Source organism: Pygocentrus nattereri, chromosome 2, assembly GCF_015220715.1.
Source record: "Pygocentrus nattereri isolate fPygNat1 chromosome 2, fPygNat1.pri, whole genome shotgun sequence".
Classification (NCBI taxonomy): domain Eukaryota; kingdom Metazoa; phylum Chordata; class Actinopteri; order Characiformes; family Serrasalmidae; genus Pygocentrus; species Pygocentrus nattereri.
In genome coordinates, this window is record NC_051212.1 from 40485247 (window position 1) to 40607142 (window position 121896).

At 40.5% G+C, this 121896-nt stretch overlaps 3 protein-coding genes and 1 long non-coding RNA gene across 4 annotated transcripts; all 4 read left to right on the plus strand.

Moving 5' to 3' along the window:
• The first annotated feature begins 67282 nt into the window (after nucleotides 1-67282).
• mrps14 (mitochondrial ribosomal protein S14) lies at nucleotides 67283-70248 on the plus strand. Its single transcript, XM_017710959.2, has 3 exons — nucleotides 67283-67415; nucleotides 68751-68915; nucleotides 69797-70248. The coding sequence occupies exons 1-3, from the start codon at nucleotides 67347-67349 to the stop codon at nucleotides 69977-69979; spliced, it is 417 nt and encodes a 138-aa protein (XP_017566448.1). The 5' UTR covers nucleotides 67283-67346; the 3' UTR covers nucleotides 69980-70248.
• Nucleotides 70249-71191: 943 nt separating this feature from the next.
• Nucleotides 71192-76980, plus strand: LOC108435252. The gene is made up of 3 exons (XR_001858431.2): nucleotides 71192-71238; nucleotides 71957-72024; nucleotides 72637-76980. It is a non-coding gene; the product is annotated as an uncharacterized LOC108435252 (long non-coding RNA).
• Nucleotides 76981-107372: 30392 nt separating this feature from the next.
• On the plus strand, nucleotides 107373-113429 carry LOC108435255 (calcyclin binding protein). Its single transcript, XM_017710971.2, has 6 exons — nucleotides 107373-107526; nucleotides 109885-110098; nucleotides 110261-110357; nucleotides 110528-110627; nucleotides 110742-110836; nucleotides 112986-113429. Exons 1-6 carry the CDS (start codon nucleotides 107509-107511, stop codon nucleotides 113140-113142), a joined length of 681 nt encoding a protein of 226 aa, XP_017566460.1. The 5' UTR covers nucleotides 107373-107508; the 3' UTR covers nucleotides 113143-113429.
• Nucleotides 113430-114940: 1511 nt separating this feature from the next.
• On the plus strand, nucleotides 114941-121604 carry plk3 (polo-like kinase 3 (Drosophila)). Its single transcript, XM_017710972.2, is given in 16 exon segments — nucleotides 114941-115286; nucleotides 116041-116148; nucleotides 116365-116481; nucleotides 116602-116731; nucleotides 116905-116992; nucleotides 117092-117187; nucleotides 117323-117521; nucleotides 117658-117784; nucleotides 117991-118100; nucleotides 118667-118784; nucleotides 119046-119129; nucleotides 119285-119447; nucleotides 119664-119793; nucleotides 119895-119969; nucleotides 119972-120019; nucleotides 120309-121604. Coding segments are annotated over 16 exon segments (2004 nt in total). The 5' UTR covers nucleotides 114941-115070; the 3' UTR covers nucleotides 120504-121604.
• The last annotated feature ends 292 nt before the right edge of the window (nucleotides 121605-121896 follow it).

Sequence of the window (121896 nt, forward strand, 5' to 3'; positions counted from 1 at the left end):
ACAGAGAGGTTTGCTCTTTGATCAAAGCCAGAGATGCTGCCTTCAGGTCAGGAGACCGGGAGGCTTACAGCTTGGCCAGAGCCAATCTGAGGAGAGGAATATCCATAGCCAAGCACTGCTACAAACAGCGGATCGAGGAGCACTTTACCTCCTCTGACCCTCGGCGTATGTGGCAGGGCATACGCACCCTGACAGACTACAAGCCACCGAGCACTGCGCCATCCACCAACAGTGCTTCACTCCCTGATGAGCTGAACCACTTTTACGCTCGCTTTGACCGGGGTAATAAGGGGTTTAAAAAACGATCCTCCACCAGATGATAATCCACTTGAACTTTCCAATTCGGATGTCAGTCGCATGCTGAGCAGGGTGAATGCACGGAAAGCAGCGGGCCCTGATGGTGTACCTGGCCGTGTGCTAAGAGCCTGTGCTGAGGAACTCTCGGGTGTCTTCACACACATCTTCAATGTCTCGCTGGCCCAGGCAGCTGTCCCATCCATCTTCAAGTCTGCCACCATTGTGCCAGTGCCAAAGCACTCAACTGCTTCAGCCCTGAATGACTTCCGACCTGTTGCACTCACCCCAATCATCTCCAAGTGCTTTGAAAGACTAGTTCCACCTGAAGTTCTGCCTACCTGCTACGCTGGACCCACACCAGTTCGCATATCGGAGCAATAGATCCACTGAGGACGCCATCTCCACAGCACTACACACTGCACTGACCCACCTGGACTGTCAGAACTCATATGTGAGAATGCTCTTCATTGATTTCAGTTCAGCATTTAACACAGTGATCCCGTCCATGCTGATATCCAAGCTCAACCATCTGGGCATCAGCACATCACTTTGCAACTGGATTTTGGACTTCCTGACTAACAGACCCCAGTCTGTTAAATTAGGCAATCTCCATTCATCACACATCACCCTGAACACTGGCGTTCCACAAGGCTGTGTTTTGAGTCCGATACTGTACTCCCTCTTCACCCATGACTCTGTACCTGTTTATGGCTCAAACACCATAGTCAAGTTTGCAGACGACACCACGGTGATAGGCCTGATCACAGATAATGATGAAACGGCCTACAGGGACGAAGTACAGCATCTCTCCTCATGGTGCCATGACAACAACCTGGCACTCAACACGCACAAAACAAAGGAGATCATCATGGACTTCAGACGGACTAGGAACCAGGCTCACACCCCCATCTCCATCAGTGGAGTTGCAGTGGACCAGGTGTCCAGCTTCAAGTTCCTTGGTCTCCACATCTCCAAGGATCTCACCTGGTCCTTGAACTCCTCCGTCCTCATCAAAAAGGCGCAGCAGCGCCTTTATTTTCTACGGAGCCTCAAGAAAGCTCACCTGTCTCCCAGGATCCTGGTGAACTTTTACCGCTGTACCATTGAGAGCATACTCACCAACTGCATCTCTGTATGGTACGGCAGTTGCTGCGTTGCTGACCGCAAAGCACTCCAGCGGGTACTAAAAACGGCGCAGCGCATCACAGGCACCGATTTACCCACCATCGAGGACATATACCACAAACGCTGCATGGGCAGGGCAAGAAACATCATCAAAGATGTTACCCACCCAAATCATAGACTTTTCAGCCTCTTACCATCTGGCAGGCGTTACAGGAGCCTCCGCTCCCGCACCAGCAGGCTTAGGAAAAGCTTTTTTCCTGAGGCGGTTATCCTGACGAACGCTACACAGTCACTTTAGAAAACTGCACTTCCAACACCTTCTGCACTGATGATATACTTCATTCATACAACTTTCATTTGTATTGCTGCTCCCTGATCTGTACAGTATCTATTACATCTACATGTCTATATTTGTATACGCATGTGTATATAATAACCTACATTAATATTACTGCTTATCTCACTTTATGTATGTGTTATGTATATATGTATATTATATACTATATATTCAATATGTACATTCCTGTATATAAACATAATACACAGATAGATAGATACATATAACACTGCATATATAACACTGTATATTTTATATTGTATGTCTCATATTTTATATTACATATTTCACATTTCACTTATACACACATGTATATAACAGTTATATTTATGCACTGGTCACTGTTACCACCGCACTTTATGTAAATAATGTTATATATTGCACTTCTGGTTAGATGCTAACTACATTTCATTGGCCCTGTACTTGTACTCTGCACAATGACAATAAAGTTGAATCTAATCTAATCTAATCTAATCTAATCTAATCTAATCTAATCTAATCTAATACACTATATTGACAAAAGTATTCACTCAACCATCCAAATCACTGGATTCAGGTGTTACAATCACTTCCAAGGCCACATGTGTATAAAACCAAGCACCTATGCATGCAGACTGCTTCTATAAACATTTGTGAAAGAATGGGTTGCTATTAAGGGCTTAGTGAATTTCAGCATGGTTCTGTGATAGGACGCCACCCATGCAACAAGTCCACTCATGAAATTTCCTCACTACTAAATATTCCACAGTCAACGGACAGTGGTATTATAACAAAGTGGATGTGATTGGGAACGACAGCAACTCAGCCATGAATTGGTAGGCCACAGATGACAGAGCGGGGGTTAGCGCTGCTGAGGCGCATAGTGTGGCCAACTTTCTGCAGAGTCAATCGCTACAGAGCTCCAAACTTCATGTGGCCTTAAGATTTAAGAATTAGCTCAAGAACAGTGTATAGAGAGCTTCATGGAATGGGTTTCCATGGCCGAACAGGTGCATCCAAACCTTTCATCACCAAGCGCAATGCAAAGCATTGAATGCTGTATTTTCTAGAGTGACTGTAAGCTGGATGGACCCTCTCCTCATGAGTCCGTGGTTTCCAAAATGAATGTCAAATTTTTATTCATCTGACCTCAGAACAGTTTTCCATTTTTCCTCAGTCCATTTTAAATGAGCTTTGGCCCAGAGAAGATTATACTTTTGTAAACACTTTGAAAATATTCTGAATACATTAGTCATGTTCTATTGCTACAATTATACAGTTTAATAATTTCTGAATTAATGGACACTTTTGCTTCAAAATACACTGAATAAGCAATCCAATAATAAAGGTAGCATTGTGCATCTTTCAAACAGTGATAGAAACACAGCAGCAGAAAGAAAGCTCAGATAGTATGTGGTTATACAGTTCACACTGAAAAGCTTGAACATCAGTCAACGGGTGGAAGATCGCATGAGCAAACTAGAAGAGAGCATTTCCAAAAAGAGAAGAGTTAAACCAATTATGTTGTTGCCATTGAGGCTAGCATCAGTGGTGGATAGTAACTAAGTAAATGTAATTCGTTACTGTACTTAAGTAGTTTTTTGTGTATCTGTGCTTTACTTAAGTATTTCCATTATGGGTGACTTTATACTTTCACTCCACTATATTTCAAAGTCAAATATCTTGCTTTTTACTCCACTACATTGTGAGAAATCTGCTGTTCCTTTTGGTTTTTGTGTGTATAAAAACGTAACATGTCACAGCGGTCACTTTGTCTGAGCTTGTTTTGACCTGTTGGTCATACCAATCCAGTGCAAGCACACAGTTCAACGTCAGTGCAGCAGCGTAAAAAATTGGGAGCACATACGTCGACCTAAATGATGGAACTAACCTAACTTTGTGTAAATAGGCCACAATATAGAAATATGTACACATATGCAGTTGTGACTGGCATTTTTCTGAATTCATATAAACATTTTCATTTTATAGTAAATTAGTTTTGGTTAGTTTATGTTTATGAACAGAGACCTACAGATCAATATAGTAAAGGCAAACGTATTTGTGAACCTAAGTTTAAAGCAAGGTTTTATTCAATTTGTAAGTAAGTTACAAAGTAATATTAAACTGAAACTTTGCTTGTTTGTAAAAGTGATTTCAGAGCTACTCGGTTCTCCCTGATGGAAACTGTTTGCTTTCAGTATTTTGTGCTTATGATCATTTTAATAGACGTCAGCATCACTAATTAATGACATTCTATTAAAAGACTGATTTACCAAGAGAGATGCTGGAGTATTTTCACCTAAATGAGTTCATGAAGAGAGTCTTGTTACAAAAATGATAATAGGACATAAGAGCCATAATTAATCTTTTGTACTTTTACTTTCAATACTTAAATAGATTTGAAGGCAAACACTTTTGTATTTTTATTCAAGTTGAGGTCTAGAGTAAGGTCTTCTACTTTTACTGGAGTAATATTTTACCTTGGGTATCTCTATGTTAACTCAAGTACATGATTTGTATACTTCGTCCACCTCTGGTTTTGATGCATATTTCTTAAGATAATGATAATCCAGTGCCACAGGGGCGTAGGCCACCAAGGGCCCCCCTGCAATCTCCTACTGTCTATACAGCACTACACCGCTCCCCCATGCTGGACCTTGCAGGACCCACATGGTGTTAGCATTGGACTCCGCCAGGGTTGTACCTGGTCTCCACCCCTATTCATGATATTCATGGACAGTGTCAAGGTGTAGCTGTCAGGACAGCATTATGTCTGGATGCCGGAGGGTGGTGTCTTTGCTATTTTCAGATGATGTCGTTCTTTTGGCTGGATCACATGGATGCCTCCAGTGCTCACTGGAGCGGCTTGCAGCTGAGTGTGAAGTGGTTGGTATGCAGATCAGCACATCGGCTACACTCTATTCGACAGGGTGAGGAGCTCGGTCGTCTGGGAGGAGCTAAGAGTAGAGCCGCTACTCCTCCACATTGAGAGGAGCCAGCTGAGGTGGTTTGGGCATCTGATCCGGATGCCCCTGGACGCCTCCTGGTGGGGGTGTACCAGGCACGGCCTAAGACCCTGGGGTCATCCTAGGACCCGCTGGAGGGAATACATCTCCAAGCTTGCCTAGGAGCAGCTTGGGGTCCCCGGAAATTAGGTGGAAGAAATTGCAGGGGACAGGGTCATCTGGGACTCTATGCTCTCCCAACTGCTACCGCAACCCTATCTGGACTAAGCATTTAACGATGATGATGATGATGGTCCAAGACAGGGTTGAGATGCACTGCTTCCAAAAGGCAGATGATTTAACGCTATACAGAATGACAGTTTATATTACTCATAGCCTGTTTACATCACCTGATCTGTCTTGCAGTGTGCTGTAATATAACTAGTTTAATGTTTGCTTTTGGTAATAATAACAAAATATTACTCAAATAATTTCTTTATTCTTCAAACTTAATCTCCATTCATCATGCAAGTAGGTGTGAGTGAAAGATCACATTCATGACATAACCTACAAGACACCAGCCTTTCTTCCTGCTACCCCAAATGTGCAGGCACACTGGTTGCATTATAGGCAGGACAGAAGGAATGTCCATAGAAAATTGATTTGGTGTTTTTCCATTGATGAATGTCCATAACTTAAACACAATGGGGTCATCACAACCATCAACTGACATGCATTCACCCACCTAGATATTCTAAAAGCCTTTGAAATAGCTGTCGGGAATTCGTCTTTCCCCCTTTTCTCTGTAAAGAAAAAACTTAGGCGTTGTTGTCCATCCCTCACTGTACATATACCCCTGAAATTTGTGATGACAACATTGACTTTAAAGTGCACTCAGAAAAAATGTTTGAACTTACATAATTTAATAATTACAACAGTTTTCACATAATTAAATTACATTTATTCTATCTGTAAATAATGCATAGTGTATTAATTTATTTAATCACAACATGATTAATTCACATTAATCTCAATCGTTTTGTTGGTTTATTACCATATCAATTATCTGCATAAAAAAACACAACAGAATCCCTTTTTTTCACCTGACAATATTTTAATTCATTTAACCAAACTTAAGGAAAATATGTTTTTTGCTTTCCATATCATCATATGTTTATGTACACACATAGATCATCACTAATCATTTTAACTATGCAAAATTTGCATTAGTCATCTTCGTCCAATGGTCATTTTAACTTTTCTAACCATTAATGATGCTAGAGCAGGATGTCCACACATTGTCCTGGTGGTCTATCATCTTCCAGAGTTTAGCTCCAACGCTAATCTAATACACTTGATCCAGGCAATGAAGGCCTCTAGGGACATCTGAATATTAGAGCCAGGAGTGGCTAAACCAAAGTGGTTAAACTCCAAGGTGGTTGATTTGGAATAGGTTTTAGGCACGTCTTGGCCTTCTTCAGTGGTCAGTTTCTAAGAATAGACCACTACCCAAATAATATTTGGTCAGAGGATGGTCCTATGATGGTAGCTTTCCACTGATGGACAAATTATTAAAAGGGGTTGTTCCATAGCAGACATAAAAACTTTGCCACTTAAATACTAATATTGTCTCTGAGCAGTGCAAAAAAGCACTACATTTTACATATACATACTACATATATATATATATATATATATATATATATATATATATATATATATATATATATATATATATATATACTACATATACAAAAGCACTATATTTTACATATGAACTTCACTGTTTTTTTGTAAGTATGTGTTGATTCCAAGTACAATGCCCACAACACTTTCTAAAAAAGTTCAGACAGGAGCATAAATGTATATTTCTTATGGTCTCTGTAGTAAATGATCTAGCCATTCAGAGTACACACAGGAGGAGAGAACAGGAAGAGGAGAACAGGAAGGAGGAAGAGAACAGGAAGACGCTATGCTGTAGTAACGCAGACCTCAACGCGAACCTCGGCAGTATTGAGCAAGGCAGCAAGTCAGTAATCTATACATTACATGGATTAGTTTTCTTAGCCAGCATAGTTATAAAACAACTTTAAAAGCTATAAAATGTATATTAATAAGCTACTCACTACCGGAAGTACACTGGAGGACGGTGAAGAAGATCTGGACAGTCTGCAAGCATACATCGACGAGTGTTTCGAACACGCCGACTCCGTCCGGCAGCAAAGGAGCTCCATCCACCAAGAGGAGTCGCCCAGAAGATTCACCAGGGGCTTCTTCTCAGTCCAGCGAAATGGCGGATATTTTGGAGTCCATTGATAAGAAGCTGTCCAGTTTCGACGCTCGCCTCTCCATTTTGGAAATTCTCCACAAGGAGTTTCAGGCTCTCCGGGAGTCGGTAGAGTTCAGCCAACAGCAGGTGGAAGCACTCGCTGTGGAGAACGCCGCTCTCAGAGAGTCGGAGAATTCCCTCACCAAGGGAATGACCCGGCTCTCGGAGGAGAATAAAAAAATCAGGGAAGCCGTGACGGCTTTCCTGATTTTTTTATTCTCCTCCGAGAGCAAGCTCCAGGCCTGCAGCATGAGGGACAACCTCGTGTTTTCGGGACTACCGGAGAAATCAGAAGAAAACCCGGAAACGACAGTGAAGGAGTTCATGCAGGCCTACTTGAAGCTCCCGGAGGACACCGTGAAAACCATCAACTTCGATTGTGTTCACCGTATAGGAGCTAAGCGACCCGGGGCACACAGAGCCAGACCAATCGTAGCCAAATTTGAACGTTTCAAGTAGAAAGAGCTGGTGAAGAGCTGCGGACGGGAGCTGAGAGGAACGGACTTCAGCGTCAACGATCAGTTTCCTAAAGAGATCCTGGAGCGACGCAAAATCCTGTTCCCTCTCCGGAAAAAACACATCCAAGAAGGTTCACGAGCTGTCATCGCGGTGGATAAACTCTATATAAACGGACAGCTTTATCGCGACCAGGAAACCACGCCATGGCTATTCTAATCAGGTGACCTATGTACACAAACGCCTTTTTTCTCTTCTTTTTTTTTTTTACATGTTTGTATATATATATACATATATATATGTTTGCATGTTTTTTTTTTTTGTTTTTTTTTTTAATTCTTTTGCTAGATCTGCCACTTTGGAGCACCCTTTCCTTTTCTTTCTGCACCCAACATGTTTACCACACAACACACACAATGCTATACAGGACACACAACATGCAGCGTACACTCACATACACATCCACACACACACACATCTTCAGTGAGCACACAACACTTTCTCGATTCATTTCAATATGAGCATACTGAGGTTTGTTTCATGGAATGTTGGTTCAAGGGAGAAGAAGGTGAACATTATTAACCAGTTAAACGATTTACAGGCTGACATTGTGTTCCTACAGGAGACACATGTGTCCAGAACATCTGCACACACACACTCCTCTTCACAGTTTCCTCATATGTACTCAGCCTGTTATAACTCTAAACAAAGAGGTGTAGCTATATTGATTAACAAAAGGATAAACTTCTCTATTAGAAACATGATATCAGACCCCGAAGGCAGATTTATAATACTTAATCTATCTATTCAGAATATAGATTTATGTATTGCTAGTATATATGGACCAAATGTTGATGATCCCTCCTTCTTTCATACCTTTTTCACCTCACTTGCTGATCACTCTGACATCACACTTGTAATAGGAGGGGACTTCAACTTGGTACTTAATGCAAAGATTGACAGGCTCAGTACAGCAGTGAGTCAAAGGAACTGGCAGTCTGCAGACATTCTTAAACAATACATGAAGGATTTTGGTCTTTGCGATGCTTGGCGCTCACATCACCCCACCCTGAGAGATTATAGTTTTTTCTCACAAGTACATCACTCCCACTCCCGCTTGGATTACTTTTTAGTCAGTAGCTCCATGATGACGGAAATCACAGACACTCAGATATATCCTATCACTATTAGTGATCACGCACCTGTATCTATGTCTCTGACACAGAAACGAGTTACACCACCAACTAGGAACTGGAGATTTAATACATCATTACTTAAAGAACAAGATTTCATTAATTATTTTAAACGAGAGTGGGCTATATACTTAGAACAAAATAATCTGCCGCAAATATCGCCATGTGTTCTTTGGGAAGCAGGAAAGGCAGTAATGCGGGGTAAAATAATATCTTACTGCGCACATAAGAAAAATAAAGAAAAAACACTTATATTAGAATTGGAACAGAAAATTAAATCTTTAGAAAATGCCTATGCTGCATCACCACAAGAAAATATAATTAACAGCCTGAGGAAACTTAAATTGGAATTAAATGAAACACTTGATAAGAAGACACAATTTATGTTGAAGAGGTTATGTCTGGAAAACTTTGAACATGGAAATAAATCTGGAAAATTCCTGGCCAAAACTGAATAAAGAAAAAACAGCTATTCACTCTATTAAAGACTCGGTCGGTAATATCACTCATGACCCACAACAAATAAATAACTCCTTTAAAGACTTATGAAGCCTTATACTCATCACAGATTAATCCATCTGATGCTGAAATTGAAGAATTTCTTAATGACATAAATCTTCCTAAATTAAATGAGGACCAGATTATGACTCTTGATTCTTGGTTTTCATCATCTGAATTCTATAAAGCAATACAGCACCTTCCAAATAATAAAGCCCCAGGCCCAGACGGTTTCCCAGCAGAATTCTATAAAGAATTTTGGCCTGTGTTAGAACCTACTTTTTTCAGGATGGTGACTCAAATAAAGAATAACCACACAATCTCTCCAAACATGAACTCTGCCAACATTAGCCTGCTTCTTAAACCAGGCAAAGACCCAACACTTCCATCTAGCTATCGCCCAATCTCTCTTATTAATGTAGACCTTAAAATTATTTGCAAAGTTCTCGCAAGAAGATTAGAAAAAATCACTCCATCTATTATACATTCAGACCAAACAGGTTTTATCAAGGGCCGGCACTCGGCCATTAACACACGCCGACTAATAAATATAATAGATTACTGTTCCATTAACAAATTAGAAAAAATAGTAGTCTCTTTAGATGCAGAGAAATCATTCGACAGGGTAAATTGGACATTTCTGTTAGCAGTTCTATATAAATTTGGATTTGGCCCATCCTTTATAAACTGGATCGAAACATTATACAGCTCTCCAAATGCACGGGTTAGGACAAATGATCTTATCTCACAAAGCTTCAGTCTGCAGAGGGGAACTAGACAAGGTTGCCCACTCTCTCCCTCAATGTTTATCATCTTCATTGAGCCACTAGCAGCAAAAATCCGACAGAATGTAAATATCAAAGGAATCCAAACAGAAAATACAGACCATAAAATAAGCCTTTATGCTGATGATGTATTACTTTTCCTCGGGAACTCACAAGCCGCTCTTCTAAAGACAATCACACTTATAGATAAGTTCTCATCTGTATCAGATTACTCCATTAATTGGAGTAAATCAACAGTTTTGCCTCTGAATTGTAAATTTCAGAACATCATCACTACAACACTACAGTCAGGCAACATTAGATATCTAGGTATATAATTTTTCTCCCAGGCTGTTAGATCTGGTACGACTGAACCATATTCCTCTACTAAAAACAATAGAGGACGATCTCACACGTTGGAACTCTCTACCTATATCTCTCATGGGGAGAGTTGCCACAATAAAAATGATGATTCTGCCTAAAGTAAATGATCTGTTCTCAATGATCCCTAATAAACCTTCTATTGCTTGGTTTAAGTCGCTAGACTCATACATTTCTAAATTTTTATGGAAAAGTAAAACATCAAGAATAAGCTTGAAGACTTTACAAAAGCTAAAATGCAGCGGTGGTCTAGAACTACCAAATTTTTATCACTATTTTTTAGCCAATAGACTACAGTATGTTTCAAGGTGGATGAAATCAAACCGTTCAGACAGCCCATGGCTGGATCTGGAACAAACACTCTGTGGGAAATTGAAAATATCTGACTTACCTTTCATTAGCTCCAGCATTAAACATTACAATTGCTTTAAAAGCCTTACAATAAGCACCACCCTGATAGCCTGGTGGGAATTTTTAAAGATGGCTAAGTCTTCACTAATCCCTTGTAAATTGACACCCATTTGGAACAATCCCGATATATGTCGGAAAAAGACAGTACTGAATTTTTCAGAATGGCAAGAAAAAGGAATAAATAATTTAGAACATGTTATTCATGATGGGACCTTTATTTCATTTGAAGATCTTATTTTAAAATATGAAATTAGCAGTAGCAAATTTCTTGAATATCACCAATTGAGGTCCATCATACAGGCAAGATTTAATTTAAATAACCTAAATCTAGAAATCCCTGTGTGGATAACAGACTTTCTAAACCTCTATACCCCTAAACTGTTATCAAAAATATACAAGTTATTATTAAAAATTAATGATTCAATATCCCTTCCAATTACAAAATGGGAGAGAGATCTTTCCATCATCCCGGATGAAAACTTCTGGACACAGATATGTCTAAACACTTTTAAAATGACTAAAAATCCAAATTTACAACTTATACAATACAAAACTCTCCATAGAATACATTATACAGGGCACAGAATGTTCCAAATGGGCCTCAGAGAAACAAATATATGCACTAACTGCTCAGGTAATTATACTGAAAATTATATGCATGCTATATGGTCTTGCATGCCTGTTCAGAGATTTTGACAGACGATATGTGAAGACTTATCCACATGGTTCCATTGTGATATCCAAGTCTCACCAAAACTGTGCATCTTAGGTGATATAAGTGAATTAAACATAGAAACGAATATATCACATATAGTTCTTACTGCCTTATGCATCGCCAAGAAAACTATCCTCATGAAGTGGTGTCTGATGGCTCTTGGACTGGAGACGGGGGCTGCCGCTCTGCGGTTTCTGTGTGCGGGCCCTGGTTGTTGATGGTGGGGGGCCTGGATGTGTGCGCTCATAGTCTTAGGGTGGGGATCTGGGGGCCCATGGTGGTGGGTGCTGGCCTCCTCTGTGGGGGCCGGGGTGCGGTGTCTGGGGCCTTGGTGCCTGGGGTCGCCCGTCTCCCGTTTGGGCTCCTCCCTGCGCTGGAGGGACCTGTGCCCCCCTGGGCGCACCGCCGGGTGGTGGGGGGTTTGGGGCGCGTCTGTCATGGGGTGTCTGTCTGGCATTCCAGGATTCTGGATGCCTCCCGGGTGGAGAGGTGGGGCACTCAAGTAGGGGGACAACCACATAGTGCCGGTGGGTTCTGGACCCAGGACCACTGTGTCTGAGTGTATATGGGTGGGTGTGAAGTTTGTTGCGGGTGAGTGTGTTTGTGTTGGTATGTATGTGTGTGTTTGTATGTGTTTGTATTGTAATTGTGAGTATGTGTATGTGCGATAATTGTTGTCTCTTGTGTCCGCCTCGGGCCCTGGGCCGGCCTTCCCTGCGCCGCGGCCGGGTGTAGGAAACCGGGGTGCCTAGTGAGCTAGCGCCAGCTGGCTCTCTTCCTCCGAGGGGTAGTCCTCTGCCTCGGGGGCCGCATGCTCGGCTCATGCTGGGGCTGCTCATTGCCTCTGGCTCTCTGGTCTCTTGCCCTTTGTCTGTGGGCACTCCGTCTGGGGCCTCCATTCTTCGTCCTCTGGGGTGTGCGCGCGGTGGCCGTCGGAGCGTGTGGCCTCAGGTCTCCTGAGTTCCTAATGGGCTGTGGATGGTCCGGGTCCCCCGGGTCCTTCCCTGTCTGTCTCTGGACCACGGGGGCATGGTTGCGTCTTCTTGCCTACATTATTGAGCACATTCCATGACACATGACACGTGGACGCGTATACACACATATACACATTACTACAAACAGTAGAATTGTGTGTGGTGCGTGGGTGTATATGTGTATATGCATATGTATAGATATGTGAACATGTGTATGTATGTAGCAGCAAATAGTAGAATTGTGTCTGGGTGTATATATGTATATGCATATGTATAAATATGTGAATATGTGTATGTATGTATATCTATATAATTTTTTTCCCCCTTTTTTTTATTTTTTTGTTGTTTTGTTTTGTTTATTTAGTTGTCTGTTTATTTACTTATTTTCTCTCTTTCTTTTTTGTTTCTTTTATTTTTATTTATTTATTTAATTATTATTATGATTTATTTATTTTATTTTATTTATTTATTTATTTATTTATTTTTCTCCTCCCTTCTTCTCTTTCTTTCTTGTCCTCTTTTTTCTCTCTTTTATTGCCTGTCAGGCCTGGCCAAACAAATAAAATACAAACTTTAACAAGAATAGGCTTTAGTAACCCATAGAGCTTTTCTTGTGAAACCAAATATGTTTGGTACATCAGTGCATTCGGATTACCATTCCGATTACAAAAATTGCCAGACATGACAGGTTTAAAAAAAAAAAAAAAAAAAAAAAAGTGTACACACACCAGTGTCTGTGTTCCTGCCCATTGTGTTTTTCCTCTCTCATGTGTACACTAAAGATTTTCACCACAGAACTGAGCACCCATATGCCACTGACTTTTTACAAAGTAGCTGAACAAGAACAGCCCTTGCTCATCTCCAGTCTACTGGCTTATCTCTCAAACTGAGTGAATGTCAGTTTTGCCTTAGTGACCTCCTCGTTTATGGCTACCATGTCAACATGCTGAACTTCTGTTTGCACTCACAAGGAGTGATGTGCCTTGTAACTGAGACTACATGCCCAGCTGCCAAGAATTTTCTGAAGAACTGGCCCAAGATTCCCTGAATTCTCACACCCTTTTTTCATCAACACTGATGCCTGTGACATTGGCCTGGGTGCTCCCTTGATACAGAGGGATGAGGAAGGCTGTGCCATTATGTACATGAACCATGCATTGCACAAGGCGGAGACCAAACCTTGCACCCTTTTTGGCAACCCTTAAAAACAAACGCTCATGATGACCTTTTTTAAAAATCAATTTGATCTGGTGACCTGTCCAGGGTGTATCCTGCCTTCGCCCGAAGACTGCTGGGACAGGCTCCAGCACCCCCCCGCGACCCTGACGGAGAAGCGGCTTAGAAAATAGGTGGATGGATGGATGAATTTGATCTGGTTGTACCAGGCTGTTCTATCCTTACAGGGTCATCTTACACAGCTTCTTCATCCAAGCTCAGGAGTTCACTTCAGCTATAATTTGTACCATCATCTAACACAATTTCCTTTTTATCAGTTTTCACTTATACTATCATCCAACAATTCCCCCTCTTTCAGCCAACTTGTAGCTACAATTTGTACAGTTTATTTTTTGTGAGGTCATCCTCTTTAGAGGTGGTATTCCAAATGTATGCAGTCTATAGCCTGCTCCCCAATGTTACCTTTTTTAGTGGATCTCCAAATGCTCGAGTTAGCTAATATTTAGTTTATTGATTATTAATCAGGAGTATTTTGTTAAATCTTTCCATCACTCCCCATCATCCCCTAGAGATCATGGGAATATGTTGGCGTCGAATTTGTGGGTCCTCTTTGTGGGTTCACAGATCTTGTGGAAATGTATACATAATTTCCTTTGCAGACTATCGTTACAAATGGATGGAACTAATTGGGCCACAGCTCAGATTGTGTTCAGCAAGTTTCTGAGTGAAGTTGTTGCACTGCACATTTTTGCACATGCCCCTAAGTAGACATCCTTACTCCTGTGGAATTCCTGCCCTCTGGATCCACCATATCTTATGGCACAGGGCTAATTTTCAGTCTCAAAGAGGGCATGCTTGAAAAGAAATCAAACAAATGAATGAATAGCCTAAATAAAGTAAAACAATCTACTTTATACTACAACCCCATTCCAATGAAGTTGGGACGCTGTGTAAAACATAAATAAAAACAGAATATGATGATTTGCAAATCATTTTCAACCTATATTCAATTGAATACACTACAAAGACAAGATATTTAATGTCCAAACGAATAAACTTTATTGTTTTTTGCAAATATTCACTCATTTTGAATTTGATGCGTGCAACACGTTCCAAAGAAGTTGGGACTGGGGCAACAAAAGATTGGGAAAGTTGAGGAATGCTCAAAAAACACCTGTTTGGAACATTCCACAGCTGAACAGGTTAATTGGAAACAGGTGAGTAACATGATTGGGTATAAAGGGAGCATCCCTGAAAGGCTCAGTTATTCACAAGCAAGAATGGGGCGAAGTTCACCACTTTATGAACAACTGCTTGAGCAAATAGTCCAACAGTTTAAGAACAGTGTTTCTCAATGTGCAATTTCAAGGAATTTAGGGATTTCATCATCTACAGTCCATAATATCATCAAAAGATTCAGAGAATCTCTGCAAGTAAGCGGCAAGGCAGATAACCAACATTGGATGCCTGTGACCTTCGATCCCTCAGACGGCACTGCATTAAAAACTGACATCATTCTGTAATGGATATTACCACATGGACTCAGGAACACTTCAGAAAACCACTGTCAGTGAACACAGTTCGTCGCTCCATCTACAAGTGCAAGTTAAAACTCTGCCATGCAAAGCGAAAGCCATATATCAACAACACCCAGAAACACCGCCAGCTTCTCTGGGCCCAAGCTCATCTGAGATGGACTGACGCAAAGTGGAAAAGTGTCCTGTGGTTTGACGAGTCCACATTTCAAATTGTTTTTAGAAATCATGGATGTTGTGTCATCCAGGCCAAAGAGGAAAAGGACTGTCCGGATTGTTATCAGCGCAAAGTTCAAAAGCCAGCATCTCTGATGGTATGGGGATGTGTTAGTGCCCATGGCATGGGTAACTTGCACATCTGTGAAGGCACCATTAATGCTGAAAGGTACATACAGGTTTTGGAGCAACATATGCTGCCATCCAAGCAACATCTTTTTCAGGGGAGGCGTCCCTGCTTATTTCAGCAAGACAATGCCAAGCCACATTCTGCACGTGTTACAACAGCATGGCTTCGTAGTAAAAGAGTGTGGGTACTAGACTGGCCTGCCTGCAGTCCAGACCTGTCTCCCATTGAAAATGTGTGGGGCATTATGAGGCGCAAAATACGACAATGGAGACCCCGGACTGTTGAGCAACTGAAGTTGTACATCAAGCAAGAATGGGAAAGAAATCCACCTACAACGCTTCAACAATTAGTGTCCTCAGTTCTCAAACACTTATTGAACGTTGTTAAAAGGAAAGGTGATGTAACACAGTGGTAAAGCCCCTGTCCCAACTTCTTTGGAATGTGTTGCAAGCATCAAATTCAAAATGAGTGAATATTTGCAAAAAACAATAAAGTTTATCCGTTTGAACATTAAATATCTTGTCTATGTAGTGTATTCAATTGAATATAGGTTGAAAATGATTTGCAAATCATCATATTCCATTTTTATTTATGTTTTACACAACATCCCAACTTCATTGGAATTGGGGTTGTACTCATATATATATATATATATATATATATTTAGAGAGAGAGAGAGAGAGAGAGAGAGAGTATATAGATAGATAGATAGATAGATAGATAGATAGATAGATAGATAGATAGATATGTGTTTGTGAGTGTGTGTGTGTGTGTATATACATGGTAGTACATATACATATACACCAACTATCTCATCTCTGGGCAAGGCTCGCCCTTAATCAGTGAGCTCTTTCGACATGTGCTGTCCACTCGGCTCTGAGCACAGGTTTACAACAGCATATCATCCTCAGACTAATGTGGCTGCACATTGAAGAAGGCAATTAATGCTTATGTGGGGGACAAACACTCTTCCTGGGATAAGTATATCCCTCAGATCTCCTTTGCCTTGTCTTCACCTTGTGTAGCACACCATATGAAAGAATGGCGCTCATTCTTGATGATACTCTACGGTCAAGAGATAGAAATCCCACTTGATCTTGTTACACAGCCTGCTTGTGAGGGAACTGAAGAGCCAGAGGTACCATACTCTGACAGCCTAAAAACTTCACCTAAGTAGGCGCATGATCATGCAAGAGATGTGCTGGAAACAAGCCACAAAGATGGTAAACACTACTATGACCTGAAGCACCGGCCAGTAGCATACCAGCTGGAAGACCTTTTCAGGGTCAAGACTCACCCCAATGTCAAATATGGTTGCTAAAGTCACAGCTAAGCTAGCCCCAGTGTTTACAGTGGACTGTATCGCATTAGCCAAAATCGCATTAGCCAAAATCTCTTTGATGTGACTTACAAGCTTGAAAAGGTGGATACAGGTGAGGATTCTAGTGCCTTCTGTGTTGTCAATTTGCAGCCCTTCCATACAAACAACACAGTGGGGAATTTTAGGCATACTCAGCCCCACACAGAGAGCTCGGAGTCCAGTAAGGACAGTTTTATGCCTGACCCCAGTAGTTCAGGCCTAGACGCTCCAGAGCAAATGTACACTGAACATCTGGACAGCCTGTATGACTTGTTCTCTGACCATAACCAAAATTCATCTTACACCTTCTGCAAGCAGCACAACATCAAGAACCTGTGACATTGTTCCTGAGACTTCCATCTCCGACAGGTTCACTTCCGAATGTTCAACAAACAGATGGACCCATGTGCACTTTGCTTTAGCAACCCTCTGGGGAAAGGCAACCAACCTAACAGGACCAAATTTGTGGGAATCAATTTACTACAAGTAAGTTCAAGTATTCAACTTTTAAGTTTGTTTGCAGTTATTTTGAATAAATATAGACTAACAGCTATGTTACTAAAGTGCTAATGTTAGCAATTTGTTGTTTTCTAACTTAAATGTTTCTGTTGTAACCTAAGCTAGATGTGGCTGCAGCTCTTCCATATTATAAAGTACAGTATATGTTAAAACATACCAATATTTCCCTCACTTTCTCTTTGTCTGATTATCTATCTATCTATCTATCTATCTATCTATCTATCTATCTATCTATCTATCTATAGATACATATTTAATTATTTATACTAAATTCCCCAGTTACTATTATGAGTTTTAGTAAGAGATTGAGAAGCAAAATTGAGGTGTAAAGTTTTTTCAGGATGTTTTTGAATGATCAGTGGTGGACTGATGTATGTGTCTTGAATGTATCTTAAAGCTGTTTCATTACCATTCATAAAAGGCTTTAAAATCCAGAACCATGTACTAATGATTTAATTCAAATGTAAATGCTTTTGTTTATCGCTAGAGTGACCAGGCTCAGATTCTAACAATATAGACTATGCCCCTTCTTTACATCCGGGACCTAAAGCAAACCCAAGTCCAGCCACAACCAGTTTTAGGTTACATGGAAAGATATGAAAGATTTTTCAAAAGTAGAGCATTCTTCTATGCTTCTGCTGATGCACAAGAACTTGTTACAACACTAGCTCCAGGAAAAAGCCTGTTTCCAGAAGATCTTGGCCAGCAGGGTTGTAAGGCTTTAAGGGAGGTCAGCCAACTGAAGTATTAGCACAACATGCTATAAAAAGAAGTGTAGCGTTTATGTGCTGAAGAAGATTGGTGTAAACAGAAAGCAATGAAGTATCTGCTTTCTGTTGAGAATCTGCAGAAACTGTAGTCTGAAAATGACAGTCCTGGGTGAGAAAAAAGTACTTTAGGTTCTACTCTGGACTAACAGACAATGTTATTTTCTTTGGGATTTTTGCTTTGATTTCCCCATTCATACCACAGAGGAGAGCCGTCTCCAATGAAAATCAGTTTTTACATTAATTAAGTTGAGCCATGGGTTAACAGATGCAGATTTGGGTTTCAGGTTTGGGTTGTTAATGGCACGTCTATAAAGGTGCCTAAATCGAATAACACTTGTGTGTTCTGAAAGACTAAGGTTCCTTATTGCCTGGCCCAGAGATATCTTCAATCTGCATGTTGAAAGTACAATTGAGAGATTATTTGCCATATCAAGTAAGACTCCTCCTTTATCTCTGGTGCCTCTTTCAAATGACATTCTGAAAATTTGGGCTGCATTATCTAATGTCAGACCGAAAGAATTAAATGAAACTGTATAGCAGGACAAAAGTATTGGGACACACCTCTTAATCATTGAATTCAGGTGTTTCATTCAGTTCCACTGCTCGATGGGTCTTTCTAAAGAGATAACAGAATTTGTGAAAGTCAGTTCACAAAATTTCTTCCCTGCTAAATATCCCACAATCAGCTGTGAGTGGTATTATTGAAAAGTAGAAGCATTTAGGAACCACAGCTACTCAGCCACAAAGTGGTATATGTCGAAAAGTTACAGAGCACTGAGATGCATAGTGCATAAAACTCACCCATACTCTGCTGACTCAATAACTGCAGAGCTCTAAACCTCCTCTGGCATTGACATTAGCAGAAAAAACATTGTTCCATGAGTTTCTGTGGCCAAACAGCTAAAAGCCTTAGATCACCAAGCACAATAGCAAATGTTGGATGGAGTGGTATACAGCAGCTTACAAACTCCCAGGGTGAATTAGTTGAACTTGTCAAGACAAGTTGTGTCGGATTCTGATTCATTCCAAATAAGGCAAGTCTTCACATGTCTAGTTTGTAAAGGTATGAGTAATGTGTATAGTACCCGGACGTGTCTGCTATTCAGCAAACTGATTTAGTAGCATCCACTTGATTCTCTATAAACATGGAGCTGTGTTACAGTTTATCAAACCCAGTGTGCAAAACTACAAATGGAAGCATTTTGCTGCAAAAGTTAACAAAAAACTCTATTTACTTTATGTTGTACATGTAGCTGGACTAAGTAGCTAAGTAGTAATGTTATATTCCAGCAGCAGGCTGGCTGTTAGCTAGATGACACTAACTACACTATATTCCCAAAAGTATTCAGGTACCCATCCAAATCATTGAATTCATGTGTTCCAATCACTTCAATGGCCACAGGTGTATAAAACCAAGCACCTAGGCATCAGATAAACTTTTGTAAAAGAATGGGTCGCTCTCAGGAGCTCAGTGAATTCTAGTGTGGCACTGTGATAGTATGGCACCTGTGCAACAAGTCCAGTTGTGAAATTTCCTTGCTACTAAATATTCCACAGTCAGCTGTCAGTGGTATTATAACAAAGCGGAAGCGATTGGGAACGACAGCAACTCAGTCACAAAGTGGTAGGCCACATAAAATGACAGCAGATGATGAGGTGCATAGTGCACAGAAGTCGCCAATTGTCCATCACTACAGACCTCCAAACTTCATGTGGCTTTCAGATTAGCTCAAGAACAGTGTGTAGAGAGCTTCATGTAATGAGTTTCCATGGATGAGCAGCCGCATCCAAGCCTTACATCACCAAGCGCAATGCAAAGTGTCAAATGCAGTGGTGTAAAGCGACACTCTCTGTGACGAATCACACTTTTCTGTCTGGCAATCCAATGGATGAGTCTGGGTTTGGCAGTTACCAGGAGAGTGGTGCTTGTCTGACTGCATTGTGCCAAAGGTTTGGTAGAGGGGGGATTATGGTGTGAAAGTGAAAGTAACTCTTAATGCTTCAGCAGACCAAGAGATTTTGGACAATTTCTCTCTCCTAACTTTGTGGGAACAGTTTGGGGATGGCCCCTTACTGCTCCAACATCACTGCACACTAGTGCACAAAGCAAGGTCCATAAAGACATGGATGAGTGACTTTGGTGTGGAAGAACTTGACTGGCCTGGGATGAATTAGAGTGAAGACTGTGAGCCAGGCCATCCAACATCAGTGTCTGACCTCACAAATGTGCTTGTGGAAAAATGGTCAAAAATTCCCATAAACACACTCCTAAACCTAGTGGAAAGCCTTCCCAGAAGAGTTGAAGCTGTTATAGCTGCAAAGGGTCATATTAAATTCTATTAAGAATGAGATGTCACTCAAGTTTATAAACGTGTAAAGGCAGACGAGCGAATAGTTTTTCAAATATAGTGTATCATGCTAACGGGCTAATAACCCAGCTAACATAAACAGTCAGCCTGAGCTTGTTTGCTATGCGGGAGTCCCGTCTAAGAGTTTTGGTACACCTGAATCGGGACGGGTAAGGGTGCGACTATTTAGGGAAAAAATACACAGGTACATTCTACCCGTTTGAGACAGATTCCACCCGTATTGAGGCCGATTCTACCCGTTCAGAGGTCCGAGCCATCACCAGTGCTCCACCGTGGGAAGTGCGCAGCTTCGGGAAACTAAGGGAGGCTTCAAAACAATGTCTGCTAAGTTAAATAAATGCTTGGTTCATTTGACGTACCAACACTTTTTCAGTCAGACATTTACTCAGACCTAGTACTATAATTTTTAAAAATATTATTACGTTAAAACGAACATGAGCATCATTTGCTAACAGTCAGCTAGCTAGCTAGCTAGTTCACCATTATCTGCTGTGGTAGATAGGTTAGCTAACATAAAAACAGAAATCTATGGGAGTGACTGATGCTGCAGTTACAGTTAAAACAGTAAGTTATTATTTCAACTGAGCCGTGATTTGGTAACTAAGACTTAAAATCCTGTATCAGACTGTTTGTGAAACAATGTATGTACCAAATTGGTACTCATCTTGTAATGACCTCCATCTACCACCAGCATTTGTCAGGTGTGGAAGTAGCTTTATTTACATTTCTTTTTCTAACATGTTACTGGTTTGTTTTTCTTAGTACACAAAAGTTCTCCTATCTGTAGCACAGATTGTATTTCTGTTTTTTTTTTTTTTTTTTTTTGCCTGTCTTGTCTGGCAGATTTGCAATCAGAATTATGGTCAGACTGCGTTACTGTGCCAAACAAATTTACTTTTCCAAAATGAGCACTATAGATTATAGGCTCATCTTGTCAGTGTTTCTTTCTTTCTTTATTTATTTCTTAATTATTCAATTTCATTTTGTTTATACATTTGATATTGTAATGAAATGTGTCAACATCATGCCAGACTTGACAGGCCAGGGGAATCTGTAAAGGAGGGAGAGGAGAGATAAAGGGGGGGGGGGAGAAAGTAAAAAAGGGAAATAACAAAAGGGCAGAAAAAAAAAAAAAAAAAAACAGCGCAAAATGCCATGGCGATGGTTCACCAACTGCTGCTCCTGAGAAAAGGGAAGAAAGTGTAACAGAGACATACAGCACTTGGAAATACTGCACAAATGACTGTGAAGTATGTGTATGTGGGTGAGGGTGTGGGTGTGTGTGTTTGTGAGTGCAGTACAGTATAAATTTGTCACAAGATGCACTCAATAGCGAGGGCAGAAAGCTGCGACAACATCTCCCTGGAGGCCAGAGGAAGGCAGAGAAAGACCAGGGAATCCCGCCCGCCGCGGCCCCCCCAGGAGTAGTGGAGACCCTGGGCCGCATATCCCAGTGACCCCTGCATGCCCACCCCAGCGGAAGGTAGAGGGGGACTCCGGACAGCACCCCCCCCAGCCACGGAGCGCAGATCCGGGGGAACCAGAGGAGCCAGAGCCGCCCCCAGGATGCCCCCCCCCATCACGAGGCAGCAGCGGAGACCCAGCGCCTCATGCGCCTGAGAGCTACCCACCACCCAGCAGGGCCCCATCCCCGCCGAGGGGCCCTGAGCCGCCCAGGAACACAACCACCCAGGGGAGCAGGCCAACCGTCCCGCCGGAGTACCAGGCCAGGCCCTGAATCCCCAAGGCGCCCCCCATCCGGGGGGGAAGTGGCAACCACAGGGGAGCAGCCGGGAGAGGACCGGGGACAGCAATCCCCCGACCCAGAACCAGCTGTCCTCACATACACTCAACCTCATATATACCTCCTTGACCATATATACACCTACATACTTTCACTCCCATATATTCATCCACCCCTATATATACACACCTACGCACACATACCTCCACACCTAAACACACTCCTACATACATACATACACACACATATATACATACACATATCACCCCAATATGTACACACACACACCCATATATACACCCCCCCTCCCCCTAGATGAGGTGGCGAATGGGAAGCCCACCCAGTACCGGTTTGTATATGGATGCATACATGGGACGAACGTGCACATGTGCGGGAGGGCGCACACACGGGAGGAACATGCACGACTGCACACGAGTCCAAGGGCGCACACCAGGGAAGAATGCGCGCGGGCGCACAGACGCCCACACCCACCCAACCATACAATGCCACATGACCGGCACCTCCGTACAGGCCACCCTCCGCGGCGGGGGTGGTGGGGGCCCGGGCAGCAACCCCAGGACGCCAGGAATGCCCCTGGCCCAGCCGGCGTCCAACCCCCCGCCCCGGCAGGGAGCAGGAAACGGGTGAGGGATGACCTTCCCACTCTTCCGCCCCCAGTGAAGTGTTGAGTGCAGGAGTTGGTGTATATGAATGTGGGGTAGTGTGTGACACTATGGTGTAGTTAAAATTGGGGGGACAGGTGTGGGGGCAAACATGGGCTAAGCACCGGGCCACTGGTCTGCAGTGTCCATCTACACTGTCCCCTCAAAAGCCCTGAATATCTAAAGTGCAGTAAAAGCTGAGGGACAGACAGTCATGAGGAGATGAGTGAGGCCATGAGAGCGGGTCGACCTCATCGACCCCCGGCAACCTGCCTGCCCCCAGGATCCTAAATGTATGAGTACTGTGTGTGTTTGTGTGTGTTTGCTTGGGTGGGGGAGTAGTGTATGTGTGTGTGTGTGTGTGTGTGTCTGGGGGTGGATGGAGGGGGGGGGGTATGTAGGTCCAGAGGCAAGGGTCCTCTGGAAGAGGAGAGTCAGCTCACTAGCTGGCTCATGAGGCTCCGCGTTTCACTGTCTCTCCGCTCGAGGCTGGATGAGGTCGGCCCGGGGAGGCCACGGAGACCCCACGCCGCCACCCCGCCCAAGCCCCCACCTCCCCCACCACAGAGAGCAGCCCGCCCAGCAGCACCAACCACACAACACCACATGTCCGTGCGAACGTGGACGTCCACACATCCACACCCATCCCCCCCCCCCCCCCCCCCCCCCCGCATACACCCCCCGACCCACACACAGCCCTCTCCCCCCCCCCCCACACACACACCCCTACACATATACACACCCGTCCCACATATACATCTACCCACACATTCACCTAAACTTATATGTATACCTAGACACATTCACCCTCTATATACACCCACACATATATACACCACCACATCCAGCTGTTCTCATATATACACCTACACATAGACCCACACACCTATATACACCTGCACCGAACCATTCCAGTCAAACAACAACAGACATCAACGAGACAAAAGACAAGCTGGCCTGAGTCAGGAACCCACTGCCCCCAGTCCACCCCACACACCCCCCAATGGTCACCGCCCCACCCCCGCCACTCAGGCACCCCAGAACCCCAAGGCACAGACCCGACGCCCCGACGCAAGGCAGGTCACCCGGTGGTGCGCCCGCAGCGGCGCAAGCCATCCCCGCACGGGCAGGGACCCAGCATGGGGTCAGGCAGCTCCAAGGCATCGGGCCCCGGGTCTCGCCACCAGCCTCGGAGGGGAGGCCAGCTATCCCACCAAGGGCCTGCACCCGCCCTCCATGCACCCCCGGACCTACATCCCGAGGCAAAACGGCAGCGCCCCCCGAGCCCCCACCCATCCACCACCAACCAGGGCAAGCACACAGACACCCCAGGTCAGCCGCCGAGTGGAATTGATCAGTGGGAACCAAAGAGAGTTAAATTCCTCCAACTGGTTTTTAGAGGAAGCAGACATTCTTTCCAGACTAATGTGATCAAATAATAAATTTTTGTAAAGAGCAATATGTAGATCTTTTTTTTGCTTCCAGTTAATGAGGATGGTTTTCTTGGCGATGCATAGGGCAGCGAGAACTATGTGTGATGTATTTGCATCCATAACCAATTCACTGACGTCTCCTAAGATGCACAGTCTGGGTGAGGTCGGGATGCAACATATAAGCCACGTGGACAAGTCTGTGTATATCCTGTGCCAGAACACCTGAACAGGCCTACAATCCCATATAGCATGCATATAGTTATCGGTTACATTGGCTGTACAGTGGGTGCATATGTTTGATTGTGCTAGGCCCATTTGGAACATCCTTTGTCCTGTGTAATGTACTCTATGAAGGACTTTGTATTGTATAAGTTGCAAGTTGGGGCTTTTACTTATTTTGAAGATATTTGAACATATTTCTGTCCAAAAGCTTTGATCTTGATTGATAGAAAGATCACGTTCCCATTTGGCTATCGGGAGGGAGATTGAGTCATCAAATTTTAACAATAATTTGTATAGTTTTGATAATAATTTAGGGGTACATAAATTAAAAAATTCAGTTACCCATGTTGATATTTCCAAATTTAGTTGGTTGAGATTAAATCTCTCTTGAATGATGGATTTCAATTGTTGATATTCAAGAAATTTACTGTTGTTTATTCCATATTCTGATATGAGTTCCTGGAATGTGACAAAGTTTCCATCTTTAATAACATATTCTAAATTTTTTATTCCCTTTTCACGCCATGATGTGAAATTTTGTATTTCTGTTTCTTACTATTTAAAATAAACATATTCCATCACTCGTGCACTGTGAAAAAAAACAAAAAGGTTCGTCAGTTCAACCTAAAAAAATTAGAGAGGTGAGACTCAACATGGTGGCGCCCTGCTGGTCAATTAAACTGTGCAGCAAAACATCCCCGTTTCCAATAAGATGAACACTCTGTAACTCTCCAAATTTCAAAGTGGAGAACCTCGAACAGTTTTTGGACAACTGTTTCTTGGAATATATGATGGTGGATTCTTGCAAATCCGGAGATTTAGACAACCCCAAGAAACGTAAGAAAGATTCTGCCACGGATACCGACGATCTCACCACAACACCGGTCAGGTGAGTTTGCTTCATTCCATCAATAGCACAAATGCACAAAAATGTTACTTGTTCTGTGTTTGTTTGCAAGAATGTGTGTTGTCATGTTTTGTCTATGTCCTGGATACTGTGTACAGAAAAAAGTCCTGAAATATACCACTGCAATCATATCAACATGCATACATGTGCCTGCAGCTCTAACTATTGCTCCAAACCTTATAAGCTTAACATTAACCTCTCACTACAGATCAATTAAGAATAAACTCTCACATGTAATTGATAATGCAAGTAAACACATATATTTATATTAGACTCTATATCTATGTAAATCAATGCCAATTTCACCCACATTACTCTGGGAGACAGATAAAGCAGTATTTAGAGGGAAAATCATTGCATATTCAACAAATAATAAGAAAAAAGAACTGGCATTAGGAAATAACTTGAATCAAAGAATCAAAGATCTTACTGACAAATATGCTGAAGACCCTAAAGTAGAAACACAACAGGAAATAAACCATCTACAATCTTAGTTAGATGATATAATCAATAAAAAAAACACAATTTATAATTTAAAAACTTCAATACAATACTTCAAATACAATAATAAATCAAGGAAATATCTAGCTTATACCGGCTATAAAGAATTCTGCAGGGGAGACCCTGGTCACACCTCTGGAAATAAATAACACGTTTCAAGCATTTTATAAGGAGCTCTATACTTCTGATCAAGATCCATCCCCAGATGACATTAACCACTTCTTAAACTCAATTAATCTGCCAAAATTGACCTAGGAAAAACACTGCAGAAACACTGGACAAGCCAATAACTGAAGACAAATTTTATAATGCTTTAATGCAGATGCCAAATAATAAAGCTCCCAGTCCAGATGGATTTCCTGCAGAATTCTATAAACATTTTTGGCACATTATCTCCCCTCAATTTTTTTAAATGACGGAAGATATACAACACAACTCAAAAATTCCACCTCATATGAACACAGCCCTCATTTCAGTACTGCTTAAGCCTGGCAAAGACCCAACACTTCCCTCTAGCTATCGGCCCATATCACTCATTAACACTGATATTAAAATAATTAGTAAAGCACTGGCTAACCGAATCGAAACAGTTATGCCATTAATTATTCACCCAGACCAGACAGGTTTTATTAAAGGACACAACTCTTCTGATAATTTGCGCAAACTATTCAATCTGATTTGTATCAGCCAGCAGCACAATTTAGATGTTATAAGTACCTCATTAGATGCGGAAAAAGTATTTGATGGAGTTAACTGGAAATTTCTTTTTACTACATTGCAGAAATTTGGCTTTGGGAAATCAATCATCCAATGGATCAGGACATTATATACATCACCCATGGCTACAGTCACTACTAATGGGCTCACCTCCCACACAGTTTCACACTGCAAAGGGGCACTAGACAACGATGCTCATTGTCTCCATCTTTATTCTCAATTTTTATAGAACCATTAGCAGCAGCAATCAGACAAAATAGAAACATCAAAGGCATAATTACACAAAACACACAACATAAGATCAGCCTCTATGCAGATGATGTATTGTTATACCTCAGGATCCATGTAAACTGGAACAAATCTACAATTCTGCCAATCTATAAAGGTGGTCGTTATGGTGTACTCCAAACCCTAGTCCCTGCTTTCACCATTGGCAACATTAAATACCTAGGCAATTCCCATGTCTCTAGCTGCCATATGACCTTAACGTGCAAGCAGCAAAAAAAAAAAAATTCTTTAAAATATCCACATTACCAAGTTATGCATTTCAGAAAACACAATTACCATGAGCCTTCCGCCCGAAGACTGCTGGGATAGGCTCCAGCACCCCCCCGCGACCCTGACGGAGAAGCGGCTTAGAAAATGGATGGATGGATGGATGGACAATTACCATGAATTCTTATTAAATTATCTTTACCATATTTTAACCTTTTAACTAAATCATTACAACAAATGAACTAACCCTTAACTGGCTCTTACATACCATACCTAATTGGTTAGGCGGGAGGACTAAGCAATTATGAACTTAAAACTTTAAGAGCCAAATTACTTAAACTTCAAATGTCCTTAAAGATGAACTTGTCTTCTTTCAGCAGGCAGAGTTAATTTACAGGCCTTTCCAAAGTGCTGGTCCAGGTCTTCAATTTCACTCTCCGCACCGTTCCGCTGGAGTCTGGCAACGTTTCAACTATCTTCCCCATGACCCAGGAGTTGCGAGGGGAAGAACTGTCCACTAATAGAACAACATCTCCCATCATGAGGTTTCGTCTGGGTTTCAGCCATTTCTGGCGCTCCTGAAGAAGTGGAAGATATTCTTGTGTCCATCTACACCAGAATAAATCTGCAAGATATTGGACTTGCTTCCATCTTCTTCTCGCATATGTGTCATCTTTTCTTGAAGATGCCTGGTGGCGTAACTGGCTGAGACTTCAGAAGCAATAAGTGATTGGGAGTTAAAGGCTCAACGTCGTTTGCATCATCTGAGACACTTGTGAGTGGCCAGCCATTGATGATATTTTCGACTTCACACATTATTGTATGAAGACACTCATCGTTCACTGCTTGCTCTTTCATTAGGGAATTAAGGATTCTTCGCATGCTGCGGATTTGTCTTTCCCAAACCCCGCCCTGATGTGAGGCGGCTGGGCTGTTAAATATCCAAGGCTCTTTCTATTTTGTCATTATCCAACTGTTGGATGGCGTCCCTTAGCTCTTTTTCAGCCGCTGCAAAATTTGTGCCATTGACTTTACCTCTCCTACATATAAACCGGCGAATTGCGTTAATGCAAGAGTCTGTGTCAAGGCTGTCAGCAACTTCGATGTGCACGGCTCTGAGAGAGAGGCAAGTGAACATCACCCCATCTCTTAACTGTACCCCGTCCCCGTTTAACCTGAAATGGGCCGAAGTAATCAACACCGGCGTTTGTGAAAGGAGGTTGGTCTGGGAGAAGGCGATCTTCAGGTAGGTTAGCCATCCTTTGCTCATCAACTTTTCCTGTCATCCTATGGCACACTGTGCATTTATGCTCGGCTACACTGTGCATTTATGCTCGGCTACATTGAAAATGAGGGTTGCCCTCAATGTACTTCCGAGTCAAAATAAAGGTTGATTGATTGATTGATTGATTGATTGATTGATTGATTGATTGATTGATGATCTTCCTAATTGCGGAATTGGCTTGTGGAATCCAATATTTGCATCTCAGTTGTGCCAACACATAATTGCGTCCACAGTGGCCTGTTCTTTGATTTATGTCTCTCATGATCAAGGTGGCAACTTTGCTGTGTTTACGAAGAATTGCTGGATGTTTGGCATTTTCTGGCATAGCAGATTTGTTAAGTCTTCCACCAACCCTTAATGTGCCATCTTGAAGAATCGGATCCAGTTTACACAGCGCACTGTTGCGATTAAGCTTTTTGCCTTTCTGCAGGACTTTGACTTCCTCTCCAAAATGCTGTCTTTGACTAAACTGTATTATTTCTGATTCAGCAGTGTCCAGATCATCCAAAGTAAGTGATTTCCTTTCTGAAGTAGCTTTAAATATCTTCCTATGTTGCCCTAACTTTAATTTCTGCTTGCCAGGGTCCTTTTCAGCTTGTTTGATCGTTCTTAATGCCTCTTTAATATCTTCCTTACGTTTCCACAGAGCATCCTTTACCTTTACAATCCAAGCCACTGATCGTTTAAGCTTATTCCAATCTGAGTAGTAGCTGATCAGCTGGTTCATTGGTTCCATATTTTCTTCAACTTTGACTGTATTAACAGCAACTGAGTTTTTGACCTCCGGGTCCTTGTCAAAGCTTTCCTTCCTTTTCACAGGCTGTTCCGGCCAATCATCTTCATTTGGCAGAAAATCTGGTCCACTTATCCATGTTCCTCCTTGCATCAAGCTCTTTACCGTCAAGCCTGTGCTGGCTTGATCTGCAGGGTTTTCGTTTGTTCTGACATACTTCCATTGAGATGGCTTGGTTGCTTCTCGGATCAAGGAAATTCTGTTCGCAACAAACGTTTTGAAACGAGCAGTTTCACTGCAGATATATCTGAGCACCATAGTGTTGTCTGTCCAAAAGACAGGTTGTTGCAGTGGAACTTGAAGTTCTTGCTGCAACATCTTGTCGACCTTTACTGCGACAACTGCTGCTGTCAACTCAAGCCTAGGGATCGTGACTCTTTTGAGTGGAGCCACTCTTGACTTCCCTATAAGGAAAGCACAGTGTTTCTTGCCTTGTTCATTCTCTAGCAGCAGATAAGTCACAGTGCCATATGCATACTCCGAGGCATCCGAAAAATGATGCAATCGTGCTGAAGTAGTCCGTCCAAACTTGGTGGGCTTTAAACATCTACTCAAATGGAAATTGGTGAGGTGAGTAACATCTTTCGTCCATCTCTTCCAACCTTCAGCATGCTTTCCATCAATGTTCTCATCCCAACCAAGTTGTTCTTTACAGAGATCTTTCAACAAAAGTTTAGCAGTCAAGATGACCGGGGCCAGAAAGCCAAGAGGGTTGTAGATGGAATTGATGATTGACAAAATGCTTCTTCTGGTCATCAGTTTGTCTTGCAGCTTCATGCTGTAGGTGAAAGTATAAATTTCTGTGTCCCAATGTATACCGAGTGTTCTTTCTACTGGCAGAGTATCGTGTCGTAAATCCAGGTCTTTCACTTCATTGGCTCTGTGCTCTTTAGGGATTGATAATAACACCTTTCTGCTATTGCTCATCCATTTTGTTAAGTTGTTGCACAAAGCTTGAAGATCATTGACTAAGATCACTGCATCATCGTCTGTAGCTACATTTCTCAGGCAGTCATCTACATAGAAATTGCGCAGGACTGTCTGAACAGCGTCTGGAGATGCAATGTCTTTGTGATCCTCTGCAGTTCTTCTCAGCGTGTATGGTGGGTGAAGAAGTGACTCCAAAGAGGTGCACTCTTATCCGGAACTCCTTCAATGGCTCATCCAATCTGCCTTTGGGCCGCCAAAGAAAACGGAGTAGGTCTGAATCATATTCTGGCACCTTAACTTGGTAGAACATTAACTCAATGTCTGCCGTTACTGCTACTGACTCCTCACGAAACCTCAGAAGAACACCAACCAATGTATTTGTCAGGTCAGGCCCCTGGAGCAACTCACTATTCAGACACCTATCTTGGAATGAGGATGTGCAGTCAAATACCACTGCAACTTTTGTTTCTTTGGGTGATAGACGCCATGATGTGGTATATAAAACACCCTGTTGTCATCTCTGTTCAGGTGATGTGTTGGAACTTGGACAGCATAACCCTTGTCAATGATGGTTTCGATGAAATCCTTGTAATCTTCAAAGAACTCGGGATTCCTCTTAAACTTCCTGAGCAAACATGCTACACACTGCTCCGCCACACAACGGTTATTAAGCATTTGGAGCTTCTCATTCCTGAGTGGCAATCCAATGCTGTAATGTCCGTTCTCAAAAACAGTTGTCTTATCCACAGACTACAAAAAATTTTGTCTTCCCAAGACATTTCTTCCTTCGTCATCATAATTGCGCTCTGGAAAATCAATATTGTACTGTTGAACCAATAGCTTCTCAATCTCCATCAGAGAGATTCTGTTGACCAAGAAATGTGGTTCATTCTCTGTCTTGTTTGGATCCTTCCTTATAGGCCTGTTCACAACCCAGCCAATGGCTGTCTTCACTGCATAAGGACCTCCAGCTTGACCATTAATGATGCGCCAGGGCTCCATTGCTCTTGAACAGTTGGCTCCAATAAGTAGTCCTACATCAGCTTCTATCTCTGGCAAGCTCACTTCATGAAGGTAAGGCCACTTCTGGATATCTGAGTGTTTGGGTATGTTCCCAGCATGAACAGGTATGCTGCTATGAGTAAACACCTTGGGTAACTCAATGAACTTAGTGTCTTTCAGCCCGCACACTTCCAGGTCTGATATCACAAAACTGTTCATGAGCTTTCGTTCTCCTGGTTTATCTTGGCCCATGGTGCTAAGAAGTATTCTTGTGGATTTCCCATTCACATTCAATTTCCTTCGCAGGTTTTCCATGCAGAATGTTGCTGTGCTTCCTGGGTCCAGAAAAGCATATGTTTCTATATGCTTGTCACTATTCTTTGACTTGATCTTTATTGGTACTATTGACAGCACACATTCAGCTTCTCCAGCCCCCGTAAGGACAATTCTTTACCTTGAGCACCAACTTTCTTTTCTGGTGAGATAGAACCTTCATCTTTCTCTTTGTGCATAATGTCAGGGTGCTTTAATGCACATTCTTGGCACTCTAATTTTCTTTTGCAGAATTTGCTGAGATGTCCAAGAACCAAGCATCCAAAACATAAGCCCTTTGATTTCAGAAATTCCACTCGTTCTTTATGTGGCTGACCTTTGATCTTACTGCATGAAGCAAGGGTATGAGACCGCTGGCAGTACAAACATCGTTTATCAAAGGCATTCACTGTTTTACTCACATTAGCAGGCTTGACATGTGTCTCTTGAGGTGCTTTGCTTTCAGCAGCAACATTGGTAGCGAAACTGCTTCCACAAACCTCTTTTCTTGCCAGCTGTTTTTCCTTTTGTCCATCTTTCCAATTGTGGTTGGGCGGCTGTCTGAAATATTACCAAAAAGGGGATCCATAGCTTGCGGTCTATGAAGTTCACCAAATCAGCAAACCTTGCTCTTCTACCTCTTCGCTCTTTGAGCTCGAAAGCTTCAGCGCGCCAACGTTCTTTCATTTTGTAAGGTAGTTTGGATAACACTGTCCGTAGGTTGGTAGGATTATCCATCTCTTCTAAAAGTTCAATGTCCTCCATAGAGTTACAACATCCAATTAAAAACATTGCGTAAGCATTAAACGCTTTCCCATCATCTGACTTCACTTGCGGCCATTTGAGTGCTTTATCTATATACGCGCTGGCAATCCGAAGCTCATTCCCATAATGCTCATGAAGTAGCCACTTTGCCTTGCGATAACCTTTGATAGGTGTCATGTGAGCACAGCTGCGAACAAGCTCTTGAGGCTCACCATCTGTGTACTGTTCTAAGAAGTACAATTTATCTTGATCATTATGTTCAATTGCATGCTCAAATGCCCTTATGAAGGATTTGTAATGGAGCGCATCACCCTTGAACACAGATATGTCCTTTGTCGGTAGCTGAGAAAGCTGCTGTTGCTTTACAAGTAGCTCAGTAATTACATTCTGCTTTTGCATGACTGTCAAGATGTCATCACCTTTGTTATTCTGAGCTATATGACTTTGACTGGAGACTGGTTGTGGCCTTTGTGGTATTTGTGAGTGCTGCACTTGAACTGGTACACGAACATTCAAATTAGCTTGTTGCGGTAGCATCATGCCATCTATTTCCTTCTTCACTTTCCCACTTAGTGATTTCCGCAGTGACGCATAAATACTCGAACCATCTTCAGGCCTTTCAAATTCTTTAAGCACATTTAGTTTTGGTTGGCTTGCAGTCTCCAACTCTAACTCTTCTTTTCAGCTTTAATTCTAGCTGCTTCTAACTCAAACTGCTGCTTAAGCCCAGCTGCTTCAAATTCAAGCTCTTTGATTTTTCTTCAGTGCTGCAGCACGTTCCAGCAGTGCTGCGTGTTCTGCTTCCTGTTTTGCACGTGTGGACGATACACGATGATACTTGATGTGCCACTTACATTAGATCCACATGAACGTTCCTCTGCAGCACTGTGGACCCCTATCTGTGAAACACTGTCACTTGGTAGAACAGCCTCTTGTTGTTCATCTATCACATTATGTTCTTCTAGCTGAATGGTTTCCTTCACTGTGGATTCGTGCTCATCTGCAACCCATCTTTTAGTTGTTTTCATAAAGTCTTTGATTAATGCCATTTTAGGTTCAAAACAATTATCATGGTCAAGCATTTTTTCATCTTCAGACGCGATTGCCAACTTCATTGTTGAGACTTTTGAACTCATTTAGAGACTGTGCAAAATCACTTTCCATCATATCTTTCACATTTTTTACATTTTGAGCTTCACTCTTCATTGCCTCTATCTCTTTCATTTGTCTTGTTATAGTTCCCAAAGTTCATCTCCTTGATGCTATGAGCCTTTGCAATCTCTCCTGTAAACCCTTCTCAGTTAGCCTGTGTGATCTTCCCTGCTCCACTCTATCCTCATCACGTCTCATTTCCTCTTCGTCAGCCATCTTAAAAAATGTTAATGGTCACGTTGCGTGCACAAAGTTTAAATCACTTACTTCACAGTTGCCTTTCTTCACGAACCGAGTGCAAACAACCTTTCCGAAATTAAAAAAAACTCCACATTGACCGAATCCAATCTTGCTATTCACATGTGTGTTCTCACAGGGCAGAGATTCTCACAGGGCAGAGACTCAGCTCGCTACCTCGAACTACCTTTGTTTTCGTCCGAACGCATGAACCATACTCATGCATGCCTATCGCGTCTTTTCTTCACAATGTTTAAAGGTAAAGACAGCTTTTCGATACCTTTTCCTGGAGAATGCTTCAGAGAATTACCCGTTTCATTATTAACTTCTCAGGGCGAGCTCCTTTTTTGCTTGAACGGCGTTATCCAGGCAATCCAGCGAGGCTCCGTTAAGCTAGTTTTTTGACCACAGTTTACTGTCCGTTTAACAACCAGTATTTGAAAAAAGCGTGAGTCCGAATCTTCCTTTAAAGGTTTACTTATAGACACAAAATAAACAGTACATCGGACTCGATACGGCTCGGTCAAAATATGACCTATTATGAAATATGAGCAAGCAGATAGATAGATAGATAGATAGATAGATAGATACTTTATTGATCCCAAAGGAAATTTAGGCATCCAGCAGCAACAACACAATACAGTAGGAAACATATTCGACATCTATCAAACACAGAACAATAGAAAATATATAACGGTATAAAAACTTTCTGTACAAGGTAAAGAACTTTCTGTAGATGGAGCAGTGCAGTAGATTTTTCTAACAGCCAATAAATAAATTCACAGAGCAAAGTGCAAGGTGCAAACGACATTGGTTATAAAAGTGACTGATGTGCCATAGAATTATTAATATGTACATGTAAAAAATATAGTTCTGTAAAGTGAATATGTGAATATATGAATGCCACACCATGTGTAAATGTACTTGAGTGTAAGAGAGGTTGGGGAAGTGTAATTGTGAATAAATAATTAAGCGGTTGAGTAGTTGAATAATGTCCATGTAGTGTGACTGGGTTAAACTCAGTCAGCAGCAGCCTCCCGTCCCCGATGGGAGGAATTGAAGAGTCTGATGGCTCTCGGAATGAATGATCTTCTGAGTCTGTCTGTTGTGCAGCTCTGTGACAGCAGTCTGCCACTGAACACACTCCTCTGCTTCATGATGATGATGTAAAGTGGGTGACTATTATTGTTCATGATAGAAAGCAGTTTGTCCAAAGTCCTCCTATCTGCTATTGTTACCAGAGAGTCCAGCTCCATTCCCACCACTGCCCCAGCCCTCCTGACCAGCTTGTCCAGCCTTGATGCATCTGTTCTATTCATGTTGCCTCCCCAGCAAACCACAGCGTAGAAGAGAATGCTGGCCATGATTGAGTGGTAGAACATCTGCAGAAGCTTCTTACAGATGTTAAAGGACCGCAGTCTCCTCAGGAAATAGAGCCGACTCTGTCCTTTCCTGTACAGGGTGTCCATGTTTGTTGACCAGTCCAGTTTGTTGACCAGATGCAGACCAAGGTACTTGTAGGTCTTGACCATCTCCACATCAACCCCCTCAATGGAGACTGGCTGCAGGGGTAGTCCAGACCTACGGAAGTCCACCACCAACTCCTTGGTCTTGTGTATGTTCAACTGCAGTTGGTTCAGTCGACACCAAGCAACAAATTCCTCCACCTGTCTCCTGTACTCCTCTTCCTGACCACCCTTGACACATCCAACGATGGCAGTGTCATCCGAGAATTTCTGCAGATGGCACATCTCAGAGTTGTACTGGAAGTCTGATGTGTAGATGTACCGTCAGTCAGCCTCACGTACTGTGGTCTGCAGGTGAGATAGTCCGTGATCCACTGCACAAGGTGAGGATCCACCTGCATCTTCACCAGCTTGTCTCTGAGAAGTGGGGACTGGATGGTATTAAAAGCACTGGAGAAATCAAAAAACATGATTCTCACAGCGTTATTCCCCTTGTCCAGATGAGAGTAGGTTCGGTGGAGGAGGTAGGTGATGGCGTCCTCGACACCAATCCTCTCCCGATAGGCAAACTGGAGAGGGTCCAGTGCATGCTGTACCTGGGGTCTGAGAAGAGGGAGAAGCAGTCGCTCCATGGTCTTCATAATGTGGGACGTCAACGCAACTGGCCTGTAGTCGTTGAGCTCACTGGGGTGCGGTTTCTTGGGAACAGGGACCAGGCATGAGGTTTTCCACAGCGTGGGAACCCTCCCCAGCTGCAGGCTCATGTTGAAGATGTTCGACAAGGGTAACCCAAGTTCAGAGGCGCAAGCCTTAAGAAGTCTCGGGCTCACCTTGTCAGGTCCAGCTGTCTTACTAGAGCGGAGTCTCCTCAGCACCCCTGTGACCTGGTCTGCAGAGAAGTGGGGGGTGGAGGTGAGGGTGAGGGGGGGTGGACTGGGTGTGCTGACAGTCTGTGGGAGGGAGATCTGTGCAGCACTGAGAAGAGGGAGTGAGGTGTCCGGAGGGGCAGAGGCTGGGATTGCTGTGATGGCAGGGCAGACAGAAGCAGATGAGGATGAAACAGGACAATCAAACCGGTTATAGAAGAGATTGAGTTCGTTCGCTCTCTCCACACCTCCAGCTGTTACACTGTCACTCCTTGGCTTGCATCCTGTGATTGTCCTCATACTGTCCCAGACCTCCTTCATATTGTTGTCGTGTAACTTCTGCTCAACCTTCTTTCTGTAGGTCTCCTTAGCCTCCTTTAAGCAGGACTTGAGTTCCCGCTGAACGTTCCTCAGCTCCTCCTGGTTTTTGTCTTTAAAGGCCCTCTTCTTTTTGTTTAAGAGGTCCTTTACGTCACTTGTAATCCAGGGCTTGTTATTAGGAAAGCAGCGAACAGTTCTTACAGGAACCACAGTGTCCATGCAAAAGTTCAGATAGTCAGTTGTGCAGTCTGTTACCCCCTCAATGTCCTTGCTGTGAGAGCCACGCAGCACACTCCAGTCTGGGGATGCAAAGCAGTCCCTCAGGGTCTCCTCTGCCTCCTTAGACCACTTCCTGAAGGAGCGTGTTGTTGATGGTTGCCTCATCACACAGGGTTTGCACCGAGGCTGCAGGAAAACCAGATTGTGGTCAGATTTTCCGAGTGGGGGCAGAGGGATGGCCGTGTATGCATCACAGATGTTAGCATACAGGAGGTCAATTGTCTTGTTTTTCCTTTTGGGACAGTCCACATACTGGGTGAATGAGGTCAGTGTGGAGTCCAGCGTGACGTGGTTGAAGTCACCAGACAGCGCGACGAAGGCATCCGGGTGTTGTGTCTGAAGCCTAGCGATGGTCGCGTGTATGACGTCACACGCCACCTCCGCGTCCGCTCGGGGGGGCAAGTACACACAAACAACAATGGTGTGCGAAAACTCCCGCGGGACATAATATGGCCTTAAACTCACCGCAAGCAGTTCAACATCCCGACAGCAGAGAGTCTCTTTGACAGTCACATGTCCAGGATTACACCATCTGTTGTTAATGAAGATAACGAGCCCACCGCCCTTAGCTTTGCCACTGCGTGTGCAGTCTCTGTCTGCCCTCACCGTGACGAATCCGGGGATGTTTACATTAGCATCGGGGATGTTAGCGGTTAGCCAAGTCTCTGTAAAGCAGAAGAGACTGCATTCCCTAATGCTGCAAGCTCGTCCGTCTTGTTGACCAGTGAGTTCACGTTGCCCATCACCACTGCAGGAATACAAGGCTTGTATCTCCAGCGATTCTCCCGTTGTTTAGCCTTTAGCTTAGCCCCGGCTCTGCAGCCCCTGAAGCTGCGCCTCAGCTCCGTTGGAATGGGGTGCATCACGCCGGCGTGGCTCTTTGTTCTCAGCGCGAGAAGTTCCTCCCTCAAGTAAACAAAGTTTCTGCAGCCCTTATGCAGATTCTGGCAATCCATATCCATGGGATACATAAAAACACAAACTACGACGTAGTAGGAGACGAACAGGGAAAGTAAGGAATGAAAAAAGTTCACTTTAGGTGAACCGCTGCACGGAGCTGCTGGAAGGCTGCCGCTTGCGTCGGCGCCGGAAAAATTCTTTAAAATATCCACATTACCAAATTATGCATTTTAGAAAATACAATTACCATGAATTTTTATTAAATTATCTTTACCATATTTTAACCTTTTAACTAAGTCATTACAACAAATGAACTAACCCTTAACTGGCTCTTACACTTACAATATTTTCAACTCAAATCTGTATTGACGTTTAAAATAAATATTACAAATAACCATCTTCACCCACCCAAACTAATTGAAGCCATTAGTGAAACAAAAACTAATAAGAAATTGCTTTCGAAATTCTATAAACTTCTCAATAATCGGGATAATACTATTGTACTTCCAACTTTAAAATGGGAAAAAGATCTCATAATCTCTCCTGGCATTGACTTTTGGATTCAAATCTGCAAAACCACTTTTACAATGACATCTAATAGTAATACTGATTCAATATAAAGTCATTCATAGATCACATATTACACAGCATAAATTGTATAAAATGGAACATATGGGCCTAAACATATGTTCTTATTGCACTTTAGACACTCCTGATACCTATTTTCACGCGTTATGGACATGTCCACCTATACAACAATTCTGGCACTCTGTCAATGACTTTATATCCCTCACTCTGGGGTCTAGTATTCCATTATCCCCTCTGCTTTGTTTACTGGGTGACTACACCATTTTGAACTCCCACAACCATCACACCACTTCCACACTCATTGCCCTCACTGTAGCCAAAAAAATTATCCTTAAACACTGGAAGACCAGGAATCTCCTCCCAGACCTGGACAAAAGCATCCGCCAACTCCTGGACAGTCTGTTGGTGGATGGAGCTAGACATGATGTCCCAGATATGCTCAATTGGATTCAGGTCTGGGGAACAGGTGGGCCAGTCCATAGCTTCAATGCCTTCATCTTGCAGGAACTGCTGACACACTCCAGCCACATGAGGTCTAGCATTGTCCTGCATTAGGAGGAGCCCAGAGCCAACCGCACCAGCATATGGTCTCACAAGGGGTCTGAGGATCTCATCTCGGTACCTAATGGCAGTCAGGCTACCTCTGGCGAGCACATGGAGGGCTGTGCGGCCCTCCAAAGAAATGCCACCCCACACCATTACTGACCCACTGCCAAACCGGTCATGCTAAAGGATTTTGCAGGCAGCAGATCGCTCTCCACGGTGTCTCCAGACTCTGTTATGTCTGTCACATGTGCTCTGTGTGAACCTGCTTTCATCTGTTAAGAGAACATGGCGCCAGTAGCGAATTTGCCAATCTGGCAAATGCCAAGCATCCTGCACAGTGTTGGGCTGTGAGCACAACCCCCATCTGTGGACGTCGGACCCTCATACCATCCTCATGGAGTCGGTTTCTAACCGTTTGTGCAGACACATGCATATTTGTGGCCTGGCAGTGCTCCTCCTGTTCCTCAATGCACAAAGGCAGAGGTAGCGGTCCTGCTGCTGGGTTGTTACCCTCCTATGGCCTCCTCCACATCTCCTGGTGTACTGGCCTGTCTCATGATAGCGCCTCCAGCCTCTGGACACTACGCTGACAGACACAGCAAACCTTCTTGCCACAGTTCGCATTGATGTGCCATCCTGGATGAGCTGCACTACCTGAGCCACTTGTATGGGTAGTCCATCTCATGCTACCACGAGTGTGAAAGCACCACCAACATTCAAAAGTGACCAAAACATCAGCCAGAAAGCATAGGTACTGAGAAGTGGTCTGTGGTCCCCACCTGCAGAACCACTCCTTTATTGAGTGTGTCTTGCTAATTGCCAATAATTTCCACCTGCAAATTATTTGCACAACAAATTATTTGCACAACATTTGCACAACACATTAATAGTTACATTGTGTTGTTTAAGTGTTCCCTTTATTTTTTTGAGCAGTGTATTAGTAAAAAATTGATATATATATATATATATATATATATATATATATATATATATATATATATATATATATATATATATATATTTCTATATTGCTATATATATATATATATATATTTCATGTAATAGCAAGCAATTGATTTAGTTTTATTTAGCTCAGAAAGTTACATTGATTGAAAGAATTGTTCATTCAAGTTATTTATTTAGCTTGAATAAAATTTGCTAATTTGTTAAAGTTTTTTTCTAGTCATTTTAATAGCATGAAGCTGAAGTTTATTTTATTCATATGTCTGTTCCACCTCAAATTGTAACTAATATTTTTCAGTACAATGTGGACCCAACTTTAAGGATTAAGAGAACATAGTAAGATGGTGGGCTTCTTTCTTTGAAACTGGAAATACTCTTAAGGTTGAGGGGGTGCCCATAAAGATTGTGCCCATGCTATTTTTCTAGGTAATAAAACTTTTCTGTTTTACTGAACCACAATTTTTCATTTTCATTTTAAATTCACTAAAACTCTGACTTGTACAACCAAGTATAAAAGTTGAATTTTATTAAAGTCCTGTTTCAGTATCTCTTTTTCCAATACTTCTAGACCCCTCCCATCCACCGTATTTGTAGCTAAAGGAGCTTCTCAAGAGGTGTACAAAAAACAAAGTACAAAACTTCTGAACTTGAATAAAAGTAGAAATTATCTTTATAAAAGATGATTTGAGTTCAAGTAAAAGTATTCTACTAATACAACATAAAACTATTATTGGTTATGTTTTAATTAATTTTTAAAATATTTTTATTTGTGAAAGTCAATGCACATGGAAGATAATGGTGAAACAAACATGTAGTGTTACGTATAATGAATACAGTCATGGACATTAGCAATAGCAGTTATATTATTTTGATATATAATTTGATATCTTTATTTTTGTTAAGGAGGCATGTGTGGCTGAAGACTTCAGAGCTCAATGTTCATGTCTATGGTAAAGTCTTCTTAACAGAAAGTATTCATCAAAATGAACATTTTCTATAATAATCTTTACTTCTGATACTTAATACTTTACTTCTGATACTGCAATTTAGAAGCAAGTACTCAAGCTCAAATGCTGACTGAATACCTCTACACAGGTAATATTTAAACAAGAATATTTCTGCTTTTACTCTAGTTTGTATTTGTATTGGGCCCACCCTGCTCCTTGCTGACCATCTAAGCCCAGAAGACATCACGAACAAAGAAGTATTTGTATTTTTTAGGTATGGAAGCAACCACTTTCCTATATTTGAGAGGATTGAATGCTTTTACAAGTTTAGTTAGTCAAAAGAAACTTGCCTGCATCTGATTTGGCTGCTGAAGTTAGCATTTTAAACTTTTATCAAATGTTGTCTCTTCCTACAGCCATCTGTCTGGTTCTTGACTGATCAGGACTTAGAGCTTGTCCCATGTGCTTTTACTTATAGTATTGTTTATAGTATTAGTCTTTGTATTAGTACCGATTTCATTATATGTTTTACTACATCTTTTTGCTCAAAATATTGCCAATGTTATGATTTTAAGATGTACTTCAAGAGAACTATGGCTCATATGGTGTGATGTGAAAAACATAGTACATTGTTATTCACAGTAACATGCTCCTTCTTGTATTCGGAGGGAAATTGCAGGAAATTTTCTTTTTCTTAGTGTTTTTCTCATCTCCCTATGTTCTGTCTTGTGAGTCTTTTTTTTTTTTTACCAATTTTACTTACTCTTTTTTTTTTCATTTTTGATACAGCCATGAAGAATCCACTCTCACAAGCTGCAAGTGGCAAAGAAATTGACCAGAGATCTGTTAAGGGATGAGTATGTTTAGCACAGTGGGGTAGGCTTCAGATGTTCATTCTCTTACTGTCTTTCTCTCCCTCACACATATGGCCATTTTACTCACTCACTGGCCATTTTAAGGTGTTCTTAACTTCATAGATTGCACCCTGTCTGTTTCTCTGTGCACCTTTTTGGCCCTTTCTCCCTGTTCTGCAACTGCAGAACTACAAAGTGCACGTATATATACTTATGTAACTGTTATTTCTTTCATATTGTATGCATTGTAAGTTCTGTATAAGTTGTTTTGACAATAAAAGCAATCCATTCAAAATGCTTTGTGGTGTAATCAGTTCATATCCACATACTGGTGAACACAGGTGAGCTTTAAGAATTGTTCAATTTAGAGGACATGATACAGTACATAGTGGCTTACTGTATGACATTATTTTCTAAGAACTGTGGCAGATTATTGATTGCTCAGCTGTGTTTACCTCTTCTATTTCTTTATGCATTCACTGTTTTACTGTAGAGATGGACACCAGCTGTGTTCTTTAAATTTAATGGCACAACTTAATATTCCTTAATACTGATGTCCAAAGAATATTTTTAGTTAACTCAACTTCAAAAAACTTTGTTTATTGAACAAGAATATAATGGTTACATAAACTACATTTTCTTTGTTAAACAAAGAAATAAAAATTTGTATATCTTGTATTTCTTTGTAAAACAAAAAAAATAAATCAGTACAAATCAAAAAGCTTTGTTCCAGAATAGTTGTACTTCTTTGTACAACAAATATTCTCATCTTAGCTCAACTAAATATTTCTTTTATTTTTGACAAAAAAATGTCAGGCAGTATAACAAATGATTTATAAAAGTTGTATGAACAAGAAAAAATGCTGTGCCAAGAATTTTTATTTTGTTTATTGTACAAGCAAAAACGTGTTTAGAAAAAGGACAATCGTAATACATTTTGGACTTTTACATATGGTATTTTCAGTGTGCTAAAATGCTTTAATAAATGTGACTATGTTTCAGTAAGGGGTGTACATTTGAAGTTCTTAGCAGTAAATTTTTTTGTTCGGGGCAACAAAGTCTCTGCACTGTAAATGCACAATGAAAACAAGTTTAGTTTACTGTTGTGCCACAAAGCATTGCTCTTGTTAAAAAATACATTATTTCAAAGTCCTTTAAAGATGTAGCCAGAAACTTTGATTTTAGTTGTTTTATTTATTTTTTTTTTTTTTAGGTGCTTCCCCACAGGCTACTAATGAGATTGTGTTGGGGTTTTTTTGTTTTTTGTTTTTTTTAAAAATCCCTTTACATTTGTATCATTATTTTATTTACTTCATTATTTAAAAGTGGACTCTTCAGCTGCCGTTTGCTTCTCTGTTGATGCCACCATGTTCTTGAATTCTTGCTGGCACGCAGTGAAAGGATGCACCCAACAGATCCTTTGTTGCCATGGAAAAGGACACATTATGCAGCCACGTATGAAGGAGCCTTTGAAATGGGGCAGCCTAGTTATGCCACTGTGACGCAATTGGCGTTCAAATGCAGCATCCAGTGGACGCAGCCCCTGAAATGGTACACAGTAAGTCATTAAAGGCATTTCAATGAGCTGATTAGTTGGATCAGGTGTTTTGGAAGTAGGGGAAACACTTAAATGTGCTGGGTAGAGTTGGGACCAAACTGATCATTAGGGACTCTCTAAATTCTAGATTTGCTCCACCAGAGAAAGACCCCTTGAGTGTCCCTAAGGACTGATTTGAAAACTACTGCCCAAAAGAATCACGTTTGAAAAGACATTTGTGTGTGTGAAGAACATTTTAAAGGCTTAAAGAACCTCACATTAAGGTTCCAGATGTTCTTTAAATTTTAAAAAGCTTCTTAACACCTTTTAATTACAAAATAAAGCAAAGATTTTTGCAACATACTGTGAATTCTGTGAATTCCAGGCCTAAACAAATAAGTTTATTTCAAGATGACTTAACTGGCATTACAGGTGTGATGTATTATATCTTGACACATGGTTCTCTATGTCCAACCCTTAATAGTCCACCATGTGGATCGGAGCTGTTCACCCTATAGTTGACTTTTGGCTCTATGTATTGAATTGTGTGATTTCTGCCACAAAAAGTGACATAGCAAATAACAAATATTTTTGCATGACAGCAGGATATCTTATCTATTCAATAAATTATATCACATAGGGCATGGCAATGAAAAAACTATTTAGAGTTATAGATCTCATTAAATTTGGTAATATAGCTATCCTTTGTTGATGTCATTTGGACATACGGCTGTCTCCTGCATAAAAAGTGTTAAATAATTATTATCCATGATCTACAACCCTATTTCCAAGAAAGTTGGGACGCTGTGCAGAATGTAAAAAAAATAAATAGAATGCAATGATCTGCAAATCATATTAACCATTGCATTCTGTTTTTATTTACATTCTCCACAGCATCCCAACATTTTTTGAAATGGGGTTGTACACGGATCTGGTCTCACATACTGTAGGTGAGCACTGCAGGTCTGGGGGGAGGGGATGCAAATGTAGTGCTACAGTAATATAACATAACAACAATATATTGATAAATACTAAATAAAGCCACCCTTTGTCTTGATTTTTTTTTTATTGTTCAAATGCTGTTAAACATGAACTGTATGTAGAGGGATATTGGACCATTCATCAAGAAAAAGAATCTCAGTTCATTTAGCAAGGAAGGACATCCACAATTTCATATAATATTCTATTTTTATTTTGATTGATTTATAAAATGGATTATTATGAGGGCATTGTGATAAAATTTGTTCTTATGATTTTTGTATCTTTTTTTTATGAAATAGGGCATTGTCTAAATGAGATGTCTGAAAGTACTGTATGTTAAAGGGTGAAAAAAAGCAGATCATGGGTAAAATGCCAATAATTCCTGCTTTATGGAACTCACAGAAATGTAAAGTTTGTGGTCATTTATGTTCCTTCATGTGCTGTTTCTGTTTTTGTTTGTTTGTTTGTTTTGTTTTTTTGTCCATCGGGTGAGACATTTCCCATTTTCCTATATCACAACAAAAATCGAATGGCTACTTTTAGGCATCGCTTCACCGAGACCTAGTCTGTTCGGTGGTAGGAGGTACCGTACATTTGCGTTAACTTAGTCTAGCTGGCTAAAGCTTAAACCGCTACAAAACGGACATGATTTTGGTTTTCTGTCATTCCACACCAATCAGTCAACTTTGCTCTCACTGTTTTTATCATGTATACTTCTAATAGCAGTGCGCCAGTTAGTCTGCTCTGGGCTGATTGTATCTCACTAGCACAGTTAAAGTAGGAGAGAGGAGCTTTAAGTTATTATCATCTAAACTTACGTCAGTAAGGGTACCTACACAGCGTCAGAGTGGATGAAAATCCAAGATAGAGGGGAGGCTAATCAGTAGCAACATTGTTTGCCCTTTTCCTGTTCTGTCCTTGTGTTGTCTAGTGTGTAGACACCTGAACCTGTTATGTAGTTTGCAACATGCTAGGTGATCTAATGGTAACCAGCTACTCTCTGCTTGTTAGCAGTGCTGTTTAATATGTAGAAACATTTAGAAACATGGAGTTAGACCCATTAAGCTTTGACATTTTTTTAATCATGCACCACGTTTTAAAATTTATTTGGTGTTTGTGAGAGTGAACTGAACTCATGGTTTTCAGATTTGAAGTAACACAGCAGGATGCATTGGTACAATATTGATTGAAAACATGAAATCAGTTGGTAAATAGCTATGTGGTGGCCCCGAACACAGTTAGCTAACTGTGCTGGGGGAAAACTGAACCTGATTTTAAGAGTTACGTGCCGAACAGTGTTCATGTGTTAAAGCCACTGGAACGGTTACCTTCTGTATTCAGAACTCATACTCACGTCTCATACTGTTTTGTAATGGGAAAAAGAGGCCATTGACTCTTCTTTTTAGCGATTATTTTTGAACATAGCATTTTAAAACTTGCTATTTTGTTTTAGCAAATTACTTATAGAGGTGCTCTTTGTCAGGCCTGGATAGTCAAAAGCCATCATAATTTGATTTCACTGCTCAAACACATCAACTAAACAATATACCTAATAGAAGTTGTATTAGGTATGTTTGAGCAGGGAAATCTCTACCATTACACCTTTCTCAGTTTCCTGTGAAAGTCCTTATATGTTGTTAGTATGTTGCTAATGAATTCTTCATCTCATCCAGGAACATGTAAGCTCATAACACTGCACCTGTGCAATGTTCAGGAGCGCTGATTAAATAAGTGTGGATGTGAATTAATTGCAAAGGTAGCAATCTAAGTCTAAAAGGGTCAGTATACCATCCCTCATTCAAAGTGGTGGCAAGGAAATGAACTACTCTCCTACTTGAAAGTGCATTTTTTCTGTATCTGTCTAAATCTACTGCTTTTATTTGCTTTGCATAATTAGAGAGGTGTAACCTATTTTGCATTGCAACAGTTGTTGTTCTGGGTTAATCTGGTTGCATTTTTTTTTGTTTTGCCCAGTTGTTGTTTGAATTTACTACCTCTCCACGTTGGTCTGCATTGAACTTTGCCTGCCCTCCCTGTTTCTTGCACATTACTATACACTGTAGTAACAAAATTTCTCCATCTTTCTCTCATCCCTCTCACTCATGTGGCAAAACATGGAATGAGAAAGCTCCAATGTTCAACATGTTGTAAAAAAGTATTTAAATAAACTTTGACTTGGACTATATTCCTTGATCTTGATTACTCAGCTCTGGATGACATAGATTGCTCAATAGTTTATAGAGTTTGAAATGGCATTATAACACTTTCAAACAGAGTTTTAAGGCAGATTCATAACATTTTTTTCTCAAAATACATATTTTTTCATGACTATACAATAAAACAATGAAAAGGCCTTTCTTAAGTATGTGTTCACAATCACACATTCACAGTTTTTCACACCATTTTAATTCTAACATATGAAAGGGTTTTGATTTTTAAAATATGCAAATGCATTTTGACACATTTGATTGGATGAGGTATCATTTGCATAAGTTTGCATGAGTGAGAAATCTGACCGGCACCCTCTGTATTAAAAGCCAGGTTAGGTCAGGAGTCAACAACCCAAATCTTAAGAAGGGCTATTTTGTCCTTTCAACAAAAATCAAACCACCTTGAGAGCCACAACAATTAATGTCCAATATGTGTCAGTATGTGTTAACGTCCTAGTATAGGCTAAAAATATAAACAAAAACACATACTTACTTTGCTCTGCTTTAAGCTTTAGCTATAGCCGTTTTCCTCCTTTCTCTACCAGGTTTTTTCCTCAAAAGTTGAATAGTTTCTTGTAAAATGTCTCTCAACGTTCGACTGTTTCATTTCTTATTCATCAGCTTCTTGTTCAAATTTTGCCGTTCCACCTTAAATTCTGACGAATATACATGTGGCACCATTTAAGGTGGAAAATTTGAAAGAGAAGCTGACTTCATCTTTGACAGTCTCTCGTTGCAGAATTAACGTACTAGGAAACCAATTGCAGTGCTTATTAATGCAAATAAGTCCATTTGTCTCCAAATGTTCGTCTTAAATCTCTCCCTTTGCTTTGTTAGCTACTAGCCATAGAAACTGCATTGCTATTGTGACCTGCAGTCTGCATGCCTGTTCTCAGTTGTTGAGAAGCAGGGCTTTCGCGCTATGTTGCACACTGATACAGCAATCCACCACTCTCTACAACAACACCAAAACCAAAGTTATAAAATCACAAAAAAAAAATCGGGACAGATGGCTGTAACATGTGTTGAGTGGACATCTGTTGTCACTGGATCTTATGTAACCGTGTGTATCTTATATAACAGTGCATTTTATCACAGATGAGTGGCAGCCTGCATGTCATGTGCTCCAAACACAAGCAGTGAAAGAGAGCCTTCTAGTTCACTTGCCATATCACTTCCATCTGTTTTATTAATAAAAGATATTGGAAGTAAATTCATGATGGATCATTACAAATACTTTGCTTTAAAAGTACAAAGTCCTCACACAGTGAGAAAACAGAAATCCTGTACAGAAAAAACGATGCATGGTAGATGCATCGATAATCATTGTATAATCGCATCGTTGCCCTCTGAATCATAATCGAATTGAACCTTGAGGTGCCTAGAGATTGTTTCCAACCCTAGAAACAATGACAGCAGTGACAGCATTATTGGCAAAAATGAATTAAAGATCAAATGAGAGATTTAGCAATGTTGTTGTTCATTTCAGGAGCAAAAAGGTTAGAGCAGGGCTCTGTGCTCTTTTATCAGGGTTCAAGCATGAAGTGCATTGAACCCTATTGGAATTGTCAAGATTTTTCTTATTCTGAACCTCAATAATTATCAAAAACATGTTGAATTTTCTAAACAGCATGGTTGCCATATGCAAATGAACCCTTCTGGATTTTAATAGAATTTAAAATTCTGCAACTTGACAATCCTTTAGCCAAAAAATTTTAAACTTGACATATTCGACAGAAGATTCTGAAGTAGCCATTTGATTTTTATGTGCATATGTAATTATGGGGCGGAGTTAATGCTACATGACTGTTTCTCAGTATCTGTACAACCAATCAAACTGAAACTTTGCATGCAGCATTTATTGGCCAAACTATAATTGATACTATAAGGACAATTTGATACATTGAAATTTGTGCCCGCCATTGGCCAATCATCATTTAGATGGCTTTTGACAGGCTTCACATTGACCAATCATCATGAAACTTGAAAGGTGTCTATACGTAGTGAATGTCTAATGATCAGTCAAGTTTCAAAAGACTTCAGACTGGATGGCGCTATTCATAAAAATAAACTTATTATTATATGTCATTACTATATTATTACAATTTGGATGCAACCACCACTGTAACTCAACAGTCATTGGCCAAATCATCTCCAAACTGAAATAACTTTTTACATACTGAGACTGTAAGGGATTATGGCACCTTTGGTCCAGATTGGCATTTAGGGGGTGCTTTAATACTCAAAAACACTTACAAATCATTGAAAATGCTATTACAATATTATTACAAGGTTTATAGATAAACAAATGGTACGTTCAATTATGTCAAAAATTGTACTGTTTGTGTGGTATTTGGGCTTATTCATTCAAAGACTACATTATACAATGACTTATTATACAAAAGTCAAAAGGTCAACATCTTTGGATATGGTCTCTGATCAATAATCATACCATATTCAGGCCTTTTGACTAATTCGGACTCACTTTCACTGAGCTCCTCTACACCTAAAGGGCCCCTTATGAGTGCATTTGGCCTCACTATGGCCTACATCAAATCAATGGGAAAAAGAAGTGAAACCTAACCAAGCAAGTCTAACTCAGCTTACACAACCATAGTCACTCCGGTCAAACACACCCTCTAGTTGTCTGTTTGTCTAAATGAACCCCGAAGCCCCCCTACTTGATGGCCGGCTGCCTCTACCCTTGCAATTAAATTAGATGTTTTGAGGCCCATCCAGTAATTTACTATGGTATTTTACTACGAAGCCACGCTGTTTTAACACATGCAGAATGTGGCTTGACATTGTCTTGCTGAAATAAGCAGGACATCCCTGAAAAAGACGTTGCTTGGATGGCAGCATATGTTGCTCCAAAACCTGTATGTACCTTTCAGCATTAATGGTGCCTTCACAGATGTGCAAGTTACCCATGCCATGGGCACTAACACACCCCCACACCATCAGAGATGCTGGCTTTTGAACTTTGCGCTGATAACAATCCAGACAGTCCTTTTCCACTTTGGCCCGGAGGACACAACGTCCATGATTTCCAAAAACAGTTTGAAATGTGGACTCGTCAGACCACAGGACACTTTTCAACTTTGCGTCAGTCCATCTCAGATGAGCTCAGGCCCAGAGAAGCTTGGGCCCAGAGAAGTTTCTGGGTGTTGTTGATACATGGCTTTCACTTTGCATGGCAGAGTTTTAACTTGCACTTGTAGATGGAGCGAGGAACTGTGTTCACTGACAATGGTTTTCTGAAGTGTTCCTGAGCCCATGTGGTAATATCCGTACACCTGCTCTCTACTCTCACCACAGATTACAATGTCATCTGAAAACATCATGGTCCATGGAGCCTCCTGCCTGACCTCATCTGTCAACCTTTCCATCACCATTGCAAACAAGAAGGGGCTCAAAGCTGATCCCTGATGTAACCCTACCTTCACCTTGAAACCAATTGTCACTCCAATTGCACACCTCACCACTGTCTCACTATCCTCATACAAGTCCTGCACCACCCTAACATACTTTTCAGCTACACCTGACTTCCTCATACAGTACCACAGTTCCTCTCTTGGCACCCTATCATATGCCTTCTCTAGATCCACAAAAACACAATGTAGTTCCTTCTGACCTTCTCTGTACTTCTCTACCAACACTCTCAACGCAAAAATTGCATCTGTGGTACTCTTTCTGGGCATGAAACCAAACTGCTGCTCACTGATCTGAACCTCTCGCCTTAGCCTTGCTTCAACAACTCTTTCCCATACCTTCATAGTGTGGCTCATCAACTTTATACCTCTGTAGTTACTGCAGCTCTGCACATCACCTTTGTTCTTAAAAATGGGGACCAGTACACTGCTTCTCCACTCATCAGGCATTCTCTCACTCTCCAGGATTTTGTTAAACAACCTGGTTAAAAAGTCCACTGCCTTCTCTCCTAAACATCTCCATACCTCCACAGGTATGTCATCTGGACCAACTGCCTTTCCATTTTTCATCCTTTTTAAAGCTGCCCTCACTTCCACCTTACTAATTCTCTGCACTTCCTGATCCACTATCTCTGCCCCTGTTGTCCTCCTCTCTCTCGGTTTCCTCATTCATTAGTTCTTCAAAGTACTCCTTCCATTCTACTCAACACTCTCTGTTCACTCACTAGTACATTTCCCTCTCTATCCTTTATCAGCCTAACCTGCTGTACATCCTTTCCAGCTCTATCTCTCTGTTTAGCCAAACGATACAAGTCCTTTACTCCTTCTTTACTGTCCACCCTCTCATACAGCTCATCATAGGCCTGAGCCTTTGCCTTTGCCACCATTCTTTTCGCTATGCGACTAGCCTCACGGCACTCCTGCGTACTTCCTTCATCTCTCTGGTTATCCCACTTTTTCTTAGCTGCCTTCTTCTTCTGAATACTCTCCTGGACATCCTCATTCCACCACCAACTTTCCTTGTCTTCTTTCTTCTGACTTGACGAAACACCCAACACATTTTTGCCAGTTTCTCTCACCACCTTAGCTGTAGTTTCCCAGTCCACAGGTAGCTCCTCACTGCCCCCAAGGGCCTGTTGCAGTTTTTCCCTGAACTGCCTGCAACCATCCTCCTCCTTCAGCTTCCACCATCTAATCTTTGGCTCTGTCTTCACTCTCTTCCTCTTCTTTGTTTCTAATCTCATTCTACAGACAACCACCCTTGCTACACTTTCCCCTGGTACCACTTTACAATCTCCAATCTCTTTTAGGTGGCATCTCCTGCTAAGGATATAATCCACCTGTGTGCATCTCCCTCCACTCTTGTATGTCACCCTGTGTTCTTCCCTCTTCTGAAAATATGTGTTCACCACAGCCATTTCCATTCTGTTTGCAAAATCTACAACCATCTGACCTTCCGCATTTCTGTCTTTCACACCATACATACCCAGCACCTCTTCATCCATTGAAGTCTGCACCTATCACTAATCTCTCCTCTCTAGGGACACCATCTACCACTTCATCCATCTTACTCCAAAATTCCTCTTTCTCATCTAACTGATAACCAATATGAACTGCCCACATTCAAAATCACACCATCAACCTCCAACTTCAGGCTCATAATCCTGTCTGACACTCTTTTTACATTCAGAACACTTTTCACAAGCTCTTCCTTTAGGATTATCCCTACTCCATTTCTCTTCCTCTCTACACCATGATAGAACAGTTTGAATCCACCTCCAATGTTCCTGGCCTTGCTTCCATTCCATCTGGTCTCCTGGACACACAGAATATCTAGCTTCCTTCTCTCCATCATGTCTGCAAGCTCTCTGCCTCTACTAGTCATTGTCCCTATGTTCAGAGTCCCTACTCTAACCTCTACACTCCTGCCTTTCCTTCTCTCTCGCTGCCTTCTAACCCGTCTTCCTCCTCTCCTCTTTGATGGTCTTCAACCTACAGTAGTCTAATTTCCACCGGCACCCTGCTGGTCAACAGCACCAGAGGCGGTCATTGTTAACCCGGGCCTCGACTGATCCGGTATGGCAATCATATTTGTGATCCGCATGATAGTTTTGGCACAAGTTTTACACCGGATGCCCTTCCTGACGCAACCCATTTATCCGGGCTTGGGACCGGCACCAGAAGTACACAAAGTATACCCCTAATGGCTGGTTTATGGACTGTAGATGATGAAATCCCTAAATTCCTTGCAATTGCATGTTGAGAAACGTTGTTCTTAAACTGTTGGACTATTTGCTCATGCAGTTGTTCACAAAGTGGTGAACCTCGCCCCATCCTTGCTTATGAACAACTGAGCCTTTCAGGGATGCTCCCTTTATACCCAATTATATTCACCTGTTTCCAATTAACCTGTTCACCTGTGGAATGTTCCAAACAGGTGTTTTCTGAGCATTCCTCAACTTTCCTTATCTTTTGTTGCCTCTGTCCCAACTTCTTTGTAGCAGGTTGCAGGCATCAAATTCAAAATGAGTGAATATTTGCAAAAAACTATAAAATTTATCCGTTTGAACATAAAATATCTTGTCTTTGTAATGTATTCAATTGAATATAGGTTGAAAATGAAAATGAATGCAAATCATCGTATTCTGTTTTTATTTATGTTTTACACAACGTCCAAACTTCATTGGAATTGGGGTTGTATGTTGACAACCTCTTGGATGTTCTACAAACCAGTGTAGATCAGTACATATGAATGGAAACCTATGTGTATAAAGGCCTCTGCTCATTGTTTATGACCACTGAAGGCCTTTTGTTCAACTGACATCATTTCAGTTCTGTTCACTCTGGATATGAATAAGATCCAAAAAGCTTGAGGCCTTTTTAGGCTGAATAAACTAAACCTGCAGAAGGGCCCATACTGCTGATGCGTACTTAAATCCGCTCATTGCCGCTTGCAGCTATATTTTTTTTATTTTTATTACTACAGCACTGCAGGTACTGGAACACATTGTATTAGCTCATAAATAATCGTTATGATTTTTATTATTCTGATTCTGTCCTAAAACGAATCAAGCCTAGAAACATGAAAACTGGTCAACTGGTAGTAGTTCCTAATTTGCCATTCGTACCATTTCACTTCACTTAGTTAGATTTTGATATAAATTGCATAGATCGCACAAATTTCTGAGCATAAACTAACTTGTCCCTAAATTTTTGCACAAAGAATCAGAAGAGATTGAAATGTAATAATTAACAAAAAATTTTGGAATTTCTTTGCTGTATGGCTTCCAGGTTCTGCCCAATAATAGGGGTAGATCTCAAATTGCCAAAAAATCTTGCATATACAGCTCTAATTCAGAAACTTTACAGTTATGCACAAACATGTCTAGAGATAAGGATTACTTTTAACAATTCTCATAAAACTTGATAGTCTTATAGACAGCTGTAGTCGTTTCATCATTTTGTAGCCAGCGCCATGTTTGTAATCCCATATAAGGAACTCTGGCGAAACCAAGGCCAGCATAAATACGGTTTTGGAAAAATCAACTCTATCACACCCAGTGTTAAATAAAAATTTCAGAACCCAACACGTTCTGTGAACATTCTTCTCTTAAATTTCAATGGATCCTCTGAATTACGAGGTCATTAAAGAGTTGAAATATGAATATTGCTACAAGTGAGCTAAAGCTACTGTACACTGAATTAACGTCATTAGACTTGCTGCCTCCTTAAGCAAGTTTTGGCAGTAAACATTTCCATGTTCAGACTGAGGGCTGATGAAAAGAAGTTGGTATTAAACAGATTTCCCTGCAGTTCTCTGTTCTTCATCTCATACTCACTGAAACACGATAAATCTTTCTGTTCTGTGCATAGCTTGATTGACAAGCTGTGCAGACTTCCCTGCACTCAGGCTAATTCAGTACAGACTCCGCTTAATATTACTGCTGACCTCCTGATGAGCTGATTTAGGCTGTTAAAATATCCTAATTATTGTTTTAATGCTGGCAACATTTTCTGAGGGCACTTTCTAGGGACATTCACCAGCTTTTTGTTCATCTTTTTCCATTCCACCTTAAATGGTTCAATTCTGTACTGCTGCACCATTTAAGGTGGAGCAGGAAAATTCAAACAAGCAGCCAGCAAAAAAGAAGTTGACTTCAGCTTCATGGAGGGTTGAAAGGCATGTTACGAGGAGGTTTATCTATTTTTGCTTGACAGCTGAGTAACATTATTAACAACTTATTTTTGCTGTTTCACAGAACCGACAGGTCCGTATTTTGACTTGTTTGCTAATGTTTGTAATAGCTAGCTTGTCACAGCTGCTGCTCCAAGGTGGAACAGGATCATTCAAACAAATTGGCGAAAAGACGCTAAATTCAGCCTTGTAGTTTTAACATGGGTAATAAATATGTGCTACAGTAGGACATTTCTGTAAGGTAGCACAACTCATCAGAGCACCAGCACAGCTGGCCTTGGTTTCAAGTAGCTTAGTGACATCAGATTAACACGTAGTACCTTTAGCTCACATTCAGCAATATTAGTATTCATGCTTTTTAACAACCTCATAATTCAGAGGATCCAGTGGTATTTTTTGAGATACAAATGTACACAGGACAAAATGTATCAGGGTTTTCTGCCCATGGAGAAATCCAGCTTAGACTCAGTGTTCCTAATATGGGCATGATGAAGACTACAAAATGTTGTATGACTACAGTGATCTATAGCCCTTCTGATTTTGTGGAAGCCCATCAAGTTTGAATCAATCAATAGGTGGCACTGTCACATGCAAAAAATGATTTTAGTTGCTGCTTGTCTGATTTTTGTATGCTGTATGCTGAAGTTGACTTTTAGCAAGGATTTGACAGGCTTAACATTGGCCAATCATCATTTAACTTGAATGGTATGTACATGTATGCAGTCTCTAACCTAGGACAAATTATATAAATTGGCCATCAGATGATGCTATTAATAAAAAAAACCAAACATGTCTTATTGTGTTTAAGGTATGGCTTTATAGTTTATTGATGACTTTTTTGCATATCACAGCTGCAGCACATTAATTAATACATGCAGCCTGGGGTTGTCTGACTCAAGAGGCTTTAATTATAACAAAGAATACCTAATTGTGATAAAACTAAATAAGATAAGATAAGATAATCCTTTATTAGTCCCACAGCGGGGAAATTCACAGTATTACAGCAGCAGCAGAGTAGTAAGTAAGTAATAGAATGTAATAGAAAAATTAAAGTTAAATCTCTAGACTATTTACAACAAAATAAGAATAATAATAATAAAATAACAGTTGCATAAGATATGTATTGCACTTATGAACATATTGCACAATGAAAAATATTTGCATTCTGAATGTGTGTATATTGTGTGTGTGTGGTCTACTGGGAGCAGAGCTGGTTGAACAGTCTCAGAGCAGCAGGAAGGAAGGACTTGCAATAGTGCTCCTTCACACACTTGGGGTGAAGGAGCTGGTCACTGAAGGAACTGCCCAGTGCTGCCAGAGTCTCACACATGGGGTGGGAGTTGTTCTCCAGCATGGATGCTAGCTTGTTTAGCATCCTCCTTTCTGTAGGTGATCTGTAGGTGATTCTGCAGACACAAGTCCACAAAGTACTGTATCAGTTCTCTGTACTCTCCGTCGTCCTCATTTGTGATGCGGCTGATGATCGCTGAGTCATCAGAGAACTTCTGTATGTGGCAGTTTGGTGAGTTGCACATGAAGTCTGCGATGTACAGGGTGAAGAGGAACGATGCTAACACCATTCCCTGTGGGGCCCCTGTGTTACAGACCACCATGTCGGACACACAGTCCCTTGTCCTCACATACTGTGGACGGTTGGTGAGGTAGTCCAGGATCCAGTGCGTTAGGTGATGGTCCACCCCTGCCTGTTCCAGCTTGTCCTTCAGGAGCCCAGGCTGTATGGTGTTGAAAGCACTGGAGAAATCAAAGAACATGATTCTTACAGTGCACCCAGGCTTCTCCAGGTGAGAAAGAGCTCCATGCAGCAGGTAGATGATGGCGTCATCCACCCTGATGCCAGGCTGGTAGGCAAACTGAAGTGGGTCCATAGATGAGCTCACCGTAGGGTGGAATTGTCTAAGGACCAGCCTCTCCAGTGTCTTCATCAGGTGTGATGTCAGTGCCACTGGCCTGTAGCTGCTGAGGTCCTTTGGGTGCTGTGTTTTCGGCAATGGCACCACACAAGATGTTTTCCACAGTTGTGGTACTCTCCCCAGCTTCAGGCTTGTATTGAAAATGTGCTCCACTATCCCACACAGCTGATCTGCGCAGGACTTGAGGAGCCTGGCACTGATGCCATCCGTCCCTGTAGCCTTGATCTTCCTGAGCTCATTTCTCACCTGGGCCATTGTGAAGGTCAGACTGGAGCAGGGAGGGTGCTGAGTGTTGGAATGTGTGAACTGAGGGTTATGGCAACCAGCAGAAGAACCAGTGGGGGGTGGGTGTGAGCTGAAAGTTGTGGGGCTGGGGGTGGGTGTGAGAGAGGGGGTAGAGCAGCATGCTGGAAGTGCCAGACAGGAGGGTTTCAGCAGAGATGTCTATGTAGTGGGAGGGGCAGGTGAGTGATCAAACAGATTGAAATCGTTCACCCACTTTTGGTCCCCTACCACCTGAGAGTCGGGCTTCTTGTAGCCAGAGATTGCTTTAAGGCCTTTCCAGACTCCGCTGACATTATTCTGCTGTAGCTGTTCCTCCATCTTCCTCCTATAGCTAGCTTTCCCCTCCCGGACCTTCCTCCTCAGCTCCTTCTGCAAAGCTTTCAGCTCCTCCTTGTCCCCTAATCTAAAGGCCCTCTTTTTCTCCTTCAGAAGAGCCTTTATGTCAGGGTTAATCCACGGCTTGCTGTTACAGAAACACCATACAGTAGAGAAACATAAACTGAAAACAATCTTATTTGATTACTATTACAATTTCCAAAAAAATAAAAAAACTGAAACTGACCCCTTTTTTGCAGGTATGTTCAAATATCAGAAGACTGAGAAATGCCACATTGAGAATTGTCAACAGTCAAGTCCTAGGTTTGTAGATGAGAAGTTTTCTGGTACAAGGCTCAGCATGTTTGTTGTTCAGCTTCTGATTTAAACCCATGTTCACCACATTTCACTGCATTATCATGAACCGTAACATTTTACCAAATCACTGGATTAGCCTCATTTGAGCATGATTTTGCTTGGACTCACTTATTTTTTGTGCAAATTTATTTATTCCAGGCTCCAGCACCCCCTGGGACCCTGAGGGAGAAACGGCTTAGAAAATATGTGTGTGTGTGTGTGTGTGTGTGTGTGTGTGTGTGTGTGTGTGTGTGTGTGTGTGTGTGTGTGTGTGTGCGTGTGTGTGCGTGCGTGTGTGTGTGTGTGTGTGCGTGCTCGTGTGTGTGTGTGATTTATTTCACTACTGTGGCAGATGGCGAAAGTTGGGAGAATTAAACTCTTGGCGTAAACAGTGGACAATTTTTTTTAAACAATCGTTTTGACATTGTCCATCAACATGTATACATAGCATAAATAGTTTAGTGAAAATGATTAAGGTCTGTCTTTATAATGCAGAAAATGTAATCATATTCACAGGCAGCCCTAAAATATCCTGGGCAATACATTTGCAAACTTACATGAAAGTGATCATGGACATCACTTAAAGCTTCTTTCCTAATGGTCATTGTTTTTACTTTAAAGTGACTGGCCAATTACCAAAGGACAGATGGCAAAGCGGCAATTCAGCCTTGGTGCCAGCAGCAGTGGTCATCTCTGCACTGCTTTTCCAGGTGTTGATAGGGAGGTGTATGTATGGTGGAGTTTCCAAAATTGCTACTGAATATCCTGCAGTAAAAGCTTCTACCATCTGTTTGTCCCATTATATATATATGTATAGCTTCCACTATATCGTCCCTGACATGACAAGAGGAGCTGAAATGGATTCAAAGGAAACATCATGAGATATCAATATGAATATGTTTATGCCTTGAATACCCAATTTTGAACAGTAAATGATGAAGACTTTTTCAAATTTGCTTTGTTCATTACTGTTTTTGCGTATTGCAGAAGAGACACTCATGTACATCTGCTCCATTTATCTTTCATTCTCTGGACAAGCAATAAAAATAGCTGCTGAATTCCTCCTGCACGTCTCAAGATAATGGGTTCCTCAGTAGTTAAAAATGAATGACATGTTTATTTTTAAGAGTGTGTGCTCTTCTTGACAGTGCCTCCACACCTCCTTATAGGGAAGAGAAGAGCATGTCCTGGGGGTTTACTTCCTTCTGACCTTGGTGGTCCCACTGAACAAATTCACAGATGTTACTTCAAAAAACATCTGGCTTTTTGGATCCAAAGTGGCATAAATGTACTTGTCTTACAGAACAGAAAAATTGAAGCCTTCAGAGCTTGGCTGTTAGAGGTCCACTACCTGTAATGTCTATATTTCCTCATTTAACATAAAAAATCTAATGCGGTATGAAGAGACAATTAATTCTTCAACTACTAGTTAGGCGTATGAAGTGAAATAAGAAAACAATGCTGTTTGATAAAGCACTTCAAATGTGCCAAGATTCACCAGGAGTGTCCTTGGCAAGGCATCTAATCTGCTCTTATGGCTTTGTACTGCAGTCTGCTAATATCTTCAGAAAGGATAAAAAACATCTATAGGACTTAGAATATTAGAATTGTTATTAACTTAATCAGAGGAGAGCTGTTCCTTATGAACACATTCTACCTCTATTACAGCACGGGCATTTGTTGAAAAAAGAAACTGGACTGGCAGGTATTCTATATGATTTCTGCTACACTGACTCAAAAAGTAAGTCGATGTCCTCCAGTGAAGACCCTTCATGATGAGATTAGGGTTAACCAGCAGTCACCAGCCATTAGATTGATAGGATTCCAACAGAGCAATGCAACACATTACAAAGGTCATGAAAGCTTATACCTCAGGTCAAAGCAACTTCACCTCATAGCCTGGGGCTGGTCTCCAATGACCACAAATGCCATAATAAGAATGCAAGACAAAGCTAACTGTAGAACCATTCTAAATCACAGCAAACCTACCAATCAGGTGCATTTATGAGATCAGAAATTTGAAAAAAGTTATGAACAATGCTGGAAGAGAGAAAAAATCTTCATACTTTGTTTACACTGGATATTATAGTTTTGATTTAGCTTTAGTGTATGTGAAAGCTACTCTTTTCTTTTTTTATTTTTATTAGAGATTATGGGAATTTTTTCAATGGTCGTTTTTTGTTTTAGTGATGGATAAATAACCACAGTCAGTGACAAAATACAGCAAATTGCATGCTAGTAGTTACTTTTCCACCACTGATTCAAATACTAGCAAAGTCTCTCATTAGTGTATGTGGTGCAACAGAATGCCTCCCTCCAGCATACCTTTAAGCTAATCTTTAACCTGTCAGAGTCATGTAGTAAAGAAATGACCAAGGGGGCTCTGTGATCGAGTACTCAAAAGCTATGTCTCTGCTGGATTTCTTAAATTGATTTTAATGCCTATATACAACCCCAATTCCAATGAAGTTGGGACGTTGTGTAAAATATAAATAAAATAGAATAGATGATTTGCTAATCCTTTTCAACCTATATTCAATTGAATACACTACAAAGACAAGATATTTAATGTTCAAACGGATAAAATTAATTGTTTTTTGCAAATATTCACTCATTTTGAATTTGATGCCTGCATCAAATACCACTGTGTTACATCACCTTTCCTTTTATCAACACTCAATAAGCGTTTGGGAACTGAGGACACTAATTGTTGAGGCTTTGTAGGTGGAATTCTTTCCCATTCTTGCTTGATGTACAACTTCAGTTGCTCAACAGTCTCTGTTGTCGTATTTTGCGCTTCATAATGTGGCACTCATTTTCAATGGGAGACAGGTCTGGACTGCAGGCAGGCCAGTCTAGTACCTGCACTCTTTTACTACGAAGCCACGCTGTTTTAACACGTGCAGAATGTGGCTTGGCATTGTCTTGCTGAAATAAGCAGGACGTCCCTGAAAAAGATGTTGCTTGGATGGCAGCATATGTTGCTCCAAAACCTGTATGTACCTTTCAGCATTAATGGTGCCTTCACAGATGTGCAAGTTACCCACGCCATGGGCACTAACACACCCCCACACCATCAGAGATGCTGGCTTTTGAACTTTGCGCTGATAACAATCCACACAGTCCTTTTCCACTTTGGCCCAGAGGACATGACGTCCATGATTTCCAAAAACAGTTTGAAATGTGGACTCGTCAGACCACAGGACACATTTCCACTTTGTGTCAGTCCATCTCAGATGAGCTTGGGCTCAGAGAAGCCGGTGGCGTTTCTGGGTGTTGTCGATATATGGCTTTCGCTTTGCATGGCAGAGTTTTAACTTGCACTTGTAGATGAAGCGACAAACTGTGTTCACTGACTGTGGTTTTCTGAAGTGCTCCTGAGCCCATGTGGTAATATCCGTTACAGAATGATGTCGGTTTTTAATGCAGTGCCACCTGAGGGATCGAAGGTCACGTGCATTCAGTGTTGGTTTTCTGCCTTGCCACTTACTTGCAGAGATTTCTCTAGATTCTCTGAATCTTTTGATGACTTTTGATGGACTGTAGATAATGAGATCCCTAAATTCCTTGCAATTGCACATTGAGAAACGGTGTTCTTAAACTGTTGGACTATTTGCTCACGCAGTTGTTCACGCAGTGATGAACCTCGCCCCGTCCTTGCTTGTGAACGACTGAGCCTTTCAGGGATGCTCCCTTTATACCCAATTATGACACTCACCTGTTTCCAATTAACCTGTTCACCTGTGGAATGTTCCAAACAGGTGTTTTTTGAGCATTCCTCAACTTTCCCAGTCTTTTGTTGCCCCTGTCCCAACTTCTTTGGAACGTGTTGCAGGCATCTAATTCAAAATGAATGAAAATGTGAAAAAAAAACACTTCTTTGTAGTGTATTCAATTGATTATAGGTTGAAAATGATTTGCAAATCATCGTATTCTGTTTTTATTTATGTTTTACACAACGTCCCAACTTCACTGGAATTGGGGTTGTACTTTATGGTGCAACATTGTTCAGTGCCTTGCTCTGAGATGTGAACAATATTCATCGGGTATGTACTAAAATAATGTGTTGGAAAATATTAAAGAATAGCTGTTACTGGCTATGAACTGTGTAAGCAGTTGCTTACAGCCCCTGAGCCACCATGGGCCCCAAATATGTAGTTTTTTTTTTGTTTTGTTTTTCCCAAAATTCATTGTCAAATGTTCAATGTCAAAAAAGGACAGTAGCTCTGGAGATTTTCCCACACTGTTCTTTATTGAAATAATTTATGTGTTGTTATGTGTTGTTGCAAGTAATATCATGGCTGTGGTAATCAATAACATAAAATCACTGTAACGGTGGGGAACGATGATCATGACCAACGCATATGCTGAGAAAAGTGAGATTTATTAAGGGCAAATCCATAATCAAGGTCGAGACGGCCCAGGGTCAGAGGGTCAACACGGAGAGCAGGAGGGACAGACATAATGAAAATTAAAACAGGTTAACAAATAACGAGGCTAGAAGATCAAACACCATACAACACATCAAACATCAAACAAAGACCAGCGAGAAACTCAGGAAAACACAGAGCATTTATACAGGGACACAATGAGGGTTAACCATACACAGGGGGACAACACAGGTGAAAACGATCAAGGGTGGAGTCACGAAACAAGGGAGCAGGACAGTGAAGAATCAAAACAAAAAGCATATGGACAAGACTGGGAGGTAAACACAAGCACATGGAAGACTGGGAGGCGCCAATCATGACAATCACAGCCATGATGTTTTTTATGATAAGACATTCCCCCTTGTGTTCTATTGTTTAGTTAACTCTTGTTCCATTCTTGGGGACAAAATTATATTTTTGAGGTGGGTGGGGTATGGCATGATTCTGAAACAGTTGCTTTTTTTTTATTCACGTTCAAACTGTATGCCCTTGCTAATTTAAGGCAAATACTTACCACTACGCATCACTACATTGTCCATGCATCTGTCCATTGAAAGCAAAATGGAAAACCATGGTAACACAAAGAGCAGCTTTTTCGGGTGCAATATACTCTGTACTAACAGAGAAAGGTGGAAGGAAGAATTGCTTATATATAACAACACATACTAGCAATCACATGCAAAGTTTGTTTAAAAGCTAGCCCACAAAATAAATGGACATAAATCTCTTTGTTTAGAATTAACTGAACATCAACAGTATAAAGGTTAAGCTCCATTACTGTAATGTGTTCATGTAAATCAAAGTGATTTTGTCTAACATTCAACATACTTTGTGTACATAAAGAGAACATACACAAATTAGTTCCTTTAATGCATATTCTCTATGAAGTAAAACATTTTGCCCACTTCCTTCAAAGTTGAAGACTATGATTTGACTAAAAAGGAATTTGCATTTTTCAAACCTTTGCATGCTGCCACTATAGCATACAGTCAAGCACCATGGACAACGATGTCAATGCGTGTCTTTGTACTTAAAAAATAACAAAAAATCTGTTAAGACAGACAGGCGATTGCTTTAATTTTAAAAAACAGACTGCATGCTACAGATGCAGCTGATAGAAATTATGTTGAAAAAATGCTGTAGTGGTTCTTCAAAGAGTTGAGGTTTCTTATATTGTGCAAAGGAAAAAGTCTGTCAGCAGAATTTAGTTTTTTGTTTTTTATGCATTTTTTAAATACTTACTGAAATACAACAGTTTTGTTGGGAAGTTTAGGTTTGTATTGTTTTATGGATTGAAGCAGCCAGTGGTGCAATGCTAGTTTCCATTTCAGAAGGCACTGCATGTTTTTTGTGCTACATCATGCATGGTACTGAGGTGATTAGATGAATAGTTCTGAGATATTCAGATACTTATTAAATGTCTTCCTTTTATATTCACAGCGTGTGAGCACCATGTTACAGTGCAGTAATTCAGAGAACATATTTAATAATAATAATTAACATATTTGATAAGCTGCCTCTTAATCCACATGATGTGCTGACCTGTTTGAGAAAAACACTTTTCTTCATAATGCTTTTTTACTCCCTCATATATTTGTGACCCTGTCTTCTAGCAGCCTGTAAGAATGGTTGCTTCAGAAAACTGAGGAAAAAGAGGAATTCACTTGCATTGTTTTAGAAATGCTTAAGGATTGAATGCTAAACCAATGTAATGCAGAGGAGAAGGACAAAGTGACCGGCGGTTTAAACAGCTTAGCATGACATATAAGCATGGTGTAAAAGTTTCCACTGTTTTTGAACAATGAATTATGGAGTACTGAACACTCTTTATGCTGACTTTTTTTTTTACATAGGGGAGAGTGGGGCACAACATATTTTGGCTTTTGTTAAATAATTTTAAATGTATTTGAGAAAGATTAATCAGTTTATATGCAAGCAACCTACACATCTCTAATGCCAATGAAAACTGGACTGAGTACAAACATTATAACTTACCCCACAAGTGGTATTAACTGTAACAGACTGTGGGGCTAGTTGTAACAGGCATTAAAAGGTCCAAACAAGGTTAATTCAGTAGAAGTCAATGTTATTTGAACCAGATGAGCTTTCCAACCTAAACACTTACAAAAAACATAAAGCTGTAATGCTGCAAACTATCTCTGCTGAATAGAGGTGGTATTTTACCATAACATATCTTTCTGTGAGTTACTTGCAGGCTTCAAAATTGTGCTATGAAACAGACACAATTGGGTGATTATAGTTATATAATTGTGGAGTCTTATATACATACAATCCAGCAATCAAAAAGGCATATGATGAAAAAAGCTGGTACAAAAAGCATGTTCTACATAAACATGTTTAAGCACATAAAATATCTATATTATATTTTACTCCATGTTAGGATATGACCCACTCTCCCCTACACAGTACAGCAGTGCTAAATAAAAGGATCAGATGATAAACATCTCTCTTGGTTTTTCTGTTATATAACATTTGGTAATGTATGGTAATGAATGAATGCTCAGCATTGGTCCACTCTATGTAACAAAATGGCCCTTGTCTGAAGGAGAACATATTTCCCAGGTGATTTCACACTGTGAATTTTCTGAAGTATATGTGACATTATTATAAATGGTGCCTAACATGCAGACACAAAGACGTATTTAAAGCTAGGAAGAAGCTGAATGGTTGAGTAAGTGCCAGGATGTTTGACAGTGATTTACTGCATGTAACTGGTACTGTTGGGCCATGAGAAATCTGCAGATGGCCAAAAAACCCTCCTTGCATTTTTAGGAGGAGCCAAGATAGAATAGGGTGGCTGCAGGGTTGCAACGCCTTTAATCTGTAGTGTTACTAGATATTATTTCTTTACTCAGCTGGGCCACATGTCTCCAATGTGATATGTTTACATAAACTCTGTACTAAAAATAGGCCTTTCCTAAAAATAGGAAAATCTGCAGTCCCTGACTATGGATTTGACAAATTTCTTAAAATGCAAATTCATATGGAACTGAGGATGAGCTTCTGTACTCACTTACTTATTGATATCAGTTTCTGCAAAGGGTAAAGAAGTTAATCCTAATGTCACTATAGAAAAACTGCACTGGAAATAACACCAATCTTGAAGCATGAAGCGCGTTCTTAAATTGCTTTAGACTGCCACCATCTGGATGCTCATGCCTAACCTGTAACCATGTCTAACCACTACTATTTTGATGTAGAAACATGCAGGCTTGTTTAAGCTCTACAGTGCTCTGCCTGAGTACTGCTTTAAAAGTGTTTAGATACCAAATTTGATACTAAAAGCCTACTTATAGCAAAAAAGTACTTAAGAGCTGCTTTTTAATTGTCTAGTATAGAATTACCTGTTCCTGACAGAACACAGGATAATAAAGTAAAAATTAAATTTGACAAGAGTTTAAAATGTAAATTAAAAAAAATAATAATTAGAATAAACAAAAAAGGTTGAAGATCTTCTAAACTTGTATTTCATCATCTGCTGCAGCAGCAACAGGAAAATAAATCAAATTTCTTTTAAACTTCAAGGTTGAAACAACTTGTCAAATTACATAAATGTAGAAGCTTGGATCATCAAAATATTAGCCTCTGGGCCCAAATATTTGGCCCCTGCCTGGCTACATTTTGTTGGTGGTCAAGAATTTTTTTACAATATCATATGATACAGCAGCATGATGGTGGCATACTAACTGCACTGTTGGGCATGTTATTGCTAAGTGTGTGCTTTTCCCCAATTTGGAATCTTTAGTAAACAGCCAGCTCAAATCATTCCATTATGAAAACTCAGACTTGTTTAACTTTCCATCTGGCTTTAGAGAAAGACACAGCACCATGTCTTTGACCACCCTGGTTTTAAATTATCTCTACACAGCCTTCTTTTGGGATAGTTACAAATGATTAGCTTTCATAATTAGACAGCGAAATGGGCCCAAAATTACCTCTCAGACAGAAAACACTGCAGAGGTCCAACTCCTGGGTCATGTTTATTTAATATACATATCAATGTATATTTGAAATGTATACCACCTCAGACTGCAAAGTGCACTTGCATGCGAATAATGCAATTTTGTACTGTTCAGCCAAACCTGCTCATGTAGATCTGCTCAGACTGCTCTGAACAAGTACAAACTAATTTTAAATGCCAAGATTTTCAAAAACTGATTTTAATACTTTAGTTTAATAGGATTTACTTTAATAGGATTATGAGCCTGAAGTTCCACATCCTGGCACATCAGTGTGTGTGTATGAATGTACGAGTGTGTGTGTGTGTGCGTGTGTGTGTGTGTGTGTGTGTAAATGTACACCCAAATGTGTCTGTGTGTCTGCTCTGCTATGGCCTGGTGACCTGTCCAGGGTGTTTCCTGCTTCCACCCAATTACCCCTGTTACCCAGGAGGATAAGCAGCTTAGAAGATGGATGGGGGTGTGGTTTTTGTGCCCTCAAACCATCTGATTCAAATATATTCAAATATACTAATTAACAAGCCTATCATTGTGTGGATAAGTTACAACAAAGAAAACATTAAACTGTGCATGCCTGAATATTGCAGGATAAGGGTTACACTACACAAGGCATTAACTAAGCAGAAAGCACAATGTGCTCACACTCAGCATTTCATGTTTAAAAGCTCAGAATAAGTCAAAAATGCTATGGTTTTTGTAAATATAATTCCATGTTTTTAGTGTTATATCTACTAAAATACAAACCCCATTCCAAAAAATTGGGTTGGGACAAATGATGCTTGCAGCATGTTCTAAAATATTTGGAACAGAAGAAATGTATCACTTAAAAAAATAAAAACAAAAAACAGTACTAGATAAAACATCAAATATAGTTTTTTGATACCGTTTTCAATTTTCAATTCAGTCCAAGCAATTTACTAATTACAGGCTGAAGCTGCCCAGAACTCCAGCTCAAGTTCTCAGAGTCGCCTAAAATTGCAAGATTCAAACTAAAATCTAACAGTAGCTTACTACACAAGTCTCATTCCAAAACAAAATATATTTATTTTAATGATTATGGATAATATAATTCTTAAAAAAGTATTTCATGTTTATTAGCTTACACTGAGGGAGAAAGTGTGTGTGTGAGTGAGTGTGTGTGTGTGTGTGTGTGTGTGTGTGTGTGTGTGTGTGTGTGTGTGTGTGTGTGTGTGTGTGTGTGTGTTTATCAGCATTATGTGTAGGCCATTTCACATTTAGTGACATTTCACATTTAGCTGTCCCAGCTTTTTTGGAATTGAGTATATAGGATATCAGGTCAGGTAAATTAATCTTTATTGTCATTTCAGCCATATACAGTTGTGCAGTTGGATGAAATTTCTCGAAGGCCTTGGGGCAACTTGTAACAGCACAGTAAACAAACAGTGCAAAATTAAAGCATATTAATATAAGCGTCTAAGCAGCATAATGGATTCCTAGAGTGTAAAGAGGGTGAATAAAATAAGAATTTGAAAATTCTTTGATACCATAATTTAATTTCATCCATTACTGATTCTATCCATTATCAATATTTTTTGTGTGTTTAAATGTACACCTAAATATGTAGGACAATGTGTAAACAACAGTTATTTTTGTATGTAGTTAGGCCTACACATAAAGCTGATAAACATTAAATACTTATTTAATAATAATTCGCTTTGTTTGGAGTCTAATAAAATATTCTTTAAAAGTGAGAAAACTTCACATATCTGCCTTCTCAGAAGATCGTGAGCGTGTCAGCTTAGGAGGTCTTATGTCGTCTATGTGGAGTATTACATTGTCGGCCCACTAGAAGGCATCAATATAGGTGAAAAGCCTTGAGACATTTTGGCACTATTGGCTTTCCATAAAACGAGGCATAAATAAGGAATTAAAAAACATATTATTATTATTATTATTATTATTATTATTATTATTATTATGATACTGTGATCCTAAGACTATATAATATACTAAAAATACGTTAAATTAAATAAGTATTGTGAAAATCCATTATCGACGTCCAAATTACAGCCATATTGTCTCATTTTTGTAAACGCTATATTACTGAAGTTGTTCACTACATGTAATTACAAACTAATTAAGCTCTTAGCTAAATGCTTTCTCATAATTATAATTACAATTAGAAAAAAAAACATACGTGAAGACAACTACTCACAGTGCTGTTCGCCATCTTTTTACAGCGTACTCTTTTTGAAACTGTTGGTTCAGAGCTGCCTAAACTTGTGGTGCCGTGTGGGCTCGCGCTCCAGACCACTAGAGGTCGTTGAAACGATCACTTTCCATCAACTCAACAGCCGGTATTCCAACATGGCCGCCTGCGCGATGCTTAGATGTGGGTTGGGGATCCTTGAGTCAACGTTAATGGTCACTAAACAGGTAAAACACACCGATTGTCATCTAAGTGTCTTGGAGCCTTGTACCTTGTTTTAACACCGTCGTGCTTTTGTTATTTTGCAAAAGAAAGATTATGGTCACGTTTTTACATGTCCACTGTATAACGTGTGACCTCCAGAGCTGACTTGCTTTGCTAGCTAGCTTTTAAAAAAGAGAAACTTTCACATGTTGAGTCACAAGTAACGTTAATCGTGTATGTGACGCAGCTAGCAGCGTCTTGAGACGGTGGAGCTGCTCAAGCTCATTTAAGTTCAAGTTACATGACTGTATATACAAACTTGATTTCTCACCACTCTTTTTGTACAGCCTGCTCACGTTTTCTACACCTGTGTAGTTGTTTCATTAAATACATGCACAAGTGATCCCCAAAACTGAAGAGTTCACTAACACTTGCCATTTTTACCTGTTTTGGAATTGATCATCTGTAAGCATTTATGAACTATCTACCGCAAGTGTTTCTGGAGTCACGAATATCAGGTTTACTCATAATTAAGAGTGGTAACTAGTTGAATACTAAACACATCTAAATTTGTGTCATTAAAGTTATCTTCCAGAGAATGATGAATGTGCATATTGTTAACATTGATAGTTGTTATTGGATACCAATATATATATATAGGTCGTTTTGTACTTCAGACTGCCAATTTCCTTTCTTACACTTAAGTGTTATTTTTTCCAGTATCAGTTTCCTGGCTGTTACTCTGTCCTCTGATAAACACTGCAATTTGTTGTATGCATTTCCTGTTTTCATTTTCATTTATGGGTGTGTCAGTGAACATTACAGAAATTAGGCTTTTAGCAGTTTTTTTAGACAGTATAGTAAGCATTTTGTAGATTCCCTGGTTTTAAGACAACCTTACACTGCCTTGTTATACTTTCCTAAAGTTTTTAAAAATGATTTGGAGCAGAATTTCCCAACCTGGTCCTCAGGGCCCACCCAAATGGACCCTATTTTTGCTCCAGCCTATTTCACAACATATAGGAAAGAAGGAAACGTGGGCCGATTGGGGGGCGGGCCATAAGGACCAAGTTGGGAAACACTTAAGATGATTAAGAGGCGTTGCTTCGTACCCACTCTTCACTGCTCTCCGCAGACCATCCATAGTGGTATGGTTTTTTTCTCCATTTCTCCACTGTGTGCCATTATACATTCTCTTGGAATATCTGTCATTTGTTGTGGTTTTCTTCTTTTAAGTGAACAGGGAGGAAAAATACGCCAAAATAGTTCATAAGATATAGACAGATGAACAGTTCTTTTTGCCTGTCAGTGATTATCTGTTCTTAATGTTTCTTGTGGTATATTCACATATATTTCAGGCATGCAGCAGGTCACTTGGAGTATTGGAGCAGGTCAGAGGGTATTATGTTGACTGGAGAATGTTACGGGATGTGAAGAGAAGGCAAATGGCCTACGAGTTTGCAGACACAAGATTACGCATCAATGCCATCAGAAAAAACACTCTTTTACCTAAAGAGTTACAGGTGCTTATCTCCAACTCTACTGCCTTTCTTGCTTATTAACTATTTGCTCTTACAATTAACATGTAGCATTACTTTTTCTTTTATTTTATTTATCCCTTCATTGCCTGTTATTGTTGTCTAGGGCTGCCAGTTTTTGTTATGTTATGATTAAGATTTTTTTTTTACTTAATTGGTTAATACTAACATTGATCGATGAACTTAATAATAGTTAACTGATACGAATTTGTCTTAAGTCCTTTCCTGTTTGTTCAGTATTTTAATGCCTTCGCACAATGCAGTGAAATGTACAATGAATATTGTTCCTCTAGCTTTCATTTCTCAATGTAATCAAATCACCCTGTTATCAGGTGAATTTTCTGTTTTGTGGGCCATTTAGATGCTGGTTGATCTTTCTCACCAACCTTTTTGGGTGCTGGTTTATGGAGGCTGTATTGGCGAATTATGCTGGGTGGTGCTCCACAAATTAGTAGCAGACTCTTTTATTAGTTACACCATAATTTTGTAAGACAAAGTTCCTTTGGCACTGAAATTTAATTCCTGCACTACAGTTAAGTTACAGTTAAGGCAGAAAAATATAAGTCATGGTACATTATGAGACTTACCAGCTGTAAGTACAATTGGAAGATTAGACAGCTTTAACCATTGATTGATTCTCTTCTCTCATTTTAATTGGTTTTGTGCTGATAAAGTTTTTCAAATGGTCCTTATTGTGCTTTTGTTGTTTTTTTTCTTAATTTACTAAGCCATTCATGCTAATAATAATTATGTGTAGTATTTAAGTGACTCCATTAAACCTATTTTGAGGCTGCTGAGTTAACATATGCTGATATGATTTATGCTGATATATGACAGATACTGATATTCCACTTGTGTTTCTGCAGGAGGTAGCTGATAAAGAAATTGCAGCCTTGCCCCGAGACAGTTGCCCGGTACGCATCCGCAACAGGTGTGTGATGACATCACGGCCGCGGGGAGTGAAACGCAGGTGGCGTGTGAGCCGTATTGTCTTTAGACACCTAGCAGACCACAACCAGATGTCTGGGATACAGAGGGCTATGTGGTGAAAACATCACATTAGGCAGATTTAATACAATTTAGCGCAGTGTTTGGGACTGTAAAGCTCTATATAGAACAGGCTGGAGCCAATATGTTCAACTGCATCACCACAGCTCTAAATGTTTGAGCTGTATCATTATTTTGCTTTGTATACTTAAGATGCTGAATTTTATTTTTCAGCCAAAATGAGGACATCGTCTCATAACATTAATCTTACCAAAAGCAAATGTTGTGAATGTTATGTCATTTTCAGTGTAATAAAGGTTGCACACTATTACATGTTTGCGTAGTTTCATTCATACACTTAATATCTGATTTTAAATATATTAGAGACCCTAAAGTAATTTTTATTGGCCTAATGCACCACTATTGGTCGACAGACACTGTTCCTGGTTATTAGCCTTTTAAGGACCTTGGCAGTTTGATTTATTAATAAGGCTTCCTGCTATATTTTATGTCTGAGAAAGTGAAATAAAGTTTTTAATTTTACACATTTTCGCTGAATGCTTTGTTGGCTAAAAAATAGAGCATATTATTGGTTTGTAAAGAATGAAAAACGATCCCAAAGTGTTTCTATGTAAAATGTGCCTTTATTTTAAAATTCATGTTTTCATGTTATCAGTAATAAGTCATCAAAGAAACCTTGGGAGGAACCAGGTTCACCAGGGTTCACCCATGCTCCTCTGGTCAAACTACCTACAAGTGATTATACTACTAATATTAATAGCAGTAGTATTAGTAGTAGTAACAGCTAGGAAACATCAGTGTAGGGTGGGCAGCTAGTCCAAGGTAGGTGGCGGGTAAGTGGGTTTCAAGTCATGAATTTGGTTATGATTTCTATTCTTATTTGTTTTCTGATTTGTCCATCCATCCATCCATCCATGCATCATCTTCCGCTTCTCCGGGGTTCGGGTCGCGGGGGCAGCATCCTGAGCAATGAGGCCCAGACCTCCCTTTCCCCAGACACTTCCACTAGCTCCCTGGGAGGGATTCCGAGGCGCTCCCAGGCCAGCTGGGCGATATAGTCACTCCAGCATGTCCTGGGTCTTCCCCGGGGTCTCCTCCCCGGTGGACTTGCCGGTAATGAGCCCGCATCACTGCTGACCCAGCACCAATCCGCCTGTCAATCTCCCGCTCCCTTGTACCATCACTCGTGAACAAGACCCCGAGATACTTGAACTCCTCCACTTGAGGCAAGAGCTCATCCCCGACCCAGAGAGGGCTCTCCACCCTTTCCCGCCTGAGAACCATGGCCTCGGATTTGGAGGTACTGATCCTCATTCTGATTTGTATTTAATAAAAATCATTGCATAGTAGTGTTCATTTATTTCTCATTCAGTTGTCATGTTTTATGATGATTAAAACAGCGAAATGCCAGTGACACTTGTGACTTGTAAGTATGTGTCCCTGTTATCGGCCACCTCAAAACTTTGGCAAAAATTGGTGGTCTAAGCCAACTGTAAATATTTAATGTTCAGGAGAGAGATCTGTGTAGATTAATATCCAAGATTTGACTTTCAAAGAAAACCGTGTGATGTTGCCTCTCAAGTAGAGGTTTTTGGGTTTACGTGTGTCTGCGGGGGTGAGGAGACCAATAGGATGGACAAAGCCAAAGATGTAGTGCACTAAAAGATGATTTATTTACAAACGAGAGACAAGAAACTAAAAAAGTACAAAAAATAAACAGAAATAAAGTATTTACATAACATACTAGCGTCATACGCAGTCCTATAAACACTACAGGCAGCTAGTGTTTTCAGTATCAGTCGTGGGGGTGAGGTAACCCTCTCTAAGGAACCCCTGGGTTTTATATACTAAGCCCTGCCCTTGGGGATCCCATTCCCCACTATGTGGTCTAAACTGTGTTACTTACAATTTAATTAGCGCTATACATGGTCAGTTAGGGATATGCAACAAGTCACTGGTATGATCATAGCTTTGGCCAATACTTTGCAACATCATAACTTTCTTTTCATAATCACTAGGGTATCAGATGGGAACTAGACTCCCCCCTCTTTTCTCCCCATCGGTGGATCCTCCTGATAAGGATAAGGTGAGTCAGTTTCCCTGCCATCCCCTTTTGCTGTTCCGTCTTCACTGGTACACAGGTAAGTACTTTCACCACCCACATACACACCTATGCATATTAAGCTTTAAGGATGATTTTGATTGGTGATGGGTTAGGCTCTGTCTTTCCACATCACAATAACACGGTTTTACAATAATTGTTTTTTGTTTACTTTGACACTACTATCACTAGGATGATTGGCGCTCCCCCAGTATCAGCTAACTCACTTCTGGTTGTCCTTAACTCACTTTTCTGCCTACAATGTATAGTAAAAAAATATTAATTTTTGTTAGTAAAATGGAAAGTTATTGATTTTTTTCCAGTGATAACATGTGCAGTGGTTTTGTTTATTTTTCCCTGATCCGGTTTTTAAAAAAACATTGGCCTTAATTAATTTGAAAAGACATTATCTATAATCATAAGTGTATTAAACATATTCAGAAATGATTAAACATTAGAATTCAATTAGTTATTAATTACAATTCTTGTTTATAACAGCACATAAACACCATACACACACTTAAACTTATAAAAGCAGTGACTACATGATGTGGACACGGTTCCTCCAGCACTGAAGACATTCAAAATCTTTTTCAGAGTGGTTCCATTGCTCACGGCTGAAGAGAAACTTGGCACAGGGGACAGTACATCGATGACATGATGGCATCATTCCTTGGAGGATTAGGCTGTTTGCATCTGCCACAAATGTCTGTATTGTGGTACACTGTCATCACCATATGCAGTGGGACACAGTGTCACCAGTATTGTGAAGCTACGAGCAAGAAAAGAAACTTTGGGTTCCCCTTCAAGTAATGTCACATACAAGTCCAGGATTTTTTTTTTAAATATATGCCCAGATAGCATTTGATGCCAGCAACATGTTTCAAAAAAGTTGGGATGGGGCAACAAAAGGCAACCGGTCATTATTAGATATAAAAAGAGAGGCTGATGGGAATGGGTTTACCACTCTCTGAAAGACAGGCAGGCAAATAGTGCAACAGTTCAAGAATAACATTTCTCCACATAGCAAAGAACTTGGGGATTGCATGAACTATGGCACTCAAAATTAATAAAAGATTTAGATAATCCAGACAGATCTCTGTATGCAAAGGACAAGGGCAAAAAAAACAATACTGGCTGGCCGTGATCTTCAAGCGAAGCGACGCTGATATATTTTTAAGAACAACTGAACTGGAGTTAGTGGAGTTTAAAACAGCACCTCATGTATTTCCATGACGTCAGTGAGCGTGAACAGCCAATGAGCACTCACTAGCAGTAATGCCTGCCTTCTTCTGCCCCATACCTGTTTACTGCAGAAAAAACGGAAATATATAGGTGAGTTGCCTTTTGTAGTGCATTAGCAGCCTCCGAGGCACAAAAAACAGAGCATCAATAGAGTCTTTAAGACTGTTGACAATATTTTGCCTCCTTCCAGGCTGTTTTTCAGGTTATCGTACAAGACTGAACAAGGTGGTTATCAGGCTAGACAGTCTTCATGGTTTCAAAGGCAGATAAAATGTTGATGCTGCTTAAGCCTGTCAACAAAGCAACACATTATTGCAAGCTACTTATGTTGTTGCGCTTTGCTTCAGACTGAAGAAGGATGAGCAAGATTCCTGTCAGGCTATACTTCTCAGGCTGCTAACCCCAAGTACCCAGACAGGAGTTCATCGGTTCTTAAGCACAACTACCTAAGTAGCCTGTAAGAAGGTGTTAAAAGTCATGCATGAACAATGTTTTTTTTTTGTTTTTTTTTCTCTGAGGCCACAGACACAAGCTAGCCTGACAGGAATCTGGTTCACCCTTATTCAGTCTGATTCAATGAACAGTCTGGAAGGAGACTTTACGCTCTTTTAGAGGCATAAACATCTTAACCAGTTTCTAAGGCTGTTAACAGAACAAGACATACTTGTAAGCTTCTTATGTCATTGCACTTAGTTTCAGACTGAAGAAAGGTGAGTCAGATTCCTGTCAGGCTTCCTAGTGTTAGCAGCTTGAATAGACTTGTGTAGACCTCTCAGGCTGTTAACACTAAGTAGCCTGACAGGAGTCTAGCTCATCTGTCTTTGACCTTAAGCACAACTACATAAGTAACCTGCAAAAAGGTCTTGTCTTGTTAACAGTCTAAAAGACAAACAATATTACCTGTAACCTGAGGCCACAAACACAAGTTGCCTGACAAGAATCTGGTTCACTATTTTTCAGTCAAATGCAAGGCACAATGACTGATAAACAGCCTGGAAGGACACTTCGCTTACGTAGAGGTATACATGTCTTTACCTTTTTCTAAGTCTGTTAACAGAACAAGACATACAATGCCTTGAAAAAGTATCATACCCCTTGAGCTTTTCCATTTTTTCATGTTACACCCACAAGCTTAAATGTATTTTCTTGGGATTTTATGTGGTAGACCAACACAAAGTAGCAAGTAATTGTAAAGTGAAAAAAAGTTTCAAAAACGTTTAATAAATACATTTGAAAAAGTGTGGCAGGCATTTGTATTTAGCCTCCATACTCTGATACCCCTAAATAAAATCCAGTGTGACCAATTGCCTTCAGAAGTCACTTAATTAGTAAACAGAGTCCACATGTGTGTAATTTATTCTCAGTGTAACTAGAGCTGTTCTGTGAAGACCTCAGAGGTTTTTTAGAGAACATTAGAGATCAAACAGCATCATGAAAACCAAGCAACACACCAGACAGGTCAGGGATAAAGTTGTGGAGAAGTGTAAAGCCAGGTTAGGTTACAAAAACACACCCCAAGCTATGAACATCTCACGGAGCACTGTTCAGTCCATCATCTGAAAATGGAAGGAGTATGGCACAACTGCAGACCTACCAAGGCCATCCAATTAAACTGACAACCCAAACAAGGGGAGCACTAATGAGAGAAGTGGCCACGAGGCCCATGGTCACTCTAGAGGAGTTGCAGAGATCCACAGCTCAGGTGGGAGGACCTGTCCTTAGGACAACTATTAGTCATGTACTTCACAAATCTGGCCTTTATGGAAAAGTGGTAAGAAGAGTGTCATTTTTGAAAACAATGGGCAAAAATTTCAGCCTCTAGATGTGCAAAGCTGGTAGAGACATGCCACAAAAAATTTGCAGCTGTAATTGCAGCGAAAGGTGGTAAACAAATATATGCCACAGTTTCCAGATTTTTTTTTAATTAAAAATTTGGAAAACTGTGTATAATTTTCTTTTCACTTAACAATTACCTGCTATTTTGTGTTGGTCTATCACATAAAATCCCAATAAAATACATTTAGGTTTGTGGGTGTAATGTGAAAAAATGTGGAAAAGTGGTATGAGTATGGGGTATGAATACTTTTTCAAGGCACTGTATTTGCAAACACCTTCAATTTTATTCTCTGCCTTAGAGAAATAAACACATTTACCAGTTTCTAAGGCTGTTAACAGAACATGACATCCTGGCAAGCTACTTATATTTGTCTTAATATGTTGCCTTAGAGGCGTAAATGTCTCTAAGGCAGCCAAGATAAAGCGTCCTTCCAGGCTGTTTATCACTTATTTTGCCTTGCATCAGAGTGAAGCAGGTTGAACCAGATAGCTTGTATAGACTTATCAGGTTGTTAACACTAAGTAGCCTGACAGGAACTTATCTGTCTTTGACCTTAAAGACAACTACCCAAGTGGCCTGCAAGAAGGTCTTGTCTTGTTAACAGCCTCAGAGGCATGATTACCTGCCTATGAGGCCACAAAAACAAGCTAGTCCAATAGGAATTTGGCTCACTCTTCTTCACTCTGATGCAAGCCACAATAAATAAACAGCCTGGAAGGAGACTTTGTCTTGCAGAAATGAGGCATATACAGTGGAGGTGTGAACCTTCCAACCATTCATCTGGAAACTCATCTGGTAATCCAGAAAAGACTTGAACAAATTCTTGCCCAGTTTATGTGTCATTTCAGTTCATTTCTGTGAACAACACTCAGGGGTGCATAGTCAGAGCTTTGCTTGAACACAGTGGCCATGATCTTAAAATTCACAAGGAGAAATCCATCAGCTATATTGATGATGGCCTACACCATCTTACTTATAAGTGGTTGTTACAAGGGCTTTCCAGTAGTGCTATTCTGTTAAAAACTGTTGAATGGGCAACCAAGCATGGGATATTCAAATCTTTTGGATAGAGGGTATTATGTCAAACCTCAGGACATCAGAAACATCAGGAAGTTTTAATTTGGAGCTACGAATTGATGGCAGTGACTGCATTTCTGTGGATAAATTGATCAAAACAGATTTACAGGACAGCATTCTTTATTATCAACCATTGTCACATACTGAGAAACAGCCACTTGTAGTTGTGTATAGTTCTCCTTGGCTGTTAGAACAATGCAAGAAATTTGGACCTAACATGATATTTTTGTATGCAACTTCTAAAGGTGTCATTCAGTATGTTTTTGCTTTTTATGCTGTACTGGTAAATAACTTGGATTGTCAAGGGATATCAGTTTCTTTTTTCAGTTTCTTTAAGTGTGGAGTCCTCAGACTGTCACGGTTGGCCAATCCCAGTCCTGTCCATGTGTTCGTGTTTTGTTACTCCGCCCTTGATTGTGTTCACCTGTCCCTCATTGTCCCATGTATTTAAGCCCTGTGTTTTCCCCTTGTGTTTGTCAGTCTTTGTATGAATGTATTGGTCTGTTTCATGTCCTTGCTCTGTTTTTATGTTTGCTTTGTTTGCGTCATGTCTGAACCCCGTTCTATCCGTGTCGGCTATATGACCTTGGACCGTTATGACACTGATTCTGGATTTGCACTTAATAAATCTCACTTATCTCAGCGTATGCATCTGTAACCTAGTACACAAGGTCTAAACCACCTTGTATATACAATAAGGGATTAATGAGAACTTGTTTTATGTGGGTCCGATAGCAATGTACTACCGTAGAGTCTGAATAAAGAAATATCAGGCCCAAGCATACCGTGGTAGGAACTTTTGTTTTACTTTCAATGTACAAATGCCATGAATTGAATGTCAATGTGGGTGGGGTTCACCTTAATACAGTCCCTTTATACCGAAATACAAAAAAAATAGTCTTTAGGCCTTTCTGTTAAAAAAAAAAAATTTCACCTGCAGGTAAAAAAAAAAAAAATCTTGAAGAGAAAAAAAAAACAGCAACAAATCCTCACGGGTCCGTTTGCATGGCATCAGCAGTCGATCATCATAAGGCACAGCACAGTAGTCCCACAGAGCAAGATCTCTCCCATCTAGCATAAAATCAGGGTATTAGTGAGTTTATATGGATGAAAACTGTGTTTTGGCTGACGAGCTCTCTACTCTCCCTCCAATCTGCTGGGTTCACCCCGTACTCACTGAGCATGTGCTGCAGCGCGGTGTAACAGCGTAAAACTTTACGACCGAACTGCTTTACACTACTTAATAAACGTACAGCTAAATCACCAAACACATTAGTACAATAAATCGTACAGTACAGACTCTTAACTGTTAACAGCATAAAGCGATATGAACAAATACAAAAAAAACATCGCTAGCTTACATTGTAGTGTGCTCATTTACCAAATTCTCCAAAAATACACATATCTCAGATATATGCATTAGCAATAACCAAGAAATATTCATTATTTTACGACTAACACTGTGCATTATTAACATTAACACATAACTTCTGCACAAATTACCAACATGTCTGTTAGCAGCTTAGCCTACAGCCAACGAAGCAGCAGCCCCATACCCCCATATTCTTTTCCTTTTATTTATTTATTTATAATTATTATTCATCTATTTCTTTTTCTTTTTTTTAATTAATGTAGTTAATTTTCTGGGGAGGTTAATAATTTTTTTTTTTTTGAGTGGATTACAACTTATTTGATTATTAATATTTTGAGTGGGTTACATCCTCCCCTGTTTAAATTCTAACGTCCCCGTTAGTTCCTTCTCTAAGTGACTGAGCAAGAATTTCAATCTGCCTCTTTAATGCCGTTAGAATACTACAAAGTTCTGAGTCTTGAGGCCTGGTAACTACCATCTGCTGCTTACAACTGGCTCTGTAGCCAATCTCATAATCTGATAGATATGCAGGAGGTAGTCTCTTTCTGCATGGTCTACTGGCTTTCAAGACTGGGGTCACTGCAGGCTCATCCTCTACTTCTCTTTCCCCTCCTTCTTCCTCAAACTCAGCAGAACTATTTACAGCCTCTTGAATTTCAGGATCCACCTCACTATGCCACTCGCTTGAATCCAAAAAGAATTCAGGTGCATCAGGATTCAGTGTTGTTTCTGAATGTCCATCTTTATCCTCCTTTGATAATACACTTGCCTCAGTGCCGGACAGATCCATCTTTTCCAAAGATTCATCAGAAGACCCCTTTTCTGCCACTGGTTGTGAAGCTCGTGTCACTGGCCTTTGGTTGGTCCCTGGCTCCTCGTCATCATCGTTCAGCTTTGCAGGCAAGAATCCGCAGGGCAGTAAAAGATCTCTATGCAGAATCCGCTCCCTCCCAGTACTGTTTTCCTCCCTGACAACATAAACAGGGATGTTCTCATCTGGTTGTCTTACTACAACATAGACATTTGGCTCCCACCGGTCAGCTATTTTATGCTTTCTCCTGAGGCCCAAATTTCTGATCAAGACTCTGTCACCTTCTTCAATAACTGCCGCTGTTTCCTTGGCATCCCAGCGCCTTTTGTTCATCAACTGACGTTTTTCTGCATTCTCTGACGCCAAACGATATGCTTGCTTGAGTCTGTTTTTCAGGTCTCTCACATAAGTGGAGTGTGTTTTTATATTGTGACCTTCTGGGCTAATACCAAAGGAGAGATCAATTGGAAGTCGCGGCTGGCGACCAAACATTAAAAGGAATGGAGCCTCCCCTGTCGTGTCATTGCGTGTGCAATTGTATGCATGGACTAAAGGCTTAACATACTTTCTCCAGTTCTCCTTTTTCTTTTCACTCAGGGTTCCAACAAGTCCAACAAGGTTCTATTAAACCTCTCCACAGGGTTTCCCCTGGGGTGATAGGGAGTGGTTCTGGATTTGACCCCTGACAATTTGCATAGCTCGGAAACCACCTCTGACTCAAAATTGGCCCCCTGGTCACTATGCAGCCGGCGAGGAAATCCGTAGTGACTGATGAAGTTTTCCCATAGTACAGTTGCTACAGTTCTGGCTGTCTGATCACGGGTAGGAAAGGCTTGCGAGTATTTGGTAAAATAATCAGTGAGGACCAATATGTTCCGTATGTCTTTGGAGTCTGGTTCCAATGTAAGAAAGTCCATGCATACTAACTCAAGGGGCCCTTGAACCTTAATGTTCACCAATTTGGCTGCCTTCTGAGCGCGGGCCTTCCTCCGTACGCATCTCTCACATGTTTTGCATTTGTCTTCCACATATTTTGTCATCTTAGGCCAATAGAATCTGGCTCTTGCTAATTCAATAGTCCTTTCGAAGCCCATGTGGCCAACCTCATCATGCACACCTTCAAATGCTTGGCCTCTATGGCTTCGTGGTATGACTAGCTGGTAAAAGGTCTCTCCTGCTGACCTCTTAATTTTACGGTACAAAACACCTTCCTTCAACACCAGCTTTGAGTTCTCTCTCAGTAGCAAACGCACTTCTGGCAGTTCCGTGCCTATGTCCAGAGTTTCCTTAATGACTCCCCTCTCCATAATTTCAATCATACGAGCTAAACTCGCATCAGCTCTCTGCAGATCATGCCAATCTCTTTGGGTCATACTAGGAAGAGAAGGCTGGCCTGGCCATGGCTCTGGCTCATCCAAATTCTCAGGGACAGCATCTTCATTACACAAGAGTGTCTCTACTGCTGGTACTTCAGATCCGTTCCCCTGAGTTTCTTCATCTACAGTGTTCATCAGTAACCGCACATCATGCCTCATACAAACAGCTCCCACTGCTCCAGCTTCAAGGACATTAAATTAGTCTGAAGACTGCCAGGTGCGGTTTATAAGATTTGACACTCTCTGCTTGAACTCCTCAGAGTCTGCATCTTCTTCTGCTTCTCCACAAGGTATTCTAGAAAGCCCATCTGCGTCCAGATTGTTCTTTCCTGATTTGTAATGAATGTCAAAATTGTACATTGAAATGGCAGCCAACCATCTATGGCCTGTAGCATCCAGTTTAGCGCTGGTCAATACATAAGTTAATGGGTTATTATCAGTGAGAACCTTGAAGTCCGACCCATATAAGTAATCATGGAACTTTTCACTGATAGCCCATTTCAGTGCAAGAAATTCTAGCTTATGGGCTGGGTAATTCTTCTCACTTTTGCTGAGGCCCCTACTTGCATAAGCTATTACTCTTGGCTTTCCATCTTGTACTTGATATAGGGCCGCACCCAGCCCTATGGTACTGGCATCTGTATGAAGCACGTACGGCAGCTTCCAATCAGCAAATCCAAGGACTGGAGCGGATGTTAGCTTCTCCACAATCACTTCAAATGCATTTTGGCAGTCCTGAGTCCACCGCCCTCCCAAAGCTTGTGAGCTTGACTTGTGCTTATGGCCAGAACTCTTGTGTCTTGTAGAAAACTCTCCCTTTAGCAGGTCATTAAGAGGTTTGGCTAACTTTGAAAAGTCTCTCACAAATCTTCTATAATAGCCCGCAAAACCAAGAAAAGATCTTAATTCCTTTACATTTGTGGGCTTTGGCCAGTTCTTAATAGCGGACACTTTCCCAGGATCCGGCTGGATTCCCTCTTCCGATATGACGTGATCCAGGTAATGTACTGATTTCTGAAAGAATTTGCACTTAGCTGGTGACAATTTGAGGCCCACGTCAGAGAGCCGTTTTAGCACTGTCATCAGCCTCTCTTTGTGCTCCTCTAAAGTGCTGGAAAATATGATTAAGTCATCAAGAAATGCTATGACCTCTTGCAGGTTGATACCTGCCATGACTCGTTCCATTGTACGTTGGAAGGTGGCAGGCGAGTTGGTGAGACCTTGAGGTAATTTTCGGAATTGCCATGTCCCAAATGGCGTGGTAAAAGCGGTTTTGGGTCGATCAGCTGGCTCCACTTCAAGTTGGTAGTATCCGCTCTTGAGGTCCAACACTGTGAACCACCTTGAGCCCGACAAGAGAGCAAAGGTCTCCTCAATGCGAGGCAACGGGTATGCATCTTTCTTTGTCAGTTTGTTCAACTTCCGATAATATACCACCATACGAAGATCACCGTTCTTTTTGCGTACTAGAACTACTGGTGATGCATAGGGACTGGTGGACTCTTCTATAATGCCACATACCAGCAGTTCCTGCAAATGACATTTAAGATCTTCAAAGTCTGCTGGTGACACACGTCGAGTGCGTTCCTTGAAAGGCATGTGGGGTTCAAGCTCGATGCGGTGAGTGACACCGGCAAGAGTCCCAACATCAAGATCATGTCTAGCAAAGGCATTTGGAGCTTCAGACTGTATTCTATTTAGGATGTAAGCTTTGAATTCTGGAGACACAGGACTACCCTCAAAATCTAAGCTGAACCCCAGGCTGTCTGTGGAGACTGGCTTCTCACTCTGGGCTACCATCAATGAATGAGCTACTGGGGCAGGCTTCCATTGAGAAGTAGTAGATGGGAGAGGTAGTGCCCAATCAACGGCTGCACACTCAGCAATGACTGCTTTAGGTGGAAGTGTTATATCTTTTGTAGAGGCATTTTGCACAATTAACTTGAAGCTGTTATGAGACACAGGTTTAACATCAACCACCTGATCAAAAATGATTAAGCCGCCTGGAACAGAGTGTTGTTGGGGCTCGCTGATTATGGCCTTGTATCTTCCTCCTCCAAATTTAGTGTGACAGATTCCCTTTAACATGCAGACTTCATTTGGCTTGATATGCACAGATGACTTGCTATTCAGCTTCACTCGCAGCGTGTATGCCTTTCTGGATTCACATTCCATCTTTTGGCAACAATCCAGATAAGCAAAAGCCCATTCAGCTTTTATTGGTAAGGACTTGAAAAATTGGACACCACCTTTCTTCTTACAATCATCTATAAGGTGTTTGAGGATATTTGTGCCTACTAAAAGTGGGACTTTTTCATTATAAGATTGGTCTGGACAGATGAGTGCTAAGATATTGAATCTTTTACCGGTTCCACAGACGCTTTTGGGAAACTGCACCTCCACCTCAATGTAACCAAGATAAGGCACTGTTTGGCCAGCTGCACCCTCTATGTGAAGTAAGTCACTCACAGGACACAATTCCCTATGGGATAAATGTTGCAGATAGAAAGATTGGGCAATAATTGATACCTGTGAACCAGTGTCTATAAGACAACTGCACTGAATTTCATCCAGCCAAGCTGTACCTTCACAGGATTCTCCCACTAAGCCATCAGGAACAAAGTTGTCATCAGTCTTCTGAAACTTGGACACGCCGTGATTTGAGAAAGAGGAACTGTATTGGTCATGAGCTCCTGCCTGTTCCTCAGCAGGAGCTCCTATGAGTTTAAAGGGAATTCTTTGGAGGACACAGATGAATGTTGAAGTTGTCTTGCCGTATGCCTCTCACACAATTTTTGCTGTACTAAGGCTGCATTCACAGGGTTGTTGCACTGTTGTAGCATATGAGAGTCCTCACCACACCGATAACAAAATTTCTGTGATTTAGGACGTCCGTCTGACTGGCTGTGAGTGGCTACTGTCGGCAACTTCTCAATTTCCTTTTCAACTTTTACATTCTCGACCACCTTGCCTGTTCTTCCTTTGGTAGGGAACCTGGTCTTTGCTACCTCTGCTTCAAGATGTCTAACTCTCTCTTCTAACTCTGCCTTTGTAAGAGGCGAAAGTGGAGAATTGTGTGCTTGGACTGCATCAATCTTCACATGTGTTTTAGTGTGCACTTTGGCAGAATCACACCCTGTGTATCGTTTTTTTCTCATCTCTTTTAAGTGAATTTCCTGTTCATGAGATCTTATCTTCATAAGCAACTCAGAGAAAGTCGTGTTTGTTGATAATGGGTCACACAGAGACTCTTTCAGACGAAGTGTAACTATCAGGGCATCATCCCAGCAGCCTCGAATGAATTGCTTTATTAGCTGAGCATCTGTATTTCCTTTGGATATACCATTCCTTTCCACCACTTCCTGAAGGACAGTATGGAGTCTCCTCAGATAATCTGAAGCCTTCTCACCACTGCTTTGGTGAGTCTCCAAAAACTGTATGTATAATTCTTCACCATCAGTTACACTGCCATAGGCATTCTCTAACTCTCGGATGTACTGCTTTGGTGATGCATTTTCACCCACACAGAGAGCTACATTGAGGGCAGGTGGTAACAAACTGTCAATTAAAATCTGCCGCTGCTGATTTACAGAAAAGCCTTCATCATTTATCACCTGTCTGGCATGTAACCGCCAAATGCTGAACTCCACTTCATTTGATGGTCTGGGCAAGTTACCTGAAAACAGCCGCAGTTTTCTTTGAGTAGGCGTGTGCAATTCTGGGCCATGCTTGACAATGTGCTCGACAACTACCCTCTGCACCTCAGCAGGGACTGCAAGAATGGGTGAAGTGCCTTGGGCACTAATATCATGAACACAGTCTGTGCCTTCTGCAGTGGCCCTACCGTTTTCAGTGTTCCGTGGGGGGTCTGTAGCAGCTTTGGGAGTGGATGTTAAGGGCTTTACATGATGGCCTTGAAGGTTGAAAATTTTTCCTGCAACCTGTCTACTTAAAGCAGATGGACTGACATTGTAACAAGTAGCCAGCTCTTGCAACTGTTCCTTGAAGTTGGTGGTCAGATCTTCTACAAATGCCAGGGTCTTAGCATCACCTATACTTTGCATGTGCTCTGGGCTTTTGTAGGATGCATGATCTTCCAACTGTATAACTTCCCAGCAAGGACCAGGACCACCATGAGGCTGTTCAGCATCTAAGAGCATCGGAGTCACTGCATATTCAAACTGACATAAGAGCCCTTCTGGTATGTCACTGTCTATATGCTGGATTTTTACTACATTATCCAGTGAAGCAAATGCTTTTTGTACCTCCTCTAATGTAATGTTAGTCCTAACCCCCTTTAGGATTACTGTAAACTCTGTATCAAAATTATATTTATCACACAAATCCATAACACTGACTGTATAATGTTTTTAGCAATACAATTAATGTGTAACAATATTGTACTGCGTATGATCTTTTAAAATTCCCACACTGTATGCTCAGGGCCCCACATTGGGCGCCAATTTTTTTTCTCTTTACTATGTAACCTAGTACACAAGGTCTAAACCACCTTGTATATACAATAAGGGATTAATGAGAACTTGTTTTATGTGTGTCCGATAGCAATGTACTACCGTAGAGTCTGAATAAAGAAATATCAGGCCCAAGCATACCGTGGTAGGAACTTTTGTTTTACTTTCAATGTACAAATGCCATGAATTGAACGTCAATGTGGGTGGGGTTCACCTTAATACAGTCCCTTTATACCGAAATACAAAAAAAATAGTCTTTAGGCATTTCTGTTCAAAAAAAAAATTTCACCTGCAGGTAAAAAAAAAAATCTTGAAGAGAAAAAAAAACAGCAACAAATCCTCACGGGTCTGTTTGCATGGCATCAGCAGTCGATCATCATCATAAGGCACAGCACAGTAGTCCCACAGAGCAAGATCTCTCCCATCTAGCATAAAATCAGGGTATTAGTGAGTTTATATGGATGAAAACTGTGTTTTGGCTGACGAGCTCTCTACTCTCCCTCCAATCTGCTGGGTTCACCCCGTACTCACTGAGCATGTGCTGCAGCGCGGTGTAACAGCGTAAAACTTTACGACCGAACTGCTTTACACTACTTAATAAACGTACAGCTAAATCACCAAACACATTAGTACAATAAATCGTACAGTACAGACTCTTAACTGTTAACAGCATAAAGCGATATGAACAAATACAAAAAAAACATCGCTAGCTTACATTGTAGTGTGCTTATTTACCAAATTCTCCAAAGAATACACATATATCAGATATATGCATTAGCAATAACCAAGAAATATTCATTATTTTATGACTAACACTGTGCATTATTAACATTAACACATAACTTCTGCACAAATTACCAACACCAACAGCTTAGCCTACAGCCAACGAAGCAGCAGCCCGCACTGCCACTAGCAACCTTGATAAAACAGCATAACAGTACCATTTAAAAGTTATGGAACTTCCAAAATACTGTACCAAATATACTTTAACATGCTTACCTAGCATAAAATCAGGGTATTAGTGAGTTTATATGGATGAAAACTGTGTTTTGGCTGACGAGCTCTCTACTCTCCCTCCAATCTGCTGGGTTCACCCCGTACTCACTGAGCATGTGCTGCAGCGCGGTGCAACAGCATAAACTACCTCCATATTCTTTTCCTTTTATTTATTTATTTATAATTATTATTCATCTATTTCTTTTTCTTTTTTTTTAAATTAATGTAGTTTACTATAATTTTCTGGGGAGGTTAATAATTTTTTTTTTTTTTTGAGTGGATTACAACTTATTTGATTATTAATATTTTGAGTGGGTTACACGTCCGCCTCCTCGCTCCCCATTACACAGACACACTAAGTTTGTCTTCAGAAGCTGCTTCAGAAGCCTCATGAGGCTACAGGTTGTTTTACACCAAGGTAATTCAGTGGCAGGTTTTTTTTTGTATAAATGAGTGTCCATAATTGTGAAAGTGGTAACTTGCATATTTGGATATTTGAATGTCTTGCAGATGTGTGATGGTTGAGCGTGACATGAAAGATATAAAGGCAATCAAAAAGGGGTCTTCCCAAACTCTGCAGTGTTACTTTGGTGGTTTCATGTGCTACAAGTAATGGATTTTTAATAAATGCTTAAATACTTAACATGCTTGAAAATATTGTCTGACAGATTAATTAATAAAAATATGCACTTCTCTGTTTTTAATTCCATGAAAGGAGCAGCTTATAAAAATAGTACTTTAAAATCTGTACTTTTACATTTTATTACAGGCTCTTATTAGAAATTCGACAAGAAGAGTCAGGAGACTGACGCTTCAGCATTGACTGGAGTTTATTTCCACATACAGAGTATCAGTATAGCATGGTCGATCAACAGTCAATCAGAGGATCAGGAGTCTAGTCTTATTCACATGCATGATCATGCAAGGGCACAGCCTGGTCATCAGTGTGTCACCATTCTAGTCTGGTCAGCAGTCCAGTCTGACAAAAATATTTTGGAAGGACCTTATATACATTGAAAACTAAGGGGGAGGAAGGAGGGGGAAAAGGAGTTTGAGGAAGGATAAGGAGGGGTTGTAGAAGGAGAATATGAGTAGAGATGTAGGGGGTAGAGATAAGGGGGGGTGATTGTTATCACCTTAAGGTCTTGAGACAAAGGGTCATTTCAATACAAACAAAAGTGATCAGACAAGGTGAGAGCGTGACCAGTTTCACCTTTCTGCCATTTGCTTAAACTCTACAATGAACATGGTTTAGACCTTAAGAAAATAACATAAGGGAAAACAACATATATTGAGAATATTTTCTCTCAATTCCCCATTTGATTCTCCCTAATGGAAAATCACAAAACTGTATTATGACTACAAGTTGAAACATATGCACATTGAGGAGTCAAAGACAGAAACAAAGTGGCAATAACTGTACAGAATAGGACAATGCCTATCTGCATAACATTATGCCAAAAGTGTCCAAAGTGTTAATGCAGTCAATGGTTAGGGCTGTTTAGTTCTGCTACTTTGTAATGAAAATATTCTTGAAGTGTATTGGAGATGTCTGTAGGATCTTGAAACTTGAACAGTTTGCTTCAGCATCATTATGTTGCATTGCAAGTTAAATTACGCAACAGCAGTTGCTTGGGCAGATCATCCTGGAAGTCCATTTTCAACAGCAGGCACGCACTTCTTCGTAGCTTAGGTGTGCAGTGTCAAGATGTTTGTGCCATGCTGGAACATTGGCTTCTGTAACACACAAAATGAAATATTTGTGCAGTAAACTGTTCATCAGGGTTGGGAAGTTATTCATTCAGAATTAGGTTATCTGCTATCCCCACTATTTGTCCCTCAGAGGGGGCTGGTATGGTTCCACACAGTGTGTTGAAATCTTCACCTACAGGAGTGGCCCCCAATGGCCTAAAAACCATGGTTCTTCCCTGAGGCTCTGTGCTTCACCCACCCCCTCTTCAGCTGTCCTTGGATTCAATTCTGGGGTGCAGACACAACCTTACAATGGGAAACATTTATCTGTGTTTTCTTTTCTTCATATTTGATGCATGAGCTATGAGCAGAACCTTAACATGGAGCCTCTCATCTAAGATGCCATGTTTCCTCATTGGCCTGAAACTATCATACAGATACCTTCAGCACTAACTTAGTAGCACTGTTTCGAAAAAAAAAACTGCTTTTACTTTGCTTTTTCCCAAACTTAGAATTCCACCATGAAAAACTAATTAAACTTTTTATACCCCAGTGTGACCCAAAGTATGTGTTTAGGTCACAAGGCAAAGAAATGCAAGTTTTCCCCTTTAGTTCAAACATCATCTGGAGCAACTTTTGCATCTGAGTTCAGCCATGTCCAGTTCCCAGTCTGGACTGTAGCTGAGTTACCAGCAGATTGTATAGTGGTTTTTAAAATGGTAGTATGAGGATTGATTCAAGGCCTACTGTAGTTACATAGACCTAAAAAAAAACAAGGCCCAGAGTTGTGGGTAAAAAAACTACATTAATCTGAAGGCTTCTATCAGGCAAAATTGAACCACTTAGTAGTCAATTTCCCTCATTACTGGACACCAGCACAACAATTCACACAACAAACTATTTTGCCCTAATGTACATTGCTTACAAACAAATAAAAAAGGGCTTTTACTTCTGGCTTAAATAACAACAGAAAAACAGTTCAACACCCAGATAAACTTAGGCATCAGAATAATTAGTTAAAAACAGGAGCAGACGAAACTATGACTCCTTCTATCGCCTTCATTACCAAAGACAACTGCTCTGTGACTCCCTGCATGGTTCTGATTATCAAAGATAACTGCTCCTGAAAAAGGTTTCCTGCTGGGACTCCCTGTGAAATTCCCTCAAAGGAATTTCTTGCTGGGGTTCCGTTCACCCTTGCACTTATTTTGTGTATTCCTGCCTGCTTTTTACGACAGTGTCTGGCCTGATGACCAAACTTATGGCAGTAGTGACATTCAGATAACTTATCCTTCCTGTTGGAAGTAAAGTTCTGCCTGGAGCTTGGGTTAGAGCTACTCTCTGTGAGTACATGTACAGGTGCAGAAACATTGCAGAAATCCAAATCGCAGTCTAGGCGATCAAGCTCATATTTAAGGGTCCTCCATTTAGTTTTACGCCAGTTTGGAACAGCAATCACTAGTGTTTGTCTAAGGTCTGATCGCAGTGACTCAACAAGTTGTCTGAAATGAGGAACATCAGTTGTAGAATCAATGTTATCACTATTGTATTTATAAATACCAGAGTAAACCAGCCTTTAGGGGTGGACTTTGTGTACTTCTGGTGCCGGTCCCAAGCCCGGATAAATGGTGAGGGTTGCGTCAGGAAGGGCATCCGGCGTAAAACTTGTGCCAAAACTAACATGCAGATCACAAATATGGTTGCCATACCAGATCGGTCGAGGCCCGGGTTAACAACGACCGCCTCCGGTGCTGTTGACCAGCAGGGTGCCGGCGGAAATTGGACGATAGGTCGAAGACCATCAAAGAGGAGAGGAGGAAGGCGGGTTAGATGGCAGCGAGAGAGAAGGAAAGGCAGGAGTTTGGAGGTTAGAGTAGGAACATAGGGACAATGACTGGTAAAGGCAGAGAGCTTGCAGACATGATGGAGAGAAGGAAGCTAGATATTCTGTGTGTCCAGGACACCAGATGGAAAGGAAGCAAGGCCAGGAACATTGGAGGTGGATTCAAACTGTTCAATCATGGTGTAGAGAGGAAGAGAAATGGAGTAGGGATAATCCTAAAGGAACAGCTTGGGAAAAGTGTTCTGGATGAGCCTGAAGTTGGAGGTTGATGGTGTGATTTTGAATGTGGTCAGTTCATATGCGCCACAGGTTTGTTGTCAGTTAGAGGAGAAAGAGGAATTTTGGAGTAAGATGGATGAAGTGGTGGATGGTGACCCTAGAGGGGAGAGATTAGTGATTGGTGCACACTTCAATGGACATGTTGGTGAAGGGAACAGAGGGGATGAAGAGGTGCTGGGTATGTATGGTGTGAAAGACAGAAATGCGGAAGGTCAGATGGTTGTAGATTTTGCAAAGAGAATAGAAATGGCTGTGGTGAACACGTATTTTCAGAAGAGGGAAGAACACAGGGTGACATACAAGAGTGGAGGGAGGTGCACACAGGTGGATTATATCCTTAGCAGGAGATGCCACCTAAAGGAGATTGGAGATTGTAAAGTGGTGCCAGGGGAAAGTGTAGCAAGGCAGCATAGGGTGGTTGTCTGTAGAATGAGATTAGAAACAAAGAAGAGGAAGAGAGTGAAGACAGAGCCAAAGATTAGATGGTGGAAGCTGAAGGAGGAGGATGGTTGCAGGCAGTTCAGGGAAAAATTGCAACAGGACCTTGGGGGCTGTGAGGAGCTACCTGAGAACTGGGAAACTACAGCTAAGGTGGTGAGAGAAACTGGCAAGAATGTGTTTCGTCTGGTCAGAGGAAAGAAGACAAGGAAAGTTGGGGGTGGAATGAGGAAGTCCAGGAGAGTATTCAGAAGAAGAAGGCAGCTAAGAAAAAATGGGATAACCAGAGAGATGAAGGAAGTAGACAGGAGTACTGTGAGGCTAGTCACATAGCAAAAAGAATGGTGGCAAAGGCTCAGGCCTATGATGAGCTGTATGAGAGGCTGGACAGTAAAGAAGGAGTAAAGGACTTGTATCATTTGGCTAAACAGAGAGATAGAGCTGGAAAGGATGTACAGCAGGTTAGGCTGATAAAGGATAGAGAGGGAAATGTACTAGTGAGTGAACAGAGAGTGATGAGTAGATGGAAGGAGTACTTTGAAGAACTAATGAATGAGGAAAACGAGAGAGAGAGAGGAGGACAACGGGGGGAGAGATAGTGGATCAGGAAGTGCAGAGAATTAGTAAGGTGGAAGTGAGGGCAGCTTTAAAAAGGATGAAAAATGGAAAGGCAGTTGGTCCAGATGACATACCTGTGGAGGTATGGAGATGTTTAGGAGAGAAGGCAGTGGACTTTTTAACGTTGAGAGTGTTGGTAGAGAAGTACAGAGAAGGTCAGAAGGAGCTGCATTGTGTCTTTTTGGATCTAGAGAAGGCATATGATAGGGTGCCAAGAGAGGAACTGTGGTACTGTATGAGGAAGTCAGGTGTAGCTGAAAAGTATGTTAGGGTGGTGCAGGACATGTATGAGGATAGTGAGACAGTGATGAGGTGTGCAGTTGGAGTGACAAATGGTTTCAAGGTGAAGGTAGGGTTACATCAGGGATCAGCTTTGAGCCTCCTTCTTGTTTGCAATGGTGATGGACAGGTTGACAGATGAGGTCAGGCAGGAGGCTCCATGGACCATGATGTTTGCAGATGACATTGTAATCTGTGGTGAGAGTAGAGAGCAGGTGGAAGAGAATCTGGAGAGGTGGAGGTTTGCACTGGAGAGGAGAGGAATGAAGGTCAGTAGAGATAAGACGGAATACATGTGTGTGAAAGAGAGGGAGGCAGGTGGAAAGGTGAAGATGCAAGGAGTAGAGGTCGTAAAGGTGGATGACTTCAAATATCTTGGGTCAACCATCCAGAGCAATGGACAGTGTAGAAAAGAGGTGAAGAAGAGGGTGCAGGCAGGATGGAGTGGGTGGAGACGGGTGTCAGGGTTGATGTGTGACAGAAGGATAGCAGCAAGAGTGAAAGGGAAGGTTTACAAGACAGTAGTGCGTCCTGCTATGATGTATGGTTTGGAGACTGTGGCTCTGTCTAAAAGACAGGAGGCTGAGCTGGCGGTGGTAGAGATGAAGATGCTGAGATTTTCGTTGGGAGTGATAAGGCTGGACAAGATAAGAAATGAGCAGATCAGAGGGACAGTGAAGGTAGAGCAGTTTGGAGATAAAGCCAGGTTGAGATGGTTTGGACATGTGTTGAGGTGGAATAGTGGATATATTGGGCAAAGAATGTTGAAGATGGAGCTGCCGGGTAGAAGGAGAAGAGGTAGACCTCAGAGAAGGTTTATGGATGTAGTTAAGGTGGACATGGAGGGGGGTGCTATCGAACATCTATGGAGTAAGACGCAGTTTTGGTCGCTCCTGCCGATTTCGTAAATATTTATGATTTAACTGCACATTCGAGTTCGTTTTTTTCTGCTTTATTTTACCCCCGGAAGTTTATTGTGTTTCTTTTGTTGGAAAGCCTAACTTTCAGTGTCTGACATGGCTGCAAAAGATATTAAAACTCGAAGTACTGTTCAGACTCGATTGCGGCCTACTGCACAATCTCCGACCGCGACCTCAAGTGAGCCAGTGGTATCTGCTGTAGTTTCCTCAGCACACACCAGCCCTGACATCGCTACTCTCAAATTAGAGCTGCTGGCTTCATTGAGGAAAGACATCGCAGAGATTTTTAAAAAGGAGCTCCAGGAAACACTCTGAGATGTCCTGTCCTCTATAAAGTCGGACCTGAACGCGGTAAAGACACAGTTAGCTTCTGATAAAGCTGCTATCGACGCCACTGTGTCTGACATTAAAAACACAGTCGGAGAGATGGAGCGCACGCTCATCGTGTGCTCCGATGACGTCTCAGATATGAAAGCGTCTATAAAGTCTCTCACCGAACAGGCAAATAAACTAGAGGATAAATGTGAGGATTTGGAGTCCAGGTCACGGCGCAAAAACGTTCAGATAGTGGGGGTGCCAGAGGGCCCTGACACCTGTACCATTCTGCTGTAGCCGTCATGCTAAAAGATGCGTTCGGTTTGGAAAAGGAGCCACTATTGGACCGATCTCATCGAACCCTCCAACCCAAACCCAAGCCAGGTCCACGAGCCACTGTGTGTAGGTTTCACTATCACAGTGATTGTGTGGACATTTTGCGCCGCGCCAGAGAGCTCTGACAAATTAAAGTTGGAGATTTAACTATTTCGGTCTTTCCTGACTACACTGCTAAGGTGGCTCATTGATGGTGTTCGGTTTGGTCTAATTTATCCAGCGTGGCTCCAAATCTCACATAACGGTACTGAAAAAGATTTTGTTTCAGCGGAAGAAGCCAACAAGTATGTTAAAACTTTGACCACTAGGTGAACTCCAACCTTTTCTGAGGTTAAAGTTATACTGTCCTTTTGATACACTGATGTTAACTGTGTTATTGTGGTTATACAGGTATTAGTTTCTTTTATTGATTTGATTTTTGCACTGTTGTTTCTTTTTGTATAACATATTTCCTCTTGTTAAAGTGTTCATCTCTTGGTTTGAAAATAGGGGTTCTATTTTAATGTAATACATTATTGACTCGTTCTTAGTGCATAATGTTGTATTGTGGTAAAATCGGTGGGAATGTCCCTTTCTCTCTCTCTCTTCTTTTATCTCTCTTTTTCACTTCTTTTTCTGCGTAGTCCCAGTGTTGCTTCACACTAGTGTGAGCAGCGTTTCGTTACTGTGGGAAACACTGCTGTCTCCTTTGTTTTTTTGTTTTTGTTTTATATATTTTTTCTCTTTTTTGGGTTTATGGAGACTTTGGGTGTGTTTGTGTTTGGGGGTATCTTGGGGGGAGGGTCTGTCTCTGCTCACCGCGACCATTTGAGTTTTTGTTGTTTAATTTATTTAATTGGTTGAGCTAGCTGGGTCAGGCACACATCTCAGATTTATTAGTTGGAATGTTAGAGGTATGGGTAATCCTGTTAAACGATCCAGGGTCTTTGCACATTTAAAAAGACAAACTTCTGATGTAGTTTTTTTACAGGAGACTCACCTTCGCACCAAAGATCAACACAGGTTATATTGTCCTTGGGTAAGTCAGGTCTTCCATTCAAATTTTATTTCGAAGTCTAGGGGCGTTGCCATATTAATTAGTAAAAAATGTCAGTTTTCTGCCACCAATATTATTGCAGATAGAGATGGCCGATACCTCATAGTTGCTGGTACTGTCATGCAGACGAAGGTTTTGTTGGTAAATGTCTATGCTCCAAATTTTGATGATGTTGAATTTGTTAATAAGTTATTAAGTAATATCCCCTGTTTAAGTACACATCTCTTAATTCTCGGAGGGGATCTAAATTGTTTTCAATCCTACCTTAGATAGTTCTAATCCTCTTAATCTAACTCAATCTGCTATGTCTAGATCATTCATAGATTTTATGGAACAAAACGGACTTGTGGATCTCGTAACCCCTCTACTAAAAAGTTTCTTTTTTTCTCCAGTGCACCATTCATTTTCTAGAATTGACTATTTTTTAATTGACAGTGCACTTAATTCTTGTGTGAACTCTATTGACTAGTATTGTAATTTCAGATCATTCACCATTATTATTGGATATTCAAATTTCTACTGCCAAACGTAACCATCACTTTGGAGATTTAACTCTTTCTGTTAGCAGAAAGGGAATTTTGCAATTTTATTTCAAAACTGTTAATGACTTTTGGCTTTTAATCAAACTGAATCTGTTTCATACTCACTGCTTTGGGAGACACTTAAATGCTACCTAAGAGGTCAAATCATATCTTACTCTGCTTTTACTAACAAAAACAATAATGCTAGAATTAACAAACTTACATCTGTTATCAGGAATCTTGCGTAGAATCCTTCTCCAGAATTACTTAAACAGCATATTGACTCTCAGGCGGAGTTCGACCGTATTACCACTAAAGAGGCAGAACGCTTATTATTGTGCAGTCGTAGCACATATTATGAACATGGTGACAAGGCAAGTCGTTTACTGGCACATCAGCTGAAGCGCCAGGCCGCTTCACGTTTGATACCCAGTATCAGAAACGCTCATAACGTCATTACTACAGACGCCTTGGAGATTAATGCTACCTTTAAATCTTATTACTCCTCATTATATAAATCAGAATTTCCTATAGATAGCACTAGAATGGACAACTTTCTTGATGGTCTTTCAATCCCAGTGGTTGATGTTGATATCGCTAAGTAATTGGATTCTCCACTTTCTCTTGAGGAAGTACTGAATGCAATTAAAGCGATGCAATCTAACAAAGCCCCTGGCCCCGACGGCTTTCCAATTGAGTTTTTTAAGACATTCGCTGGTGCTTTGGCTCCATTACTTCTATCTGTGTTCAACGAATCCTTGGAAGGTGGTTAAATACCACCAACTCTGACACAGGCCACCATTGCACTTCTCCTCAAACAGGACAAGGATCCAGCCTCCTGTGGTTCATATAGACCACTATCTCTGCTTAATGCTGATGTAAAGGTGTTGGCTAAAATACTTGCATCCCGTTTGGAGAATGTGCTCCCTCGTATTATATCTGAGGATCAAAATGGTTTCATAAAGGGGCGTCAATTGTTTTTTAATATTCATACACTTTTTAATATAATTTACTCAAGGCAATCAGATGTACTTCCTGAAATTGTAATTTCTTTGGCTGCGGAAAAGGCATTTGACAGGGTCAAGTGGGAGTACCTGTTTGCTGTTTTGAGGAAATTTGGCTTTGGTGATAAGTTTATTTCTTGGATCCGCCTTCTTTATTCTTCACCTAAAGCCAGTGTCCACACTAATGATGTTTATTCGGATTATTTTAATCTTGGTCGTGGAACTCGCCAAGGTTGCCCACTGTCACCTCTTCTTTTTGCCATCGCAATTGAGCCTCTATCTATCACACTGAAATCTTCCTCCTTATTCAAAGGAATCGTCCGTAATGATACTGAACATAAATTATCGTTATATGCGGATGACTTGTTACTGTATCTAACTAATCCTACATCTTCTGTCCCTGCTGTTTTAAGTATTCTGGAGAATTTTGGCACTTTCTCAGGTTATAAATTAAATTTGGCGAAAAGTGAGTGTTTTCCTATTAATGTTGCAGCCTGTCATCTTCAACAATTGGATTTGCCTTTTAAATTAAGTCATTCTGGGTTTAAATATCTAGGTATCAATGTGACTCGTTCATTATCGGGTCTTGCAGCCGCTAATTTTACTCCTCTTATTTCAAGGGTTACGTCTGATTTTCAAAGATGGGGTAACCTTCCCCTGTCATTAATTGGTAGGATTAATGTTATTAAAATGAACATTTTGCCAAAATTTCTGTTTCTATTCCAGTCAATTCCTCTCTTTTTACCAAAACATTTCTTTGATTCATTAGATCAGATTATTTGTTTCTTTATTTGGGGAGGGTAACCACCTAGGCTCTGTAAAATTATGCTGCAGAGAAGTAGACTTAGCGGAGGACTTGCATTACCTAATTTTCAAGTTTATGATTGGTCTGTTCATATTCATAAGCTTTGTTACTGGCTAGTGTCTCCTGGATCCTCTTGGTGTAAAATAGAAAGTTCATCGTGTAAAGGTTCTTCTCTATCTGCTCTACTTTATTCCTCTTTTCCCACAAAGCCTTCTCTGTACACAGATAATCAGGTGGTTCTTAACACACTAAAAATTTGGTATCAATTCAGGCGACATTTTAAATTTAATTCGGCTTCCTCTCTGAGTCCTTTACATAATAATCATTTGTTTCCCCTTTTGGATTCTGCTTTTTCACTATGGGCTGATAAAGGTATTACACAATGTAAACACTTGTATGTAGACGGTCTCTTTGACAGTTTTGCTAATTTGTCCTCCCGACATGGCCTTCCTGGCACTCATCTATTCCGCTATTTTCAAGGTGGACATGGAGATGGTTGGTGTGAAAGTAGAGGAGGCAATGGATAGGGCAAGATGGAGGCAGATGATCCGCTGTGGCGACCCCTAAATGGAGCAGCAGAAAGAAGAACAAGATAATTGTAGCATGTAAATGGCAGAAAACTTTTGAAATGCAACCAAATGTGTAGTGATTTAAACTACAATAAAAAAAAACTTAGATACAAGTGAGTCTCAAAAAGTGTAGTGTTTTAGCTGATTAGCTAAATTATAAACTGTCTATAAAATTAAATGCCTTTTCTGAACAAGCATGGTTGTTTCTGCAATAAATAAAACAAAATGAGTAGTTAAGAGAACAAAAGTATTATGAACTACTAATCTCATAAAGTTAACTGCACCAAAACATGCAGTGCAGGCCTTAGTCCCAGCACTGCATTTCCTTTATCTCAGAGTTGGCAATCTTTACCGAATTCAAGACATCATCTGTTCATAAAAATACTGTGCAGGCCTTAGTCTCCAGCACTATATTTTCTAAATCAAAACTGAAAAAAAGACATCAAACAATTTTAGGTCCATGAGTGACCAGATTTGAAGGGTTTTGGCTTCATTCAGACTGTGCCTGTTTAAAAAAAAATCATTTTGTTGCTTACTGTATAAGCTTATTACATTGGAGCTCTTAAAAACATTTGATCACAAAAAATTATTGTAGTGCATTAGCATGTTGTTACTGTTGAAACAAATCCTTGTATCTCTATTCTTTTATTGTGTCGAAATTTCATGAGAAATAGACCAAAATAAATGTCCCAGAACGACTTGGAAAAAAGTCTGGTTCCACAGACTGACCGTAAATATAGATAGATTTAGTTTAAGTCAAATCTATAGATACAATGTTTTGCTCCAACAATAGCGATCTACCCCTTATTCTACATTGTGTTGTCATATTTACTTGGAAAAAAGGCAAGTTTCCCCAGAGCAACATTCTTATTGGTTAAGTCCATGAAGTGGATATAATTGGAAATGTAGGTAGCTGCTATCTTCCCTAAGCTGTCTGCCAGCTCTCCAGCTTCAGGTTATGCAATACAATACAAAGACAACAAAATGAATGACACATCATGTGGTCTATTGTTAAAAGACTATCCAATTGAAAGTAGTACATTGTATCATAGTTTTCAATTATTCCTGTATTTAATGTTGACTCTTTATTTGGTTTGTAAGATATATAATCATATACTGTTCTATATTATACTGTTGTTCTACTACTGATGAATACATTGGCTTGATTAAATAGTTTTAAGTGAAGCTACTGCTCAGAGTTGTATACCCTCCGTAAACTCTGAGCACATTGTTGTAGGTCCAGGGCTGACACCAGCATCATAAAGTTGCTGTTTTAACTCTTTTTTCCTGGGGTCCTGGTGGCATGTGCACTTATGGACATACTTGTGTTCGAACATGGTGTTCATGATGGACAAACTGTGGTTTGCACAGAAGTCCAAAAACTGAACACCACTCAGGTTCAGATCAGAGAGGCCATTCCTCCCAATCACACCCCTCCAGGTCTCACTGTCATTGCCCACGTGAGCATTGAAGTCCCCCAGTAGGACAATAGAGTCTCCAGGAGGAGCACTTTCAAGCACCCCTCCCAAGGATTCTATGAAGGCTGGGTACTCTGAACTGCTGTTTGGTGTATAAGCACAGACAACAGTCAGGACCCGTTCCCCAACCTGAAGGTGTAGGGAAGCTACCCTCTCGTCCACTGGAGAAAACCCAAACATACAGGCATCGAGTCGAGGGGCTACACCTGCCTGCCGCCTCTCACCATGGGCAACTCCAGAAAGAACAAGATTGGACCCAGAGCCCAAGCTGTGTGTTGAGGTGAGCCCGACTATATCTAGCTGGTATCTCTCAACCTCACGCACCAACTCAGGCTCCTTCCCCACCAGTGAGGTAACATTCCAAGTTCCAAAAGCTAGTTTCAGCAACTGAGGATCAGAACGCCAAGGCCCATGCCTTCGGCCACTGCCCGATCCACAAAGCACCGAACCCCTACTACTGCCCCTCCCATCGGTGGTGGGTCGATGGAAGGGGGACTCATGTAGCTCCTTCGGGCTGGGCCCGACCGGGCACCATGAGTAAATGCCCAGCCACCAGACGCTCGCTGGCATGCCCTTCCCCCAGGCCTGATACGAGGGTGGGGCCCTGGTGACCCTAATCCGGGCAGGGTACACAAGTCCTGTTTTCTTATTTTTATAAGGGTATTTTTGGATCACACTTTGTCTGACCTGTCACCTAGGACCAGTTTGCCTTGGGAGACCCTACTAGGAGCTTTTGCTCCAGACAACATAGCTCCTAGGATCATTCAAGCACGCAAACCCCTCCACTACGATAAGGTGGTGATCCATGGAGAGGCAGATTGACAGGCGAATTGGTGCTGCGTCAGCAGTGATGCGGGCTCTTTACCGGTCTGTTGTGGTAAAGAAATCTACGTTCCCACCCTCACCTATGGTCATGAGCTTTGGGTAATGACCGAAATACAAGCGGCCGAAATGAGTTTCCTCCGCAGGGTGTCTGGACTCTCCCTTAGAGATAGGGTGAGAAGTTCAGTCATTCAGGAGGGACTCAGAGCCACGGCTCCTCCACGTCGAGAGGAGCCAGCTGAGGTGGTTTGGGCATCTGGTTAGGATGCCTCCTGGATGCCTCCCTCGGGAGGTGTCACAGGCAAGTCCAACCGGGAGGAGACCCCGGGGAAGACCCAGGACATGCTGGCGTGACCCGTGATCCGTTTGAACATTAAATATCTTGTCTTTGTAGTGTATTCATTTGAATACAGGTTGAAAAGGATTTGAAAATCATCATATTCTGGTTTTATTTATGTTTTACACAATGTCCCAACTTCATTGGAATTGGGGTTGTAGAAAATATCTCTACATGGAACCTACTGGAATAGTGGGCCTATTCCCCCTTTCATCCACCACTATTTTTTTTTCTGTTCCACCTTAGATGGTGCAGCAGTTACAGTCTGGTGCCTAAATGCATACAAATTACTTACTGGTTACTGATGCACTGTTTAAGGTGGAACTGACATTTAAAATAAAAAGCTAACTTAAGCTGACGATTCATGAATTATCAACTATTTAAACTAATAAACCAAAGGACTTGGCCATTAAACACTTATTAATAGGTCATGCATGAAGATATAGTAAGCAAAACCAGTGGATATATTGCTCTGCTTCGCCTCATCTGCTAATGAAAAAATAGCTGCAAACTCTTGGCCGTGCTTCATTAAAGCCCTTCATACAGAGCATTTTGTTGTCCTGATTGTTATTCACCTGGTTTGACAGGTGAAAATCTATGAAAATGCAATCTGGACTAAAACATTAGAATCTTTTCTTATTTTAAATTGAGCACAGAAGACGAGAAAATGTAAGGGCAAAGAGGAGAGGTGCTCGTTACATTTTTACATCTTTCTAGCTTGGTGTTCCCTTTCATGATGCAATTTCAAGTGCATTATTTGAGAGTGCCAATAAAGGGTAAAGTATATCATGTTTTGCGTCAGTTTTTATTTATGGAAATCCATGGACAATGAGTCAATGACTCTAGTGTCCTCTCATTTCCCTGGTTTATTGAACAGAAAACCATCACCTGGTCAGTCATAAAATTGTAAGCATTTTACACATAAACTAGAGGAACTGCTAACAAAACTGCAATCCAAAGATGATATTTTGCTCTTATGTCAGAAGTTCTTTTTCTTACTTGGGGAGGTTGGTGTGCATGTAGTGATATTACTTATGTAACCTTTTTCATTAATAGTTTTCCAGGGGTGGATGCGTATGGTTTGTAATACAACCAGGAAGATCCCTATGTTTTTGAAGTTGATTCCTTTATTTGGTTTAATGAGAACTACTTTCTGTTTGTATTCACAGATCACTACTTTAGGACTCCAGGGTGGTTTTAATGTGAAAGACACAGTTTGAAGAGTCACAGTGAGATGAGATGCACAGTGACCAACTCACTGGTAAAGCATCTTAACTGGAGGGGCATAAATGGAATGGCCGGGTTTCAAAACTTGCTTCTCAAAGAAGTAATCATAGGTATGTTACTTTCTTCTGATTTTCTGGGTTATTTCTGGCAGTGGAGGTTTAAAGGTGGCTGAGATGCAGCCCTCCCATGATGATACAGTGGCTGTACTGGCATCCGTATCTGTCCCTCTTCTTTGCTATCATTCTATGCAGTGTTAATCCCAGATGTCTACTCTGCTTTACCAACATTTGTATAAGTTAATTAGATTATTTGTATAAGTTAATTAGATAATTGTACAATACAATTGTACATTTTAATTGGATTGTGCCAGTTACAGCAGTTTCGACATGAATGTTCCAAATTTGATAAATTGTTATCTAAACTATATTTGAGATAATATAAAAGTTGGATTTTTTTTAGGTGCTGTAACATGCAACAGGGGAAGATCAAAAGCCACAGTTCAAGAAATTGAGATATGGATAAAGAGATGCTACACATGAGGGAGGAAGGGAGGAAGGTGAGAAAGACAAGAGCTGAGAAAAGCCAGACTAGGAAACCAGCACTCATCTCATGTAAATATTCAAAGCAGACCACCGCTTTGGACATTTTTAGTTGTTCTCCACAAAACTCTTTGGACGTTGGACATGTTTTGCTGACCATTGTAGTTCTCATTTGGAAAACTAGTTCTTGTTTTTATAATGACAGACTGCATGCAAACGATTGATCTTAAAGCAAGCGATTTATGCATGTGCACATGCTAGGGGAATTCCATAAATTTCAATTAATAATTCAAAACATTTAACATTAATTCATTAATTACATTTTCTGAAGCATTAAGTTCTTGACATGTAAACAGTAATTCAGAGTGGTTTGATATGAAATGTTTGATTGCAGTGAAACTTAATAACCATGGGTCACAACACAAATATAGACATTTTATATACTACCCAAAACCACCAGTAAATCTACTTAGTTTTATATGTAACATTGATGATGGTAAAATAGTCATGAATCTGAAAAAGTAAGCTCTCTTTTGTGACAATTTGCCTTAGAATACCCTTCCTTCTTCCATGAACTGATTCAATTAATAAAGTGGTAAATGAATGAAAAATGTTTAACACCAAAAAATTTTTTCAAAAACTACCATGAAACAGTGTCTTTCATCAGGCAGTGTAGTCATAGCCGGTTCACGTAGAAACTTTCTGTGAGGTAGCTTTTAAAGGTGGACATCTGGTTCCCATCACCACAACTGTGAACAATTCTGACTCGGTAAGGTTCTCTAGAAAGGATGCAGGAAATTTTTGGAGTTCCCCTTTAAGTTATTTATGTACTTGATATTGTACTGTGTTGTAATTAGCACTATATTGTTTTGTGTTCATCCTTGGAGACCCTTACGTTTCATTCATATTATTTCTGCAAACTGTTTCATTTTATATGGATGTTTGAATATTTAAACTATTATTAAAATGAAGTGAGATATTTAAATTTTTGTTGTATTGATATATTGATGGAAAACATTATTAAGTAATTATTAAATCATATGAGTAAGTTAATTAATGGGATTGGGAGGGGAATCAGTGAAATTTGGATCTGGGCCACATATGGAACGGTAACAGCCCAATTGTTTTACATGTGGTTGAGTTGTGGCTCATTTCCGGCCCTGCTGGTTTAAAGGTGGCTGAGATGCAGCCCTTTTATGGCTGTAAAACGGTTGAGTTCCGGCAACGGCATCTGGCCCTCATCTGTAGCATCATTCCATGTGGGCCTCAAGAATGTGCCGGACGTGGCCCAGATGCGGGACATATCAAATTTCCTATCTGGGTAATTATATATTATTATATGAACATGTTCTGGACATTTTTGTACCACCAGATTTTCATTCCTCACCTTGTATTCTTCAGATGTTTGGCCCCACCACAGGGTCAGAACAGAAGGCAACCAGTCACCTATCCAGCTTTGGAGGGACACAGAACACATACTAGTGAGGATGCCATTCAAGGAAATTCTCAAATGGTTGCTAACAGAACCCTTTAAATCAGGGGTCAGGAACCAGGTCCAGCAAAGTTTAAGTTCCCTGCTGGAGCACGCTAATTTACCCTGCTAATTAGCAGAGGAGTTGACACAGGCAAGTTTGAGCAGGAAAATCCCCAAACTGTGCACCAATCCAGCTCTCCAGGACCTAAGAGCACGCTTAAACAACAGTACTGGACAGTACCTATGTTTTCATCATTTTATGGTTCTTTATTGCTATAGAAAGTATTTTATAGTTACTGGAATTGTAATGGTAGGTGGATAAAAATTATGGAATGGACTGGGATGGCCCAATGAGATATAGTGAAGAGGGAATTGTAGTTCCTGAGGTTTAGCTACCATGAGAACTCGCAGCAGAAGAAGTGAAATCTTTGCCAAATCCTCATGGTCCCCTTTCTGATGCAGCAGCCACAGATTGCAATACAGTTAACCAAATTAATCAACTACTAGATTGACCAAGTAACGTCTGTATTGAAACTAGCTTGTTTGGTGTGCTGCAATTAGTTACATTTATGAAATTCTACAATTGTCAACCTTTACACATTGCATTGGTAGCATTGTTTATTATTTCAGACAGTGTTCTGCTTTCTATGTACTTTACGTGTACATAGAAAAAAAAACTTGTTACTATTGCTTGTTCCTAAATACACTCACCGGCCACTTTATTAGGTACATTCTGATGCTCGGTTTGCACTTCAGAAAGTTGCCTTGACCACCTCTACATGCCTAAATGCATTGAGTTGCAGCCATGTGATTGGCTGATTAGCTATTTGTGTCTAATAAAGTGGCTGGTGAGTGTATGTTCCTATTCACTTGTATTGGGTTTTCAAATGACGTGCTTGTGACTTCCTGACTACAGAGAAATATGTCAATTATTGTCCATGGTAATTGTTTGCTACAGATGCAGCTAAAGACCATGTTGACAAACTGATATTCTGTTAATATTAGTTTTTGTACCTCAAGTGTAACAGAACACAAAACACACACGTATTGCTGGAAAAAAGAATGCAATTTAACAATAAATTATGTCCTAATAACACATTCCTGGATAAATGTAGTTTTTTGTGTCTTTGAGGTGATGGGTTGATCAAGGGGTAGAGGAAGAGAACACCACCACTGGGGTTTAAAACAGTAAATTTAGCAATACAAAAGGATGAAAAATAACCAAACTGGAGTAATTGATAAATCTTTAAAACCTGTGAAATGTACTGCATTTAAATTAACTGTTAAAGTTTAAACGGTATATAGGCTTAGTTAACTGATCTTTTGTGAATTAAAATCTTATGAACACAAGCATGTGTAAATCATCAAATCAAACCAAATCCATATTCTGTCCTTGAAACAGCAGTTTGGAGGTTCTTACAGAACTCCTCACAAGCACTGTTATGAACAGAGAGCTTGATGGTGTGAGGTCCAGCCCACCCAAAACTGGAACAGTTTCTTCAACTCCTCTGATGTATTTGTCATAAACATGATACTGTGAAATAATAAACTAAGTTCACATTTCAGATCAAAATCATCTGAGAATTATTGTCACAATTAACAGTTAAAATGATTATACCCAGTGTTTTGTGCAACATGGTGTGAACTAATACTGTTTACTAGAATGTGTTTTTATAGCAGGATGAGAAATATGATGGTTGTTAGTGCTTCCCCAACTTCAGTCTTGAAGCCCATAGTTGGTTTTAGCTTTTGTGCACACTAGAGCAGAGAAAATCCAAAATTGCGCAGGCAAGATCGTGATGGAAACTGCATATAAATTGTGGTCTTTTGCAGAGATTTGAAAAAAATGAACAATAAATATTTAGAGATAAATATGTCTCTTTTAAAGTAAGGGTTTCTAGTGTGTAGACTGATAATAGTGTGTCGGCTGACAATAGTGTGTAGCCATTGCTCTTTGTGTAGCTCTCTTTCTTGCAGAAAGAAAATAAAAATTTAAAAACCTTTAGCTTACCTCGCATGCACCATGGGCCGAACCGGAGACCACCCAGCTGTGGATTTTGGTTTCAGTTTATAACCTACAGTACTACCACTGAATAGATATTATTGGGGTGGTGGACCGTTCTCAGCACAGCAGTGACACAAACAAGGTATTGACATTGTAGTGTGCGTGCTGCTTTTAGAAGAGCATCAGACAGCAGTGTTGCAATTCTAGATGTATATGGTGCTATTTACATAGTAGATGTTTATGCAGAGAGAAACAATATTTTATAAGTCAAAGGAGAGGAACACTGACAACACTGTTTTCAAGAACTGAATTGCCTAGGGAGCAAAAGAAAATATAATACATACCTATACTCCAGGGGTGTCTCTCACAAAGCAGGATTCTTTTGCTTGGGTACTTTGCTTGGGCACTCAACACCTCCTCATATTTTACTCAACTGGCTGTTGATCATAAACATCATGCTTTCATATGCACAAGCAGAGTTAATTACAGCCTGGATTAAACCAATTTGTTGGCTGCCTTCATGAAATACATTAGTCACGATTTGACGTGTTAGGTTTTGCGAAGTTGAAACTTAGGATTTGAGCTTGCTTTGTGACACACGCCCTTGGGTCCAATCTATACTGGCTGCTATAAAGGCAAACTCAAATACTGCCTTAGTAACAACATGTAAATGTTTACATTACCTGTTTATGTACAAACGGATAGAATAAAACTAATTCCATCTCCCAGCTTTCTTTCCGAGTATACAATCACCCATATGTCCGGCTGGACACTGAAGGACGACCGACTGCCGAGCCCTCCTGCTACCCACTTCAGACAGCTGCCCACCCTACACTGATGTTCATAGACTCCTAGTTATTCCTAATACCAATATTACTGCTATTAATATTAGTAGTATAATCACTTGTAGGTAGTTTGACCAGAGGAGGATGGGTCCCCCCTGGTGAGCCTGGTTCCTCCCAAGGTTTCTTCCTCAGTTCTGAGGGAGTTTTTCCTTGCCACTATTGCCCCTGGCTTGCCCACTGGGAGGGGTTCCTGTACATTCTTACAGTCCTGTTAAAACTTTGTCTTTTCCGATATTCTGTAAAGCTGCTTTGTGACAACATCCATTGTAAAAAGCGTTATACAAAGAAATTTGATTTGATTTGATTTAATTCTAATTTTAAAAGAATCCCAAATTACAGAAATGACAGAAATCATGGCTTCTAATGGTATTTTCTTTTATCATTAGGAGAGGGACGTATGTCTGAAATTTCTAATTTGTGCCTCAATTGGGTCAGCAGGACCTAGCTTTCGAAAACATTTAAATACTTGTTGCTGGACAACCACAGATCCAATAGATGCCATGACCCAATCCCCACAGATGCTCTTCTAGAGGCAATAGAGAGTGCAAGTATAGACTATACATAGTCCTGAGGATGACTGAAAATGGGCAGGCCCAGCAAAAATCATGCTTTTTGTAGAATGTCAGCATTTCTCTTTCTCTGTCTGGAGGATCTCTTGTGAAATCAATCCTTGTCACTAGTACAGGTTGCTCTTCAGCTCCCGGAAGAAGATTTCTCCAAAACATATAAGCAGCAAGCATCAACTCTGGTTAAAGTTTCCAATCTATGAATATACAAAACTGAAGTGAGAAAAGAAATCTATGTGTAATCAGCAAAACTCCAGTTACTTATAATATTTGATTCTCCAGACTGCCCCTGCCTCTGGTCTCTGAACTAAACTAAATATTTTGTCATTCTGGAACATTCTGGACAACAAAATATTGTATATATAATGACTAAGTTTCTTATGATTTGCATTTGTCTAAATGGTCCTGTATTTCAGTATGGCAAAATAGTAACACTACGCTATGCCATTTACATGCATTGCTTTAGACATATTCTAAAACAGCATTTTAAAAAATCATTAAAGTTCACATTACAGAACAGCTTTAAATGATTGTTTATGGTTAACTATAACAAATCATTACCTGAACACAAAAGAAAAACCATTGTGCATTTGATTTGATTAATTGTTAGTGTGGTTACATTACTCTCCTAAATGATTGGAAATGCCTCTTCAAAGATTACTTTGCAACATCTTCTGAAGCTCAGATTACCAGTTAAATGTGTTCTGGCATTTACCAAAGTCTTTAAATGCTGAGTAATTACAAACTTACCTTATTATGCATTTCATGGAGAAAAAGTCAAAGCCAAAGTAAAGCTTGGATTTACCTTTCTACATGAAATACCAGAATAGGACTAAATAAAATGACAAATGGCTATTTTAAATGTAATTTTATTTTTGTCCGAATTGACTTGTGTTATGTGAAAAATTATTTTTGAAAAATACATTTTGACATGACATTTAAGCAGATGTTTGTAAAAATGGCAAAAGAGGTTTGCATTTATATTTTAGTGCTTAAATTATATCTTTTTTGACCAGATTTCCCTCCCAGATCTGGCCTCTTCGTATTTCCCCCATTATATCAAAAACAGGAATGCAAAATGGCAGGTTGCACTCACTGAGTTAAGGGAGTTAAATGACTAAAAACAAAAAGTTAAAATAGTTTCTAATCATTCACCCAGAACTGTCATTTTATTTTATAAAATAGAAGGATCTTTAACTAAAAAAGAAAAGTAAATTATCCTGCACTTGTCTTTTTTTTTTTTACATCAAAAGGGTTTTGTGCAGCAGGACGCTAGTATTGCTGCTACTGAGTGTTGATTGGTTGGCAAGCAGAGCAGCTCATTGGTTGTTCGCAGTAATATTATAAATGTACATAAAGGCACATTTTTTAAATCCTGAAACTCGAGTTCAAAAGTGTTCAAAATATAACAAAGTTGTTCAAATGTTTTACGCAATTCTGTGTTTAGGAAATGGATGGATAAATTTATATTAAAAATGTTTAAGCATTTATAAACTATGATGCTCAAATGCTCCATCCTAACCCTTCATTTTGGACTCGCTCGGGAACGCCCCCTAGCGTTTGAGACACCCGGAAGACATTACAGAGTGGTAATTCTCTCTACAAGTATCTTTTGTTTAGCTTTAAAGCAAAACGGGAGACGACAAAAAATCACAAGCAGATGGCACCTATGTTGGTTTCCATTTGCTTTTTATTTTGACACCTAAAGCACGCTGAAATCTGAATTGCAAATTGTCACTTTTCTGTTAATTTATACAGTTTGCATTTTCATTTAAATTTTGTCAGATATGCAGCCTATTGCTATGAAGAAGAAATAACAACGTTAACATTGCACTTTGTTTACTTTTTAGTTTTAGACGTTTAGAAGCCAAAGTGAAGCTTTTCTTTTTTCTTTGAGCCATTTAATTTTTAGATATGGCCATGAAATACCAGATGATAACGAATAGTTGCTTTAAATGTATTATTTGTTTATTTATTTATTTATCTATCACAAATTGCTTCTGGGAAAAATTGCATTGCAAAAAATGTAGATATTTCATTAAATTTTCAATTTTGGCAGGATATTTCAAAGTGTTTGAAAAAATAAACAGCAAAATTAGGTTTGCATTTACATTTCATTGTTTTAATAGTATTTTATATACGTCTATAGGAAATACGCAATACGCGGAAGTAGCTGATGTCGGGGGACTGCCGGTGTTAGGGGACATGACGTGAAATCTTTCTAGAAAGTGTTCTGAGCATGCGCGTGTGGCAGTTTAGTTGCACAGTTCAGTTGGTTGGCTGTAAGTATTAACTAGAGAGCAAAAACACTCAAACGTGCGCAACAGACGCAATCATGGACCTTCATGAGCAGGTATGACCGCTCTTACCCATGAACGTTTTGACTTGAGGCAGCATTAGCTAATGTCGGCTAACCGAGTGTTTTAAGTTGAGAGGCGGGTTGGTGAATAACAGTCTGTTGAAATATGGGACGTCAGATATCGTTTTAGCTGGTTGGCTAGCTAGTTAATGTAAAGGTTAAATGAAAGCGAGAGGGGGTTCAGTCCCGAAATGGCATGTGGCAGCAGGAAGTGGCACGTACTGGCATGTGCCATTTAGCGAGTGGCACATGTCACCGATAAATGGTAGCAACTGGTACAGGCCACTAAGCGAGTGGCACATGCCGGTCATGCCGCTCGGTTAGTAGTACTCGCTAGTGGCACATGCCACACAGGAACGGTGCATGCCTCTCAAAACACGCACATGCCAACAGCTCCTGTGAGTAAAGCAGTGACTGGACAGCGGCTACTGCGCTCGGCTAACTAGCAGCACATCATAGCCCCACCATCGGCCATCAGAACCTGGGATGTCATGGAGGAATGTTGACCTAAAGACTTTGTACAGATTGTCTGTCATTTTGTTGGTTGTGCTGTTTGGTGGGCGAAATGAGCCGCTTTAGCCGAAGGCTATGCAACAATAGCAGTAATGCTATCAATATCTTCGCGGCTTTGTGTTGTGGCACATGCCGCTCGGTTAGTGGCACTCGCCAGTGGCACATGCCACACAGAAACGGCGCGTGCCTCTCAAAACAGCTACATACCAACAGCTCCTGTGAGTAAAGCAGTGACTCTTAATTACTGATTTCATTGTGGTGCTGTTCGTGCTAAATCTAAACGATGTATAGACTATAAGCGTATTTATTAAACAGGACAAGAGGAACGCAGGCTTTTGTTTTTGTTTTTATTTTTTTCTCAGAAGTGGTACTAGCCGTTTACTGAGGAGAATCCCACTGCCATGTGCTGTTTCTTTTTTCCATTAGTCTGTATTAAAGCATAGCAATTCATTATACCAAATATTGTTAAGTAAGTGAAACATATGTAAGTAATATGTAAGAAAGTCAAAATAAATTACATAACAAGCTAAATAAAAATATTGTAAAATTATAAAAATATGATCTGATATCTTCTAAGCTGCTTCTCCTTCTGGGAGGAGCTGGAGCCCATCCCATCAGTCAATGGGCGGGCAGGATACACCCTGGACAGGTTACCAGTCCATAGCAGGGCAGACAGACAGACACAGAAGATCCTAGAGGAAACCCACACAGACACAGGGAGAACATGCAAACTCCACACAGAAAGGATTCCGATCGTCCAGCCGGTGAATCAAACCCAGGCCCTCTTAACTAGCACTGCTGACTTTTAAATCATATAAAAAAGTTATGGTGATTATATTTCTCTGAACTAAATTATGAATAACCGATGTCGTAATCAGGGAGACATTTTTTGTTTTAACACATATTAAGTTATGCCCACTTTAGCAGATGTAATGTTGAGAGCTCTTGACTGTATGGATGAAGGCCAAGGGGCAATCAGCCAATTTTTTGTCACATTTTGTGATGACACTGCCAGTGGGCTTTGCCTCAGTAAACGGCTAGTGCCACTCCTGAAAAAATAATAAATAAAAACAAGAACACAAGCGTGCGTTCCTCTTGTCCTGTTTAATACATATGCTAATAAATAGTCTGTATGAAATCAGTAATTCGTATGAGTACATCTGTAACACGAGCTACTTTCGTCAACTCTGTGCCACAACACAAGCCTGCAGAGTCTATATTGAAGATAGCATTACTGCTACTGCTACTGTTATTGATACTGTAAAGCGGCTCATTTCGCCCACCAAACAGCACAACCAACAAAATGACAGACTGTACAAAGTCTTTAGGTCAACATTCCTCCATGACATCCCAGGTTCTGATGGCCGATGGTGGGGCTGTGATGTGCTGCTAGTTAGCCGAGCCCAGTAGCCACTGTCCAGTCACTGCTTTACTCACAGGAGCTGTTGGTATGTGCCTGTTTTGAGAGGCACACGCTGTTTCTGTGTGGCGTATGCCACTGGCGAGTGCCACTAACCGAGCGGCATGTGCCACTCGTTACCAGTTATGGGTGGCATGTGCCACTACCCGAGCGGCACGTGCCAGTACATGCCATTTCCGGACGGAGGAGTTGCCACTTCCTGTTGCCAGATGCCATTTCGGGACCCCTACAGATGAAAGCACTAGAATGAGTGACCTTGTGGTTATTGGACAGGAACTTGTAAATGCTAGTGTTAATTAACCTAACCTAGCTACACTACTTTACCCGAGCACTATTGGTTAAGAGGGATTCGCCAGCAAGAATGTTAGTTAACTAGCTAACCTAAGTGGATTTGTTAATACTGTTCATATTTTGTTCAGATTTCGGGGCTTGAAAACGACTTGAAAGAAGTAACGCGTCTTCTGGGGCTTTGTGAAAGCAAACGTGTGCAGGACGTCCTCTCCCAGGAGCAGAAAAAGATAGAGAAAGAGCTCAGTCAGAAACGGCTACAGACAGAGCAACAGGCAAAGAGGGACTCCGGAGACAAGGGAGACACGACAGTGAAGGGATATACAGTTAAAATAAATAATTATGGTATGTGTGTCCTAAAAATGGATCGCTCATATTTCACGAATAATATAATATACTATTATAGAGGCTTAGAATATAAAATAATACCAGGTTTATAATATAATGTAGGTCTATAATATTATCTCTTTGATTTGTATTGTGGTTTTTTTTTTTTTCGTTTGTTAGGTTGGGACCAGTCAGACAAATTTGTAAAAATCTACATCACACTAAAAGGCGTACATAAAATCACTGCTGAAAATATTGAGGCCATCTTTACAGAGAGGTACAGTCATCTTCAAATATGACAGTTATTGATTTTTTATGGACACAATGTTTTCTGAGAGGAACTTATTACTGCAGTTTTATAAATGAATAATATTTTGCACAGCATCTGTTGAATACATAAGATATAATGTGGTTTTTGCTGTGATTAAACATTTTGTCTTTTCACAGGTCTGTCAATGTCCTTGTTAAAAATTTGGATGGAAAGAACCATCAGATGATGATCAACAACCTCTTGTGCCCCATTGTAGTTGAGGAGAGCAGTAGAAAGGTTTGTCTGTGGGTTTCTGTAGTATGCATTTACACTGAATGTGAAGCAAATTCAGATCTTGAGCTTTAGTGAATGGCATCTTAAGTTTTTTTTTTTTTTTTTTTTTTTAAACAGGTGAAAACAGACATGGTACTTGTAATGTGCAAGAAGAATATGGCAAAGAAGTGGGAATGTTTAACACAGGTGGATAAACAAACTAAAGAAAAAGAGTGAGTATGCTATATGTTCTCCTACATTATGTGATAAATGTTAAGAACATTGACTTAAATATGTGAAATGTTTCATGTCAAGTCAAAGCTAAAAATTAATCCGTAATATCCTCCCTGGATGACTGGCACAGAAAAGCTGCCATCAGCTATATGCATTTGAGTTGATCCAAGTACAGTTTTTGTAGACCCTCAGTACTGGTGACAGTAATGGCAACACTAATTTCCTGACAGTATTAAAAAAACAACAAAAAAAACACATTTTGTAGTCATTGATACATTTCATGCAAACCACAGGAAGACACTAATGTTCCCAAAACATTAACATAACTGAACCTCTAAATGTGTTGGGTGATGTGATCTCATACATTAAATACCACATCTATTTTTTTTTGTTTTGATAGGTGGACATGTGTTTGTGTTCGTTGTAGAAACATGACTGTTAAACTGTGCTGGTTGAATATGCTTGGTACAGATATCAAGTCTGTACATAATGCCACCTAGGTTACCGTGTGTGTTTTAAATCACTTTCTGACCACAGCGTCAGGTTTCAGTCAGACATAAATATTACCATGTCTCAGCTCTTGTATATCACGCAAAACTGGCCAGTTTCTGTTGTTTCACTGTTGTATTTTTTTGGTTGGTGTTATCACTATTATGTTAAAGCTATGTGTGTCAAGTAACCCTTGTTACTTGGAAGTATAAAAAAAAATAGTAAAGATTTTTTTAATTTAATGTTTATTTGAAAGTTAGATATAGAACTGAAACAGTTCAGGAATAAGTAAGGTAATCACAGAAAGAGGCTGAAAATTGCCTAATCAAAGAGATCCATCACTGTCTCTCATTCTGTCCATTGTAAAATTGCCATTTTTGTCAGAGATGTGTTTTATTGTAATTGTATTTATACTAAAATAATTGATGCTTTCAGGTGGCTTGAATGCAACCAGCAGGTGGCATTAGTTCACACTTTCCTCCCCATCATAACAAATATGACTACATGTTTTACTACATGTTTTCTACAATGTTTTCTGAGGGAGATTGCTGATTTAACACTCATACTTATAAGAGAAATAAATTAATAATAATAATAAATTGCATTTATATAGCGCCTTTCACAAACCCAAGGTCGCTTCACATAGCAAGACAAAAAAAAAACTATGCAGAGGAGGAGGAAGAAAAATGTGCATTGAACAATTAAACAGAAAAGTCTAAGTCAGATTTAAAAGAAGAAAGAGAAGAGCAGTCCCTGAGGGATTGAGGAAGAGAATTCCAGAGTTTGGGGTGATATAAAACCATGCTTTATTATCTGAAAGGCATACATAATCCTAGATTATTACTTTGAGATTTGATCCACATATGAGTGAGTGATAGCTTTACTGATATCCTTGGCATCAACAGTGCTTTTAAAACCTCAGTTAGGAGTGTCTCATGAAGTGAGGGTTCCTGGTAGGGTTTCAACTTCACATTTAAAGTTATCTGGCTAAGCAGTAAATCATGCTTAAAGAAAGAGGCACCTCCTAATAGATCTCAGTTGACCAACGGAAAGCATTGTAAACATATGTTACTGTATTACTGAAAATATTGGTTTTGGCATTGCAGTAGGAAAAAGGTACTCTCTGATGACAATATTTTTTCAGAATAGTTTTCAGAATCATGTTTTTCTGCAGACAAAAAAGCACATTAAAAAAAACAAAAACAGTGATACAATGTGTAGTGTTAAACATTTACAAAATCTTTAAGAAAGAACTGGAGGGGAAAAACATTTGGCAAAAAATAAACAAGATAAAGGCATAACAGCCCGACTGGATGAGCTGTTTGTTCCTATAGACTTTGTGTAGTTCCTACCTACTGGTTGTATAACGTGGTCTGTCTTTTTTGTGATGAATGCTGTTGTTCAGTGTTGTAGAACAGGGTTTCTCAACCTGGGACACTATTCCCTATACAGTTTCTATTCCCAGCCCCAACACACCTGATCCAGTGTACAGAGATCAGATATGATGGATAAGAAAATATGCAGAGCTGGAGTTCAGAACCACCGAATATACCCATGATATGCTTCGAAAAGTGTATTGGGCAATTTGGCATGAAAATACTAACATATGTTGCCTACCCCTTTCCTGTAGTAACATATGAAGGACTATTTTGTCTTCAGCAAACCTAGTTATGATGAGAATGCAGACCCAGGAGAAGGACTGATGAGCATGTTGAAGAAGATCTATTCAGAAGGTGACGACGAAATGAAGCGGACCATCAACAAAGCCTGGGCTGAGTCTCAGGAGAAAAAAGCCAGAGATGATTTTGACTTCTAAGTATTCAATCCCTCCAACAGAGTGAATCGTTGCACTACCATTTTCACACACATGCCATTCCTGTAAATGAATTTTTGTATTTTTTATTTTATAGTGTTTTAATTGCGTCCTGTCCAGCTGAAAGTACTTGATTACAGAACATTAGCATTTAAATTAGTTCTGCTGTTCTGCAGTTGTTATTTCTTGCCCTGTTGAAAACAATTGAAATCTGTTTGGAAAATGTTCATGTTTTCAGGACCGTGTTCAATGAAAATGGAAAATAAAATGCAGCCTTAGGGAAATTGTAATATGCGTGTTCCATGGCACTGATACTACAGCTTTGTCAGCGCTCTAAAAGTGAGTCAGACAACTAACATTACACAAGGTCATACTCCTTGGTTGAAAAATGGTGAATGCAATATTTGACCATTTAAATTACGTCAGTAAGTAGTCGCATTAGACACAAGATGACATGCGTTTAAAGGGGAAAATAGCAGTTAAGCAGAGGTTTAAGCGATGTAGTTAATGAGAAAAGTCCAGTTTTCCTTTAAAACATTTTTATCAAAGAAAATGTAGTTTCTTTCCCCAATTTGTGCTTTCTAAAATAAAGTGTGACAAAATTCCTTCCCATAGGCTTCCATGGGTCACAGAAGGAGACAGCATTTTTTTTCCCAAAAAACAATATATTGTTAATGCAATCTTACAATTAGAAGCTTGCCTTCCCTGGGACTATTTTACTGCTTCGCACATGTTTGAATTTTGGGTAGTGATGGGTTTCTGTTGTGTTCCTGAGGTCTAAGGACACAGGTAAGTTAGTATGGCCAGGCCAGAATATTAAGCTAACAAGTATGTAAATAACGATTTTCAGGTCAAAACAATTAGTGATTACATTAAAACACGAATTTATAATTAATACAGGCTAGCATGTGGCCAGAATACAAGCCATTAGACAAACGATTTTCTAGTTTTAAATTTCAGTGATTACATTAAAATATTCATAATGATTTCAATAACACAAAGGCATGCAATGGCCAGAATATTAGCAGTCGAGCTAAGTAATAATAATAATAAAGTAAGTTACTAAACACAATATTTCGGCGACTTCATTAAAGAACTATCAGCACAATAACATGAAATTGTAATTAGGTCGACCTACTTTTTGCTTACAGACGTACAAACTTACTTGAAACCCAAACTGCATGCAATTCTATATCCTATGGAATGTGTCTTAATTTCTTAAAAACATCTGAAAAAAGGAAAATGTTTTTGAGGAAAAACGTTCTATCTAGCCTAAATAACAGACAAAATCCACCAGGAGGCATCGCAGGCCTTGTCTAGATTAGCACTTCATTATGGCAAATTGTTTCGTTCAAAATTGCATGTACGTGCAATAAAAATTTTACATGAATTGTGTAAATTGATTTCAGTAAAAGTAAGTTGTTGATATAACAAACCTAAGTTAAAGAATAATTTTAAAGATGGGGGAGGGGGGGGGGGGTTCAACACGGTTTGATACCATAACTATGAATATAAAATACTGTCTTGATGATTAATGAAACCAACACACAAAGCAGAAGACTATTTTACAAAGTCACGTCCAAGTATTCTATCAATGGCCGGCTACCGACGCTCTTCAGGCTCCACTGAATACGCCGAACTGTGATTGGATCACTGCGGGATTTCATTCAGGATTTTAGACGCATTTCACTTCGTCACTTGTTTGACGTTTTCCGGACCAATCACCTTTGATCTTTTTCAGCACTGCTCGTCTTATCGAACCGCCTGCTACTATTACGTCACTGGTAGCTTATATACTAGTGGAACTCGTTGTCTGGGCATGTTCCATTAGCGTTGAGTTGAATAAGGAGGTACGCTGGGGAGTTGACGCAGAAAACTGAACCAAAACGGAGCTGACGCGATTTTCCTGGGCGTAGGGACAGATTTAATGAATGGACCCTTCCTGTTTTACCACAGCGCAGCGACGTTCGTGTCGAATAATGAATCCGGAGTTGTTCAAGCCGCCTCCTGACCGCTCCCAGGCATCCAAGCCTCCCAAACCAAGCCGAAGCGCCGCGAGGTGTGAGCAGACGAAAACGGAGCTGGCGCAGGTGGTGGTCGACCCGAAAACTGGAAAGTCATACTCCAAAGGAAAGCTTTTGGGAAAGGTATTTACTTGGTTTTTCTTCGGCCCTAACCATGTCGGTCCCATAATGAGTTATACAATAGTAGTGTTGTAATGTTGGCGTTTTGTCGCTCATGTCAATTTACCTTTTGTCTGTGTTCTTCGGCCAATGATGGACTATCGTGAGCCTTCTCTAGACACTTATTCTTGAATGGTCGATTGTGTGTCTATGGATGGAATTGCAGATCCTTTAATCTAGCAGAGGCAGCAGTTTGGGCGTCTTTTTTCGAGTCTACTTTCTCAATATGTAGCACAGGCGTACAGTGTGTGTGTGTTTTTTTTTTTTTTTTTTTTTTTTTTTTTTTTTGGGAGATGTTCCCCTCCTCTTAACTACGAGTGTAATAACGGCGAAATCGGGTTTGTGCTTTGGAAATCCTTTTTATAGCTCGCAGTTCTTTCGCATCTCAGATGCCATTTAGCTTTTATCTAAAATGCCGTAATGCTGCATTGCTCGTCACAGCTCATCACAGCGGTCATTCCAAGCTTATTTGTCCGTTAATAAGATGCGGATCTTTTATTCTTTCCTATCCTTGATATTGGGGTTTGGAATATGAAAGTGCATCGTCATGATCAAAGCTCTTTAGGTGGGGTTGTGGTGGAGGAAAATCGAAGACGTCATTGCTTTCCTTGTCCATGTGATGGAACATGCATACACATCCGATTGACGCGTACTTGTACATTAAGGCAAGGAGTTATTTTACGCAATGCAATCTGTTGACAAACTGCTTTTGTTTCAGGGTGGGTTTGCACGTTGCTATGAAATGACAGACCTTGCTAACAACAGGATGTATGCTGTGAAGGTTATACCACAAAGCAGAGTATCCAAGCCACATCAGAGAGAGAAGGTAAAATTAGAAGCAACACTGCTGGCTTTATTGTTCATTAGTCATACAGAAAATTCTGTAACGTTGCCCTCATTGACTTTGGTGTATTAACATTACAGATAAAAGTGTACACACAAACACACATTTTCTAAGCCACTTCTCCCTCAGGGTCACAGAGAGATAAAGGTAATTGCCATCATATTTCATTTTTTAAAGTTGCCATGTTTGCGTTCTTAGATAACAAACGAAATTGAGCTTCACAAGACCCTTCAACACAAGCATGTGGTGAAGTTTTCCCATCATTTTGAAGACCAGGACAACATCTATATCTTCCTAGAGCTCTGCAGCAGGAAGGTGAGATGTGTCCTTGTCTAGCATTCACTAACCCGGATGACTTTACCAGTAAGAGCATTTGCTAATACTGATAAAAGAGGTATTGAGCTTGAGCTTGACTGCTTGCTTTTGTTGTCACAGTCCTTGGCACACATTTGGAAAGCGCGGCACACGCTCACGGATCCCGAAGTGCGTTACTACCTCAGGCAAATCATATCTGGCCTCAAATACCTCCACAACAAAGGCATCCTCCATAGAGACCTCAAACTAGGTATTGCATTTTCTGTTGAAATTGAGCTTGGTTTTTGTTTTGCATCATAACATTGTCAAGCTAAGTGGTATAATAATGATGTGCATACTTTTCACTGATTTAATATTGCTCTATTTTGCTTGCACAAGTTTTAGCTGCGGAGCTAAGGTTGACTGCAGAATTGTTTCTTATAGGTAATTTCTTTGTAAATGAGAATATGGATTTGAGATTAGGAGACTTCGGTCTTGCAGCAAAACTGGAGACTGTTGAGCAGAGAAAAAAGTAAGCTGTTTGTCTTCCTCTGTTAAATCAAGCTGTTGAACAATACAGTTGAGTAAACATGCTGAGAGAAATGCTAAGGTAACTGACTTTGCTGTGCAGAACCATCTGTGGAACACCAAACTACCTGGCACCAGAAGTTTTGAACCGTCAAGGTCATGGGACAGAGTCAGATGTTTGGTCATTGGGTTGTGTAATGTAAGTATGTGCCATTTCCTGCTTCATTTAGTTAAATTTTGAAAATTTGTCATTAAATTTTTCTACTTTAAATTTGTGCTACATTGACAAATTTTGATTTAGCCTGACCTCAGTCTATTTCACTGATTTCTTCAGGTACACGCTCCTGTGTGGCAACCCACCATTTGAAACATTAGACTTGAAAGAGACGTACAAGTGTATCAAGGAAGTGAGATACAGTCTCCCACCTTCACTCTCACCAGCAGCACAGAAGCTGATTGCTGCAATCCTGCAGAAAAACCCCAGTGAGCGCCTCACTCTAGACCAGATTTTGGCCCATGAGTACTTCAGCAAGGTTAGTAGACTGCTGCAGTACTTACTGTAATAACTAAGGAAATCTTTTGTATGGCACTTGCTTAAGTAATGTATGTCTTTTGGAATGCATAGCATTCCTAATTTTGTCTCTCTTCCTCAAATCCTTCTTTCGCCAGGGCTTCACCCCAGACAAACTTCCCCCCAGCGCCTGTGTGATGGTGCCTGAACTCAACCCGCCCAGCCCTGCCAAGAAATTCTTTACTAAAATGGCCAAGAGCCTGTTTGGAAAAAAGAAATCTAAAGGTGAGTCTCATTGTATTTTTTGCTTTTTGCAGCTGAGAAGTGGAAGAATTCTCTTGGTATCTGTGAAAGTTTTTTTTATATGTATGTATGTATGTATGTATGTATGTATGTATGTGTGTGTGTGTGTGTGTGTGTGTGTGTGTGTGTATGTATGTATATATATATATATATATATATCTCACACCTGCTGTATTGTTCACTTACAGTAGAGAAGAACCCTAGTGAAGAGAAGGAGGACATCTCCAAGCTTGTATCCGGCATGGTGAAGCATTCCATCAGCCGACAGATCAGTTACAAGACAGTGGGTGTGAATGAGGTATACATGACAAGGCTCTAAGTGTTTATCTCCCAGAGCTTGTGCTGGAACATCTTTTATGTAGACTGATCCTGCACTGTCCTGACCACAATGCCTTTAAATGTCTGCCTGCGAGCTGCTTCAAGACTTTGGGTTGCCTTTAAGGGATTTGTGATGCCTGGCCTGGCCTAGGAGCCTTTGCTATTGTTGCTGGCTTGGCAGCACTGTTCTGTGGCCTGCTGTATATAAATAAGAGTGCAAAAGGACAGGCATTGTGAATAGTTGTCTCAGATTAGCACCGAACTAAGGAAAGCCAAATTTAAGGCTTACAAGCTGCAGCAAAGCTTTTCCTTTAAACTTTCAAACACAAAACTAATAGCATACACCACATATTTTCACATCCATTTGACTGAAGGGAGATTACTTTGAACTGAATTGCTTGAATTGAATGAATACCAGAGCTGTGAAAAGGATTACTTGTTCAGACAGTTTTAAAACTGTACATGGAAACTCATTGAGTTAACAGTGCAGTATTGTATTTTGAGAGCTCATTCTTTGGCCTTATTTTTGCCTTTTCTCCCTCTCAGGCTCACTCTCCTGTGGTTCAGCTGGCCGGCTCAGGGCGTCTAGATACGCCAGCTGAGGAAGAGTCCAGGAAATCAGCATCCCACTCTTTCAAAGGCACCGTGGCCAGCAGCACTGAGGGTAAACGAGCACATGGATAAATTTTCTTGGTGTAGTAGTTAAAATTGGATCAGTATGTGTACATGCTCAGTCCAAGGCTTTTAAAGTGCTATTGTTATAAAAATGTTTCACTCAAAAATATTGGCCTACATGAAGAACTCAAAGTACCACTGCAGTTTTGCCCCAAATTTTATCCTATGCATCTTCAGTTACAGTAAAGCTTTACCTAATGATTAGTTTCTGTTCGCTGTCATTTAATTAATGATTCCTGTTTCTGCACAGCGTGTGAAGACATCATGACCCCAGCAGCTGTGGCTGAGGCTGCCATGAAGGTTCTGAATAGTTGCTTATCAGCCATGCCAACAGGTTTGTTCTCACACACTGCTCATGCTGAAGTGCTTGACAGAAGCCTTTAAGAATGTGAAGAATTAGGTGGAATTAAATAATAAATTAGGAACTGGTTAAGAATAAATAAATTGGTGGAAATGTAATGTTTTTGAATAATACTTATTGTTCTTCAGCATTGAGAAACCCTCCATGTCTCACAAAACCCAAACCTTTTATCTGGGTGACCAAGTGGGTGGACTACTCCAACAAATATGGATTTGGCTATCAACTCTCCAATCAGAATGTCGGTGTCCTCTTCAATGAAGGCACTCACTTAAGTCTGTGTGACCAACGCAGGTAAGGCCTTTTGTCTATTAATTTGTGCCAACTGAATCATTTATAAGTCTTAAAGGTTGGATTGAGCTATGATTGATCTACTTAGGGACTTAAGGGTTCTTTCTGAGCTTGTGGAAATTATTAGGTCAGACTGACCAGACTCCATATCAGCTTAACTTGGTTCTAATGTGTTTTTTTTTTTTTTTTTTTTTTTTTTTTTTTATCCATTATTTGCAGGACAGTTCATTACTGTTTGACCAACAATAAACACTTTACTTTCCAAGTTGACTCGCTACCAGAACAGCTCCAGAGCCAAAAACACATAGTGGAGCTCATGGCTAACTACATGGAGCAGAATCTCATGGAGGTAAAAAGCAATAAGAAATGCAGGTTTCAGTAGATGTCATGATTTCTCCGGGACAAAAGAACTTCCACAGTAAATTAAACTGAGTTTGTGTCTCTCTCCAGGGTGGAGATCTGAGCTGTGTTGAGCAGCCTCCTCCTACTACCTGCCCTCTTCTGCTGCAGTGGATGAAAAACAGTGGATGAAACTGAATGCTTTAGTCATGCTTTTCAACAATGGTTCTCTACAGGTAAGCCTTCCATTTCTCTTATTCAAGTAAATTCTGTTAGATCAGCATGTAGTCATAAATGTAAAAAATCTCACATGGAGGCAGGAACATCAATCTTGTCTCAGTTTTCTAACAGTGGAGGATAATGTGTTCTTGTGCTGGTTTCCTGGGCATGGGCTAAACTAAGTCTTGGCTTAAATTTTGTTACCAGTGGTGATTTTTATTAATTTAGTCCATGCTTAAACATAAAATGGCTGCTTATCAAGTAGATGAAACTTTTCCATGTCTCATGGCTCTTTCCTCCTCGCAGGTGAACTTCTATACCGACCACACAAAGGTGATTTTGTGTAAGTCGTCAGACTCATACCTGCTGACATACATCAGTCGGGAGCGTGTGTCTTACTCATATCCTCTGAGCATACTCCGTGAATGTGGCTGCTCTTCAGAGCTGCAACACCGGCTTCACTACGTGGTGCAACTCCTGCAGCACTATGCCAGTGCATGACCAAGCTTGGGCTTCACGTGGTCACCACTTGCTGCTTTTTAAAAAAAAAAGAAAAAAAAAAAAAGAAGTGAAACCAGATCAGGGGAAGCTTCCACCTCACCATGAAGTTGTCCTGTATCCTGGCCTCCATGGATTATGGTGCACTGTTTTGGATTTTCATTTTTCCTTTAAGACTTGAACCTGCACCAACACTACCAGCTTGACTTCACCATGCACCAATGCACACAATGAAGCGCTAAGCCAGTTCCTTTCAGCTGGACTTGTGTGACGAGCATAAAAGAGGGGCATCACAAAGGTGCTAGGTGGCCCTCTGCTCCAACTGATCCCAAAGTTGTGACAAGGAGTTTGACTTTTTATGCTTTAATCACTAGCCCCCCCCCTTCTTTTAAAGGAAAAAAAGACCTTTTTAATTTCACTAAGTGGTACATGTCTGACAAGAAGAGCTGTAGATTCCAAGAATTTTTTTTCTTCTTTGTTTTAAAGCTGGCAGAGTGGCTGAAGTCTGCAGCTATAGCTCACAGTGAGGCATGACAGGGAGAGTAAAGTGCCTTTCTGAGGGATGTTGTTCTGGGTTGTGCAATAACAGCCCCTCTGAGCCTCAAGCCCAAATAACAAATTGGGGATCAGAAGGGGCTTGTGCAGAAGAGTCTTTTCTGCTACTGGTGTTGCAAGTGACCGAGTGGTGGGTGCGGGGAGCACTACAAACACACACCTTGCATAAGCTTTTGCCTGATAAACGGTATTATACTTCTGTAATATCTCTATCAGTAAGAAGAAGAAAAATGTGTATTTCATTTGTGCCTCCAACTCTGTTTACCTTGTGCCCCCCTCCATGCAAAGTTGTCTTTGACGGTGAACCTTACTGCAGAGTATTAATGAAATGAGTATTTATCCCCTCATTGTGAAAAGCCATTATTTTTTCAGACTTTTTTTTTTTTTTTTTTTTTTTTTTTGGTGGCACATATATTTATTTATTTTTTATTTATGTTTATTTTTTTTATTTATTAATCTAAGAGAATGGTATCAACACTGGTTAATGTTCATTATGATCACTTTTTTATGAATTGAGATTAGGGGGGAAATAAAGTTTCTTCAAAAGCATGTTCGGTAGTCTTCTTTTTTTTTTTTTTTTTTTTTTAATTTTAATTTTGTCCGGAAGGCTTTCAGTAATGTATTTATTGCGTTGATGAAAGAAGATGGGGAGCTTAAATAATTACTCATAATAAATTACCAAATTTCATCTGCTTTTATCAATGTGTAGTCACTAAGTGCCTGTGATGTTTGTCCCTGATACTGTATGGATTAAGCCTTTCCCTAGAGTGTTCCACTGAATGATAATTTGGACAAATTTTTATTTACCTTTATTATGGCCCCTGCTTACAGTACATACTAT

Excerpts from the sequence above, each read along its gene's own strand:
- mrps14 (XM_017710959.2), top strand. The coding sequence starts at position 67,347 with ATGGCCGCCTGCGCGATGCTTAGATGTGGGTTGGGGATCCTTGAGTCA. Across the intron at positions 67,416-68,750 it reads CGTTAATGGTCACTAAACAG|GCATGCAGCAGGTCACTTGG; the intron begins GTAAAACACACC and ends CATATATTTCAG. Across the intron at positions 68,916-69,796 it reads TTTTACCTAAAGAGTTACAG|GAGGTAGCTGATAAAGAAAT; the intron begins GTGCTTATCTCC and ends GTGTTTCTGCAG.
- LOC108435255 (XM_017710971.2), top strand. Across the intron at positions 110,099-110,260 it reads AGTTAAAATAAATAATTATG|GTTGGGACCAGTCAGACAAA; the intron begins GTATGTGTGTCC and ends TTCGTTTGTTAG. Across the intron at positions 110,837-112,985 it reads AAACAAACTAAAGAAAAAGA|CAAACCTAGTTATGATGAGA; the intron begins GTGAGTATGCTA and ends TTTTGTCTTCAG.